Raw genomic sequence first — 144179 nt, 5'->3', positions numbered from 1 at the left:
TCAATTTCCCGCAATTTCCCGGTTTTCATGATCGCGGCGCCGTTCCAATATGTTTAAATATTTACATGTAATTGTATGTACATGATTTATAAACAATCAATTCTATAACAAACAAAATTACCAATTACCGGTGACGTATTTACTGCATATGGCAATTGCAAATGACTTGTACATACAATTGTATGATTTGCCAGGCCGGGTATATTTGACATATTTACCCTTATACATATATTTAAATAATCAACCCCTATTTATGATCACCGGTACAGTAATTAATGAGCCTCAAGATTTTACTGTTACATACATGTATCGTTAGTTTGTAGACGTAACATCTTTGAAACCCAGAGCTAGGAAATAATACTTTGAAAATGAATTACAAATGTTAATTAACTTTTATTCACTAGACTTATCGTATACTCGTACATACTAAGATTCAACGCCTTTAGAAACCCTGACCTGCACCTGGGAACACGACACACCTGTTGTGTATATCTTGTATATTCTGTGTTAGTTCCAGGGGTTTTCTTAAGTTGAACAAACAATAGACTTTAATTAGATATACACAAACATGCACCTGGGCACACGACACAACTGTTGTGTATATCTTGTATATTCTGTGTTAGTTCCAGGGGTTTTCTTAAGTTGGACAAACAATAGACTCTAATTAGATATACACAAACGAACAAAACTATGTCTAGACAAACAAAGCAGTAATATCCTGTCCGATATAACAAAGGCAGTTGAGAGTCTTTTCATCTTTAACATGTATCTAGCAGATCTAGAGTTAGAAATAATGAAAATTGAAAAAAAAAATAAAAACCTTAAACCGATTTACAAATTAAATCATGCATTGTTGGTTCATTATCTTTATTTTGTTTAATAACGGGATTAACTGAGAGAGAGAGAGAGAGAGAGAGAGAGAGAGAGAGATTTTTTTCACCGATTAATTTATAATAGAAAACAAACATACTTTAATTAGTTTTGTGCACATATTAAGATACAGAGACTGCGCTCATCCCTACAATAATTTTGAAACCTCCAAAAAATTATAAAGAATTTTATAACGGCAATCTGTGTCCATCGGAGCGATGCTGATGATAGCGATCTGCGTTTAATGGAGCGACAATTAAAACCGCCTGGAACACCCCCCCCCCACCTTCCTTGGAAATTATATTATCACTCGGATGACCCCCTCCCATCTCTATAAAAGAGCTTTTGCATTTAAGATATGTTTTTATTGTTCAGCTTGATCAATATTGACTTAAAGGCCACTTAAAGACAGTGTAAAGGCAGTGTAAAGAGAGCGTAAATGCCACTTAAAGATGCTTAAAGGTGGCTTAAAGGTGGCTTAAAGAAGTTTGGACATTAAGGACCTATAAGCACTTGCTTAAAGGTGACTTAAAGGCGGCTTAAAGGTTGTATAGCCTTTAAGCTCCTTTAAGTCACCTTTAAGCCACCTTTAAGGACTTGCTTAAAGATGGTTTTTCGCCCTGTGCACTAAACCCGTAGAAGCTAGCAGCCAATAAAGAAATTCATCAAAGTACCGAGAGTACTCGAACAGAAAATTATATTATACTTCATTATCGACATATTTTAATTAATATCAAAATCATTAATGCTCAATAATTTGTACGAGCGTTGACTACTTCCGAAGCAGTAAAGCTCGCCTGGATACATGTAAGAGTTATAAATGCCTCTTTGTTGGATAGAAATGAAATACGTCTATACGGGTCATAAATTATGAAAATAATGTAATCCTAAGTGTAGTCTTATTGACACATATAGAAAAACTATATGCATCGTAGAAAGTGATATGCAAACGTATTTTGATATAAAAGACATGATAAATTAGAGTAAATTAAAAGGCAAAAACGATACATATACAATAAAAACCCAAAGCCAATCCAGTGTGGCAAGATAATTTGTTTACATGTGCTTGTTTAAAAAATTATCCTCGGGCCTTTTCACTCCCCTGGAAACAACATAAAGCGAAAATTAGAACAATAATTACGTATATGAGACAACAGAACACCCGGCATTGTTATTTTATTATCATAAAAAATTATAATAAGTCGCAGTCAAAAACAGAGAAAATCTTCACATAAAATTGGGATTATTTTGTCTCAGCCATGTTTTGACGTGAAATTCGAAAAAAAAACCAACAATGACAATGAAAAAGGTTGGTTTAGCTCACCTGAACTTTGTCATATTTTAGCATTTGACAATGATATAGGGGTGAAAGGCGGGCCTTTATTTCTTTTATCTTTGAAGTGCGCATTAAACGGATACCTGGGCAGTGTAAGGGACCTATTGGGCTATTATTTCCCGGTCTCAAATTTGGGCTGTAGGGGTACCACCAAGTGGCTCCCAGGGGTTCTGGCTCATTTCAGGGGTTTATATCTCACTTGAGAATGACGACAGGAACTTGCAAACACTTGGATTAGGTAGAGGACCTCAGGAGGTATTCATTTTAAGCGTTAGAGAGCACCTATGACCCCCACAAGGGTTCAGTTAGCTCACCCGAACTTTGTCATATTTTAGCATTTGACAATGATATAGGGAAGAAAGGCGGGCCTTTATCTCTTTTATCTTTGAAGTGTGCATCAAACGGATACCAGGGCAGTGTAGGGGACCTATGGGGCTATTGTATCCCGGTCTCAAATTTAGGCTGTAGGGGTACCAGTAAGTGACTCCCAGAGGATCTGGCTTATCTCAGGGGTTTATATATCAATGGAGTTTGACCACAAGAACTTGCAAACACTTGGATTAGGTAGAGGACCTCAGGAGGTATCCATTTTAATCGTTAGAGAGCACCTATGGGCTGTAGGGGACCACCAAGAGGCTCCCAGGGGTTCTGGCTCATTTCAGGGATTTATATCTTACTTGAGATTGACCACAAAAACTTCCAAACACTTGGAGTAGATAGATCTCAAACGGTTTTCATTTTAAGCGTTAGAGAGCACCTATGACCCCCACAAGCGTTCATTAAGCTCACCCGAACTTTGTCATATTTTAGCATTTAACAATGACATAAGGGTTAAAGGCGGGACTTTATCTCTTTTATCTTTGAAGTGTGCATCAAACCGATACCTGGGCAGTGTAGGGGACCTATGGGGCTATTATTTCTCAGTATCAAATTTGGGATGTAGGGGTACCACCAAGTGCCTCCCAGAGGTTCTGGCTCATTTCAGGGGTTTATATCTCACTTGAGATTGCCCACAAGAACTTGCAAACACTTGGATTAGGTAGAGGACTTCAAGATGTATTCATTTTAAAGGAAGTGAACATGAAAAAATTAATTGTCGCTTAATATATTTTAAAAGGCTTTTGAAACTTAAAAATGAGGTCTGTAACCTTTTTGTTTATTTCTATCAAGAGATTTTATCAATTTAAAACTCTCAGTGAAAGGTTTATGGAGTTAATCCATTTTTCCCCAGCATGCATCTGTTCTCTGACGTAGATAAGCCACATTGCTGCTGGTGACCGGGTCATTGTTGAAACTAGGCCAGTGTTTATGTACAGAGTTGATAAAAAATATGCCTGGATGTGAAGTAAAATTTTGTACTGTCATGACAGGACAAGGATTTAGTACATTTCTATAAATGGACATCAGATAACTATACATGATTTGTGAAAAAAATGAATAGATAAATTAATTTGTGAAATATGAGACAATCGCATTCCAGATGTTTGTACGGAGATGTGGCAGTCAATGTTTACATAAATAAATTGCTGTTTGTAGATTTCAATTTAAATCAATTAAAAATGTTATTTCATTTTCTTTGTGGGGTTTCTTACCGTTACTTTTTATATAAATGCCCTGGACATTTTTCTGATTTCTTTTTATCTTTTTTGATAGATAAGATCTTGACGATATGCACACCAGTTCTGTTTATGCTGTCAGAAGAATAACATAACTAAGACACTTTTTAAAAGTCAGGATGCTGAGCAATGCATCTTGTGTGCTCATTTATGTAGCACATATATTGTTCAAACTCATAAATAAGAAATTCCCGAGTGCGAGAAAATAGGTCACAATAACACTGATCCAGGGACATCCCATTCTATATAGTTACATGTTATATTAACTGCTGGTGGGAATGCATCATTCTGAGATCTCTTCCTCCATAAACACTGTTTCAAAATGACAACTCTTTACATCCATTTCAAGTTTCAATTCACATTTTGATGATGACATTTTATCTCTGTTACTGCACGTGTGTACAAATGCAATGTGTCTCTGCCCTCTCTTAGATGCTTAGAGATAACCCAGCAGGGAGGTAATGAGTTAAACAATATGGCAGCGCTCGTGGATTGCAAGAATTAGTTGTTCTAAGTGGTATATCGTCTTACTGAGGAAAGCTCTGTCGTAACGGTTTTCAGATATCATTATACACATCAAGCAGACAAATTTGAGCCCTTGATAATTTTTTATGTTCACTTCCTTTAAGAGAGCACCTATGACCCCCACAAGGGATCAGTTATCTCACCCGAACTTTGTCATATTTTAGCATTTTATAATGATATAGGGGTGAAAGGTGGGCCTTTATCTCTTTCATCTTTGAAGTGTGCATCAAACGGATACCTGGGCAGTGTAGGGGACCTATGGGGCTATTATTTCCCGGTCTCCAATTTGGGGTGTAGGGGTACCACCAAGTGCCTCCCAGGGGTTTTGGCTCATTTCAGGGGTTTATATTTCACTTGAGATTGACTACAAGAACTTGCAAACACTTGGATTAGGTAGAGGACCTCAGGAGGTATTCATTTTAAGAGAGCACCTATGACCCCCACAAGGGTTCAGTTAGCTCACCCGAACTTTGTCATATTTTAGCATTTGACAATGCTATAGGGGTTAAAAGTTGTCCATTACCTTCCTTATCTTTGAAGAGTGCATCAAACGAATAACAGGGTGGTGTAGGGGGCATATGGGGCTATTATTTCCCGGTCTCTGATTTAGGCTGTAGGGGTACCACCAAGTGGCTCCCAGGGGTTCTGACTCATTTCAGGGATTTATATATCACTTGAGATTGTGATAACACTTGGACAGTGTTACCAAGTTCTTGTGGTCAATCTCAAGTGAGATATAAACCTCTGAAATGAGTCATAACCCCTGGGAGCCACTTGGTGGTACCCCTACAGCCCAAATTTGAGACCGGGAAATAATAGCCACATAGGTCCCCAACACTGCCCTGGTATCCATTTAATACACACTTCAAAGATAAGGAAGATAATGGACCACTTTTAACCCCTATATCATTGTGAAATGCTAAAATATGACAATGTTCGGGTGAGCTAACTGGACCCTTGTAGGGGTCATAGGTGCCCTCTAACGCTTATTATGAATAATTCCTGAGGCCCTCTACCTAATCTTAGTGTTACCAAGGTCTTTTGGTCAATCTCAAGTGAGATATAAACCCCTGAAATGAGCCTTAACCCATGGGCGCCACTTGGTGGTACCCATACAGCCCAAATTTGAGACCAGGAAATAATAGCTCCATAGGTCCCCTACATTGCCCTGGTATTCGTTTAATGCACACTTCAACAATAAAAGAGATAATGGCCCGCTTATCACCGCTATATCATTGTGAAATGCTAAAATATGACAAAGTTCGGTTGAGCTAACCGAACCCTTGTGGGGGTCATACCCCTCTTACGCTTATTATGAATACTTCTTCAGGTCCTTTACCTAATTCAAGTGTTTGCAATTTCTTGTGGTCAATTTCAGGTGTTATATAAATCCTCAAATGAACCAGAACCCCTGGGAGCCACTTGGTGGTATCCCTACAGCCCAAATCTGAGACCGGGAAATAAAATAGCCCCATATGCCCCCTACAATACCCTGTTATTTGTTTGATGCACACTTCAAAGATAAGGAAGATAATGGACCATATTTAACCCCTATATCAAAAAATTAATTAGTTACTTTATTAAAAAAATTGTTAAAAAATGTAAAATACGAGGGTTGTCCCAAAATAGCGTAGACAGGACACATAATTTATAATCTGTTCACTGCAATTTCATTAGACTTCTATGTTTTCTTCAATTACTCTTTGACAAACAATACTGAAAAATTCAAATCTGTACTTTATTTATTTCTCGAGAAAATGAATAATTAGTAACAGCAAGTTTTGTCAGGCGGCGCAATGTGCGACGTCGAAAATTTCTAGTTTAACGTTCTTGCTAAACCCTCCACATCGTTTATGATAACATTTACGTTTTATTTCCGAAAAAGTATTATATATAAATTATCTTTGATCAGGTACCCTGAGTGCACATTCAACATGTATTTCTATTTTTTTGGTGTTTTTTTTTTTTTTTATATATATTTTCTTAGAACAAACTATCTATCGCCTCCAAACTTGCCCTGTATTACTTGTTGTCTAACTACTGTCTTGCCGAAATGTGTCGTTCAGCATTTTGACGTCCATTGATATCGTTCGGGGTTTCTTTTTTCCACTTATTATCATCATAATTGTTCAAAGATTTTCAATGTTGTTTAACTACTTATTCACAAAACACATTTTTAATCGATTTTGTTAATTTCGTTCACTTCCAAAACCGCTTATGATTTATTTCATGGTCTTTACAAAATTGTATCAGTTACTGCTGTGCCGCCTTAAACGCTGACATTGTCATTTTATTACGAGTTAACTTTTCAACTTGTAATAAAACGCGCAATAAAATATTTAAAAGTTTTGTTATAGCCAAAACATTTTCTAAGTAGCTAATAGAATTATTATCAAATATCAATGTATGTTTTATTTGATTTTTTTCATTCCAAAAGTACTTTTCCTCGCAATTTTCATTTCATTATGTTGATTTTAACTGTTTGTTTTTGACATTGCGCCGCATGTCGACTTTCTGATCTAACATGCTTATATTTCACTAATTTAATCTCAAACAATATTTGATTTTAAAACATCATTTGAATGCAAATTTCTTGAACCCTTCGTGGCACAAATTCTATCTTCCTTTGTCTTCGATTAACTGAATAACGCCAATTGTCTACGCTATTTTGGGACAACCCTCGTAGAGCATCGTGGCGAATTTATATAAAGTACTAAATTATGAAATTCTACCAGAACGCCAAAAATCTAGAAATAAAATGTTCAGGTCAGAATTGAATTAGGTAGATATCTTAAAGCACTAATTTTTGTCAATTTATGCGGATTTGTCACGATTTTATCGCATTTGTGACATTTGTGACATTACTTTTGGATCAACCCTCGTATAAATTTTGTTTACTTGATCATTTTAAATGATTGAATAAATTGTTATAAGTCAAGTTTTGAGAGAGATACAGAGGTAAAAGGTCTTTGTAATGTAAACGTAGCTCGAGTCATATCTGTTTACAAAAGTATGGAATTACCACTTCTTTGACCAAATGACTCGTGGCAAACAAGGTAAACTAATTTAATGTGTTTAAAGATAATATGATAAACAGAAAAAGCAACTTTTGATTGAAACTTATACCAATGAAACACATATGTAAAACATAACAAAGCTCTGGATTTGTTTATAAAACAACACTTAATATTTTACTTTTGATAAAGCATTAAAAGTACCTATATTAACCATGCAAAACATTAAAATTGATAATAATAAAAGGAAAACAGACTTACCCGAACTAAATTAACAAGCGACAACTAAAACAATTAAAATTCCATTTCGATATTTTAATTGTTAATTGGTACCCCCCCCCCCCGGGGGGGGGGAAACAATGCTTACGTGAACCTCGTTAAAATTTCCTGCAAACTAATAAAAGTTGTTCTACAGTATGCAAAAATCTAATTCAGATGATGGAATTCGGAAAACTAAATTGATGTATGCATATGTAAGAAACATATTCGACTGAAAATTGAATGTTCATATTTATACAAAACAACCATTTGGATTGCTCAATCCTTGTACGCAATTTTTTTTACTGCAACCACAGCGAAAAAGACTGTCGTAAGTTTGCTCAATTTGATAAGTATTACAGTTTTTAAAGAGAAAAATATTGGGAAAGGAGTGAAACAAACTTGTGAAATAAGGATGAAATAAAATAAAAGTCTAATTCTTTAATCAAAGTGCACATTATAAAAATATGTATATTCTGTATACTCAAACCAATTTAAAAGTACGAAGTTATAACATCACATCCTAATTATCTGTAAAATGCCAATAATAATATTAGTAATTTAAAAAGTCAGAGAATGATCGCTCTCTCTCTCTCTCTCTCTCTCTCTCTCTCTCTCTCTCTCTCTCTCTCTCTCTCTTTCTCTCTCTCTCTCTCTCTGTAAAAAATAATTAATAACATATTATTATAAATAAAAAATAAACTATATAAATAAATTATTATAAAATATTATAATTTTATTCAAAATAATACATGAAGTTATTTTAATCACACAAAACATGATAAGGCATTACTATACTTCAAATTAGGGAAATAATAAATTATATTTCCAAGTATTGTATCTACTGTTTGACAATTGAAATGAGCTCTAATTACTTTAAGTTGATTTCCTACTGAAATACGTCATCCGTGTAATTTATTCGTTTTCTAGGGCTTAGTTCTTACACTTGTATATCAATAATGTTTAATCCAAATATTCTCTGAATTTGATTGGATCCTTTAGGTACACTATCTAGACTATATAAAATCATTATCAGAAGGAACAACTCAATCCATTGAGTCTGAAATATGAAGACTTATTTCATTTTGGTCATTTTGGTTAGCGCGTTAACTACGATTGACATCGGTAAGTAGAAATTAAAATTAAATAAAAAGTAAATATTTCTTTGAGTACAGAATTTAAGTATTTAGGAAAAAATGTTGAATTAATATTGAAATAATATTGGCGTAGATTTCAAACTTTAAAACCTAAAAAATGCAGTGTAATAAGACGAAGACATCATATTCGTCAACATTTTTGGATACTCTTATGTACAAGTATGATTCAATATTGAATATCAACTTAAAAACGTTCCTTATGAAGATTTAAGTAATACAATTACTTTTAATCTAAACAATTTAAGTCTTTCTCGAAGAAAAAAGTATCTAAACAAAAATTAAGAAAGGAGAAACCGTAGTTTACAAGTGCTTTAAATATTCCGGTTCTGGGACGTCATACATGAAATTGAAAAGATTGTTGTTTAATGTACAGGACAATTTTGCAATCTTTATCATCAGGAAACATGTTTTTGTCAATTGTCAATTGTTTCTTTCATTTCTTCAGAAAACAATGTTAAAACAATGTCTTAATACTATTCTGATTTTTTAATATTATGAACTTTGACATGAATTGTGTAACTTAGATCCTACTGTGATAGCAAGAGTTATGTTATAAGGCCCTGCACGTTAGATGTCAAATCATAATAGCAATGAATTTTATCATCTCTAAGTCAAACAATGCATTTCCGCTCTTACTTTTTCTATAGTCGAGGGAGGTCCATACTACCACTGTCCACCATTTGGAGAACCTGCAGTAAGCTTGTGTGGTCCGTATTCAAACTGCCCAAGAGGAACATACTGCTATCATAGATACCACCTAGACGATATTTGCTGCCGCTCACGGGGTAAATCATGAATTCTGTTTTTATTTTAAGTGTTTTCGAAAATATTGATTGTACATAGAACTTTTGATGGGTGAAATCGTTGATCTGAACAGAAATGTTTACATGTATATATTTTTCAGATCATGGGAAATATTGATCGATGGTTTTAGAAAGAGTAGTTATGTCCAAGAAGAACAATATGTGAAATAAAAATAAACACATGCATTTAAATGTACTCAATATTATAAAACTTGTGTTTTTATTTATTTCTTTCATGACGAAAGGTTACTCTATTCATATGGAGGGAAATAAATTAATCGAGAAATAATACCGGGGTTGTATGATAGAATCCTGCACATGCAACAAAAGCGGACCTAGGTTAAATTCCTCCCCTGGACGAGTAAACCGTGCATACATAATAATGTAAAAGCAGTATAATTCCCATCGCTATAGAGAATAAGTGTGAAATTAAAAATTTAAGGAACAACCTTTAGATAAAGATATCCGTACTATTGGAGAGTTTATCATTAACTTTGCCATATGTTTACTGACAACGATTTATATCTATCTTAAAGCCAATACCTCTTAATCACAGGAATGCTGCAAATGTGCTCAGTTGATATTGAGTGATTCAAGGTTTAAATGATAGTGATGAAAATAATCTGTGTTATTTAAATTAATCTGATTTGTAATTAAAAGGTTTTTTTAAAAAAAAAAATACCTATTAACTTTGAAAACTTTAATCTGTTAGTCAATTGAAATAAAAAAAAAATAACGTCATCTATATTTAATGTTTGCGAAAAAATGGAAAACATCTTATCGCAAAATGACTTTGAATATGTAGCGCCTTTACGCTAAAACCATTTGAAATGCATATGGTAATATGTTTCATTTAAACAATAAAATACATTTTTGATGATTTTGGCAGATATGAAGGTGGTGACATTACCGAGAAAATACATAACCTGCGTTATTGGGGTTTCTTGTACATAAATGCATCAAGTTAAATATTCAACAAAACAGTACAGTCCTACACATGTATCATTCACATGACTTTTTTAAAAGGTGATAATCAACATTAAAACATTTGTGATGACATCATGATACCTGATACTTGATCAAATATCTGAAATGGAATGGCATGGATTAATATCTTTCATAAAGGGATGAACTTATATTTAGTGTTTTGTGATGTCCTCTATTATTTAAGCAAGATAGTACTTACTTTGGCAATTCATGCGACACATGAAGGTAGAGACACTGCAAAAAAAAATATACAAATCGCGTTAGCATGTTATTTTATTTTTTCTTTGCATTTGTTGCAACCATTTTAAAAAATAACCCACTTGAATGACCATTTTATCGTTCATTCTTACTTCTCTCTTTAACAATTTGATAAACTGATCGTAAATGAAATAACTAAATCATTGTTAATAAACATCAAAACGTTAATAGATAAAAGAAATGGCAAAATCGTCTCATACGGGTAAACGCTTACACATGCTTTGATTAACATCCGGAGTACATGCTAGGACTTTTGGAATAAGGAATCATTCTTTGAGAATTATGATGTGATAATTTCGGCCGGGGCATGGTCAAATCCAATAAAGCCCTTTGGCTTTATGATAGATTAAACCACGCTTCCCAGGAATTATTACCTCATAATATTCAAAGAATGGTTCCTTATTACTTATATTTATATTGATTTTCAATTTGCACACTTTAAAACAACATATTAAAACCACAATTTTTAAAAGTAGCACATGCTATATATTACTAAGCAGTGCAGCTTATACCGTTTTTCGGTTAAGCTATATGACACGCCCATTTTCTGTCACTCATGTGCTATAAAGTTATTTGGCTATTGGCTTCGTAATTGATTCGTAATGTTATAACAGACAAAGACAGTTGAAAATGTAAATATAACAAATGTTGATCATTTTATATCTTCAAATTTAAATGTATATTTGTTTATCTACCCAGTATATAAGTTCGTCAAACTTTATGTTCGGGACAGCGGATATGGTTAAATGTATTCAGAGTCAACAATAATTTGTTGTACATCCTGTGATTTAGCTAGAGAATATAAAATAAGTGGAAGTCAAAATGTTGAGAGCCCGATTTCTCACAAATTTTAAATAGTTAGCCTTCAGTTCAGGTGGTTTTAAAAAAATAAGATAGAAATTCTTTATAATACCTTAATATTTCCTGAAAGACTTTAAACAAAATGTAGAAACATTTCAATGTAAGGACATTGTTTATTTTAAACTTTTATTCCTATACAAAGAATGATTTTTTCTAATAATAAAAAATATGTCGCGATCGTAAGAAACATGTTTGTACAGTTTTATTTTTCTTCCGTGACAATGTAAATATACATTATTTTGTCAACTAGTAAGAACTTTTTTTTCATTGTTATGACACGGCGTAATGGTATTTAAGGAAATTACCTGTTAATTTAGTAACATTATACCTATTGTGATTTATTTTAAACACTGCTGAGTGAAATCTTGGCTGCAGTTAAGCACGTTTTAGACAGATGTTTGCTTTTTGGGAGTTGCTTCCTGTAGAATCATGACAAAACAAATCCAAATCTTTAAAAAAAATCAATTAAATAGGATAATTAAAGAAAAAAAGGCAAGTAAAACAGCAAATTAAATAAAACTCCAGGCAATTCAAATGCAAATTTAAGGAATACAAGATCTATAAATCTAACGATTCAAAAATGTAGCCACGCATCTATTTCATATTTATATCCTTTATTTAAGAACAACTCCTTACAGAGACATATTACTTTGTTGAAGTATTGAAACCCAATGCACTCTGAGCTCTTAGAGCGTACGTCGGTTTTTTTTGGACAAAAAAAACAAAACCTAACCTAACCACACAAAACCAAAACACATCTTTCCGAAGAAAATATTTAGGAGGCTGCGTCTAAGGTTGACAAAACCCACAAAACCCCACAGAAAATGAAATCATACAACTATAAATGAGAAATTATACGTCAGATACTTAAACTTGAGTTATGTTTCGGTATCTCAGCATTTCATTCTTTATATAGTACACTTATAAAACAAAATCCTGTTTTTAAATTTCTAACACTGTAAAATAACGGATTTGTATTATAAATGTATTCAAATAAGCGTTAGACGTTTTGATTTTTCTACAAAAATTAAGAAACATTTCTCTTTATTTACGCCCTTCTCTTAAATAAGAGCCTTAAAAAGTGGTGTAGAAAATAAACGAAAGTCAAAACTCAGTCAATAATTTGGATCATGAATAGTGCAAATAATAAAATCTCGATAAATGCTATTACTTCAACGTAAAATCATAATTTTATATACATCTTTCGATATGGTAAAAGAATTATCCATGTTTAATTTATTAAAAGTAATTCGTGCAGTTGTCGAATCTGGCATTTCAAAATATTATGCCGTTGAATGAATACTTCGCGTGTACAAATTAAAAGTTGTTGGTACAGAGGACGGCAGTGAATTAACATTTCAAGCAACGAGAGTTGACTACAAATAGAGATTCAGGAGTCCAAAGGCCAATGGTGATGGTCAATTCTTTAATGAATTTTCAACGGTTCGTGATGACACTAAAGGCAAGATTGAAAAACTGGTCATTGACAACAGAAAGAAGGGCTTCGATTGTCGAAGGAGACAAAGATGTGATATACGTCATTAACGTAAGGGTATAACTAAGATATTTCTTTGAGTTAAATGACATCCATGATCTCTCGGTTTTTTGTGATTTGACATGAGCAAACATGTCTGGCATGGAACCCATTGTCATACAGCTAAGTGGTTGTATTTACTTTTCACATTTATAGCACTTCATTTCTCCTCAAAAACATTGATGAAAGTACGTTTTCGTAAGCGTTTTGCAGCAAAATGAAAGGACAGGAAGTACAAAAAAGAGTAGTGAAGGTCCACCGGTGTGGCAGCTTGAGGGTACTTAAAATTTTTCTGATAATTATATATCTCAAAAATGTTCTGTTGTACTGATGGTCTGGAGAGTGTGTGTATGCAATTTAATAAGGATATCATCTAACGTCTATGTTTATATCTCTACAAAGAAAAGCAAATTTGTGGTGTTTTACTGCTATGATGTTGATGAAACTGAGATTTTTTTTTAGCAAAGGCTGATCATTATCATGTTCCCATTTGGATGGAGTTGCAAGAAACGTTCGAGAATATTACCAAGATTTACTGTATGGGTAGTTGCACGTTAAATGTGGTACTATACACCTCAATGTTTCAATCTAAATGGAAAGGGTTGTGTTTTAGAGGCTGACGTTTTGAGCATGTGGTTGAACGTGTAATTATGCAAACATTTCTTTACATACAAATATACAATTACAGTCAAATGTCATGTCACATACAGTAGTAGTTTTTCAACATTGTCTGAGCGTACATGTATATGACTCAAAATACGATGTTTACATGCTTCATACCGAATGAACAAAAGGTTTATTCAAATCCTCTTTGATTTGGTAAATGATAAATATGACAAGACAAATAATATGATTGTATTAATTTTACTTTTTATTTTTTTAGATTCTATTTTCATCTTTGTTCTGGTTCAATCACGCCCCCCCCCTCTCTCTCTCTCTCTCTCTCTCTCTCTCTCTCTCTCTCTCTCTCTCTCTCTCTCTCTCTCTCTCTCTCTCATAATTGTTATTTCCTCCTACTCAATCTTTCTATTGTTCTATTGATAAAATCTATCTATCTATCTATCTATCTATCTATCTATCTATCTATCTATCTATCTATCTATCTATCTATCTATCTATCTATCTATCTATCTATCTATCTATCTATCTATCTATCTATCTATCTATCTATCTCTCTCTCTCTCTCTCTATCTATCTATCTATGAAAAATTGACAATAACAAACCGTGAATCATCTAAAAAATCCATGAAACGAAATACATATTCAAAGCAGAGCAACACAGACCTCCAGATAGATAGAGGTAGGATATGGTGCCTAGGAGGATTGAGCATCCTCTGCTGACCGTCTCTTTATTCATCTCTTTATTCATTCATTTCTTTATTCATTCGTTTCTTTATTCATTCGTCCCTTTATTCATTCGTCTCTTTATTTGTCTCTTTATTCATTTCTTTATCTCTTTCAATCTTTTTCTCAATCTCCCCTCTTAATCTCAATTTCTCTTTTTCTCTCTAACTATTTATTGTTTCTATCTCCTTCGTTATGTTTGTGTATCTTTTTGTATATGTAATTCCTTCTCTCTCAATCTCTTTCGCTTTCTCTTCTTTGCTCTGTTTCTCTCTCTCTCTCTCTCTCTCTCTCTCTCTCTCTCTCTCTCTCTCTCTCTCTCTCACTCTCTCTCTCTCTCTCTCTCTCTCTCTCTCTGACGTAAGGCAAACTTACTTTTAAATCCCTATAAAAATGTACATGTTCTTTCGTTTCCTTAACATTACTAACGAACAGTTTTCATTTCCTTTACAGTGATTAAATTTCTGAGAGGGAAAATATTTTAATTTACGGTCTGAACGCTTAGACATTTGTTGTTAAATGCATATTTGATGCATACATTTGTATCGAAGTGATTTTCCTTATGCGTTTATCAGAGCACTCAATATACTGAAAAAGTTGGTGTTATTTGTTGCATCTAACAATATAGCATTGGATCAGAGTTAAAAAAAAAGGTGAGATACACTTTCATGCTTCTTTCTTTTATCTCTCTTGAGATTTTTTGTTATTCTAATTATTGACTAGTGTGTTTTTACACGTAATTAATAGCATATATAATTGTGATATATAAACTCTCGGAAATATGCGCAGCATAATATCATTATACGAACCTGTTGAATGAGTATAATTCTAATTTTAGATAAATTATTGACGTTCTTTTATCTAAAGGTAAATTATGGAAGTCTGGCTTTTTACTAAATAGCAGCCTTCTTTGTTTCATTACAATCAGGAATGCAACTTTTTGTAAACATGATTAACTGATCCAGATTTGGAGTTTGCATAACGATTACCAAATATATCGGTATATCATTTTGTTAAAAAACAGGACATGAACGATCAAAATACTATTTCACTTGTAAAGTTAACCCTCTACGACACACTACGATACGAAACAAGTTTACAAGTTTCCTTTTAATTGGGTAGGTAAACTATTTTATGCAGTAATAAAACAAGATTCACCATTCATCTTATTCAGTACCATTTTAAGGTGGTTAATCATATGGTCAGTTTTCTTTTAATTATAAATGTCTGCATCATTGATTTATCGAACAAGAAAATATTGAACTAATACATTTCTTTTAAATTTTGCAGATCTAAACTTCATAATTCTTTTTAAAGATTTTAATTTGCCTATCATTATGGAGGACATACGCCAGTCAGTCTCCAGAATGTTCAATAGGATGAAAAAACCTTCTATGAAATCAAGTAAGGTTGCAAATTCTCCAATAAAAGCCGGAAAGGTATTCTCTTCTCCAAACTTACTGCAACTACCCTCAGGACAACTGCAGCAAAAAGCATCGACGCAAAAACGGTCACAATCCTTATCACAAATTGCGGAAAAACAACACCCGGCTCTCGAGGAAGTCAATTCTGATGAATTCAATGAGAAAATTGAATCTCTAATGCAGAAGGGCGATATGGACATCAACAGTGTTCATTATAAGGAGAAACCCGTATATCAAAGCACTGTGTTGGTAAGCGGAGAAATCTCCAAGATAAGAACAGGAAAACAGAAAAAAATTCCACCAAAACGGCCACCTCCGCCTAAAGTGTTGCCCCAAAAGTATCAGAACAGAATAAGATCAAGCTTACATCGCAGCAAAAGTGATTCACATACTCTTGGTAATGCATGTGTAAATGCAAAATTTGATGAAGGAAAATTAGATAAATGTAACAGTAAAACAACAGACGGTTTAAATTTGTATATGAATGTTGTTAACAAGACAAACAATCTTCAAGGGATCTACTATTATAATCAGTTTGATACAACCGTGAATGTCGGAGAATCTTACATCTCGATGACGGGACAAAATAACGATATGGATGAAAATGGCTATGTGATGATGTCTCGAGATCACAAGCTGACGTCTTTAACGTGATATTTGCAACAACCTTCAGTGATACATGCATGTTCTTTTTATTCCTTGGTCTAATCCAGTTTAAATATATACATCACTTTATATACATTTTGTTAAATTTCTCAACGCCATTTTGATTTCAAAAAACCGTAAACACATTGTAAATCATCTCAGTTGATCATTATTGATTTATTTCATGTTGTGTATATATATATATATATATATATATATATATATATATATATATATATATATATATATATATATATATATATATATATATATATATATATATATATATATTCTGTACTTTGCATTAAAAATGTGTGCACATTTTGACAAAAAACTGTTTTCCAATGTATATATTTTAAACCGCGGATAGTGCACATAAAGCTCCGCTGTGCAAGACATGAATATAATAGGTAAAGCCTATGTCTTTTGTGTAAAAACTAACGTTAAAATTAGGGGTATTCTTTATTATAAAAACAAAATGATAAAACTTCTGTCTAGTTCAAAACAAAGAATAACAGATCAGTTTTTACAAAAGACTATGCGAAAATATTTAATTCATCAAAGCTTAAGTTGTTTTTGAACGATGTTCATATGTTGAAAAATCTTAAAGAGAGATTAGAATCTAGTATTTTGATATGAAGTAAGCACAATCTTGTCATAGAAAAAATGGACAGTTGTGTATTTCAATACATGAATTTCTTCGTAATGATTGTAAAACTAGCATAGCGTACGTACTGAAATACAAATTTAATCTTTTACATTCAGCTGTTGGAATTACAATCATTTGAAAGTAATTTTTAAGAAAATTTACGAACATGTTTTCATGGAATTTTGTTTTCTAAATGTCAAATTCTCTAAACGCTCAACTATGTTTTAATAGTAAATCAATTGCAGTGAAATAAATTCATTTTACAACTAACGGAAATCATACGGAAATGATTCACTATCTCAAATTTAAGATTGTTTCCTTTCATTTCAATAGGAAATTTAATGGCGCTCAATTTTTTATATGGAGAAATACTAGTAATGATATTAATATTTAATGTTAGTAATATTTTAGAAATACATGTGTTTTGCATATGTTGGACTTTTGCCAATTATTGTAATTGTGTTTATGTCTGTTATTGCATATCATTCTATTTTTGTTCTAGTAATTAAATCATCGTTTTATTTACCTTTACGATCGTCAATATTGCCAGCATCTCGATTTCAAAGATACATGTATAGACGGATAACGCGTTCACAGTGGAACATTGCAGATGTTTTATCATTACTTTTATTTTGCAAACGCTCAAATCACATATAAAGAGTGTTTTAGAATTAAATTAGACATAATTTACAAATACAAATGTAGCACAGCAAGTGTCTTCATTAATCATTATAGTTAATACTTGGTTTTAATGCAAGCATCTAATCATTTTACATAAATTAATAATTTCCTTGGGGAAGTATATGTACGCTACATTCTTTATTCTATACAAATGGTAACAAACATTTGATATAATGTTTAATATAACATATTAACAATCCTTGATTCTTTTCCTTTTTCCTATAGGCCAATTAATGTTGTCTCTTTTTCTTTACATTGCGATGTCGACGATATACACGGGATTATCTGGTTACGATATAGACACAATGTCAACTCAGTATATTTGTACATTTTAATGTCGGTGGTGTCGACGATGTTAACGAAAAAGGAGGAATTCAATATAGACACAAGGTTAATTCGATGTCTGCTAGCAATGCGATGTTGACATGTATGGTCAGAAATAAGTCTCGATTTTACCTCTTTCCGGACACTGATTACATGGTTACAATGCTTGATTGTAAATGAGTTAGATTTTAATATTATCATGTAGGTGTGACAGGTAATAGAGGCTACTGGTAACCTTGATTAAAAAGAATCAGTTTTGGGGATAGGGGTAGAGTTAAGTGAGGGTAAGTTAGCATCTTTAGTGGAGGCTTAGGTTAGAGTATGTTAGGGTGTTGATCAGGGTTGGTTTTAATGATTTTCATTAGTTTTAAGGGTTAAGGTAAACATTTTAACACTGTTATAAAATATGACCTTTGCTGAAAAAAATGTCACCTTTGCTACCTTTTGCAGACTCAAATAATTCAATTCAAGTCATGTTGAAGTATCTTTCAATTGGTAAATTAATAAATCTCTTATTGACTTTTAATAATTGATTGTTATACACCAAAATATGGGAAGAATGAATTTGATTTTGATACCTGTGTCCATATCGCGGAGATATCTATACATATCAATTCAGTCATGAATTCAGGTCCTCTAGATCTTGTATTCTGCGAAAGTATTTCAAAGATGAATAATAACATACTAGCTTATTTACGCAATGATTTTATTTTGGGTTATGTCCAATTGTATCAATTACTCTGTATTAATATTCGTTTGATCAATAATCGATAAAGCCAAAATTTAACTTAAACATCATTGTTAAAAAATTATTAAACGACAAAGTTCCGGCGAGCTAAACGGGACCATACATTTTCAATGAGCCATATAACTCTGGCGTAAAAAAAACCCCGGAATGTTATCTTCCTATTTCTACAGTTCGTTTGTTATATCTGAGTAATCTGTAAGTTAAGATGTAAAACAAACAATTGTGAAATAAGACCCACCCAAGGCAACACCTTGTGGCATCCATCAAAGTATGAAAAAAACTTAAAGTCACCAACCCATCGATCGCATCTATTTAATGTTTATGCAGATTTCATTGAGATCATTAAGACAATAGCCGACCTTTTATTCCCAGAAATCTTTTTTAAAAAACAAAAAGAGGGTGGGATACTGATATGCCATTCTTATTAGTCCCCTACCGGTTTCACCGGAGGGGACTATAGCTTTCCTCTGCGTCCGTCAGTCCGTCTGTTCGTCCGTCTGTCTGTCTGTCCGTCCGTCTGTCTGTCCCACTTCAGTTTCCCACGCTTTTTTTCTTTATGCGTTTGAGGAATGACATGGAATTTGCTGAACAGCTTCAAAATATCAAACTGCAGATCAAGTTTACATTTTTGTAGCGTCTGGTTGACATATTTTCGAGAAAATTAATTTTTTATATTCCATTTTTTTTAATTTTCGGGTTCGGTGTGTATTGAATAAACGAGGAAAGTATGTTTTCAGTAATAATATTGTGCATTACTTTGACCATTCCTTTTATTGTTTCTAACAAACAAAAAAGGTCTATAAAACAGTTTCAAGCATTGTGTTGTTAATTTAATCGACAGGTGTTTTTTTGTATAATTACAATCGGGTTGGTCTGTTGATTCGGGGTACAAAAGATGGTAAGAATGATATTCTGCACAAACAGTGCATTGTTTTCACAAATTTCTACAAACCGGTAGGGGACGTGTATTGCTCATGTAATACTCTCAGAATGCTTGTTAATAAAGACACCGTCAAACACTTTCAATCGAAACCGTCGGAATTAAGTTTTTAAGTTTTTTTTTATTATTTCTGATGATCTCAATCAAAAGAGATGTCAAACTAAGAAATGGTTAATGTTCTATAAATCCAGACACTTTAGTGCTATTTAATATTGTTTAAATAGCCATCATTATGACCTTTTAAATCCATGTTCATTTCAATTACGTAGATCGGTAAATTTTGTGATGTAATGCTACTAAAGAGGAATCATAAATATAAAAAGTTTGTTATTGTTTTGACATTTATATATCGCTGATGTTGATTAACGCATTAGCATCTTGATTGAAAATTACTGTGGTACAATGATATGTAAAAGGATCATATCTACAGAAAAAAACATTGGTTGAGGACAAATTATGCTTTTTAAGAATTATTTTATGAAACTGTCAATAATATAAAATTAATATAAACATCATGTCAAACATTTCAGTTATTTAGTTTTTTCTTCAATTTTGTTTAAAAAAACCATTAAATGGTCTAGCATGTAAATTCATATACACACGTGCCCGGTTTTGTATAATCATGAGCAAGTGAAAAGATTTACAGGCATAATAGCCGTCTTAATCTTCAATTAGCCTGCCTGCAACCGTAGATCTCGAAACGCATTGAATGTTTTTACATCTCCAGCTATTTAACTTTTGTACAACATGGAGTCGCATGCATCATTATGAAGATGTTGTTTGTTTGAGGGCTGGATATTTATTGCCATTCTTAGTTAGCAAGGAACGGTTTCAAATCATGTACTCGTCAATATTTAAGTAAAAACGAGTGTACTGTATTTGACGGTCTGTATGTATTATGAAAATAAGTGAATTGATCATAAGTGATAATTTTAGGGCAGCAGGAAGTCATTCCTGTATTTTGATGTAAAACATGTAGGTCTCAAAGTGTTTTAGGGGGTGCTTGGGAGTCAGATGCGAAACAGCGGCTGTTGACAGGTGTGCTCACTTTTCGTGCAAGAAGGAAGTAGGTTAGACGTTAAGTAAAATAATGTCAAAATGACATGGATGGGAGGTGGGGCGGTACAGACTGGCAGGGAGAGGACATGTTAGACTACAGGTTGCACCTGGGCTCTTCTCTCTGCAGGGAGCGTGGTATGTTGGGGTCTAAATGGAGCAAAATGAGTAAAATTTTGACAGTCCACTGGGCTTTAAGTAGACGTTTTAATTGACTAAAAAATGTGTGGGTGTAATGTGGGTGAATTTTTAACCTTAAAATGTCCTTTCTTAAGTCCGACAGGTAGTTACAAGTCATTTTGGTCAATGTGCAAATTATAAAATTTCCCGCAGAGGTACATGGGGATACCCCCGCCCCGCAATATCATGCATAAAAATAATTCTCTGCTACTTTAGGCTCTATTTACCTCCCTAATACAAACAGTTTTGTATGAATAAATTGAAAAAAATGCTAACCCTTTAACATTTTAAAATGTAAATTATTTAGAAAATTTATTTTCTATATGATAATCAATGGCTACAATTATCATATTTATAAGTTAAAGACATGTCTAATTGGTTATTTGTTAAACACTACACATTTTAAAGGTGTCCTTTGATTATACTATGTATCTAACATAAAAACAAACGGTATTGCTATCGGTGAAAAATGAGGAAGGTGGCAATTATGGCCGCCAACGCAAAATACTAAATACTTTTTCGCAAGTCAGAAAGTTATGATCGACTTTTCCTTGCATACAGGAAATAAATCTAAAGAAAATCCAACAAATATTGAACAACAATATTATCCCACAGCAAATACATGTATTGTGAAATCTCTAGTTAGATAAATACAGAGAAATGCAGCGGAAATGTGTTGAGAAAATGTCAAAAATAAAGAAAATTGGATTGTTTGTTTTTATTTTATATAACACAAGGACCATTTTACGTCTCAAATATGTGTTGCACAGGGCGAAAAACCATCTTTAAGCAAGTCCTTAAAGGTGGCTTAAAGGTGACTTAAAGGAGCTTAAAGGCTATACAACCTTTAAGCCGCCTTTAAGTCACCTTTAAGCAAGTGCTTATAGGTCCTTAATGTCCAAACTTCTTTAAGCCACCTTTAAGCCACCTTTAAGCCATCTTTAAGCATCTTTAAGTGGCATTTACGCTCTCTTTACACTGCCTTTACACTGTCTTTAAGTGGTCTGTAAGTCAATATTGATCAAGCTGAACAATAAAAACATATATTAAATGCAAAAGCTCTTTTATAGAGATGGGAGGGGGTCATCCGAGTGATAATATAATTTCCAAGGAAGGGGGGGGGGTGTGTTCCAGGCGGTTTTAATCGTCGCTCCATTAAACACAGATCGCTATCATCAGCACCGCTCCGATGGACACAGATTGCCGTTATAAAATTCTTTATAATTTGTGGTGGGTTTCAAAATTATTGTAGGGATGAGCGCAGTCTCTGTATCTTAATATGTGCATAAAACTAATTAAAGTATGTTTGTTTCCTATTATAAATTAATCGGTGAAAAAAATCTCTCTCTCTCTCTCTCTCTCTCTCTCTCTCTCTCTCTCTCGCTCTCTCTCTCTGTTCCTCCGGTTATTAAACAAAATAAAGATAATGAACCAAAAATGCATGATTTAATTTGATAATCGGTTTAAGGTTTGTATTTTTTTTTTCAATTTTCATTATTTCTAACTCTAGATCTGCTAGATACATGTTAAAGATGAAAATACTCTCAACTGCTTTTGTTATATCGGGCAGGATATTACTGCTTTGTTTGTCTAGACATAGTTTTGTTCGTTTGTGTATATCTAATTAGAGTCTATTGTTTGTCCAACTTAAGAAAACCCCTGGAACTAACACAGAATATACAAGATATACACACGGTTGTGTCGTGTGCCCAGGTGCATGTTTGTGTATATCTAATTAAAGTCTATTGTTTGTCAAACTTAAGAAAACCCCTGGAACTAACACAGAATATACAAGATATACACAACAGGTGTGTCGTGTGCCCAGGTGCACGTCAGGGTTTCTAAAGGCGTTGAATCTTAGTATGTACGAGTATACGATAAGTCTAGTGAATAAAAGTTAATTTACATTTGTAATTCATTTTCAAAGTATTATTTCCTAGTTCTGGGTTTCAAAGATGTTACATCTACAAATTAACGATACATGTATGTAAGAGTAAAATCTTGAGGCTAATTAATTAATGTACCGGTGATCATAAATAGGGGTTGATTATTTAAATATATGTATAAGGGTAAATATGTCAAATATACCCGGCCTGGCAAATCATACAATTGTATGTACAAGTCATTTGCAATTGCCAAATACGTCACCGGTAATTGGTAATTTTGTTTGTTATAGAATTGATAGTTTAAAAATCATGTACATACAATTACATGTAAATATTTAAACATATTGGAACGGCGCCGCGATCATGAAAACCGGGAAATTGCGGGAAATTGAACAAATACCCTAATAGTATCAATGCATTTCATAAAAGAAATGATTTTATTTTCTTTCTTACATTTTTATAGCTATAAATTAGATGAACGTATATCTACTCGGTTTAAATTTATTAACTAAGAAAGCCTACTATAGTGAACCTAACGGTTTCCATTTAGGTATAATATATTTTTGTTCACTGAAGACCAAGTTCCGTATTTCATTCTAAATACACGCATGCATGTAATTTATAAATTAGATATAATTGATTGTTACAAACTGAATGGTTTGTCAAAATCTTTTCAAGTAAACACATTCAATACAGTGATTCAATATCCACTGATATATAGGATATAAAAACACTCATACATATGTAAGTTGCCGTGGCGCAGAGGAAGAGTGGTGATGCTAGTAAACTAAGGGTCCCGGGTTCAATTCTCGCCGTGGCCGGTTTTTTTGTGTGTTTTTTTATTCATTTTTCTTTCTAGAACAAAAACCGTTTTAATACCTTTTCTTTCATAAAGTTAGTACATTTTGTTGGAAATTAAGCACAATATTGAAATAAATTTTTTTAATGGCTTAAAGGTGGCTTAAAGGTAGCTTAAAGGTGGCTTAAAGGTGGCTTAAAGAAGTTTGGACATTAAGGACCTATAAGTTGTCCTTAAAGGTGGCTTAAAGGTGACTTAAAGATAGTCTTTAAGCTGCCTTTAAGCCATCTTTACGCTTTCTTTAAGCCATCTTTAAGTAACACATATAGCTTAAAGGTAGCTTAAAGGTGGCTTAAAGATCGTCTTTAAGCTACCTTTAAGCATCTTTAAGCTATCTTTAAGGAGAACTTAAAGATGGTCATTCATCCTGTGTTGGGCATCGAAACAATATGCACGTACCGTTGAAACTTTATTTAACAAAATACTATACAGTTTTGTGAAGTATTTTACTCTGAAATAATTTTATATTTTGTTTTTTTAATTTTTTCAAAAAATATTTTATTCTCCGAGGAACATATTGAACAAACACAACACAGTCTTTAAATATTCTTTCATTCAAACTTGCTCGTTCACTAACACTCAATTATAATGGAAGAGGTTGATTAACTTGAAATCATAAAAAAGATTAAACAAAAATAAATAATGAAAATAAAATTTAAAAAAAACAAGGTAAGGTATAAAAAAGTAAAAATTCATTATAATTTTAGAGAAATCTATAAATAAATAGAATGATATACACATTTTGTAAATTTTTGGTAAGAAAATATTTAAGATACTTTGATACGGCACTTACTACACTGTTATACTGCATGATACAGACAGTGAAAAATATCATGCAGCAAATGATTTCCATTCACGTCTAAAAAATCACCGATTATTGTGACAACCATCTTACCAGCTTTTTTAAATAAACTGTTTCTATTAAGAAAGAGGATTTTCTATTCGTATCCTCTTTTTTTCAGTGCAAAATGAAAAATGAACACAATTTAAAAACAGAAATGAACATGAATTTTATTCATTTTTGTTGTTGAACACAACATAAATTGGTGAACCCACCATCGTTTTCACACGAAAGCACATTTTACAGTACCTTAAAACCTTCATATTCCACAATAACAGTCAAAATATTGGTGACTCAACCAAGTTATTTCATCGAATATCTCACTAACGAATAAACTTGGTAGGTCCACCAATAATAAAATTTTGGCGATTGTATTTTTTTTAGACAGCATCAAATATGCAATAATCGTTTTGTCTTATACTTTACTGATTAAATTTGGTGAACTCACCAAAAAGTGAAAAATGCAGGCAGAATTTCTTTATCCAAATATTTGGTGGATCCACCAAAGTGAAATTTTCCAAACAAATATAGAGTACAAAGTTGGTGCAATCACCAAAAGTTTCTGAACATTTATCGATGGCACTAAATAAACAGAAACACCGCAGCACATGTCAGTTTATATTCAAAACAAGAAAGTTGGTGAAACCACCAAAAAAATTGACAAAATTCAAAATACCCCTACATGGTGGATCCACCAGATATCAAGTTATACGAATTATAATTTTTTTTTTTACAAAATTGATGGATTCACCAAAGAAACTCCAGGCCGGTAACAATTAGTTTATCGCTGCTATTGAATACATAATTGGTGGGCCCACCAACATGAATGCTATGTTCAGTTTACATAAAAGATCAGAAAGTTGGTGAATCCACCAGAAATATCAACATATCATCATAACTCATAATTGCCTTTGGATTTACAATGCCATAAAAAAAAGAAATACGTGTAGAAAGAAATTTCAAAGAACATTGAAATATCATGAAGTGTTTTTGAATTACAGTAGTGAAACATTTTATTACTTGCTTTAAACAAAGGGTTTACATATAACTTTCTCATCATCCATGATCACGTTCTGTATTGTGTGTACGTATATTCTCTTTTTCATAAAGAGTTGACTATTTATAAAACATTTGACATATTCCTTGCGCATGTGCGAAAAAAATGTCTCCATCTATTTACAGCATTGTTTCTTACTGTTCTTATATAGCTTAGTTTTTTTCACAGATGATTTGTACTAATCAATATGATAACTTATTGACCATTTCCAATCAGTAAAGTGGATAAAAATTCTTTCTTTATAAAAATGCGTTAAAGATGAACGACGCTTAAACCATGCTTGTTTACCTCCTTCGGATTTCTTGTTACATGTAGGAGAGTCACCCATCCTTATGTAGAACGTTTTCACTATCGAATTGTTGTTTGTAATCTTCTAGTGAAGTGGACGAGTAAATTTTCTCAAATCACACATACTATTTTGCATCAAGGTGTGAATGTCTTAATTAAATTAAGTTAATAATCATGTTGACTTTAAGAAGTAGTTCAATGGGATAACCATTTCCTCCTCAGTTTTCAGCCTCGTTGCTGAATCATGCATTGACATCCTCATGTGCATAAGAAAAGGTGCACCTGAAAATACATAAAAAAAATTTCAATCTTTTTAATTAGATCTTTGATAAAGGCAACAAATCTATGTTTCCTATATCAAAAGTGATAATGCATTTCTATCCTTATAAATGAATACACTTTGCCAATAAACAAATAAAGTAACTGATTACACCTTCTGTATTTTAAGTCTTGTGAGAAAATGTCCTTAAGCTATAATTTCATTTTTGCTTTATAAAATTATTGTAAAATTATTTTTTTAAAAACCCTACTATCATTTTTGAAATAGCATAAATGAGAGTGAGGTAGTGGACAGGCTTTGGCGTATCCAAGTCAGTGGGAGTTAGCATAAAAAATATATACTTAAATGAAATAATATTAAATAAATACGTTAAGAGTAAGAATATTAAGCGAGAGCTTTTTACGTGGATTAACTAACAAAAAATCTTTGAAGATAGTGTAGGGCGAGTTCATCAAGTTTCGGGCAGATACATTGGATCGGACAACTTAGGTTCAAAATCTATCCCCAGGGGCCCGTTTCACAAACCATGCTTTTGACTAAGTTATATTTTGTAAAAAAAAAAAAAAAAAAAAAAAAAAAAAAAAAAAAAAATTCTTAAGTCCATTACTTATCCGTTTCACTATTCAAGTTTTATCTTAGGAAATTCCTAAGTTATGTCTTTACTTTAAAAAGACAGGTAAATCTATGTCTTAACAAACTTAACATGACGACTGTTTATGTCCTACTGAAAAGAATTATACGGAGATTAAAGCACATTAAAGTGGAACAAAAATAATAAATTACACGTATCATTAAAACCTTTTTACTTTACTTCTAAACTAAAACATTAGAAGTAAAAATATACATAATATATATCGTTTTGAAAAAAGACGACATCAATCAACCAAACTTGTAAATTTATTAAGACCCGACACTCTAGACCACATTATGAGTACACGTTATACACTGATATTGTTATTATGGATGCATAGAGTGTTTCGGCGGTTTTTGTAAGAGTTATGGTTATAACTCTTAAGGCCCACCTCATCAGGGGTCTACCTATTATGATTTTCACATTATTGTAATCGTGATTGAATTATCATTTCGCCGATATTCTTGTGCTTACTGTAGGCGATTATAGGTTCATCGGTAAATAATTCTTTGCATATTTCATCATTTTTAAGGACATTCCAGTATTTCAGGATGCGCTTTTTGAGACTGAGTGTGGGTTGTACTTGGTTATCATCACATTTGGTTGTCGTTGTTTGCATTTTATATCTGTTTTCACCAAGTACTTATTCTATTTGTGTTTTCCATTGAAAGCACAATGGGATCTATTTCCTTATCAGAGTAACCTCTCTTTGATAGGTGTGTCTTGAAATCCGTTAGAATTGTAGATAGAATGCAAGGATCACTGGTATTCCTTGTATGTCTGATGCATTCGCCTTTTATGAACCCTTTAAAGACAGAAGGGCTGTGGGTGCTTTTTCTGTGTAGATATTGAAAATTGTTTGTTGGTTTTATATATGATTTAATATCAAGTATGTTATTTTCCTGAAACCTCACGCCTTTGTTTATAGTAGTGTCCAGAAAATTGACGCTTTTTTCTGAGATTTCATACGTGAATTTCAGGTGTTCGTGACATGTATTGCCGATGTCAAAAAATTCTAGAATTTCATTTTGTGTGCCGTTAAAGGCTATAAAACCATCGTCTCTAAATCGCCCGTGGTAAAGAACTTGATTGGCGAATTTGAATTTTGACTTTATATAGTTGGTGATTTGATACATTCTTGTATCTGAAATTTCTGGAGATGGTATTGCACCCATACTGCATCCTATGATTTGTTCAAAGTATTTTCCATTGAACTCAAAGTAATTGTTTTCCAAGACGCATTTCAATAAGAAGATAAGATCTTCGCTCTCTGGATAAGGAATGTCGATTTGTGGTTTGTCTTATTACAACAAAAATTTCATCTCATTATATTTCACCCTGATTTGATAAAGCTTTGATTCTACCTGTTGGTCATATTAAGCGACAATCCTCGCCTACTGACATTTTTCCGGCAGCAGTTGGTAGACGCAATCATAGTCTTATCTCCTGAAGCGCAGCATGGCCTAAGGTTTGCATTAATTATTCAAAAAAGCCTCAGCATGTTACACAAACAACTCGCTAAGGATAGGTTGTGGGAATTTCGTCTACAACACAAGAGTAATTCTAGTAATCTTATAAAATATTTAAAAAAATGATTTGAATAAAAAGCACTTTGAAAAATACTTAATTTTATCCATACATGATACTTGCATTTCATAATTTTAACCCAAATTTGAGAGAGCCTCGACCCTACTTGGTCACATTTTGCGACAATCATCTCATGCTTATTTGTTTATGGCAGAGGTTGGTAGATAAAAGAAGAGTACCAACTTCAAAAGTCATTGTAATTATTATATTTTCAATTAAACACTTTATATCTAAATAAAAAAGTATAACAAGAAAACATAATTATGGAACTACTTTGTGAAAATCTTTACATTGAGAGGACAGAAAAAATGGAAAATAATAATTAAAGAAAGGTCTTGTCTGACCTTAAACGTTAAAATATCCACTATGACCTTAATACATGTACATGATTGTATATTTGATAACATATTAATTTGGTAGATGTGTTTGTGATCGAATCTTATTTTTTAATTAATTTCCCTCAATCATCGTTGATGTTACAGGTACAGGTATACATATAAATACAGGTATGTCATGATGTTATAACGGTGCACCCAGAGATCTCGCGAATATTACATCTGTCAGTAGGCTGCAAAATGCGAGGAATTCAATGTTTCGTATTTTGCGCTTTACTTTACTCCATTCAGGTTGACGCTTTCGGCAGCTGTGATGTTGATGGCGATTGTCCCGACAATGCCGAATGTAATGATGGCGGTGGCCATGGCGGTGGTTCATCGGAATGTGAATGTAAGGAAGGCTTCGATGAGATCGACTTGCCGGATATTACGATAGATGGCAAAGCAGCGACAGTCTGTATAGGTATGAAACAAAGTATTGATCAATAGACTTGTGATATTTTATATAATTGTTTGTGTATACTAAATATTTAACCAGTTTGTACAATATATATTACCGACTTATAAACAAAAATGCGTACCAAATATCAGGAAAAAAAAACCCACAATTTTAATTCAAAATTTTTTTTTGTAAGAAAGAAGCGCACGGATGAATAATTTGAATTAATTAGTGAGATTACATTTACCACTTTTCATATTCAAGAAATATCTGTTATTGTCCATTAAATGACTCAATTATTCGTTCTTAGATTTGGGCATCTGCAGTCCATTTGACAACGAAGTAGATGACTGCGGAGAAAATGGACAATGTGTCATTATCCAGGATAAACATGGAATGTATAAAGCTGTCTGTAAATGCAAGTATGGATATTACGGCAAATTCTGCGACGGTGAGTACCTTAAAAATCTAGAACTAAATATTAGTTGCCAAGACTATCACTGAATTTGTCAATTATATCTATAACGTTCTCAATTAAACCTTTAATATCATGGGACATGTGACTTATTCTAAAAATCGACCTATTCATAAACCGGTTAGTGTTCAGAATTTCAATGATGATTATTAAGGATATTATCATTATTAAATCAGAAACTTGCCATCTTTTATAAAATTTAAATCTCTGAGTTTTAAAAAGATTTGAATTTTAAATCAAGCATGCAAATTAGAGATTTATACTCTATTATCAATCCACGTGCCTTGTGGGATGTTAATTTGTAAAATAAGGCATTGTGAAGTTTAAAAGCTTTACACTGAAAAAAAAATATAGAGAAATGGACATCTGCCTTAAGCATTTAAAATGTTTTAGGGTTTGTTTATGTTGATGTAAGAAGATAATTCAAAAATGAAATTATATATCTACAAAAAAGATTGAAACACAGAAAGGAAAAACTTTTTGGTTTTAAATATATGAATGATAGGAATTCTTAATATAATAAGATGAAATTTATTCACGAAAACGTTCTCGGTTACTAATTATTGTTAAAAAAGACAACGGATGCAACATTTAACCCACTGCCGATCAAAGATTTTGTTTTTAATTTTCCAGTTAATACAAAATAAGCTAAATATAGTTTATAAAAAACAAAGAAAGCAACAGCAAAACCCTTTTCACTGACTTAAGAAAAGTCAAGGAGTATGTTGGAAACGACATTAACGTTAACAGAACTTAAAGCAATGTACATGTATTGGAAAAATCTATTGAAATATATAGTTGATGCGTCGTTTAGTTGATAAAGCTTAACCTTTTATATTCTGTTGTTACTTCAAATATTCTTGAAACTACTACCAGACATAGCCCGAACCAAGAAACCTAAATTGTAATTGAATGATATCAGTAATTTGTCCTACTTTAATTACTTATTTTACGCGAGTACTTAATTCCGCGATTCCGCAGTTCTGTATCAAATCACAAGAATATAAAATTGTGTTCACCAATTATAATTTCATATAGTTCAAAACTGTTTAAAAAAAGAGTAGATTTTAAAATTCGCTACGGGTTGCTTCTAGCATTTTTACGCGGAAATTATTGCCTAGCGTTTAATTAGGAATGGCATTGGTAAGAATGATAACATTTTCAATTCAAAAATACGTGTCTCAAAAAAATTTAACGTTAACAATAACGAGCAAAAAAGCAATGGAATGCATTGAAAAAAATCATGAAATAAATGTGTTAGTGACATTTGAGGTGTCATTTAGTTGAATAAGTTTTTCTATCTATATCATATTTTCACTTCAAAAGTAACCAAAACTACTTCAACACCATATTCAACGACTGGCACGACCAAGAAGCCCAAACCGTGGATCCTTTTTGGAGGAGGAGCTATTCTGCTTGCTGTTCTCGCCGGAGGAGCTGCAGTCGCTGCGTCATCATTTAGCTAGTTGTCCTCAAGGTCCTCAAGATCCTCCACAAATGATTCTGATTATGTCACTGACTGGAAATTATTTTAAATAAATCATCGATGCAGTTGAAATGTGTCTTTGGCATTTGTATTTCATTGAATACACAATCATATGCTTAATTCAAAGTCACATTTGGTCAAAAGTCTATATGTCAAAATCATTGTGTTTGCTGCACTGCTACGTGCCTTGTATAGTTCTTCAAACTCTCATGACTTCATTGTTTTAAATTATGACATAAGAATGTTTTTCATGGGTAAATATTTCAAATGTTGAAAAGGAAAATCCCAGTAATTGTAAAAAAAAACATATTAACAGTAAGAAAACAACGATTTTCTCAATATACTAAGTTAATCACAAAGATGATGCATAATATAATTAGTTTTATGAAATTGCTGATAAAAACGATTGAAAAGGGGGATAAATGGCTAGAAATTTCATATTATGACATTCATTTGAAAACTATGTATGTAGATGCATGTAACACAACTATTTTATTTAAGTTTCGGAGTATTCGAAAGGATTGCTTTGTGAGGAATTTTCGTATTATCTCTCTCTCTCTCTCTCTCTCTCTCTCTCTCTCTCTCTCTCTCTCTCTCTCTCTCTCTCTCTCTCTCTCTCTCTCTCTCTCTCTTTAAGGGTTATTATTTTAGCAGATACCTTGTATGTTTTGTAAAGATTTTATCACTTTGATTCTCTATGCTTACATTATTCATGATGCATAAAGTCGCATTTGCTAAAATACTAGAAGATTAAAATGCCTTTAAGACAATTTTAACATGCTCTAATACTTCTTAATTCAAAATCAACTGATATTCCCGAAAATGGACTGACATCTACTGACCGTACCTCACTGTACATCACTGACTTTCACTGTACCCTACTGTACCCCACTAAACATATCTACTAACCAGCACTGTTCCCCACTGTACGCCACTGTACAGTCTAAATGACTTCTAGTGTACCGCCACTGTACAACACTGTACAGGGTCCTGACCAGCACTGTTCCCCATTGTACAACACTGTACAGTCTTACTGACTTCTAGTGTACCCCCACTGTACAACACTGTACAGGGTCCTGACCAGCACTGTGCCCCATTGTTCGCCACTATACAGTCCTACTGACTTACACCGTACGCCACTGTACAGTCCTGGTGACTTCTACTGTACCCTACTGAACGCTCCTGTACATGGCACTGACCAGCACTGTACCCCACAGTACGCCACTGGCAGGGCACTGACCAGCACTTTATAATTAGCTCACTGTACAATCCTGCTGACTTCCATTGTATCTCTCTGTACGCCACTGCACAGTCCTACTGACTTCCACTGCACCTAACTGTACGTCACTGAACCGGGCACTGACCAGCACTGTACCCAACTGTACAAAGCACTGATCTGCACTTTACTCCACTTTACCATGAATTTGAAAGATAACATGTTTTATTTTTTTTAGTACGATATTTTTCTCAATTGTCAGATCTATACAGAATTTATACAGCCTAAATTTGTGAAGTTGCTGTTAAAAATTCATATCGGACTAAGGATCAGAAACACTCGAATTCTACTAATGAAATACAGCATGGCACGTTTCTGAGTTAATTATGGAATTGTACTTTAAAATTATCTTCAAATTCGTCATGATTAGTTGGATTATCAATGCCTTGAATTTTTGAAATTGTCTAATGTCTCATGGTTAAGTGAGAAGGTTATCTATACAGTTAAAAAATCCAGTGGTAATCTAGGCGATTGTAATTTCTAGATTTTTTTTAGTTCTAGAGCTTGCAGAATTGGCCGTGATATTCATACTCGAATTTGCAGACGTTTCTATAAATTATATTTTAGTTTTACATATCTGATAATCAACTTTCTTTTATAAAAGTTTTTTTAAAGACGATTTAAAAGGTAGCACAAAACGATAAGCATGCGAATTAACTAGGATAATTAACAAGGGTAAGATTGTATATTTCTCAAAATTCTTACTCATGATACGTACATGTACGTACATGTATACGTATATCCAGCAGGAAAACAACATAATTGCAAACGCTAGAGAGAGCTGTTTAACGGGTTTAAGAAGTGTAATGATATTTGTGACATTACTTTCCAGTTAACCCTTACATAAACGGAAGTCCCACAAACCTATCCGTAGCTAGAGATTTTGTTGGCGCTTCCGTGAGTGATGATTGTAAACCTAAGGCCATGTTTTGCTTAAGGAGCTGGTACTATTTTTGTTTCTATCAATTGCTTCCGGAGAAATGGCGGCATGCAAAAACATGTGCTAAATAAGATAAACAGGTAGAGGCGAAGCTTTCTAATTTTGAGGTGAAAAAAAATCAGATAAAAGTATTATTCTTATACTCTGTCCTTAGATATGTATACAGTACATTTGGATAATGTTTAACAAAAATAAAGATACTTGTAAAAGTGACATTGAAATCGGTCAAAGAGAAATATCCAAGAAGTCTTCATTCACATATTAGCATTTTTCGCTGAAAAAACCAAATTTCTTACGGAAACATAATGGGAAATGTTTACTCCATTCCAAAGTAACTCGGAATATCTTTATCAATTTTTGAACTTTATTATCCAGCTACTTTCATTTCTTTTGCAATGCAAATTCCATGTAGACTTTTTATTTTTAGCCATGTATTGAAACATGACAAGCCAAATGGAGCGTTTTAATGAGAAAGAAGAAATGTTTTCATAATATTGTATGAACCTTGTTTGAACCCAGAGGTTTTTATTAATACAGAATGTTTTTTTTAAATATGCGACATAAGTACTTGGGAGAGACTAGAGATAAAATAAAGTCTTACTGATTTATTACAAATAAAATGTTGTGACCACGAACAGTGTACACAATATTAAGTCCAAAGAAAACATGTACAAAACAGGAACAGAGCAAACACGGGCCTCTAAAAGGTAGAGGTAAGATCAAGGGCATTGGAGGAGTGAGCATCCTCTGCTTACTCCCCACACCCGCCGTGTTCTCTTTGTCGTAATCTGGGAAAATGAGAAAACTCGTTGACAATTAGGTGATTAGTTATGGTCTAACAATAAGTAAATAAGTATTTAAAACAAAAGTTAACCTACGACTAATTGTAAGATTGTATTTGCTGTCAAGGTTGTTGTATCAATCATGGAACTTACAAAAAGATAATATTAATGGATACTGTTTATAGTTTTGTTTTATCAACTTATAAGTACCAAATATCGTTTTCAACAAAAGATATTTCTCGTTACCTCCTAAAAAATAGTTTTGAAAAACATAATCTTTTTCTTTCAAATTGGTGCCTGATCATCACTTGACCAAGTCACTTTTTTTCCGGAAGACTACTTTTAAATTTCACAATGTCCTATCTAGCGAGACAATAGCGTACACATTTTGACAAAAACTGTTTTCCAATGTATATATTTTAAACCGCGGATATTGCACATAAAGTTCCGCTGTGCAAGACGTGAATATGATAGGTAAAGCCTATGTCTTTTGTGTAAAAACTAACCTGTTAAAATTAGGGGTGTTCTTTGTTATGAATACAAAATGATAAAACTTCTGTCTAGTTCAAAACCAAAGAATAACAGATCATGGCCAGTTTTTACAAAAGACTATACGAACATATTTAATTCATTAAAGCTAAAGTTGTTTTTGAACGATGTTCATATGTTGAAAAATCTGAAATAAAATGATATGAAAAATATCTAGTATTTTGATATGAAGTACACACAATCTTGTCAAAGAAAAAAATGGACAGTTGTGTATTTCAATACATGAATTTCTTCGTAATGATTGTAAAACTAGCATACCGTACGTACTGAAATACAAATTTAATCTTTTACATTCAGCTGTTGGAATTACAATCATTTGAAAGTAATTTTTAAGAAATAATCATGGAATTTTGTTTTGTAAATGTCAAATTCTCTAAAGGCTCAACTATGTTTTAATAGTAAATCAATTACAGTGAAAAAAATTCATTCTACAACTAACAGAAATCATACGTAAATAATTCACTATCTCAAATTTGTTTCCTTTTATTTCAATTGGAAATTTAATGTCGATAGTAATATTTTAGAAATACATTTGTTTTGCATATGTTGGACTTTTGCCAATTATTGTAATTGTGTTTGTGTCTGTTATTGCATATCATTCTACTTTTGTTCTAGTAAACCATCGTTTTATTTACCTTGACGATCGTCAATATTGCCAGCATCTCGATTTCAAAGATATAGACGGATAACGCGTTCACAGTGGAACATTGCAGATGTTTTATCATTACTTTTATTTTGCAAACGCTCAAATCACATATAAAGTGTGTCATAGAATTAAATTAGACATTTACAAATACAAATGTAGCACAGCAAGTGTCTTCATTATTTATTATAGTTAATACTTGGTTTTAATGCAAACATCTAATCATTTTACATGAGTTAATAGTTTTCTTGGGGAAGTATATGTACGCTACATTCTTTATTCTATACAAACGGTAACAAACATTTGATATAATGTTTAATATAAAATCTTAACAATCCTTGATTTTTTTCCTGTGTCGTTTAAGCCAATTAATGTTGTCTCCTTTTCTTTACATTGCGATGTCGACGATATACACGGGATTATCTGATTAGGATATAGACACAATGTCAACTCAATATATTTCTACATTTTAATGTCGGTGGTGTCGACGATGCTAACGAGAAAGGAGGAATTCAATATAGACACAATGTTAATTCGATGTCTGCGAGCAATGCGATGTTGACATGTATAGTCAGAAATAAGTCCCGATTTTACATCTTTCGATACACTGGTGACATAGTTACAATGCTTGATTATAAATGAGTTAGATTTTAATACTTTCATGTAGGTGTGACAGGTAACAGAGGTTACTGGTAACCTTGATTAAAAAGAATCAGGTTTGGGGTTAGGGTTAGAGTGTTAAGTGAGGCTTAGGTTAGAGTATGTTAGGTCATCTGGATCTTGTATTCTGCGTAAGTATTTTAAAGATGTATAATAACATACTAACTTATTTACGACAATGATTTTATTTTAGGTTATGTCAAAATGTATCAATTACTCTGTATTAATATTCGTTTAATCAATAATCGATAAAGCCAAATCATTGTTAAAAAATTATTAAACGACAAAGATCGGGCGAGCTAAACGGGACCATACATTTTCAATGAGCCATATAACTCTGGCGTAAAAAAAACCCGGAATGTTATCTTCCTATTTTTAGTGTTCGTTTGTTATATCTGAGTAATCAGTAAGTTAAGGTGTAAAACAAACAATTGTGAAATAAGACCCACCCAAGGCACCACCTTGTGGCATCCATCAAAGTATGAAAAAAATTTAAAGTCGCCAACCCATCGATCTCGTCTATTTAATGTTTATGCAGATTTTATTGAGATCATTAAGACAATAGCCGACCTTTTATTCCCATGAAATCTTAAAAAAAAGAAGACAGGGTGAGATACTTATATGCCATTCTTATTAATAAAGACACAGTCAAATACTTTCAATCGAAACCGTCTGAATTAAGTATTTAATTTTTTTTATTATTTCTGATGATCTTAATCAAAAGAGATGTCAAACTAAGAAATGGTTAATGTTCTATAAATCCAGACAATATACTGCTATTTGATATTGTTTTGATAGTCATCATTATGACTTTTTAAAGCCATATTTATTTCAATAACGTAGATCGGTAAATTTTGTGATGTAATGCTACTAAAAGGAATCATAGAAAATAGAATGAAATACACATTTTATGAATTTTGGGTAAGAAAATATTTAAGATATTTTGATACGGCACTTACTACACTGTTAAACTGCATAATACAGACATTGAAAAATATTATGCAGATTTCCATTCACGTCTAAAAAATCACCGATTATTGTGACAACCATCTTACCAGCTTTTTTGAATAGTGTTCTCTTCCACTTGAATATTTGTATTATACCAAACAGGAATAATATGAAAGTTTTCTTTGAAGAATGATTTGATTAAACAGGACTCTTATTACAACAAAAATTTCATCTCATTATATTTCACCCTGATTTGATAAAGCTTCGATTCTACCTGTTGGTCATATTAAGCGACAATCCTCGCCTACTGACATTTTTCCGGCAGCAGTTGGTAGACGCAATCATAGCCCTATCTCCTGAAGCGCAGCATGGCCTAAGGTTTGCATTAATTACTCAAAAAAGCCTCAGCATGTTACACAAATAACTCGCTAAGGATAGGTTGTGGGAATTTCCTCTACAACATAAGAGTAATTCTAGTAATTTTATAAAATATAAAAAAATGATTTGAATAAACAGCACTTTGAAAAATACTTAATTTTATCCATACATGATACTTGCATTTCATAATTTTAACCCAAATTTGAGAGAGCCTCGACCCTACTTGGTCACATTTCGCGACAATCATCTCATGCTTATTTGTTTATGGCAGAGGTTGGTAGATAAAAGAAGAGTACCAACTTCAAAAGTCATTGTAATTATTATATTTTCAATTAAACACTTTATATCTAAATAAAAAAGTATAACAAGAAAACATAATTATGGAACTACTTTGTGAAAAACTTTACATTGAGAGGACAGAAAAAAATGGAAAATAATAATTAAAGATAGGTCGTGTCTGACCTTAAACGTTAAAATATCCACTATGACCTTAATACATGTACATGATTGTATATTTGATAACATATTAATTTGGTAGATGTGTTTGTGATCGAATCTTATTTGTTGATTAATTTTCCCCAATCATCGTAGAGGTTACAGGTACAGGTATACATATAAATACAGGCATGTCATGATATCACAACGGTGCACCCAGAGATCTCGCGAATATTACATCTGTCAGTAGGCTGCAAAATGCGAGGAATTCAATGTTTCGTATTTTGCGCTTTACTTTACTCCTTTCAGGTTGACGCTTTCAGCAGCTGTGATGCTGATGGCGATTGTCCCGACAATGCCGAATGTGATGGTAGCGGTGACGGTATCATGGGCGGTGGCGATGGCGGTGGTCCATCGGAATGTGAATGTAAGGAAGGCTTCGATGAGATCGACTTGCCGGATATTACAATAGATGGCAAAGCAGCGACAGTCTGTATTGGTATGAAACAAAATATTGATCAATAGACTTGTGATATTTTATATAATTGTTTGTGTATACTTAATTTTTTAACCAGTTTGTGCAATATATATTACCGACTTATAAACAAAAATGCGTACCAAATATCAGGAAAAAACCCCACAATTTTAATTCAAAATTTTTTTTTGTAAGAAAGAAGCGCACGGATGAATAATTTGAATTAATTAGTGAGATTACATTTACCACTTTTCATATTCAAGAAATATCTGTTATTGTCCATTAAATGACTCAATTATTCGTTCTTAGATTTGGGCATCTGCAGTCCATTTGACAACGAAGTAGATGACTGTGGAGAAAATGGACAATGTGTCATTATCCAGGATAAACATGGAATGTATAAAGCTGTCTGTAAATGCAAGTATGGATATTACGGCAAATTCTGCGACGGTGAGTACCTTAAAAATCTAGAACTAAATATTAGTTGCCAAGACTATCACTGAATTTGTCAATTATATCTATAACGTTCTCAATTAAACCTTTAATATCATGGGACATGTGACTTATTCTAAAAATCGACCTATTCATAAACCGGTTAGTGTTTAGAATTTCAATGATGATTATTAAGGATATTATCATTATTAAATCAGAAACTTGCCATCTTTTATAAAATTTAAATCTCTGAGTTTTAAAAAGATTTGAATTTTAAATCAAGCATGCAAATTAGAGATTTATACTCTATTATCAATCCACGTGCCTTGTGGGATGTTAATTTGTAAAATAAGGCATTGTGAAGTTTAAAAGCTTTACACTGAAAAAAAAATAATAGAGAAATGGACATCTGCCTTAAGCATTTAAAATGTTTTAGAGTTTGTTTATGTTGATGTAAGAAGATAATTCAAAAATGAAATTATATATCTACAAAAAAGATTGAAACACAGAAAGGAAAAACTTTTTGGTTTTAAATATATGAATGATAGGAATTCTTAATATAATAAGATGAAATTTATTCACGAAAACGTTCTCGGTTACTAATTATTGTTAAAAAAGACAACGGATGCAACATTTAACCCACTGCCGATCAAAGATTTTGTTTTTAATTTTCCAGTTAATACAAAATAAGCTAAATATAGTTTATAAAAAACAAAGAAAGCAACAGCAAAACCCTTTTCACTGACTTAAGAAAAGTCAAGGAGTATGTTGGAAACGACATTAACGTTAACAGAAGTTAAAGCAATGTACATGTATTGGAAAAATCTATTGAAATATATAGTTGATGCGTCGTTTAGTTGATAAAGCTTAACCTTTTATATTCTGTTGTTTGAAACTACTACCAGACATAGCCCGAACCAAGAAACCTAAATTGTAATTGAATGATATCAGTAATTTGTCCTACTTTAATTACTTATTTTACGCGAGTACTTAATTCCGCGATTCCGCAGTTCTGTATCAAATCACAAGAATATAAAATTGTGTTCACCAATTATAATTTCATATAGTTCAAAACTGTTTAAAAAAAGAGTAGATTTTAAAATTCGCTACGGGTTGCTTCTAGCATTTTTACGCGGAAATTATTGCCTAGCGTTTAATTAGGAATGGCATTGGTAAGAATGATAACATTTTCAATTCAAAAATACGTGTCTCAAAAAAATTTAACGTTAACAATAACGAGCAAAAAAGCAATGGAATGCATTGAAAAAAATCATGAAATAAATGTGTTAGTGACATTTGAGGTGTCATTTAGTTGAATAAGTTTTTCTATCTATATCATATTTTCACTTCAAAAGTAACCAAAACTACTTCAACACCATATTCAACGACTGGCACGACCAAGAAGCCCAAACCGTGGATCCTTTTTGGAGGAGGAGCTATTCTGCTTGCTGTTCTCGCCGGAGGAGCTGCAGTCGCTGCGTCATCATTTAGCTAGTTGTCCTCAAGGTCCTCAAGATCCTCCACAAATGATTCTGATTATGTCACTGACTGGAAATTATTTTAAATAAATCATCGATGCAGTTGAAATGTGTCTTTGGCATTTGTATTTCATTGAATACACAATCATATGCTTAATTCAAAGTCACATTTGGTCAAAAGTCTATATGTCAAAATCATTGTGTTTGCTGCACTGCTACGTGCCTTGTATAGTTCTTCAAACTCTCATGACTTCATTGTTTTAAATTATGACATAAGAATGTTTTTCATGGGTAAATATTTCAAATGTTGAAAAGGAAAATCCCAGTAATTGTAAAAAAAAACATATTAACAGTAAGAAAACAACGATTTTCTCAATATACTAAGTTAATCACAAAGATGATGCATAATATAATTAGTTTTATGAAATTGCTGATAAAAACGATTGAAAAGGGGGATAAATGGCTAGAAATTTCATATTATGACATTCATTTGAAAACTATGTATGTAGATGCATGTAACACAACTATTTTATTTAAGTTTCGGAGTATTCGAAAGGATTGCTTTGTGAGGAATTTTCGTATTATCTCTCTCTCTCTCTCTCTCTCTCTCTCTCTCTCTCTCTCTCTCTCTCTCTCTCTCTCTCTCTTTAAGGGTTATTATTTTAGCAGATACCTTGTATGTTTTGTAAAGATTTTATCACTTTGATTCTCTATGCTTACATTATTCATGATGCATAAAGTCGCATTTGCTAAAATACTAGAAGATTAAAATGCCTTTAAGACAATTTTAACATGCTCTAATACTTCTTAATTCAAAATCAACTGATATTCCCGAAAATGGACTGACATCTACTGACCGTACCTCACTGTACATCACTGACTTTCACTGTACCCTACTGTACCCCACTAAACATATCTACTAACCAGCACTGTTCCCCACTGTACGCCACTGTACAGTCTAAATGACTTCTAGTGTACCGCCACTGTACAACACTGTACAGGGTCCTGACCAGCACTGTTCCCCATTGTACAACACTGTACAGTCTTACTGACTTCTAGTGTACCCCCACTGTACAACACTGTACAGGGTCCTGACCAGCACTGTGCCCCATTGTACGCCACTGTACAGTCCTGGTGACTTCCACTGTACCCTACTGAACGCTCCTGTACATGGCACTGACCAGCACTGTACCCCACAGTACGCCACTGGCAGGGCACTGACCAGCACTTTATAATTAGCTCACTGTACAATCCTGCTGACTTCCATTGTATCTCTCTGTACGCCACTGCACAGTCCTACTGACTTCCACTGCACCTAACTGTACGTCACTGAACCGGGCACTGACCAGCACTGTACCCAACTGTACAAAGCACTGATCTGCACTTTACTCCACTTTACCATGAATTTGAAAGATAACATGTTTTATTTTTTTTAGTACGATATTTTTCTCAATTGTCAGATCTATACAGAATTTATACAGCCTAAATTTGTGAAGTTGCTGTTAAAAATTCATATCGGACTAAGGATCAGAAACACTCGAATTCTACTAATGAAATACAGCATGGCACGTTTCTGAGTTAATTATGGAATTGTACTTTAAAATTATCTTCAAATTCGTCATGATTAGTTGGATTATCAATGCCTTGAATTTTTGAAATTGTCTAATGTCTCATGGTTAAGTGAGAAGGTTATCTATACAGTTAAAAAATCCAGTGGTAATCTAGGCGATTGTAATTTCTAGATTTTTTTTAGTTCTAGAGCTTGCAGAATTGGCCGTGATATTCATACTCGAATTTGCAGACGTTTCTATAAATTATATTTTAGTTTTACATATCTGATAATCAACTTTCTTTTATAAAAGTTTTTTTAAAGACGATTTAAAAGGTAGCACAAAACGATAAGCATGCGAATTAACTAGGATAATTAACAAGGGTAAGATTGTATATTTCTCAAAATTCTTACTCATGATACGTACATGTACGTACATGTATACGTATATCCAGCAGGAAAACAACATAATTGCAAACGCTAGAGAGAGCTGTTTAACGGGTTTAAGAAGTGTAATGATATTTGTGACATTACTTTCCAGTTAACCCTTACATAAACGGAAGTCCCACAAACCTATCCGTAGCTAGAGATTTTGTTGGCGCTTCCGTGAGTGATGATTGTAAACCTAAGGCCGTGTTTTGCTTAAGGAGCTGGTACTATTTTTGTTTCTATCAATTGCTTCCGGAGAAATGGCGGCATGCAAAAACATGTGCTAAATAAGATAAACAGGTAGAGGCGAAGCTTTCTAATTTTGAGGTGAAAAAAAATCAGATAAAAGTATTATTCTTATACTCTGTCCTTAGATATGTATACAGTACATTTGGATAATGTTTAACAAAAATAAAGATACTTGTAAAAGTGACATTGAAATCGGTCAAAGAGAAATATCCAAGAAGTCTTCATTCACATATTAGCATTTTTCGCTGAAAAAACCAAATTTCTTACGGAAACATAATGGGAAATGTTTACTCCATTCCAAAGTAACTCGGAATATCTTTATCAATTTTTGAACTTTATTATCCAGCTACTTTCATTTCTTTTGCAATGCAAATTCCATGTAGACTTTTTATTTTTAGCCATGTATTGAAACATGACAAGCCAAATGGAGCGTTTTAATGAGAAAGAAGAAATGTTTTCATAATATTGTATGAACCTTGTTTGAACCCAGAGGTTTTTATTAATACAGAATGTTTTTTTTAAATATGCGACATAAGTACTTGGGAGAGACTAGAGATAAAATAAAGTCTTACTGATTTATTACAAATAAAATGTTGTGACCACGAACAGTGTACACAATATTAAGTCCAAAGAAAACATGTACAAAACGGGAACAGAGCAAACACGGGCCTCTAAAAGGTAGAGGTAAGATCAAGGGCATTGGAGGAGTGAGCATCCTCTGCTTACTCCCCACACCCGCCGTGTTCTCTTTGTCGTAATCTGGGAAAATGAGAAAACTCGTTGACAATTAGGTGATTAGTTATGGTCTAACAATAAGTAAATAAGTATTTAAAACAAAAGTTAACCTACGACTAATTGTAAGATTGTATTTGCTGTCAAGGTTGTTGTATCAATCATGGAACTTACAAAAAGATAATATTAATGGATACTGTTTATAGTTTTGTTTTATCAACTTATAAGTACCAAATATCGTTTTCAACAAAAGATATTTCTCGTTACCTCCTAAAAAATAGTTTTGAAAAACATAATCTTTTTCTTTCAAATTGGTGCCTGATCATCACTTGACCAAGTCACTTTTTTTCTGGAAGACTACTTTTAAATTTCACAATGTCCTATCTAGCGAGACAATAGCGTACACATTTTGACAAAAACTGTTTTCCAATGTATATATTTTAAACCGCGGATATTGCACATAAAGTTCCGCTGTGCAAGACGTGAATATGATAGGTAAAGCCTATGTCTTTTGTGTAAAAACTAACCTGTTAAAATTAGGGGTGTTCTTTATTATGAATACAAAATGATAAAACTTCTGTCTAGTTCAAAACCAAAGAATAACAGATCATGGCCAGTTTTTACAAAAGACTATACGAACATATTTAATTCATTAAAGCTAAAGTTGTTTTTGAACGATGTTCATATGTTGAAAAATCTGAAATAAAATGATATGAAAAATATCTAGTATTTTGATATGAAGTACACACAATCTTGTCAAAGAAAAAAATGGACAGTTGTGTATTTCAATACATGAATTTCTTCGTAATGATTGTAAAACTAGCATACCGTACGTACTGAAATACAAATTTAATCTTTTACATTCAGCTGTTGGAATTACAATCATTTGAAAGTAATTTTTAAGAAATAATCATGGAATTTTGTTTTGTAAATGTCAAATTCTCTAAAGGCTCAACTATGTTTTAATAGTAAATCAATTACAGTGAAAATAATTCATTCTACAACTAACAGAAATCATACGTAAATAATTCACTATCTCAAATTTGTTTCCTTTTATTTCAATTGGAAATTTAATGTCGATAGTAATATTTTAGAAATACATTTGTTTTGCATATGTTGGACTTTTGCCAATTATTGTAATTGTGTTTGTGTCTGTTATTGCATATCATTCTACTTTTGTTCTAGTAAACCATCGTTTTATTTACCTTGACGATCGTCAATATTGCCAGCATCTCGATTTCAAAGATATAGACGGATAACGCGTTCACAGTGGAACATTGCAGATGTTTTATCATTACTTTTATTTTGCAAACGCTCAAATCACATATAAAGTGTGTCATAGAATTAAATTAGACATTTACAAATACAAATGTAGCACAGCAAGTGTCTTCATTATTTATTATAGTTAATACTTGGTTTTAATGCAAACATCTAATCATTTTACATGAGTTAATAGTTTTCTTGGGGAAGTATATGTACGCTACATTCTTTATTCTATACAAACGGTAACAAACATTTGATATAATGTTTAATATAAAATCTTAACAATCCTTGATTTTTTTCCTGTGTCGTTTAAGCCAATTAATGTTGTCTCCTTTTCTTTACATTGCGATGTCGACGATATACACGGGATTATCTGATTAGGATATAGACACAATGTCAACTCAATATATTTCTACATTTTAATGTCGGTGGTGTCGACGATGCTAACGAGAAAGGAGGAATTCAATATAGACACAATGTTAATTCGATGTCTGCGAGCAATGCGATGTTGACATGTATAGTCAGAAATAAGTCCCGATTTTACATCTTTCGATACACTGGTGACATAGTTACAATGCTTGATTATAAATGAGTTAGATTTTGATACTTTCATGTAGGTGTGACAGGTAACAGAGGTTACTGGTAACCTTGATTAAAAAGAATCAGGTTTGGGGTTAGGGTTAGAGTGTTAAGTGAGGCTTAGGTTAGAGTATGTTAGGTCATCTGGATCTTGTATTCTGCGTAAGTATTTTAAAGATGTATAATAACATACTAACTTATTTACGACAATGATTTTATTTTAGGTTATGTCAAAATGTATCAATTACTCTGTATTAATATTCGTTTAATCAATAATCGATAAAGCCAAATCATTGTTAAAAAATTATTAAACGACAAAGATCGGGCGAGCTAAACGGGACCATACATTTTCAATGAGCCATATAACTCTGGCGTAAAAAAAACCCGGAATGTTATCTTCCTATTTTTAGTGTTCGTTTGTTATATCTGAGTAATCAGTAAGTTAAGGTGTAAAACAAACAATTGTGAAATAAGACCCACCCAAGGCACCACCTTGTGGCATCCATCAAAGTATGAAAAAAATTTAAAGTCGCCAACCCATCGATCCCGTCTATTTAATGTTTATGCAGATTTTATTGAGATCATTAAGACAATAGCCGACCTTTTATTCCCATGAAATCTTAAAAAAAAAAGAAGACAGGGTGAGATACTTATATGCCATTCTTATTAATAAAGACACAGTCAAATACTTTCAATCGAAACCGTCTGAATTAAGTATTTAATTTTTTTTATTATTTCTGATGATCTTAATCAAAAGAGATGTCAAACTAAGAAATGGTTAATGTTCTATAAATCCAGACAATATACTGCTATTTGATATTGTTTTGATAGTCATCATTATGACTTTTTAAAGCCATATTTATTTCAATAACGTAGATCGGTAAATTTTGTGATGTAATGCTACTAAAAGGAATCATAGAAAATAGAATGAAATACACATTTTATGAATTTTGGGTAAGAAAATATTTAAGATATTTTGATACGGCACTTACTACACTGTTAAACTGCATAATACAGACATTGAAAAATATTATGCAGATTTCCATTCACGTCTAAAAAATCACCGATTATTGTGACAACCATCTTACCAGCTTTTTTGAATAGTGTTCTCTTCCACTTGAATATTTGTATTATACCAAACAGGAATAATATGAAAGTTTTCTTTGAAGAATGATTTGATTAAACAGGACTCTTATTACAACAAAAATTTCATCTCATTATATTTCACCCTGATTTGATAAAGCTTCGATTCTACCTGTTGGTCATATTAAGCGACAATCCTCGCCTACTGACATTTTTCCGGCAGCAGTTGGTAGACGCAATCATAGCCCTATCTCCTGAAGCGCAGCATGGCCTAAGGTTTGCATTAATTACTCAAAAAAGCCTCAGCATGTTACACAAATAACTCGCTAAGGATAGGTTGTGGGAATTTCCTCTACAACATAAGAGTAATTCTAGTAATTTTATAAAATATAAAAAAATGATTTGAATAAACAGCACTTTGAAAAATACTTAATTTTATCCATACATGATACTTGCATTTCATAATTTTAACCCAAATTTGAGAGAGCCTCGACCCTACTTGGTCACATTTCGCGACAATCATCTCATGCTTATTTGTTTATGGCAGAGGTTGGTAGATAAAAGAAGAGTACCAACTTCAAAAGTCATTGTAATTATTATATTTTCAATTAAACACTTTATATCTAAATAAAAAAGTATAACAAGAAAACATAATTATGGAACTACTTTGTGAAAAACTTTACATTGAGAGGACAGAAAAAAATGGAAAATAATAATTAAAGATAGGTCGTGTCTGACCTTAAACGTTAAAATATCCACTATGACCTTAATACATGTACATGATTGTATATTTGATAACATATTAATTTGGTAGATGTGTTTGTGATCGAATCTTATTTGTTGATTAATTTTCCCCAATCATCGTAGAGGTTACAGGTACAGGTATACATATAAATACAGGTATGTCATGATATCACAACGGTGCACCCAGAGATCTCGCGAATATTACATCTGTCAGTAGGCTGCAAAATGCGAGGAATTCAATGTTTCGTATTTTGCGCTTTACTTTACTCCATTCAGGTTGACGCCTTCGGCAGCTGTGGTGATAATGGCGATTGTCCCGACAATGCAGAATGTGAAGGCGAAGTTTCATCGGAATGTGAATGTAAGGAAGGCTTCGATGAGATCGATTTGCCGGATATTACAATAGATGGCCAAGCAGCGACAGTTTGTATAGGTATGGAATTAAAAAAAATGATACAGACTTGTGATGATATCTTTCCATAATTGTTAGTGGATGCTTAATTTATTTTAAAAATCTGAGATATATTTATTATCACTTATTATAATATAACAATGCAGTGGTAAATATCAGAAAGGAAAAATCAATTTTTCGTCAGATTGTACTGTAAGGACTTATAATATCATTACAAAAGTAATTAAATCATTTTGACAACCCGTATTCAATATATATGTATCATTCTCTTTTAACAGAAATCATTTATACATTTTCAGATCTAGGCATCTGCAGTCCATTTGACAACGAAGTAGATGACTGCGGAGAAAATGGACAATGTGTCATTATCCAGGATAAGCATGGAATATATAAAGCTGTCTGTAAATGCAAGTATGGATATTTCGGCAAATTCTGCGACGGTGAGTACCTTTAAAATCAAGAAATAACAGTTGCCTAGACTATTACTTGGTTTGTGAATTGTATATACTACCTTCTCGATTAACCATTTTATATAAGGATTTGTGTTACTAATGTTTGTTAAAAAAGACAACGGACGCAACATTAACACCAGTGCCAATCAAAGATTTCATTGTTTTTAATTGTCCAGTTAATACAGACTTAACACTAAATATAGTTTAAAAAACGCAAAGCATGCAAGAGGAAAACCTATTCACTGACTTTAAAAAGGTCAAGGAGTATGAAGGAAAACAATATTAATGTTTACAGAACTAAAAGCAATGTACATTTATTGAAAAAATCAATCAAAATAAATGGTTGATGCGTCTTTTAGTTGATAAAGCTTAACCTTATATATTATGTTGTAACTTCAGAGGTTATTGCAACTACTACCGTACAGAGCACGATCAATAAACCTAAATTGTAATTGAATGATACCAGAATTTTGACCTATTTAAAATCAATCGTAGTTTATATACCACCTTCCCAAAATGGCATTGGTAAGAATGATAACATTTTAAAACAGTCTTATCTTCAATTCAAAAACACGTGCCTCAATGAAATTTGACGTTAAGAATAACAAACAGAAAAAGCAATGGAATGCATTTAAAAAAAAGGAAAATAAATATGTATTAGTTACATTTATGTGTCATTTAGTTAAGTAAGTTTTTCTATCTATATCATATTTTTACTTCAGAAGTAATCAAAACTACTTCAACACCATATTCAACGACTGGCACGACCAAGAAGCCTAAACCGTGGATCCTTCTTGTCCACGAGGTCCTCAAGATCCTCAACAAAAGATTCTGATTATGTCACGACTGGAAATTATTTTGAATAAATTATCGATGCAGTTGAAATGTGTCTTTGTATTTAATTGAATAAAAAATGAAAATGCTTAATTCAAGGTCACATTGGGTTAAAAGTCTATGTGTCAAAATCATTGTGTTTGCTGCACTGCTTTGTACGTTGGGAAGCTGGCTTTTTACATAAATATATTCATAGAATTTCAGCTACTTGCCATCCTGTATTACATTTATTAAGTTTGAGTGTTTCTGATTTTAAATCAAATATGAATTTTAAACCAAGCAACAAGCTCACAGATTTATACTCTATTATCAGTGCCCTTGTCGTGTGGGATGTAAGTTAAGGCACTGTGAGGTTTAAAAGTATTCTTCTGGGGAAAGATATTTGGTCAAATAATGGTCTTGCACATCAAGAAATCATAATGTCTTAGGGTTCATTTGTGGTGGCATGATAACATAATTTGGAAATGGACAGTGTGTCATTCTCCAGGATAAATATTGAGGATAAAAAGCTCTCCGTAAATGCGGTGTACGGGTATAAACGCAAAAGTTTAGTATCTTAAATCAGAGGACTGAAAGCGGGCTTTTTTGATGTGTAATTATGCATATTGTATGGGTAATGTCAATCTAAGCGGCATATGATAGAACCTACATCTAAACCATTGCTGATCAAATATTTCATCGTTTTCAATTTCCCTATAAATACAAAATGTAACTGATTGTAATTTAATAAAAGACCAAGCAAACAGGAGCAAACACTACGTACTGAAAGGATAAAATTCAAAGTGTATGTAGGAAACGACATTAACGTTGACAAAATCATCGCATTTTATTGACAAACTCAATGAAAATAAACAGTTGATGTGTCATCTAGTTGAGTAAGGTTTACCTTTTATATTATATTGTTACTTCAGAAGTTATAGAAACTATTACCAGATTTAGCACGACCAAGAAACCTAAACCTTGCATCCTTCTTGAAGGAGGAGCGATTCTACTTGCTGCTCTCGCCGGAGGAGCTGCAACCGCTGCGTCTTCATTTAGCTAGGTGTCTTCACGGTCCTCCAGATCCTCAAACTACAACAAATGAATCTGATTGTGTCACTGATTGGAAATTTGGAATGAAGGAAAGAAGTAGTCAAAATGTGTTCATGATTTTTGTACTTGTATGAATACGCCGAATTTAAACTTTGATTATAATATCAATAGCAAGCAAATTCATTCTGCTTGTCGCAGCGATATTTGCGATGGACTTTCAACTTAAATATAGGCATAAAATTTCAGTTGTTTACCCAAATGTATGCTTGTATAATTCTTCAAACTCTGGTAAACTCTTTGCTTAACTATAAACACGAGAAAGTCGTGGTTGAAATGGGTTGATAGTTCAGTAGTTGAAAAGAAAAATGACATAAATTGTCAATAATACATTTATTATCGACATAAAATATAACAATAAGGACTCATTCGTCTATTGAAATTCATGAAATGCGTCTTAGCTTATAAACATAAGTACCTGCAAAACAGTGTAATAATTTAATTGTGATATTTAATTGAAATCAATGTATAAGACAATCCAAATCAAAAAGGGAAAATCAAAATTCCTTTTTTTTGACCCTGTTTTTCATATCTGCATCCATATACACCCCTTTTTGCCAAAAATAAGCCTTTACAAGTCAAAGTTGATGGAATTTTCCTGAGTCATTGACATTTAAATGCATTACAAAGACATTTAAAATGAGTAACGTTCCTCTTATTCTTATAAAAACTTATGAAGCATCAGAGGAACGTTCCTCTTTTCACTTCAACAGAAATCTTCACAAAGAATCTGAGGAACGTTCCTCTTTTCACTTTAACAGAAATCTTCACAAAGAATCTGAGGAACGTTCCTCTTTTCACTTCAACAGAAATCTTCACAAAGAATCTGAGGAACGTTCCTCTTTTCACTTTAACAGAAATCTTCACAAAGAATCTGAGGAACGTTCCTCTTTTCACTTCAACAGAAATCTTCACAAAGAATCTGAGGAACGTTCCTCTTTTCACTTCAACAGAAATCTTCACAAAGAATCTGAGGAACGTTCCTCTTTTCACTTCAACAGAAATCTTCACAAAGAATCTGAGGAACGTTCCTCTTTTCACTTCAACAGATATCTTTATTAGAACATTTTACTCTGCATTTGTGTTTTACGACATTAAAACTATTTTAGGCCGGGTCTAATTTGTTCTGCCCTAGATTTTTGAATGAAATTTTTTACATGAATTACTACTGATATAATTATTATTTTAAGATAAAAAAATAAGACATTTACCACATCGTTTGTTTAAAGGGTCATCTCAAAGTTTGTTAATTTTTAACATAGGACCCTATGGGATTTTGCTTGAAATGTATCAATTTTGCACATGTTTTTTAAACTTCTGCCCTAGGGATTTCTTTTTCAATTCTACATATTAAAGATATTGCTAAAAGGCATCAAATAGTCAAATAAAAAAAACCTTTTACCTCCTGCTTTGTTCGAGGGGTCTTATCAAAGTTGTTTTTTGTCAGCCCCATTTCCCAGATTTGTCGGATTATGGCTATTTTTTATTTAACAAAGGCGGAAATGGTGATCTTTATAGTATTATAAAAACATTCAGACATATTTAAGTAAAAAATAAATATATAACATTATATATTAAGGGTCATTAATATAAAATACATGGTTACTGTCTTGAAATATATGAATTAAGCTATATTTAGGTGGGTTAAGAAAACATGACAGAAGGCTAGGCTTGCTGAAACCTTTTCACGTTTTCGACCCGAGCCCTAATATAGCTTATACTTCGAGACAGTTATGTTTATTCCACAATATAATATCAATTTTACGCATCAAATGAGCTATTTTCAACAAATTTCGCTGAATATCTTCAGTTGAAACTATCACGCCATAGCGTCAACAAAGCAAAAAGATGACGTCACAATACAAATGAAACGCTGTGCGAAAGCGTGCGTACTCGTTCTGTACTCGGCCTCGTTAAGTATTGTGCAATACCCTGTGCAGAGGGCGCAAAATTGTAAACCCGCGACTGACCTTAAGTTTATTGTTTCTATACCCCCCGCAAACAAAGTTTGGGGGGTATATAAGAATCACCTTGTCCGTCCGTCCGTCCGAATATCCGTCTGTTCGTCTTCTGTGCAATTGGACTTAAAAATGTTTTGCTTAAATTAATTGTAAATAATTGATGTGCGATTGTCAACATTTTACTGGAAAATCCTGATTTTATTTTTAATATCTATCATGATGCAAATTGATTTGTTATACTTTCATGTTAAATACTGAAATCTGATTGGTTAAGACGCAGTTCATAATCCGTTCTATTACCATCAGCGTTAGCAACGCACTTAGCAACGGGTAACATTAAAAATGTTACATGCGCGAAAATCATGCGCGTACGGTTCGCCGTAGAATTCACGTTATTACTATCTGAAAGCAGTGATGTTTTCTTTAAAATTAAGACATTCAGTATAACAAAATAAATAGTGCCTGTTTGGGAGGATAACAGTTGAAATTGACACCCCGAGGAAACCATTGTCAACCTCCGCTTCGCGTCGGTTGACAATGGTTTCCTCGGGGTGTCAATTTCAACTGTTACCCTCCCAAACAGGCACTATTTATATAATGATACATTGCGGTGATTATTATTGCAGGGATGATTTTCACCCCTATTGCACATGTAGCTAATAAGCACATTTGAAATTTAGAAGACATGCTAATTATGTCACTTATTAAATAACTTGTTTAACAAGTGTGCAAAATTACTCCTGATGATAGCGGGTTTGCAGCCCATAATTTAACAATTTTAAATATAAAATCAAAAACTTTGTGTCAAGCCGCTGAAACAACAATATGATGTTGGTTAAGTAATATAAGGACTGATGAAAAAGGGTGCACACACACACACACACCGTAAACTCGAGGTCACAACTCTAAGCACATTATGAGCACTCAGTTGGAGCGCAGTCATTTGTTAGTCAAAGTTTGTAGGAATGCAGTTACACGCCGCAGGAGCTGAGTAGAAATCCCTTGGTCAACTGTCACATTTTCACCTTGTAAAAATTTAAAATACAACTGTACAATGTTTTTGAATTTCCCAGCGAACCCACAGCAATTCCAGAAATATTACAGTATCGTGAAACTCTGGGGGAATGCAATCTGGTGTGACAGGACCTAAGCTTTGAGAAAACAATCAGGTTACCAGAAATTTGCATTTGTCAAATTCTTTGAGCTGGATGATAGTAACAAACATTAGTAAAAGGATGTAAATTTGAATTACAGTTCTCATATGAAATGCAATCATTATATTAATATATATATGTAAATTATATCTTACACTAGCTAACAATTACCCCCACCCCCTTCCTAATAAAATCACAACATACACAAGCTATAATTCAATAGTGTACTCGTAGTTTAGATAAATCTACAAATCTATCTCTGGTATTAGTAGGATATTTTAGGTAAAAAAAAACCAACTCACTTTTTGGCTTTCTTGAAGTACCTCATGTTTATCAACTAGAAAATATCTAATATCAAAATACTCCAGTATATTCTGTAAATAACTTCTCAGCATGCATGGTCAATAGAAATGTCATGACCTAAAGCCCATATTCCTCTGCTACATTTGGTTTGCTAATGTCACCGCCGGCCATTCATGCACATGCTAAGGTCCTCTATCAGATGTCAATCACTAACTGGATGCTGATAAGATGTTCGGGGTGTGCTAATAATAGTAACTGTGTGAAATTTGAGAGCTTTCAACAGCAGATCACTGCTTTAGGAACAGATGCAAAATGTGGTCGCAAATTTAATTTAAGATCAACGCTACATGTGTACTTTATGAAGGTGAACAGAAATATTGTTTGGAAATTGCAGTTGCAAACTTCGCAGGATGCTTGCATCAAGGTAATAAATACTTTTATTATATCCAAACGTTTAAAATACATAACTGAGTTTCTTTTGCTCTTCTGCTTATTTACTACAATCAAGGTAATTGCAAATCTAAAGCATTTAGATTAAATTGATACAAAATTCTTGATTATCTGATATTTAAAAAAATTATTGTAATCATCAAATTTTGAAAATGATGTGCAAAATTAAAATATAATCATAATACAATGTAATGTTATAGGTGATGATGATTGGCAGTGACAAAATATTTTGCCTTGTGGATTTTGGTTTGAAATCACTGCATTTGAATTGTTTGCTGGTCTGGTGGATGGGTAGCATTAATTTGGACAGAGCTTGATCGAGATGAAAGATGCTTGAAGATTAAGGTTTGTTATTCTTAATTTAAAATTAATCTCACACTATAGCTGTCCTTCTGGGACTAATACTCCCACAAGGCTCTTTTGAAACAGAGTAATCGGCTAGCCACTTCTCATTTTACAGGTTATCAATTTCCCCTACAAATGCTTATCAACACCATTGCTAGGAAAATGGCCCTCTTGGGACAAATGAATTCAGTAACACTATAAACTCCATTTACATGATGTGAGTTTTAAATCTTTCAAATCAGACTTTGTAAATAGGAAAATCATAAACAGATATTAGGTCATATGGAATAGGAACATGCTCTATTTAAGAAAAAGTTAAATATTAAATATATGATTAATCTGCCGAAATGAATTATCACACAATTGTAACCTGTACAAATGTGAAAGGATTAATCTAATGAGTGCACAGGGGCCCATTTCACAAAGCAAAATTAATTAAGACTTAAAGTTATATCTTAGGAAAGAACTTTTTCCTTAAAGTTCATTACTTATTATGAATTTTAACTTTAAGACAGGTAAATTGATGTTTTAGGAACAAACTTAACATGGTGACTGTTTATATTATATTGAAATGAATTATATGCACATTTAAGTTGAACAAAAATACTAGATAACGGGTATCATTAAGACTTTTTCACTTTACTTCTAATTTATTTAAACATGTTTTATTGAAAAAATTCAATAGGATTGGACAACAGACATAGCCTATGTATGTCCTCTCCTTGTAATATATCCACTTTACTTCTAAACTGAAAACATTAGAACTATCAAATTATACATATATTTCTTCAATTAATTTCTTTGGTGTAGACTTTTAATTTTTACAATTGTTTTAGATTATCTGGTTGCACGCGCAGATGGATAGCGGGTATAAAGCTATAGCTAGTGCACTGATGATAATTAAGTTATTCATGCCTGAGAATTACTGATATTTTAAAAAGGAATAAATACTACATAAATACTCAATTAAAGAATGACTGGATGATTTGTCCTATCCCTCCACAAAATTAGCTTTTCTTTTAGGGGAGAAATGTTAGGTGTTTTCTTCATCTTATTTTTTTTTGTCGGGGAAGGGGGTAGGGGGTAGGAGTTACCGCAAATTAAGTGATTTGGGAATATTGATGCTAAATCATCCATGAGAATGCTGTTTCATTCAGAAGTTTTTGCCTTTTATCCTCACTTCTTCTATCAGTCAATATGCATTTATTTGCAGCGTTTTCTTTTTTAAAAAATTTAAAAGATTTTTAAATCAACCCTTTTAAGCAGGCACGTAGCATCAGGATGTAAAGAGTGGGGGGGACCCCCCCCCCTTTAACTTTTTCTCACAGAAAACAATTTTCTTAAATTTACATATCAAAATGTGAATAAACATGGAGTCCCCCCCATTTTTTTGGGAGTATGTAAAAAATTGAAGAGAATTTTGATGAAACAAACATCAAGTCCTTAGTATAACAAGTCAGAATTTATGATGAGCAAATATTCTGAATAATTTATGCTTCTAAATTTCAAACAAAAATAAGTTTGATTAAGCTCATCAAGCTTATTTACTGAATCTAGTATTCCCTTGCTGCAACATTAAATTGAAAGGATGAACAGAATCTGAATTATACAGCTTTCTTGTTTGACGTGGTTAATAATTCCTGCTTTATTTAAGTGATGCAAATTCCATCTGCTCAGCTGTCTGGCTTAAAACCAATAATTTAGAGCTGTGAACCATTCTCATACTCACAAGAATGACCGGCCCGATAACAATAGCTTTGGGATTTGATGTGAAGTGTTAAGATCTGTCGCCATCCAAAAAAAATAATGCAATAATACCAATGTGTTTTAAGATTAGAGCAGAAATTCAAGAGCATATTGATGTTTGGTAGATTCAAATCAAATTCATGCTTAAGTATCCTGCTTGGATTCTGTAAATGTTTAAACGTATTTAGGTATATAGGTATTTATATCTGAAGAGAAATATTTGTTGTACAAATATCTCTCTCTCTCTCTCTTGTGCTACATCTCTCTAATTTCTCTCTCTCTTTCAAGTTAAGCAGTGAAAAACTTATGTGACCTTTAATATACTGGGTATTTCTTCTTAAAGAATGTCAATACCTAAATGTATGTTAGAGAATTTGTGTGTTATCAACAAAAATAAGCATTACCACCAGATCTTCATTATGAAATGAAATAACAGGAAGTTATTTAGCGATGATGAGTTTTAATGCAAATATGTATTATACATAGATTCTATAGAAGATCTGGACATCCCCCCTGGGAGGAAATCAGTGAGGCCACAGAAAAGTTCAAAAGCCATCCAGCCAGTCACACAGTATGAACAGAAGATAAACAGAACAGAAGATAAATCTTGATTCATGTCAACCATGTATCGAAGACCGAATTAAGTGAAAGTGCTTTCTGGAAAATGCAGCTCTACTTGGGAACTCCATCCTGAATTTGATGGATGCGAGCTTTATGTTTTTAGTAATTATAAAATCATATGCACTGAGACAATTATTAATATAGTTAAATTTTTAATTATATAAACATCTAATCCAATTACAAACTAAACTTGATATTTAATATAAAAAGAAATATTAATAAATTGGTATTCTTAATTACATGCCTATGTATGTCTAAGCTGTTATTTTGAATTGTAACCCAAAAATGCCGCGATATAAAATATTAAAAATTCAAACTCTTTTTTACTTTATATCGAGTAATCAACTTAGAAAATTTTAGATGATCACCATCAGGACTGAGTGATAGTCAAGTACTCGAGTACTTGTTAACATCCTTAATATTTACGTAAAGTATAACATGTTTAAATGCTTATTTAATTTAAGATTACCGGTATTTTGCTTATTGCTGTTTTTACTTTCAATTGGAACATTCTTCAAGTACCATGTAAAGGTTTCAGTTAAAGAGAAAAGAGGAACGTTCCTCAAGATTCCTCGTGAAGATTTCAGTTGTAGTGAAAAGAGGAACGTACCTCAGATGACTTGTCAAGATTTCTGTTGAAGTGAAAAGAGGAACGTTCCTCAGATGACTTGTCAAGATTTCAGTTGTAGTGAAAAGAGGAACGTTCCTCAGATGACTTGTCAAGATTTCTGTTGAAGTGAAAAGAGGAACGTTCCTCATATTCTTTGTGAAGATTTCTGTTGAAGTGAAAAGAGGAACGTTCCTCAGATGAAGTGTAGAGATTTTAGTTTAGGTAAAGAGGAACGTTCCTCTGATGCTTCATAAGTTTTTATAAGAATAAGAGGAACGTTACTCATTTTAAATGCCTGTGTAATGCATTTAAATGTCAATGATTCAGGAAAATTCCATAACTTTGACTTGTAAAGGCTTATTTTTGGCAAAAAGGGGTGTATATGGATGCAGATATGAAAAACAGGGTCAAAAAAAAGGAATTTTGATTTTCCCTTTTTCCCTGATTCTGATTATGTCACTGACTGGAAATTATTTTGAATAAATTATCGATGCAGTTGAAATGTACAGAGAGGAGAGTGAGAGAGAGAGTGAGAGAGACTGATATTAATATATATACTTTTATATTAATATTACCATTGGTAAATTGATTAATCCTTATAAACTTAAGCGCATTGTTGACACGGATTGTTAGCAAACGACGATACAATTTTAAGACATAAACGCCTTTCATCCCAAATTTCCGATGCAATGTGGTTTAAAATTAATTCCAAAACTGTTATTTAAGGCAATCAATTAATAAATTTCAAGAGCAATCGCTATTAAGAAACAAAGAAAAAAAAGGATTTTAAAAACCCACGAATAATGATCGGAGCTTACGTCATTCAAGGTCACCTTTAATTCATGGACTTAAATGTATAGGAAGCCTTAACCTAGCTGCGCAGGGCACGACCAAGAAACCTAAAATATATGTCCTTCATGGAGGAGTAGCACATCTGCTTGTTGTTATCGCCGGAGGAGCTGGAACATTCTCAATTAACTCGGTGTCCTCAAGGTCGTCAAGATCCTCAATCTTCAATAATTTGATTCTGACTGTGTAACTTAATAGATATTATGAATGAATTATATATTTGGATATTTTTGAAAGGAATATTGGTGGTAACAAAACTTCATGATAAACGTTATGACTTAAATGTTTCTTTAGTCAACTTTCCTTGATTAAATAGCAATGGTCCTTCATCACCTGCATATGAAGATTTGGATATGCAGTTAATTTGAGAGCCAAGGACATGCTCTTCGTATGATCAGTTTCTGCGGCAAGGCAAGCTACTGGCAAAAAAAGTTTATAAAACAAGACTATCAACAGTCCCCATTGAAGTCATCTTTTCGTAAGTTCTATTGACGATACATCAACCTTGTCAGCAAATACAATCTTATAAGACCGCGGAACTTTAACTGGCAAGATTGGAAATATACAGCGTACGCCTTTTCACTGGTTGCAGTCAAAACATTTGAAATGGGCGGGAACCAATTGACACGGACGTCTGAGAAAACATTGGATTGAAACTGTACATGTAGTTATAGGAAATGTATTTTCAATCCACTTCGGCATTTCTAACTTGCTATATACATGTTAATTAAAGCGATCTCATCGAAGCCCTCTTTACACTCACATTCCGATAAACCACTGTCATCGCCACCACATTCGGCATTATCGGGACAATTGCCATCATCACCATCACAGCTGCCGAAAGCAGCCTCAACAGAAACTGTGTCAAGTAAAGCACAAAGTACGATAGATTGAAATCCTCGCATTTTGCAGCCTACTAACAAATATTTTCGAGGAAATCCCTCGGTGCTCTGTTGTAAATTTATGATATACGTGTATTTATACATATATAGTGAGTTACTTGTATACGTAACAACAGATATGATTCGCGAAAATAATTAACAAATACGATGAGACCATATACATATACATGTTTAGCCAATCATTTGTGTTTCATTGAATTTACACATACTACTATTTAGTAGATATTATAACCTAAAATATATGTCTTGTTACAAAAAAGCAAGGATAAAGAAGGATCGATATCTTTACAATGCTTTCCTTATCTATCTGTCTTTTTATTCATCTATTTATTTACATATTAATTTTATTTATATAACCATTTGATACGAAATTTAATTAACTTATATTGAGGTACTATCTCTACAAAATTGTATACAGATTTCAAAATCCAAATGGTTTCTTAGACCTAACTTTTTATAACCTTTGCATTTATTTATAAATATCCCACAAACCAATCCTTAACGCGAGATTTGTGTTCCGGTTTTCTTAAAAGACGTATGTACCGTAGGTTATGTTTCTTTTAGGAGCTGGTACTATTTGTGTATTAATCCATGGCTGCAGCGAAAATGTTAACACGTGAGGGACTACGTTAGAAATGACGAACTAGTAGGGATGAAGGAAGTACTACATCATTTTGAATTATTAACCAGTCTTTCTGCAAAGTGTCTTCAAGGTTGTTGATTTTTGATTCTAAACGGGTGAAAGTATTTCAATTATAATATAATTTTATCCACATTAATTTCAACAGATGTCCCGTACCACCTAAATGACGATGCATCTGTCTGATAAAGTTTGTAACAGAACACTTTTTTTTGCAGTCGTAAGTGAATTAATGAAATGCAGAGAACGTCCTTTTTGCTGCATATCATTTTGTGACAAATGCGGCCGGTCATTTACAAGTCATAATTAAATGGGTTATTAAATGTTAGAAAAAGAGGGTGTGATCTGGCGCATATGGATACATGTAGGAGATTCAAACGTGTACTAATTTGCGCATGTTCATGGTAAACAGTAATCGACAAAAACTCTCTTTTAAAGTAGACATGACAAATTTGTTTGATTAAAGCTTACACTTACAGCTAATTCATTTAGAACTTTACTTGCGGATAAATAGATGTTAATAATATGATTCAATTAATAGACCACCACTTTTACATCTGACTAGAGAATAAAAATATCAAATGTATATCGAATCATATGAGTATCATGTGACAGATCATGTTAGAATCATATGTACGCTCATATGTGGATCTGATGAAGCAACATACATTTTATTTCTATGAACATTTCTTTTTAAGAGGATCATATGTATATCACAATCCTGTAACGTTGCACATGCATATGCATTTTTTATGCTTTATTGTACAATAATGACACAGTTTATATATTTCACAAGTGTATTTTCAGACATTCCATAAATTGAACCTGAACCTGTTTGAAATTTGTCTTGTCATATATACATTTACGTCACCAGAAGCAGAAGATGGGATGAGAGTGAATTTTAAAATAGGTAAGACTGTCATTATCCTATCTTTTTTCATTATCTTAAAGTCTATTTTGCACAACATCGTCTTTTTAAAATTTGGTCCTCGTTTACTTTCTATTCACTCGCCGTATTTTTTTTAAAAGGTGGCTTTATATTTTACTTTATATATTATGATAATAGATCGTGTGTTTCGGAAGTTTGTATTACTGCAATTTTGGACAATTTACTTACATATAACAGTTTTATCTACATAAGTAACATAAGGCAATCTTCGTAGGTATATTTAAGCTTACCTCATATTCTTTTGAGTACTTTCTTTTTTACTTTCAAGTTCAAAGCTTCCTTTGGAACAATCAAATTTAAAAATCCGTCAACCTTGTGAATCAAAAATATCTTACAACACAGACGTTTTGTTCTGTAATAGACAATTATTTTTATCATTCGGGATTACTGGTGATAACTCATGTTAGTTTCCTGTCATACCATACCCATAATTAATTAGCAAGAGACCACACTAATGCTAACGGCAGAATGAGATAGTAACAAGGCACTGGTATCCGTGACATTACATTTCGGGTGACCCGTGTATTATAAAAAACCTATCTTAGCGAGAGATCGATGTTTGATTGGTGGTTTTAGTGCAGATAACTTAAATCCCACTAAACTGCCCTTGCTTTTGAGATGTATAAATGAATATTATGTTCAAGATATTGTTTTATTTTGTAGAAATGAAGAAAAGAAAAGACAATTTAATGTATTTACATGTATACGTAAATAAACTGCACTTCAGTATGCTTCACATCCTAACATATATGTTGTGTTTTTATTTTACATATTAATTATGTTCATATGAGAGGCAACGAGAAAGAACATAAATAATTCCTCCCACATTATGCAAAATTGGGAACGGTTGTACGGTGGGGCTTCATATATCCGGACACCAGAGATCTGGGGGCTTCAATTAACGGACGATTTTTTTTAGAAACAGGTTGTTTAAACGTTATTTTGTATTTGCTTCTCATATATCCGATATTTCGCGTTCTGAATCCGGATGGTCTGTTTTTACCATAAAACATGGTCACTCTATAAATTTTGCTTCATTTTACCGGAGGGTAAACTTTAATGGTACTCCGATTAATACAATAGAAATATTACGCCTTTCAATTGAGTTTCACTCCTTTCTACCTGCTAGCCCCCATGAGTAGCTGGTATAAACACTCTCACTCCCCAAACCACTTTCAAATATTACCAACATTGCTGGTTAGACAGGATTTATCACGCCTCACGTGGCTTTGATATCTTTACGCTGTGCACCTGTCAAGTGATACCACTTTTAAAACACTCCTCTGCTTCAAAGGACGAATGTGCTTAATAAATTTGGAACGGTTTTCATAGTTTTGTGGAATTAATATATTTAAAAAAATATTTTAAACGAAGTGTCTCATGAATGCCTTGTCAGATTAAGCCGAAACCAGAGGTATAGGAAGAAAACAATAAGAAAAGCATTTTAATTGATCGGAAGCGCATTGTTGGAAAATTGACGTGTATAGATTGTTAAAAACCTAACGTAAATAGGCTCATTTCACACTTAGACGTAATATATTTAGCTACATTTTCCTATCATGATAGTTTGGTTATTATTTCCTGACTAAAATAACACAAAGCAAAGATTCCTTGTAATAAACAGGTGAATATCCATTGAAAATTCGAAGTTTTAGCTATTTAGTATGAAAGGCAAAGAAAACAGTATTAAAAACCCATTAAAACATGTAGATTATCATTTATGACAAAATAGACCCATTTTAGATATCCAGAAGCCTCAACTATCCGGATGATTGGAACGACACAGTCCGGATAGATGATGTTTCACTGTATATGAGCTTACATACAAGGACCAGTTTATGTTATTAAAAAAAGTAAAAAAAAAATAACTCAATTGTTCTTTAAAACATGTATTTATTGGCTTATTATTGTTGTCAGTTTTATGGAATAAACGAATCCTAATAAACAAAATTTGTTAACAAGAAGCTAATTGGCCATTACGGTCATCTGATTAGCATATAACCCATACATAAACTTGTCGAGGAGTCTCATATATTCATTTAATTAGTTAGGTTTCATTCTGAAGTAGAAAAACTAAAAATTTGCAATGACGACCACCTCCCTGCCTGAAGTCTTTCAAAAAGAACTGTGAAACCTATAATTTTGGCAAAAAACTTAAGATGTGGTCTACAAAATCATGAAGTCAGTTTTCCTTTCAGGTGTGTGTGAGTAAAGAAGATAATTTTTAACATTATATGCATTAACACCTATACATCCATTTTCGCCCTGCCCAAGAGTCAAAACCCATACTCCAGGGGACATGGAAATTAAAATTTCATTAGAGGATTTCCTGGTAAGCATAATTATAAGTCAGTTTTTTTTTATACAGATCTGTGATAATAGAGAAGAAAATTTTTAAACATTATATGCATTAACACTATATTGCCATATTCCCCCCCCCCCCCCCCTCATGTCCTGAACCCCTGACCCAGGGGCCGTGAATTTCAAAATTTAGGTAGAGGAGTTAGTGGACATCATAAAGATGTATTCAGTTTTGTTGCCCAAATGTGTGGGAGTTAAGATTTTTTAAGATTTAAAACATTTTTACTGTATAAACAAATTGGCCCCACCCGAGAGCCTGAATCCCTAACAATTTTGGTAGAGGGCTTCATGGATATTATAACTAAGCATTTAGTTTTTAACAAATATATATGGGAGTAGAGAAGAAGACTTTCTAAGATTTAATACATTTTTACTCTATGGCCATTATGGCCCCACCCTAGAGCCTGAACCCCTGACCCAGGGGCCATGAATTTCACAGTTTTGGGTGAGGGCCTCATGGACATCATAACTATGCAACCAGTTTTTTTCCTCACATGTGTATGAGAAGAGAAGAAGATTTTTGAAAATTTGGCTTTTTTGCATATTTGGCCCCACATGTGGCGACCCGGGGGTGGTAGAGCCATGGATTTCACAATTTAGATTCCTCTTACATGTACCATAGAGATGCCTCACATTAAAAATGGTAACAATCAGCCTTGTAGTTTTTAAGAAGTTAGAAATGTAAAATTGTTCACGCACGTCGCACGACTATGGACGAAAACGGATAGCAATAGGTCATCTGAGTTTACTCAGGTGACCAAAAAAATCAATTCAGCTTTTTAAAGACAAATGCGTCAATTTTCTGTAAATTTATATGATCCTTAACATTACATTGCTTCAAAGTATTTTCTAAGATCTGCTGTTGAAATGAGTATGTCTTATAAAGAGTATATTCCTCTAACTATTCTTAGAATCAGTAAGACAACAAAGTAGTGCTTTTAAGCAAAATAATTCCTATACTTGCTGAGTGTATATATATATCAATTGTGACATTTTAAATCAGAATGCTTGTGTCATTTGGCCCCTCGGTAGAATAACAAAAAATAAATATTGTAAACTATTTGAACTTTACATTTATTTTTGCAAACGCGTAATCTTTGGCATTAATTGTACCTTCACGGAATACTATTTTTAACCAGAGTGGTTAATCCTAAGCAAGACTAAATATAGATAATCCTAAGCAAGACTAAATATTTGGTAGGGGTACACTGTTAACTTCCAATTCCCTATATTTTCGTTCTGCCCCCCTCCCCTCCCCCACTTTATAAAGCAATCAAACTATATGAGAGCATATAGGTACATTTTCTTCCTCAACTAGGTACTAGTTATAACATTTTATAAAAAATATAATATAATAGTAATTGTATTTTATTTTTTTAAAATCCTATAGATGTGAAGAAGAAAAGTGTACATCAATGCGCTCAATTCCTCTAATTAAAAACATTCAAAAATTTGTTTTCTCCATTATGACTAAATGACTGTTGTTTACCTTGAGTAAACTCGTGTGACTTTTATAACTTTACTCACACTTGATTGTTGAAAACACTGAAATGAAAAATGTTGTCACGTGACATGTTAAAGAGCTATAAAAATCAATGTTACAGTATTGACAGGCACATCACTCTAATTTACTACGGCCCATCATCTTCATCATCAAAAATAACAAATGGCTACAAACCAGGATAATTTTTCGCTGTAATATTTTCTTAGGAATAGCGATAATTCCTTTATCCCAGCAACAGAAATGTGTCAGAACTATGAAAACTGTTTTAACGGTGTCGTTTTTATTTCCTCGTGTCTGAAAATTTATCAAATTGATGTAGATTTTACATTATTCATTGTATGAAGAGGAGGCCCCAGAGAGTAGTTATATTATATAAATAGTGCCTGTTTGGGAGGGTAACAGTTGAAATTGACACCCCGAGAAAACCATTGTCAACCGACGCGAAGCGGAGGTTGACAATGGTTTTCGAGGGGTGTCAATTTCAACTGTTATCCTCCCAAACAGGCACTATTTATTTTGTTATACTGAATGTCTTAATTTTTAAGAAAATTTTACTGCTTTTATAAAGGAATAACGTGAATTCTTTGTTGCCCAAATGTGTGGGAGTTAAGATTTTTTAAGATTTAAAACATTTTTACTGTATAAACAAATTGGCCCCACCCGAGAGCCTGAATCCCTAACAATTTTGGTAGAGGGCTTCATGGATATTATAACTAAGCATTTAGTTTTTAACAAATATATATGGGAGTAGAGAAGAAGACTTTCTAAGATTTAATACATTTTTACTCTATGGCCATTATGGCCCCACCCTAGAGCCTGAACCCCTGACCCAGGGGCCATGAATTTCACAGTTTTGGGTGAGGGCCTCATGGACATCATAACTATGCAACCAGTTTTTTTCCTCACATGTGTATGAGAAGAGAAGAAGATTTTTGAAAATTTGGCTTTTTTGCATATTTGGCCCCACATGTGGCGACCCGGGGGTGGTAGAGCCATGAATTTCACAATTTAGATTCCTCTTACATGTACCATAGAGATGCCTCACATTAAAAATGGTAACAATCAGCCTTGTAGTTTTTAAGAAGTTAGAAATGTAAAATTGTTCACGCACGTCGCACGACTATGGACGAAAACGGATAGCAATAGGTCATCTGAGTTTACTCAGGTGACCAAAAAAATCAATTCAGCTTTTTAAAGACAAATGCGTCAATTTTCTGTAAATTTATATGATCCTTAACATTACATTGCTTCAAAGTATTTTCTAAGATCTGCTGTTGAAATGAGTATGTCTTATAAAGAGTATATTCCTCTAACTATTCTTAGAATCAGTAAGACAACAAAGTAGTGCTTTTAAGCAAAATAATTCCTATACTTGCTGAGTGTATATATATATCAATTGTGACATTTTAAATCAGAATGCTTGTGTCATTTGGCCCCTCGGTAGAATAACAAAAAATAAATATTGTAAACTATTTGAACTTTACATTTATTTTTGCAAACGCGTAATCTTTGGCATTAATTGTACCTTCACGGAATACTATTTTTAACCAGAGTGGTTAATCCTAAGCAAGACTAAATATAGATAATCCTAAGCAAGACTAAATATTTGGTAGGGGTACACTGTTAACTTCCAATTCCCTATATTTTCGTTCTGCCCCCCTCCCCTCCCCCACTTTATAAAGCAATCAAACTATATGAGAGCATATAGGTACATTTTCTTCCTCAACTAGGTACTAGTTATAACATTTTATAAAAAATATAATATAATAGTTATTGTATTTTATTTTTTTAAAATCCTATAGATGTGAAGAAGAAAAGTGTACATCAATGCGCTCAATTCCTCTAATTAAAAACATTCAAAAATTTGTTTTCTCCATTATAACTAAATGACTGTTGTTTACCTTGAGTAAACTCGTGTGACTTTTATAACTTTACTCACACTTGATTGTTGAAAACACTGAAATGAAAAATGTTGTCACGTGACATGTTAAAGAGCTATAAAAATCAATGTTACAGTATTGACAGGCACATCACTCTAATTTACTAAGGCCTATCATCTTCATCATCAAAAATAACAAATGGCTACAAACCAGGATAATTTTTCGCTGTAATATTTTCTTAGGAATAGCGATAATTCCTTTATCCCAGCAACAGAAATGTGTCAGAACTATGAAAACTGTTTTAACGGTGTCGTTTTTATTTCCTCGTGTCTGAAAATTTATCAAATTGATGTAGATTTTACATTATTCATTGTATGAAGAGGAGGCCCCAGAGAGTAGTTATATTATATAAATAGTGCCTGTTTGGGAGGGTAACAGTTGAAATTGACACCCCGAGAAAACCATTGTCAACTGACGCGAAGCGGAGGTTGACAATGGTTTTCGAGGGGTGTCAATTTCAACTGTTATCCTCCCAAACAGGCACTATTTATTTTGTTATACTGAATGTCTTAATTTTTAAGAAAATTTTACTGCTTTTATAAAGGAATAACGTGAATTCTACAGCGAACCGTACGCGCATAATTTTCGCGCATGTAACTTTTTTTAATTTTACCCGTTGCTAAGTGCGTTGCTAACGCTGAGGGTAATAGAAAATATTATTAACTGCGTCTTAACCAATCAGATTTCAGTATTTAACATGAAAGTATAACAAATACTGCATATCATCCTTTAACTTTTTTGTACAAGTATTTAACATACTCTAATTCATATAAAATTTCAATTGATCAACCAAAATTCACCGTCAATCATTAAAATTATAAGTAAGATACAGAGCCCACAATTCTGCTAGGTTTGAGTCACCATTTTGTTCACATTTGTTCACGTTTATTATATTCAGCTGAAGATTTTTAACTCGCACAATAAACATGCACCATAACAAATAAAGAGCACAATTTATTTTTCAAAACATATCATATACATGTATATACCTACGTATTTCTGTCAGCGATATTAAACTCTATTTAAACAGAATAAACACGAGAAAATGCTGAGCATCTTAACAAAACATATTGCATAAATCGACCATTACGCAAAAGATCATACCGAATTACCGATAGAATGAATTGTATTTTAGTACCTTTTAATAAATCCGATTTTGCGCAGGTAAAAAGTTAACTAAGTCTCTGTTTGATTTGATAAATAAAAATCACAAAATACAGGCGATAGTTCCCAGGTTACAAAACATAAATATTGAAAACGAAACGAAAATCAAAACAAGCTAACACCACCGTCATATGTGAAAACTGCCAACGCATTGAAATATTTAGCCTCAATTTACTTCACAAAATCGGCACCAATGTATTTTGCATGTTTAAAAGATTCCCTTCGTACGCGAACTGTTGTATAACTAACAAATTCATCGTTGTCTGATCGACTCGTTTTAGAACTATGGAATACGAGTCTTGGTAAAATGAGTAAGCAAATCCGGGCCGAGGCAAAATAAAAGCCGATGTCGATCGGCAATCGTAAATTCAAAAATACGCATCGTTTTGCAGCAATATTTACAGCGAATACAAACATACTGGTCCGTAAAATATCCTGACAATTTTAAAGAGACTGGCAAATTAATAACTCCCGATCTTTTGTTTTGCCCCTGCCCGGTTTTGCCTAACCATTTTACCAAGACTCATGCATGGATACCGAACTCGATTGAAACGCCTTTCCTTTATTATTTTTTTCGCAATAACTCAGATTTGAAACAGAATTAGCCCATCATTTTTGCAATTTATATCTTCCTTTCCATAACAATTATTTATGCTAAATCACATTGAATATGACTCAGTAGTTCTGGAGAAGAAGATTTTTTAAAATGCACCCCACTTTTTCTACAGTTTCGAGATTTTCTCCGCTTTGAACAAAGATTGGTCTTTCATTTTTGCAATTTATATTTGCCTTCCCATAAGAATGCTTTTTGCCAAATTTGTTTGAAATTGGCCGAATGGTTTTAGAGAAGAAGTTCAAAATGTAAAAAGTTTACAGACGGACAGACAGACAGACAGACGGACGGACAGACGGACAGGCGGACGGACGGACAGACGGATGGACGACGGACAAAATGTGATCAGAATAGCTCACTTGAGCTTTCAGCTAAAGTGAGCTAAAATAAAGGATTTGCAATTTGAATAGCATTTGTCAAAAATATCATTTGATGGAAAGAGTTGATATTGTTTCATGTACACTTTCCAAAACTGGGAAATTCCCTACTTTCATTTTCAGAGTTTATCAATACAGCAAAATTTTGCCACAAAAAGAATCTGACTTCACACCAAGAAATTCTAATAGGAGAGAGAAAATTTGATGGGCTTTCGTTTAAGGGGTCCCTCGTTGCTGAAATTTGGGCACCTGAGCTATTAACTCTGATGTTAACATTACTGCCAATGGAAAATGAATTAGTAGACTATACCCATATAGGTTACTGTCAAAACAATTTTTAGAAGCATTATATTGTCATTCATTGTTATTCTTGGTTTTTACAACATAAACTGTTCTTTAAGGGACAACAACCTGACGTTATATGGTTTTCTCATAATGAAAATATACCCTCCATTAATAAAACACAAGGTACATATGGCAGCCATCTTGACCTTGTTAAAATCTGTCACTTTGGCTGGAAGGTTTCTTGAAACTCATCTGTAAAATTATTTTGCAATCCCCACCGTCTTCCGGACGAAGAAAATCGTAAAATAATTTTACCGTTGAGTCTCAATATCTGTATGAAATTTAGAAAATTTAAGATGGCGGCGATGTGTACCTAGATACATTTATTTAAACAATAAAACGTTTTCTTTAATCCATGCGGCATACAAAGGTGGCTACATTCTTACCTAACCTCAATTCTCTCCGTGCCAGTAGGCACATAAGGCATGGATATTTGCCTTCCACATGTTGCAGTATGAAGCCTCTCGGCGTGCTGTGTTCCAGGAAGTCCATTCCGCCATGTTTCTTTCTACCATCCGTCACCACATTGTCTTTGGGCGTCTCATTTTCCTTCTTCCCTCAGTTGTCCACCCTTGGGCTACAGCGCAGTCATCTGCTGGATCTTTTCTTAAAATATGGCCGATCCGGTTCCATCTCCTTCTCCTGATCTCTCCGCTGATGTTAGATGTTTCTGCCATCTCCAGTACAGTCAGATTTGATACTAGTAAGTGCTGTTGCCCCTCCTTATGCATTTTGTCTGGAAGGAATCTATCTTCTTTTCCTCTGTATTCGTGAGTTAATAATTTACATGTTTCACATCCACATAACAATATGGAGAGGCCTAAGATTTTTGAAAAGTCTTTGTTGATGTTAGCTACCTTCCAGCTGTTACCTAATCTACTGAAGGATGAACCGGATATCGCTATTCTCTTCCTGATGTCGGACGTGCCTCCATCGTCCTTGGCGACACTGACGCCGAGGTACACGAATCTGTACAACTCTTTAACTTCAACTGTTACCGACATTCAGGCTGACTTCACTCTTAATGTTGACCCCCAGTACTTTGCATTTCTTCGCAATAAGCTTCAATAAACCGACCTTCGCAGAGTTGTATTCAAGCTTTGTTGCCTTGTACTGTAGATGGTTCATAGTAGATGACAGCAGAGCAAGGTCGAGAATCTTTAAGCATGGTGGTGAAACCTATCGACTTCCTGATCGTTCTTCTTGACTTTCTGCTGCATCACCCAGTCTATTATCAAAAGAAACAAGAACCCTGACATGCAGCAGCTTTGCTTTATGCCGGTCATAACAGGGAAAGGGGCTGTGGTCTTATTATCTTCAATCACATAGTATAGTGCTTTAACAATTTGGATCAGATTATTTGGTATGCCATGCTTTCCTATGATCACCCAAAGACTGTATATGTGCACTGAGTCAAATGCCTGCTCGAAATCAACCAAGTAGCATTCCACTCATTAGCCTCCTGCAGGTTGTTTTATAGGATGAATATCTGGTCGGCAGTGCCTCTACCTATCCAGAAACCCGCCTGTTCCTTTCTTAGTGTGCGGTCTACGCCGGCCTGTATTCTGTTTATATTAATATGACCGAGAACTTTGCTGGCTAAAAGGGGCAAAAAGGTTACTCCTCTCCAGTTGCCGCACTCTTGAAAGTTTCCTTTTTATGGGATTTTGCAGACCAGCTCGTCACCTGGTCCACTCCTTGGGCACTTTCTCCTCTTTCCATATTTGGTCAAAGGTGAATTTGAGTTCTTAGCTGGTCTGGACTAGGTCTGATGTCAGCATTTCTGCAATTATCTGATCTTCTTTAGTGGCTTCTACATTTCTGAGCCCCTTTAATGCAGCTCGTACTTCTTGTGTGGAGGGTGGCTTGCAGAGATATCAAGCTCCCATCTATCACAGATTTTCGAGCGGAATTAACTAAAATTTATATTTACTGTAAGACAAAGACTAAGACAATATTTTTACATTGTTTTTACATATTTAATATAGTTTGAATGAATACATATAGAAAGTAATTGTCCTAGTATGGGAACTGGTAAGGTCCTCCACTGTTGTCTATTGCCACTTGGTCTTGACAAGGATGGACTGGTGAGGTCCTCCAAGGGACAATGTTCTCTACTGGCCACTTAGTCTACACAAGACGTCACCAATATTCAGCCACCATCGATGAAAGTGGTTTACACAATAGATGGAATAAGGGACCTGCGCCAACATAGTACACAAACACATTAAGTACATGACAAAAGCAACTGTGGCTTTTACACCAATACGCACCATACTTTACTTACAGGCTATACGGTCATGAATGACACACTTAGCATAGACGCTTATTACACACAAAATACTGATACACAGTTTTAAAGAAGACTTACTATAAAGCATATTAGCTTTTACACTCACAAAATACTAACTCATAATTACTTAAATGCAGTGTTGCATAATACTACTCATTACTACAAAAGGAATATGACCATAATAGTCCGCCATACTTATAATAGATTCAAACACGTGTATCTAAACATAGACATTTAAATTCAAACGTAACAAATAAGCATAAAAACGATTGGAATACCATGACTGGGTGTTTTAGAACAGTAATGAACGAAATGACGATAAAATTGACAATTAATAAACCTCACCTCAGAAAAAGTCAGTACCAGGTTCACTCCAGAGTAAGCACACAGCTATTTATATTAACAAAATGCATAGTGACTGGATGGTATGCACGAGAGAAGTATAAGTGCGTCCTTCCCTCTGGACTGCCGCGTCCAAACTGATACTGCACGGACTGGCGGGTTTAAAGCCCGGTGAACTGAGGTTCAATATGGGTATTTACAAATACGTAAGACTAAAACACTAAGGGGCTCACCACGGGATATGTGGTAAAGTTAAAATACGAAACTAAATACTAGTATATACAATGATGAATTTTAATGCGACACCATCCATCTTCCTCATACTCTTGTGGTGATAATTCAGGAATCTCCCAATTTATTAGAACTTCATCAAAGTGTTCCTTCCACCTTGCAAGTCTTGCTTCTTTGCTTTTCAGTAGTTCCCCCATCTTTGCTCTTCATTGCTGCTGTTTGCTTGTTTCTTGTCCCCGTCAGCTGCTTTACATTGGTGGAAAGTTCCTTTGTCTCCCGTTTTCAGCTGCATTTTGTGCTCTTTCGGCTTTCTTTGCCATCCTGGTCCTCCCATTCTCTCTGCTTTGTCTTTCTCTCTACAGCTTGGCGCAGGTGAAAGATAAGTACATTTTTTAGAATATTTTACGAAAATTTGGTTGAGTACAAGTACAAATGTGAATCGTGCTTGGAAAATCTACGGATTTGTACTAATTGTTTGCAAATCGCTTTTGATTAGTATAAATGTGCCTTATTTTGAGGGTTTTTTAATCGTTTTTGATAAGCAAAAATCTATTTCGATCCCAAGCAATTCAACATCAACATTATATGACATAAAAGAGCAGTATTCTTAAAAAAAATTATGATTTAAAGTCATAAATCACCTGCGTCGATTTGATTTAAATAGTTCATTTGCAATGTTAGGACACGCGCGTCACGTGCCAGGATGTATACGGATGCACAAAAACGAATGAAATAAAGAAATTAACATCGTTGTCAAAATATGTAATAAAGGTTTAGAGAAATACTCCCGATAAAAGTTTTTTTTTTGATAATTTAAATAATATTGTTTTCCAGCCTTTAGCTTCAGGACACCTAACGTTGCTGTATACACCGCTAGGCTTCCGTTAATCTAGTCTTGATTCTATAAGATCTTGCGTCATCTATTTTTGCTCTATATTTTTTAGTTCTCTTTCTTTCATCTATTAGCTACAATGTGTCTTCGCTGATCAAATACTTGCTCTTTTCTTTCCTGTAGCCTAGGATTTCTTCTGATGAGTTTGCATAGGCTATATATTGTTCTATCCTCATTCTCCTTTTCTTTGATTTCGTCACAGCGAATTACAGAATACCGGTAGAGTTTTCAATAGCTTGTTGGATTGCTCAATATGGTATTCAATTTGGTCAGCAAGATATCACATCAGGTTTAAATCTAGGTGCTGTGGTTACCCAAGTGTAGATTGTTATTTGGCACTCAACCAATTCATTTGGCATAAAGAAAACCTCTAGAACACTCTCTCCTATTGTTAGCTATTCTATTCATAGACCTTTAAAAAGAATGTTCACCTTAACAGCACCGGATTCTATAGAGCATCAATTCTGCTTGGAGTAATTTGAATTTTGTTTTTCAAAAAATGTAATTCAAAAGACATTTCTGAAGAAACAAACAAAAGAGAAAAGCATAACTTTAAGAATTACGGAGATATTTTTTTCCTGCAAAAATCATTAGACATTTTGGTTCCCCAATTCCTGGTGCAACATACAGCACTAAGAGTATTTTTGTGCTGTGACTGCTTAATTAGTTCAGACTTTTATAGCAGTAATGTAGGACAACAGGGAGAAACAAAAAAGGCCCAAATGTGCAAATGTTTACTAGTACTAGATTAACTCACTTTATCGCTGTCATACCTGAGTAATCACATGACCTAGATTTAAACCTAATGTGATACCTTGCTGACCAAATTGAATACCCTATTGAGCAATCCAACAAGCTTTTGAAAACTCTACCGGTATTCTCTAATTCGCTGCAAGTTTCTCTCTCACGCAGTCGTTGCAATTTGTTCTAACTTCCGAGTCTTTTTGATGCGTCCTACGTCCAGTCTTGATCTCTTAAACGAAAAAAGGCGTAGTCCGATCCCCAGTCTTCACCTTGTATTGATTGCTGTTGGCGTCTGCTCCCTTCATAACTTTGGTGTCTAAGACTGAAGATCTGTACTGTCCATTAATAAGGGGGTAATCAATCTGTGTTTTAACTCTTCCATTGGCAGGTACCAATGTTGCTTTGTGTATGTCTTTATGGAGAAATATTGTTCCTGTGATCACTAGCCCGTTAGTCTGGCAAAAATCACACAGATTCTCACCGTTCTCATTTTGAGTGCCCAGTTCATGTATGTTCATAGTTCTTTCTTATCCCATGTTATCATTTCCAACTTTGGTATTGAAGTCCCCCACAATTAAGATGTCGTTCTTATTGCATTCATCCAATGTTTCTTGTAACTCTTGGTATAGAACTGTTCTTCCTCTTTCTTTTTATCATGTGGCGCATATACCAGTATTATTGTCACTCTTCTATATCTTGTATAGACTCGAGCTGTTATTATCCTATAACTGATGGGTGTCCATTCGATTAGTAATTTCACTGCGCTATGGCTTATCATTATGGCAACTCCTCCCTTATACAGTTCTTCATCTCCGCTGTAGATGACAGTCTGGGCCGAGGCCACTCTTGTCTTTTCTGCTCCCGTCCATCGACACTCACTGATTCCTAGAATGTCTAGCTGGTATCCTTTCATCTCTCTTGCTATCTGTGCTGACGTTCCTCCTCTGTACATTGCACATTCCAGTGTCCGATGGTGGTTGTTCGCTTGGTTGTCACTGGGGAACTAGTTGGACGTTTGGCTTCCCTCTGGCTTTCCCCCTTTGTCGTCCTGCTGCCATCATTGGCGTTTCCTGCTTTACTCAGTCTTCTTGTTGTAATACTATGTCCTTATTTTCTGTAACGTCTTGTTTTCTAGGAGGGGTTGTTGGCGCAACGCAAACCCCTATTTACCTCGCGAAAATGTGGTTTGGTTCAGGAGTTTCCTTTCTGGCTACTTTCCATCCTTGGATATTGAACACAGTCTGCCCACTTGGTTTCTTATCGGTATTTCCCTTCACTTTTCCATAATTGGGTGTGGCCGCAAGGCAGCGGAGGTTTGGAATCAGAGTTCTTCTTCTCTAAGATAAGCTGTCCTCCCAGACTAATGAGTCTTATCTAACCAAAGCACTGGTTTTCAGAGGCCAGATCATTCGCCTTTGTCCCTTCTGCTGTGCCACCTTATATCCCGCACTCCCCAACTCCCATACAATAACACCTACTTTCATTCATGTACTGCAGCCAGCGTGTGAATGTTTGTAATTCTTCTTGCTGAAAGCCTTAGTTACACAATACAGTATGTTTTTGCAAGGTATATAAAATAATTGTACCTCAAAATACGTTTCACATTTATAGTTTTATCAGGTTCCTGCATGCATGGACATTTTCATGCCAGTCCATTGTCTGTACCTTAATTGCCACTGTCCCACATCATATCAAACATCGCCTGTGAGCATTGTCAAACATGAACATGGACAATCAAAAAAACATCGCAATTTCCTATCACTGCCACGACAAATGTTTTAAGTTTAAAGCTGACATGAATTCATAAATAAGCATTATTTTCCTTCATCTCTCAGACTACCGCCATTTATGTTGTCGAAGTAAGGCATCACTATCTGAGCAAATAATACGGATACCTTGGAAATTCTTTTAAAGAATAAATGTATTTTGTGTTTTATTGATTGTAGGTTCCTTTATTCTGTATTACAAACATTTTACTTCAATGTGTAGTTCATGCATTTAGAAGTCCGTGCAACTTGAATGCCTCGATCGAAAAGCAACTTTCGTATATACAACACAGTGGCAGTAGAAGACAGATCGAAACTAATATGGCGACCAAATGCTTATATGAATTCATTTCGGCTCTAAAGACCTCAAGATATAAAGAATATTAAACAGAAATGTGTATTGTATTATGTGTACATGTATACATTGTGAATACATATAAATTATATTGTAAAAAGATATATAAGGTGTTGTGTTTTGACTGAGCAGACACGACGGATCATGAATTTAAATTTACACCTTTTTCATTGTATCAACAACCCCCCCCCCCCCCAACGGATTAGGAATTTGAAGATTTTGGAGAAATATTCAAAATTTCCCTTTTTCTTTTTTTGCTAGACAAGATATTTGGATGAGTCTGCCCCCCCCCCCCCCACACACACTTTCAAAAACGATGCTACGTGCCTGCATAAGTATTTTTTTTATAAACATTGTGATATTTTATCATATATAGAACTGTTAAATATGGAATTCATAAGAACAATAAAATGTTTCTTTTTTTGGCTTGGGGGGGGGGGGGGGGGGGGGTTATCTACTGTGGCTTGCATTGCAGAATAAATACACAACCAGCGTTAGAGGTAATATCAGTCATTATACATCCAAATATTACTTAAATTGCTTCTAATCAACCTATATAGTCCTATATAGTCACAATTTATTTTTCTGATCGGTTCATACTAACTCTGGATCAGGATATGTTAAATACATCTGGAACACAGTACACTTTGGAAAAATATATGCATCATTTCTTTTTATACTAAGTAAACAAACATTTGGTTATAGAGTGGGGCTCCTCTCCCAATTGTAAGAGGGAGTGCGGGAGGTGTATTCAAAATTTCATATCAGGGTACTTAATTTAAAAGCTTTACCAAAGAAAGACAATAAAATCATTATAGTCAACAATTTAACTTTAATATGATTGTTTAAAGGACAGGGAAAAAACAAATACAATAAAAGAAACATACCCAGCACATTACCCATGCACTGCATTTTGGATATACATGTACATAATTTTTAAAATCTTGTAAATTTTCATATAAAACCTTTTTGGATGTACATGTAAGAAACAAAAAGAAAAATATGCATTTTAAGCTTAAACATACCATATATATATTATACAGTTACTTTCTCTTGTTCTCTGTCTGAAAATAGTTTAAGGTATAAACAATGATGAAAGTAATCATCACCATGAGGTTCCCAGTTTATATGTCTTAAACAAAGACAAGTAAAATACTGCCCTATACAAGTCAAAAGAACTTTAAACTCTCCATCATCTGCTCCTTGTTGAGACTGGATAGTTTCAGCTTGTATACTCTGCACACATGTGGTCAATATCTGCATGCATGTGGTCAATTATCATCATATTTCCTTAGGTATTAAGTAATCCTCCCATGGAAGGGGCCTAATATTCTGCACACAATAAATAATCTGGTGTATTGATATGCTACATGTATGATTTAAATCTTCTTCCACAGTTACATAATTTGAGGTGTATCAAACAAAATGAAACAATACACTAGCTCATATAGATTACAAATGCTAATTAACCCATTAAGGAATCATTCTGAATGAGTAACCAGTTGATATAACATCTACAGTAAAACATGGTTATAGCGAACACGTTTATAATGAATTGACGCCTGAAGCGAATTGATTTTCATTCCCCGCGACTATATCATATGTTGTGAACTTGACGGATGTTACGAATTACGCTTATAACAAGGCAAAATTGCCCATCCCTGGCACTTCGTTATAACCGTATTTTACTGTATACAGAAAAGTACTGTAAAATTGGCTATTTACGCTGGTGGTTATAAGTACAATATTTTTTCTATTGTCAAACAATATGAAGGGTATCATAAATGCAATAAAATTATTGCAATTGCATGATTTACCACTCTAAAGTTTTAATTTTTGTAAACATACACTCTGGGCCATTATACATGGTTTTAAGCCGACCCCGTAACCAGCGTAAAATTGCCCCCACGCATAAATAAACACTTTTACAGTAGTCTGCAATTCATCTTTCTCCTTGAGCTCTTCATTACATTTTTAATAATTATACAACAGTCACATAACATTACCTCCAGTTACACAGTGCCCCTACCTCAGCTCTCTGTGGGGTTCTACTGCTCTCTGACCAGATTGGACAGCTCCAGCTTGTACTGGGCACATCTCTGTACACAGGTCTGGTGAGTGGTATACTCCTCGGGTAAAGCCTCGCGCACTGACACACACTTGATCACATTCTGATGACTGTCAAAGGATCCTACAATTCTGTAAAATAATAACAATCATCTGTATACAAGAATTTACATTTAATATCCCCCCCCAAAAAAAAGTTTTAATTGTGTAGTCAGACTTGCTTATAAGAAACTATAAAGAAATCTCTGTTATTATGAAAATAAAAATTCCTTCTTTTAAGGACCCTCTTAGCATCAATGAATTGAATGAAAATGAATTATTTTAATGTCAAGAAATTGTATATCACATTATATTTACATTCTACTGTGTTTTTCCATTAAATTCTGTGTTCTTCAAATGCCTCTAAATGCAACAAGTAGTCAAAGGTCAAATTGACGAGTTTTATTATGACCTCACAAACGTTGAACGCTGTAAACTGCAACGTCACAAGCGAAAATCAAAGTTCACGCTTGTGGCTGTTACTGTGGCTCTTCCATTAATATTAACTTACCCTTAGGATAAGATAGGAATTTTAAGGTATGAATCACATTTGCAGACAAGGCAAGAAGTTAAAAAAATGTAAATATAAGCATTAAATCATGATTTTTTGAAGTATACACCCTCATAACTGCAGCGGTGTGTGCATACAAATTTTCATAACGCGCTAACGCGCGTTACTCAATTTGTATGCACACACCGCTGCAGTTATGAGAGTGTATACTTCAAAAAATCATGATTAAATGCTATAATATATCCCTAATTAAATTCCCAAAAGTGTGCAGTACAAAGATGTTTAAAGTTTGCAATTACAATTTTAAATTACAGTAAAACACGCTTATAACGCAGTCCCAGGGACGGGTAAGTTAACTTCGTTATAAGCGTTACAACATGAAATAGAGACTTGGGGAATGAAATTCACTTCGCTGTAAGCGTCAATTCATTATAAGCGTGTTCGCTATAACCGTGTTTTACTGTATAGATGTAATTACATATACATGTATTCATATTTTTTTAATAGCCTCTTACTCTATTTTCTAAGCTTTCATTTTCTTAGTTTAGTGATTCTATTTTTTAAATGAGGGTGTAGGCTGGTAATAGACATTAGAAATTATATGTATTACAAAGTATTTGTACTAGTACTGCTTGACCTAACTGATTGGTAACCTTATAAGTTTATCTATAGCAAAATGAGTCAATACCTGTAGAGTTTTCCTCGGGTCAGCTTTGGTAGAGAGTGGTCCTGCAAACAAGCATACACAGTCATTTGTACATTGTACTAAGATTGCATAATATGACTAGTTCTACATCCATTGAATCATCATACAGTATCATAAAACAGTCCTATAACAGACACATTGTAAAGATCCATGTACAAAAATACTGTGATCAAGAAAAACTGTCAATTCTGAAGAATTTCAGTTCTTGATAATTATTTAAAAGAAGTTTGCATGAAATGTTTGTGCAATGGGGAATATACTACCACTAAATCAATATATAATTACCTCTTATATTAACTTTTATATATATATATAAGTATGACATAAATAAATGTATGTACTCACAATTTCATAGAAGATACAATCCATTAAAGCTGCTCCCTCTTTGATATTAAACTTTTTGGCATCAATGTCTGGTACCTTTACAGTGGCCGAGTTCACTTGAGCTAAAATCAATTCAAGAAAATGCATTGATTTGTTAACGCTAATAAAATTCAGGTAACACACTGACTTCACATTTTATTCCAATGCCATGTGCACATCAGATAACACAGTACACTCCAACTCAACCCTTTTTTTGTAGAAGATTTAGACTTACAGAGTTATCTCTCTTAGATAATTACATGTAACAGAATATTAACATTAATTAAAATTTCCTTTTTTTTTCTTTTGTGATATCCGACTATAAAGTAAAAAAAATTTAAAAAGATTTTAACATGTTTGAATATAACATTTATACAAAAATGATGACCTTCATTGGGTTAGACTACCCTCGGGTCATCTGGGGATTATTCTGCCCCTTTACATGCAAGTAATGTATTTAAAAATTTATAATAATGTCTTTCATATCATTTCACGTGAATTCTTCGGGCATCTTTTCCGTCTGTAAAATGTTCAGTAGCTGCATGCCATCAGCTCCTCGCTTGGTCAGACAATTGGCTAATTGTACTTTTCCTGGAATTCATTTCACCAGAACGTTGTTATTCTTAATTTCTTTTATTGCAGCTATGTCTATTCTAAGGCGTTTATCATCCACCATTTTTGTAGACTTTAGTGCTTCCACCACGCTCTTGTTGTCAACAAATGCTGTAATTGGTTCTTTATCTGAATCCAAATGACAGATTTCCTCCAGTAGTTTTCTGTAATACAGCGCCGATTCTAAGCCCTCTTGCAAACTTCAAGCTTCAGCAGCTATTGTTGACCGAACAACTCTCTTAATTTTGTTGGCCTGCCAATGGATAGAACAGCAGTTTCCTATACGATCTTTAATCCACAAAATTTGACCCCCTGTGCTTCCTTCCCCCTCACTTATGTTTGCTAGTGCTGCATCCATAAATAGGAAAATCTCCCAGTCTTTTTCAACTGCTCCATGGAGAAGAGGGAAAACTTGAATATGGATTATGTCTTTTAATTTTCCCATGGTTTTTATAGCTTTCAATAGGTCTGCCACTGTTGCTGTTTTTAATTTTGTACTTAGATCCACTAACTCAAATGCTAGATCGGGTCGCAAACCTTGCACTGCCCAGTTGAGTTGTCCAACTAATTTGCGGTATAAAGTTTGTTCATCATTAGTAAGTTTTTCATGTTTTTGTATCGCTCTTTTCGGGTCAATATGGGGGTGATCCAATTTATCCATAAATTTTGAGTGATCTACCATAATTTCATTTTCTCTCTGTTTAATGTGAAATCCAATGTACTGGAAATCTGTCTCTTCCACTTTATCAGCTAGAAATCTCTGTTTTAGTTTGCACAACGTCTTCAAATTCTACTTCTCCTGCATGTAGAAAGTCATCTACATGGCAGCATACTATTCCCGTCAGTCTTTTTCCGGATTGTTTAGTAAACACTGCAGGATCCATCTTTGACTGATTGCACCCTAGTTTTAGGAGTTCATCCCGTACACTCATATAAAACTGACGGGCACCATCTTTTAGACCATATAACCCATGCTTGAGTTTCCATACAAATCCAACAGGTGTATCACTTTCCTTGGGAGGTTTGATGTATACATTTACGTTGTAGTTGGTTCCCTTGTAGGAAAGCAAACTTTATATCGGTAGTTTTAATAATCCATCGTTTGCTTCCTGCCACTGCAAGAAAAATTCTAATAGCTCCTTTTCCCACTGTTGGACTATCTGAAGGGATAAACGAATGTTCTTCAAAACCCCGTGCAACCAATCTGGCTCTTGTACTTGTATCTTTGCCAGTTAAAACCCATCTTGTTGATAATGTTTTCTGTCCATGGTCCTCTACTTCATCAAATGTGTCGAAATGATGCAATTTTTCTAGCTCTGTTTGCTTAGCTTTTTCTATTAACATTTGATCCTGTGATGCTTCACCATTGATGTCAGCTTAGCTGCAATAATGTAGCCCTCTCCCGATTTTTTTTTTTTTTTTTTAGTAAACATCAGATATAAAAAAATCAGAGAGGGCTACATTATTGCAGCTAATGTCAGCTATGTTAATTAACTTTCTCTTCATCAACTGCTTTCCACTCCACTTTGTCTAAGTCTATGCTTTTATCTTCATTGTCTGTAATGTCCCTGACATTAAACCATGAGGGATATCTTCCTGTTGCTTTTCCAGCACGCCCCAGTACTTTAGCTTCAGTCCATTCTTCTGAGTTTGGCAACTTGTATGTGATTTTGTCATTTTTTCGGGGTAATTGTCTCTGTACTGAATCAGTTTGTGGTGTTTCTTCCTGGTTGTGTTGTACTGGTGCCCGAGTTAGAGTTTCTGAGACAATACTTGGGACAACAGCTTCTGTTTTCTTTTTGTCCTCCTTGCTTCTCTTTTCACTTTGTTTCTCACAGAAGTCTTTATCAGTTTCTATATCTGATTGATCATGTTTAATTTTGCACAGTCTGTTGGGCGATACTCTCACAAAAACACCTCCGTGTCTCACAAATACAACTTTTCCATCTTGGAAAACCACCTTTCCAGGTCCTAACCAGCGCTCTCAACCTTCTCTTTTGTAAAACACCAAGTCCCCATTGTCATACTTTTCTTCTGCTGCCCTTACTTTCGTACGCAATGCTCTTCAAATTCTTTCATCAGCTTCACTCAGAATGAAGGCACGCCTTGCTTCATGCAAGGTGTTCAAATGTTTAGACAATGTCTCTGAACTTGTACTTCCTTCTAACGCAGGCAATTCAGCTTTCATGATGTTTGGCAGATTTGGATTTTGTTCAAATATTAACTGATGACTGCTAAAACCGTTCCACATTTGCAAGGAGTTTCTTGCCATATTTGCCCATGCCAGGAGTGTCTCGATGTTAACAGTTTTGTTTTCATCTTCAAGTTTAGTAAGCATCATGTCTGTTACCGCATGAACGCGTTCACAAAGTCCATTTTGGTACAGGCTCATTCCCGCTGTTGAACATAATCGAATATTGAGGATGGATGCTATTTCTCGCATTTCATCTGAACTGAATTCTCCACCGTTGTCCGACATAATAGCTCCCATTACTCCAAAAACTCCTACCCAGTACTTCATCATAGCGTAAATGACATCACTTGGTCTTTTTCGTTGTATGAAGACAGAAACTGTAAATCTAGACCACATATCTATCATATGCAATATCCAGCGTCCCTTGTATTTTTTGAGGTCCATCGCAACTTTTTCATTGAATTCCTTTGCCATGGGCATTGAAACTATTTGTCTTGGTGGTGTTTTAGCATAAACTTTGCAAGATCACATTTTGGTTCAATTTCCAACAATTGCTCCTCAAATTCTTCCATCCATGCTCCTGCATCTTTTAACAAAGCTGCAAGTCTCTTTTTAGGGGTGTGTGCAAACTGTCTATGAAGTTTCAAGAGAGCTGCCTTTCTTTTCTCAGGTTCCAATTCTTCCAGTTTCACCGAGTTCACCTCCTCTACAAGTAAAGTCTCTGATTTGTCCACTGGTATACAATAATGGCCAGATGTGGTTAGATTAAGTGAAACATCTTGTCCCAAAATAACAGCAGTGTCCTTCTCCAAATCCAATTTTACTCCTGCTTTTTTCATTGTCGTTCTAGAAAGTAGGGGATGTCTGAATCAACTACATCTGTTTTGACAATAACAGGTTTACCAACTAAGCACACGGGTAGTTCATACTCTCCTTGAGATTTTAATCTTGTTCCACCTCCGAACTTAAAAATTTTATGTACTTCACGCCTCACAATTTCCTCACGTTCACTCTCCTTCAGTGAGCTTAGGTAACTCTCTAACCATGTTTTTCCACAAACAGTGCTACTGCAAGCACTATCAAGAACAGCACAGTTCTGCGCCTCTGTTCCAAGTAGGCTTACTTCATTTTTATGGAATCCAGTGAACAAAACAGCATGTTCTACTGAAGGTTCTTCCTCTGTTATATGTACTTTTGACAGGTTTTCCCAACTATCTGGACATTTAGCTACAAGATGTCGAAAAGATCCACAAGATCTACAAGTCAGAATTTTTCCATCAGCACCTTGTGGGTTGAGATTTTTAGTTCCTCGTTGTGATGAGAAAAATCCTAAACCTCTTCCTCCTCCTCTACTGTTGAACCGGCCACTTCTACGATATCCGCTGTTGCCTCCTCTTCCTACATAACCTGCAGCTAATAGGGCCTCTTCATTTTCTGCTAAAAAGGTGGGTTCTAGTTTTATACTCTTACTGTCACACGGAGTGTGACATCCCTCACCCATGAATTTCTTCAGGGGCTTTTTTGCTTCTTCATATAACGTTGCTTTGTTTTCGTAATTCATCCCAGTCAAAACTAGCATTTTCTGTTCCTTTGTGATGTTAGCTTTTCTTAACACTTTAAATGCTAATATTTCTGATGGTAGTGTCATTTTCTTTTTCTCAATTTTTCTGTACTTACTGTCAAATATTGCAATGAATTCATTCATTGATTGTCCTTCGCTTCTTTTGAGGTCCTCGAACTCTTCAAACTTTTCCAAACTATCAGCTAGGTCGTCTTTAGCAAGATGTTTATCCAGAAATTCAAGTAGAGTTTTGAATCCACTTTCCTTTTTTAGATCTTCAAGCTTGATTTGTTCAAAAACTTTCTCTCGAATTTTTGTTTCATCTTCTTCAGGTAAAGTAAGTGCAATATTATAGCAATACCTTTCTTCTCTTTTGCAAGCTCTGTTATTTCACTCCAGGCCAATAATTCATGTTTGCATAGTTCATAAGGCTTCGATTTGGAATTGAACACTGGTGGGTTAATCTTGGTTGCCAAATTGGATATTTTCCCTCTATTTTTTTTTTTCAAGAATGTCACTCAATCCACTTCATAAACTTTCTCTTACACAGTTTTCTGACTTACACTTCAGTCTAAAAGTTTGGTTCACGCTCTGCTACCACTTGTTAATGCTAATAAAATTCAGGATACACACACTGACTTCACATTTTATTCCAATGCCATGTGCACATCAGATAACACAGTACACTGCAACTCAGCCTCTTTTTGTAGAAGATTTAGACTTACAGAGTTATCTCTCTTAGAGAATTACATGTAACAGAATATTAACATGATTATTCCATAAAAGTTTTAAAAAATATTAATAACACCCCATAATATGAATGAATACATGTACATATAGACAACTTATTTATGGACTCTTCACTTCCGAGAACTCAGGTGAGCAAGACATGCACCCAGTCACCAATTAAATGCATTAAAAGACAGTATTGAAAAAAGTTAGCCGCATTATGCATACCATAAATTTCAAACAGAAATGACAGCATTCCTCTAAGGTGTTCCCAGTTCTTGATTCCACCCAGGTCAGTGGCTATGATTCTCAGCGATCTGTCCAAAGCTGGCTTTGCAGTTACCTTAAGATATAAATATTCCTCAAGTTTTTAATATAGATTTTTAATACACGGAAGTTTGACCTGCATAACTGATGCAGATCTCCCCAAAATAGAATTTGAGAGCTACATGCCATTGGGTGTATGTGGAGCTAGCTTCTAAATGCCTCAATATTAACCCAAACAAAAACTTTTCTTAAGAAATCATATCAAAATCACTTAAGAAATCATATTAAAATCACTTAAAAATCATATCAAACTCACAAATTCATGATTTTGTTCTATGATTTAGACATGATCCATTAAATGAATCATACCCAAATCATAGGTGACAAATAAGGAAGTATGATCCTGATGTGGTTTGTTTCTTGGTTTTGAGTCTGCTATGATTTTCTTGTGATTCTGGTATGTGCTATTATCTTAGAAGGCAACAGAGCATGCGTTTGAAATGATTCGTTAACTGCCAGATAAACTGACCACTAAGAATTAAGATTTCTGCATAACAGGAAGTTGAGTTGCAAATTTTGAATGTTCATCTTGGAGCCTAAATGTGATGTACATGTCAGGAACATTTGTTATTGTTGGGCCGATGATCTTGCTCTATCTTGGCATATTTATAAAGTGAATTTATAGAAGTATTTTGGGGGAATATATTCTTATACACTTGAGGTAAATAATATTTTATAAAGACACAATACACTATCAAGTGATTTATTAAGTGAAGCAAGCAACTAATGCATGGATGTACATGTATCATTAGTTCAGACCGGAAGCTACAGACCTGCGGCTAGGTTTTGAAATGCATACGTAATATTTTAATTTGTACAATTCATGTAATAATTCCTAGAAGAGTTTGAAATAACAATAATTAAATTATCATCTAAATTATGGAAGACTTTGATCCTGTGTTCTAATTCAGATTATATTAATTGGCTTAACGATACAGTTCATGTGACATATATGTATACTATTTTTCATATTTGGTAATTGACAAAGTATTTCAAATATTAAAAGTATATAATTGTCTGTTGCAAGTTATAAATTAAGTGGTCATTATTTTTAAAAGAAATTATTGTATAATTGTCCTTTAACAGGTCATATAAGGATCATGGTTTTGATACGAGTTGTTAGTTACAACTGATCATACCAGGATCATGGTTTTGATATGAGTTGTTAGTTATACAACAGATCATACCAGGACCATGGTTTTGATACGAGTTGTTAGTTACAACAGATCATACCAGGGCCATGGTTTTCTTGCAATTTGTTTAGTTTAACAGATCACTCGAGAATCAATATCCATTAACTCATTTGCATGTGAAATTTTCCTATACCGAAATCATCTCAAAACCATGATTTACACATAAGCCATTGATATGATCCCGTAGGCTATTTTTTCTGTTTGGGAAGGTTAGTTTTGTACTCGATCATTTACCTAATATTCAAGCAGAGCGGCTGAGCCTTAGATAACATTGATTTTAAGTTATAATTATCTCTGACATGAAATTTCTAAATTGATTTTGCAATATAAATCTATCTGATAAAAAAACATACAGTATGTACTGTACTCAGACTCTATATAAATCAATTTCTATTGTAAGATGATGACATTTTGTTTAAATTAATTTCCAAGGCAATATCTTAGAATTTACCAATTAACATGACAAATACAGCTAAAAACATCTATTTCTATTTCCAAATTTTATACCAATTCTTTAATTTATCCTTTGTCATTCAAATCATGCATGCAATATCAAACAGAATACATGAACAGCCTAAGAACAATAACTCAAAGAATATATAATGATACATTGTTGGATTACATTTCAAAATTTGGGTAATGGGTGGGGGCCTTCTCTCAATTACCAGTACAAAATCATATTCTATTGGTAAGAACAGCATACTATGCAATAACCTGATTTTTGCTGGGAGTGTCAGTTTTCTGAGCAGCGGCTGTTTTTGACTGGGGGTGCTGCACTGTGTTAGACAAGTGTTCCCTGTTAGTGATAGTCTTGGCACAAATTGCCCCATCTCCTGTAGCACTGGGTATCTACAATTAAAGTGTATATAATCATATGGAAAGGTCTCCTTTAATTAATTTGTTGCAATTTTCATTTGAGAGATACAGTAAGTGGATATGTACAGGTACAGATGTGTAAATTAAATAAATTGAAATTGACAAAAATTCTGTAAAATCAGGGTGAGTTAAACAAATTTAACTTCAATACTGCTGCCTTGGTCCCTTATTGTATATCTTTCCCTCTAAAAAACTAAAGACATTGGATGCATGATCACACATTTGTCATTGAAACACTAACATTTTTTCATATAAGACCACTTTTAACTTAGATCTTTGTCAATAACTACCTGAAATGAGGAATCAATAGGTTTGTATCTTCTGTCCATGCTAGGAGAGATGCCCATCATGTTATTCACTGGCTGCCTCTGTCCTCCATATCCCCACTGATTCCATTGATCAGGCACTGCAGCCCTACCACTACCATTAAACGGCATGGTACCAACATTGTTGGTATAACCACTACCACTGTTCCACTGGTTTTGCTCGCTGTGTGCCATTGCATTAGAACTGTTACAGTACATTCCATTGCTGTTGGCTCTATCCTGGCCTCTGCCATTTGATGTTCTATTTAAGTCACCACCATTTCTACCATATCCCTGACTATTGTAGGTATTTTGTCCCTGTTCCATTGCATATGAACCACTGCTATGGTCTCCATCATAACCTGTGGTACTTGCTGTTCTACTGAAGTTGGTACTCGCAGATCTATTGAAGCTACCACTATTTCTATTGTACCCTTGGCTATTGTTGGTACATGTATTTGATCTCTGCCCAACTTTATTTGCACTTCCCCTTCCATAGTTAGATCCCCTTCCTGAGGGTCTGGGATATTGGCTCTGACCCTCAGTACCCACTGACTTTTGGTTAACACTGTATCTAGCAGCTTTGGGGTTGGGAGTGTTGGGAGGGATTAGCTCCATGTTGGAGGTTCCTGTCCCCCTTTGGTTGTTCCTGGGTTGGCTGTAAGAACTAGGGTTGGAGTTGTTCACTCTCCCTTGCATTTGTTCACATTGCCCTGGTGCTCTGTGGTGAAACTGATATCTAAAGGGAGGAAACAATATTAATTTGCCATCTAGATAAGCTTTTTTTCAAAAATTGTTCACATGGAATCATATATTTTTAATAATTAGTGATAAGTTTTAAAGCTCTTCCTTATAGTCATCATTGCAAACCATGGCCAATGTGTACGATTCTCTCCCCTCTGACTGGGGTTGCACAATACAAGCTAGAATATCTAGTAATTCATTAAAATATTGACCATATTAACAGGTTAAAATGTGACGCAACAGATGACACATGAATATTCAGCATTACAATACTTTATGTACATAAGCAGCCACGGGTAGAAGAGAGCTTAGCTGCAATAATGTAACCCTCTCCGGATTTATTTTTTTTGGGGGGGGGGGGGGGGGGGGGGGGGGGGGAGGTAAACAGTTGACATCAGATATCAAAATCGGAGAGGGCTACATTATTGCAGCTAGAGAGAGCTATGTGGACACAAGACCATGGCTTGAGACAATGCCTTAAAGGTGGAACAATTAACAATATAACAATTAACATCAAAACACAAGGAGCATCAACATCTATCTTTGATTTAAGGCTCTCGACCTTAAACAATCATGTAACTGTACCACTTAATAAAGACTTCCAGTGTGAGTAATATCATTAGAGAAGTCCTGCAGACTACTGTGGAATCATTAAAATTTGTGGTGGCTCAATTTTCGTGGTATACTGTAAACCAACATTTATTCGCGGCGACGTTATTTCGCAATTTACTTCCAATAAACTGGTGACTAAACCTTACCCAGACCCGTATTTTGTTATAACAACTAAACCATAAAGACTGGTTTGCAGCAAGAAATATTCGCGACGAAAAGGCACTTGCAAACCTCGCGAAAATTTCTAGAACGCGAATTAAAGTTGGTTTACAGTATGTGCATCCATGAAATTACAAACCCATTAATAACAAAAAACCCACAATCCACGAAAAATTGGCCCGCATGAATTTTAATGATTCCACAGTATACTATACCTGGAACTATTGTTCATTGCTGGGTTAACTTGGGGCTGATTGTTGTTCCATTGCGTGCGACTGTTGTAAGACAAGGAGGGGTCTTGATGATGCGACATCTTATTATCATAGAGATTTCCTGCAGGTTGGCTTGTAAAGCTATCATTCCTTGAATATTCTGATGGACAAAAACAAAAGTATCAAGGTTTATTAAATAGACTGCACAGTATGAAGTTCTTACAACACTGCTTTAAATTTCACAAACAGAAACTGTAAGTGGTCAGTTATAGTACGGTATTTGCGTTAAAAAATTAACAGTTAATTGCATAATTAAACATTTTTAAGGATGATTATTAATAAATGACATATTGATATTAACATTATTTTTAGAGGACAATGATTAGGTGGTTCTGGTAAATCTCATTATGGCATAAATGATTAGACAAATACTTGAAATATAGAAGTACGCATGTGTATACCTAAATTGTTATATCTGCCATCATGCGAAGAAGAGACAAACTGCTCCTGTGGCTCAGCAATGATTGCTTCTCTAGATCTTTTTTTGCAGTTAAAAATTGGTAGAAGTGGGGCTTTTCTGTTCATCTTCTGGAAATTGAATAATTTGCCCTATAATTCACTGAAACTTAATTGGGCCATTTCTTTTTTACGGGGCAAATTGATGAAGTTTTATCAGTTTATAGTATGTATAGGGTGGTAAATAACATAGACTGTATATATGCTCTAACTGTTTCTTCATATTTTACAAAACTTATATGTCAATTTGCCCTGTCTTCAAATTAACACTTCGATCTTAACTAAAATCTAAGAGCTATAGAATATATCAATATCATAAAAATTCTATTCTATTTTTTCTTTGATTCTAAACTTGGAGCACGGCGTCAAATACCATTTCAAAAATCTGTGTATGGCACAGGTGCTCGTCACGATCTTTTTGTTTTCTAACAATGTCACCAACAGTTTTTTATAGTATAGGAAGAAGAGACAAAAAGTTCGGTACGCTGATGTGTGTAACGTTACAGCAGACGACTCGATTTTTCATAATATCGGCATTTCTCCTTTACATTAAAATCGCTGAGCAGAAGAAGAAAAGATACCCTGAACTTACTATTACTTCCACAAACAAGAGAGGATATTTTTTTCTGAAAATAAACAGTGCGGTTTTCGGCTAAGAAATCTTGCGCGTCTTGTCACAATCTCAACTGAAGAGTTCTAATACAAGAAAGGTAACTCATTTTCTGGATAGCCTTTTACGCGCCAAATTTGAATAACATTTTATCACGTGTCGGACTCTCATTCATTCAAATGATGAAACTGACTTTTCAAACAGAGTAAGCTGTATTCTTAAGACATATATATATATAAATGTATTAGAGCGATGCATCTTATAAAAGAGGTGTTCTGAAAGAAAAACTGTCCATGTCTCGGTAATTACAATTCAAAGCTCGTTAATAATAACCAGAGCATAGGCGTCGGAAGCAAATTGAAAGTGGGGGGGCTAGACTAATCCTCAGAAATATTGAGAAAAAAGTAATTCCCAAAATCATGGAAATCCTAATCCGTGGGGGGGGGGGGGGGGGGGGGGAGTATACCTATACTTCCAAAAAAAAAAATTTTACTTACCAAAATTTTTTTCTCACAATCATGAAATTCCTAATCCGTGGGAGGGGGGGGGGGGGGGCTAGTATGCTTCTGAATCTAACCTCTCAATCTTTCAAGGTAAATTTAGGAAATTTAGTCTTTCCTGTGAGAAAAAGTGGGGGGGCTGAACCCTCTATCATGCTATGTTTCTAATGGTTAGGTATAACTTTGCAAAAAAAGTGGGGGGGCTAAGCCCCCCCTAGCCCCCCCGGTTCCGACGCCTATGCAGAGACAAAAATAATTATAGATAAATTTTATGTCTCGTTTAGCATTCAGCTATTCACCTTAATCAGATATAATCAAACATAAAAATAAGGTGGAATAAAGGCTTCGATATCTTCTCTGAAATCGAAAACTTATTTTCTGTGTGCGTGTATGTTGTTGTGTTTGGGGTGTGTGTATGTGTTGGGGTACGCCACCGCATGTACATGAAAATTTATATGTCGGATATCAAGTTAATTCCTGCGTCCCTTATACCAACTAGACTTAGTGGAAGATTTTCCGTTAAGCGCTCCCCACCTAAACCAGTGTATATATGACCCCCCCCCCCCCCAAAAAAAAAATAAAAAATAAATAAATAAAAAACCAAACAAACCAAACAAACTGGCAAAAAACAAACAAAAACAAAAAGCAAAAAAAAAAAAAAATGAACAAAACAAAAACAAACAAAACAAAATGAAAAAAAAAACTACAAATTTTTTTATTTCTTTACTATTATAGAACCATTTTAACAAGACCTTGGACGTAGCTATCTATTTCTTGCGTCAAAACAAGTTAAAAATGACGCGGTTTCAAGCGAAATATACGCACCGATTGCGTAGTCTTAGCTCAAAAGCCAGACAAATCTTATTTGCTGATTTCAGAGACCCATGGCCGAGTAGCTGACAATGAAATAGTCAGGCCCACGTCCCATTGCTGTTTAACACAACTACCCAAAGTCCAAGCTCTTGTTAAAATGGTTCTAATATACATGCATGTATGACCAAAAATATCTTGAAATAATAAAATCGAAATTTTTTGACAAAAAATTTGTCCAACAAATTTTGGTTCAAATTTTCTCCAATAAATGTTAGTACTATATATTATAATATATTCTTCACCCACCTCTTACATGATTTATTGTTTATCAAAGATTCCAAATGATTCAAGGTCATCATTATTATGCTTCTGTGTTAAGAAGGGCGTGCTTATTTAAAGTTATTATAGATCGAGTTGAATTTTTAAAAAGAAGTCTTCTTATTAAAAAAAAACCCCATATGCACACATGCATGCACACAAAATTGTCGAAAATTAAACAATTTCTTGAAATTCTATGTTAAATCATGGGAGAAGTAATCCCGATATCTGTATTCATTTTGACATCATTTTAAAGATGAGGTCAAGAGCTTGTTCAATTCCGGTTTTGTTTTTTGTTTTTGTTTCTTGGGTTTTTTTTTTTTGAGAGACTGTACATAGGCATTCTAGATATATTTCATTAGTAAAAAATGGACAAAACTCTGAAATTTGTTCCTTAATTTTTCTACATAATTCACGATTTTTCCTTAATTGTGTTCACCAAAAGTTTTAGCCCTGGTACATGTACACCCTATCAAACAAAGCTATTGTAATGAAGCAACATGAGTGGGACTTTTTTTTTGGGGGGGGGGGGTATTTTTATTTGACTATTGAATTTTTTTTTTCAATTTAGATTGAATTATATATTTCAACGATCAATTTACTCTTGAGAATCCTGTAAAAAAATATGTATGATATGGTATGGTATGGTATATGGTATGGGATGGGATGAGATGGGATGGTATGACATGACATGACATGACATGACATGACATGGCATTATAGGATGAAAGGGAATCAAATGATATGCTATGATATTTCAATATATTGTAATGAGATTCCAATGATATGCTTTAAGATTTATATCTTATGATTTACTATGTTGTAAAAGATAGCTTGAAGTGACCGTCATTTTATGCACATTTATTACATCTTATACTGTGCTGTGCTTTGAGATTACATGCGAGTAAAATTATATTAATACTTTGAGATTCTTTAGCAATGATATGTATGCTATGCTATTTTAAATCAAAATGAAATGATTAACGATGTGGTATGCTATGCTATGATGAATGAGGATTAAATGATGTCCTATAAGAAATTTAAATAACACATCATTTCAATTGGAAATACATTACATAGCATTGGAATCTTATAGCATATCATATGATCCTCATTTATCATAGCATAACCTATCAGGGCATACCATATCATGTAACAACATATAATCATAAAGCATTTCATTTCATACTATCAAAGAGTAGCATAAAAATGTAATGCTATGAGATTTCTATGCAATGTTATGATATTTTAATTTGTTATAACATATTAAATTGATAACTTGTTATAACAGATTATTAGTTTGTTATATCAAATTGCTAATTTGTTATAACAAATTACTACTTTGTTAAAACGAATTAATAAAAAAAATTAACGCTTCCGTATTAAACAATTGAAAAAAAGGTGCATGGTTTTGTAGAAATACTTGATACTTTTATGTACAGTTAATTATTGCATGTTTAAACCTTATTTATCTGAAATGGATATAAATATAAAAGATATACACGAGGGATTCTCAACTTACTGGATAACTAAAACAGTTTAGATCAGTGGAAAGATTTCAATTGCATATCCAAATCTTTAAATATTCAATTTCTTTAATTCATAGAGTTTTCAAATTAATGTTAATTGTTCAATAAGCCTCACAGGACAGCTAAGTATTTTAAGTACAGAATTAAACGTGTTCTGACATATTTTATTGGAATCCTGCTGTGAGCGTTTTTATTACATAATTTGAACAATTAACAGGTTGCAACTTTAAAGCCATGCATGTTTAATTTATTTTATTATCGGTTCAAGGTAACTAACAAAATATCTTCATTTTCAGTTTTAAATTGTTATGCTTTCAGCCCGGGTAATTAAAACAATAAAATACTTTTTTTTGGGTGATTCATGCGGAATATGAAGGCGGCGACATATTGCAGGAAAAACTTGATATATAACCCGCGTTAGCTATTTTCTTTTGTTAGTTTTGTTTGATTTGTTAGATTGTTTTTTTTTTTTCAAAAGGTAGATCTCAAAAATGTGAAGTCCACATTTCTTCTTCTTGATGGTCCAATTAACGTTATATAGATGATCGTAGTGCAAGGATTATTGCATTCGCTTCTCGACCTCTGCAATCCGAGTTCGATTCCCGTGATCGACTCTGGTTGCATGTGAAAGGGTATGGCCGGTGGTCGCTTGCTTGAGTTATATTGATCTATTGATCAATCGTTGTGAAATAAATAAAGTTCAGTTTTGTTAATGTTTCTTCTTTCTTAAAAATGAGGCTCGATATTGTTAATATCGATTTTTATCTGTAAGCTGTGTTAAACAATTAATAAAATCGCAAATACATGTAAACATTGGCATGGATAAGAGTTAATATTTTACAGTTCTTGCAAAACACACTCACACTAAATGTAAACCAATATTAGATGTGTTTTTTTGGATTCACAGTTCAAATTTGTGCATTCAAAACATGGATCTTTCTAGAACATATAGAGCAATTTACGTTGTATTTTGTACAGCGAAATGATTCCAAATGGTAAATAACATTGTTATCATTTTCGCGTGTCGAAAATAAGTAACGAAGTAAACTATTCTAAATGTTGGATTTTGCGCATTGGTTTGTTTGTCGTACGTGACAGTTGAGTGTGACGTCACGTTAGATTTTCATTGGTCAATAGTAACACACCTACACTGAGGTGAAGGTCATACACAGTTTGTGTATCGAAAAGAACCATGGCGTTCGGTGGAAGAATTTTAGTAAAATCGCTGAATTTAGGCGATTTACTAAGTGGAAAAGTGTCAACTAATATATGTAAACGAATGTTTAGGAGACATATTAATCATAAGGTAGGATTAGATTTAAATCTGTTTTGTTAATTTTGTGTAAAATTGAACCAAAAATGATATTGTCTGTCTTTTTTGCATGACCTTAATAACAGCTGATTTCCGGTAAACCTTTTCGATGAAAGTTAGGCTATATGATTTAGTAAATATGGTCTTCATGTATGAAAATGTTCATGGTTTAAAAAATTGAAACGATGTCGTATTTGTTAAAAACGTTTGTGTATCAAAATCAAATCATTTATGATTTTTACACGGTTTGGGTGGTGGGGGTTGTCGTTTTACCTGGTATTGGTCTTATTTGTCAGTTTGTCTAAAATATCAATGGCAATGACAATAATTCAACATGTGTTCAGCAGTTCGTAAAGTTGTATGTAAACAAAGCACTCCTTTTGAATCCGGTGTATTGCATCATCACTCATGCGTAGCCCGAACTGCGTTGCATCATCACCTGTTCGCCCAATAAAAAAAAATAGAATAAAAAGTAAATTACGGTAGACAAATTTTAGCTTAATAGCATTATTTTTAAAAGCTTGGTAGAATTTGACTCTCAAACATTTGGGATGAAATTTTGTGTGTGAAGTGTTGGGGGGGGGGGGGGTATTTACTGAAATTTGGTTGGTTAGAACATGCAGTATGTATATATGTCTCCCAGTTTTCTAACTTAAGGCAAAAATCATAGTCAATTTGTCAGTCCTCCAATTTATCTATTGTTATGCCTTTATCATGTTTATTAGTCTTAATTTCACATAAAAATATGACTTTTGTTGGAGATCCTGTCTGAGGCAATGCCTGGATTTGGTTTGAACCAGATAAGATCAGTATATCTATTCATTCTGCTTGGTCAGTATTTATGGTGGCATAGTTCTGCCACCACTTGTCAGATATCCATGTCGACTTGTCAGATCTTGATGTCGACTTGTCAGATAATTATGTTGACTTGTCAGATCTTTATGTCGAATTGTCACTTATTCACGTGTTGGAAAAAGTCAACACTTAAACGTTTCCACGCCCAATTTGTGCCATCCAGTTGGCATGCATTTTCTGACAAGTCGACATAAGGATCTGACATGTCGACATAATCATCTGACAAGTCGACAAGATTATTTGACAAGTCGACATAATTATATGACAAGTCGAAATTATTATTTGACAAGTCGACATAATATCTGACAAGTCAACATAATTATCTGACAAGTCAACATATAATATGAATGATAATTTTCTTCATTTTATCTTTTCTGTCAAATAATTATGTTAACTTGTCAGATCATTATGTCGACTTGTCAGATAATTATGTTAACTTATCAGATCTTTTTATCGACTTGTTAGATAATTATGATGACAAGTTTATGACAGTTAGTGGCAATAACACGTTTTGACAACAAATTATTGAGTTTTTACGCAATACGATAATATTCTGACAAGTCAACAAAAAGATCTGACAAGTTGACATAAATATCTGACAAGTCGACATAATCATCTGACAAGTCAATATAATTATCTGACAAGTGGTGGCAGATCCATGCCACCATAAGTATTACTTAAAAGTATTCCATTCTTTCATAAAATATAGTATTGTAACCAATTTCACAGTGAGGTAGAAATATTATAGAACCATTTTAACAAGAGCTTTGACTTTGGGTAGTTGTGTCTAACACTTAGGCCTGTCTATTTCATTGCTAGCCATTCAGCCATGGCTCTTTGAAATCAACAGGATTTGTCTGGATTTGAGCTAAGACTTATGCAGTCGATGCATATTTTGCTTGAAACTGCCTCATTTTGAACTTGTTTTGACGCAATAAATAGATAGCTACGCCCTACTGTCTGAAAGTCCAAGGTCTTGTTAAAATGGTTCTAAGATTCCTTTTGGGGGAATTCCTCAAACTTAAATTCATATAGATTCTTTGGTGCAGAAGGAAATTAGTATGATTCACAGTTCACACCAGGTAAACTCAACATAGCTCAAGTGTATGTGACACACTGTTTAATTCTGACAGCTTGCATATTTATCAGAACACCAAAGTTTAAGATGCAAATTTTTTTCTGGACTTGCCACACACAAATGTTTTTTGACTCAATGTAGATAGGCAGATAATTTCTTTTTCAAAAATTTCAACCTCTGACATATGAAAATATCAATTGGATAAACATATGAAATATGCTATTAATCTAAGATAGAATAACGTAGCAAATGAGGATACTTGCATGTATAAAAAAGTATCAATGTATTATTGTCCCTGTTAAGGCACATGGTGTGAATTTACAGCAACTGAATCGATAATACCAACCATCCATATCCATTATAGATATCCAAATGTATTGTTCTGACAGTATATGTAATTAACATATAAAAATGAATTTTTTTTCCAATATTACAGTCAAGCAGAGGACATGATTTCGGATTTTTATTTGACATCGACGGTGTCATCAAGCGCGGAAAACGAATTCTTCCCTCGGCAAAGGACGCCTTCCGTCTGTTGACAGACAAATCCGGAAAGTTCCGTCTGCCTGTGGTGTTTGTAACGAATGCTGGGAACACCTTTAGGCAGTCTAAAGCTGACGAACTCTCGGAACTTTTAGGAATCAAGGTTTGTGTAAAAAAAAGAATCATGCTTATTTAACTTTTTCTTTCTCTGAATTAGATTTACATATGGAATCATGTAAAAAATCTTTGATACCGATTATTGGGAAGAAATGGGATGCCTTTATTTGGTAAGTCAATTCTCATTTCTACAGATCTTTTAACACTTTTATCTGGGTAACGGTTAGCTGAATTATGTCATTGATTAGATCATTAGCCGATGATCTTCAAGTCTGGAGTTTGTGCATATATAGTGCTGAAATGTTAACTATTTTTACCTAAGAACAAATTTTTCAAACTATTTTATGGTAAAATATTGTAATAAATGCAAATTCCCATAAATCCCCCCCCCCCCCCCCCCAAAAAAAAAAAACTAACAGTAATAATTGTAGCTGGTTTTATCAATTATTTTATCTGACAAATTGAAACATGCTTGTTCATTGTTGTTTAAATTGAAAAATGTTTTGATATTTGTACTAGCGATTGTTTTGTTTATGTTGTATTACTGTGGTCGGAAATACGTTAAACATGTTCGAAACTAAGTACATATTTTACTTCCTGCATCAGTTTTATTACTCGTGGAAATTTATTCAGTTCATAGAAAAAGAAAAAAAAATGATATCATTGTGCATTTCTTACTCATGATTTACTTGTTGCATATAGAAAAAAAAATGTTGGCATAAATAAATCTGCCAATTCATGTAGGAAAAAATGAAATTAAAAAAAAATATATACCCATAACACCTGTAAAATCAGATTAATTGGTCTGCATGAACACATAATAATCTGCAATAAGGGCCAGAACAGATTTGTAAGTCCACATAACATAATTTAAATTTTGTATAATTATATATTGACAGCATCAGCTATGATTTATTAAATTAAATATTTTATGTTTTATTGTGAGACAACATTACAGTATATGTGTATATATATATATATTATATATAGTTGAGTGTATGGGGAATTTCCATTCAACTTGTAAAACAGGTAGTTAAATGTAAATGTATTAATACCTTTCCTTTAATAATCTGTTTTTCACCTGTGACAAAATTTGTCCCCGATAGATCTATAGTCAGTACTCCACAGCAGTGTCCTAAATACTTGTACCCGGTAGATGTCCAATCTCACCTGAGTCGGGTCAACTGAGACTTTTAAAAAAGTCATGGCACAGTGCAAAAAAGTTGATATTGTTCTTACAATACAAGAAATGTCAGAAAAGTTGTGGATTGTGACTATTGTCTCATCTTTATTTACATTAAAAGCAACAGATTTGGAGGGTTTGTTTGTTTTGATCGTCATTGTATAATTTTTATGCAATAGACATGTTAGAGCTATTATATTATTAAAGTGCCCACCTGAGATTTTTGATGACATGCAAATACACTTCAACATGAATTTCTGACAAGAGCCTTGCTATTTTAAGAACTATTCCCCTGTGGTTTTGATCTAAAATTAGCTACAACAGAAAGAGTCACCTTTGTAAGGAAACCCTACCTGTGCTAGGTCAGCTTACCGACACACTGGGATCACTGTAGGACACCGAACAATCCCTTGTTTTGGTTTGTTTAAAAGAGGGCTATAATAGTACTTTTGATTTTTGACTTTATCACAAGTTCCATTGAGTTTTTTCTTACCGATACCAGACTACCAAAAATTACATGTACTATTGAAATGAAGCGATAAATTTCAACAATTTATGTTTTGCTTAGATTTATAAGTTTTTTATTGCTTCCGTTTATTCATTAAAGTAAAATACAAAACAAAATATGAACAATAAAATGCCTGACTTAATTTAGTTAATTATTAATCATTACCATTATTTTTTATACAGGTAATACTATATGCAACATTGTGTTAAAACTTGATACGATTTATGATTTAGAATTTTAGAATCAGCTAGAACTTCCTTACATAATTAACATTTTAGTCTGTTCTTCACCATGTTTTGTGTAAATAATAGTGGCCCTGAAGTTCCAGATTAGGGAAGGTCAGTTGACCAATTCAATGAACATTGATGAACGACTGGATTAAATTTGATCTTTATTAATTTCTAGTGCATATAGTCAGTCACGAATAGATGACCATAATGGTAGCTGTGTCCTGGATAATGAACTAATTATAATGTAATGGTACATGAAATCTATGAACCATAGTGAAATGTCATATTCAATTAAATCCACACTAACTTGCTGAAAAATCATTCTCCTTTAAATATCGTACACGCTTAATATAATATGTTTACAGTAATGTATGATTTTTAGTTGAAAATCAAATGTAGTATATTTTATTAAGAGTTCCAATTTGAATATTACAGGTTAGTACAGAACAGGTTGTGATGTCACACAGTCCTCTCAAGATGTTCAAGCAGTTCCACAACATGCACACATTGATCTGCGGACAAGGGCCAATCGAGTGGATCGCCCGGGATCTCGGCTTCTCCAACATCATCACCGTAGACCAACTCAGGGAGCTATTTCCATACCTAGATATGGTCGATCATTCCCACAGGAAAGTAGAGGTATGTCAAAACCATTTACACCTGTTGAAAATTTCTTAATGTGACCCCCCCCCACCCCCTTCATTGGGTAGGGTGATATAGTCTCAAAGTTTTTTATTTTATCATAATAAATGATTTAGAGGGGATTTTTATTAACATGCATGTATTTTAGAGAGTAGGAAGTGAATAGTATTGGGTCAGTCCATTAAAGAAAGGCATTTTTTAACATACTTAATTAGACAGGTGTTTCTCACCAGAAATCTTGAAACAGTTACTATATACATGGCTGCATCTGTATATGTTTTTCTGCTTTGGGATAATCCAGGTTGAATTGCCAGATATATAACTTAGATTTACAAAACTGATTGAATTATTATATATTTTCAATTATCCTTTTATATCATAGATAAATAAACTGTCCAATCTTTTAGCTGTGTTGTATCAGTCAGTCAGTCAGTCAGTCTCTCTCTCTCTCTCTCTCTCTCTCTCTCTCTCTCTCTCTCTCTGAGCTTTCACACATGCATATTAAATGCTTCCACTTTAAGATCTCTGATTCTCTGATTTAACCTTGAAATCTTCTCTCTTGGTGTGTTCTATTTTGACATCTGCAGATGTGCAGCTAGGGGTCAGATCCCGGGCAGTCTAGATACTTCCCCAGCCTTTGCTATAGTATTATGGATTCCTGCCAGAGTGGGACCTTTTATTATTCTAACTTGCAAAGAATGAAGATTCTAGAACTTGACTTCATTCATGCTTTCCCATTGTAATCTAAGGTGCACTCCGCTTGCCATATAATAGGGAACTAAAGTGGCCAATTAATTAAAGATTTAACCTTAATCTGCTATTGTTTTGTTATTTTCTACCTGACTGTTTCTTCTTATTTCTTCATACAGTGCCTTCTATTCAGTAGTTAATGTCTCATGTTTTTGTAAAAGTCATAATATTAGTTGTAATCTCTTTTCTAAGTCAGATAATCTCCCCCATTACATGCCTATATTGTTCACTGTAACAGCGTCCCAGTTTCTATATGTAACAGTTACTGAAGAATCAATAGATTTTGTAATTAGGTTGCAGTCAAATTGAAGAGTGAAGTATCTTCTGGCAAGTCATAAAAACCCAGCTTTTAAGATTTCAAGGAGATTTTATTGCAGACCTCTATTCAGATATTATGTAATTTTAAAAAAAGGTAACTAATGTCAAGTACACTTGCTACTGAGGTGTGACGACTAGGTCTGTTTGATGCAGACTTTTGAATTGATAACAGCTGTTATTATGTAGAAAGGGTAAATTTTTTTTATCATAATTGATACTAGTAGATGCATATGGGGGTACAATATCTCGTAAAAATGAAATGAAATTGATCATACACAACATGCATGTAGTGTGAAAATAAAAAGAGAATTGATGTACATTCTGTTTTACAAACTCTGAGCTTGCAACTGTTTATTGATCTTCGAGTTATATCATTTCACAGCTCGCACTGCAGAGTTAAATATTGAGGCATACATACATGTTTTAAACTTATGAATTATATGTATACTTTTATGTGTTTCAGCCCTGTCCAGTAAAATTTGCAAACTTCAAACCAATAGAGGGTAATTACACATTCTACATGTACCATTCTATACGAACATGTAATTAAAAAGGGGGGTAACTCTGTTGTAGTTTGTTTTCAACATTATAAAATTTGCCGTCTTTCAGACCATAAGTTCAAATTGGAGGCAATTATTAAATGATATGAGAGGGAAAAACATTCAAGTTATAATTAGTGTTTTCTTTATTTTGAACCAATAAAACAAAGATTGAATTTTTCAATATCATTAATATGATTATGTATATGTAAGTACTTGAGTTACTCCACTATACCTAGGTTAATTCTGTATTCCCCTGTTTTGTAGCTGTGGTGTTATTCGGGGAGCCGAACCAGTGGGACTCCAAGTTACAGCTGATAGTGGATGTACTGGTCAGCAATGGGATGCCCACCCAGCCCCCGCAGGAAGTTCCCTCCACCCACCTCCCAGTCCTGGCCTGTAACATGGACCTGTTTTGGATGTCGGAGGTCCCCTTACCTAGGTAAATAAAGAAAAGGTGTTAACTAACAACCCCCCTCCCCCTCCTCCGCATCACTCTTCTCTCATGTAATGAGGCACGGTTTACCAGGCTAAGGAAATAAAGGTGTTACTCCCCCTTTTCACCATGTTATGTCGGAGGTCCCCTCAGGTTTTAACTCCTCCTTCCCTCTCTATTATGTCAGATGTCCCCTTATCCAGTTACAAAACTGAAGGTGTCAACCGTTTAACCCCCCCCCCCCCCCCCACCTTGCTATGTCTGACGTACCTTTACCTAAGTAAATAACTACGTTAAATCCCCCCCCCCCCCCCCCCCCCCTCCATGTTAAGTCAGAGGTCCCCTTGCCTAGATTATTAAAAGTGTACTTAGATCTTACATAGTATAAATCTACTATCAACCCAATTACTATTTTGCATGCTGGAAAATCCTAAAAAATGGGCTTTAGTGCTAAACCAGGGGGTGCATTTTATGAAACTTTTGTGACTTATAATACTGGCACAGCCAAATCAATGTGTTTTTTCAACAATTAAACTAACATTGGTTTCAACTCAATACATGGGAATTGATACAAGTGCAATATGAGTGTATAACTTGAAAAAGGTACATGTATGCATATATCATGCTATGGGGAGAATTATACAGAAATGTTTGATATTTATGACTTAATTTTGTCTTTCATGTAACATCCTTTGTAATATGTGACCAAGAGGTCTGAACTTCATTTATTGATATTCAAACTTTGTATGATTTTAACAAAGAGGGAAGCTATAATGATATAATTTAAGCTTCATTTAATGGTCAAAGAAAATATTTTGATAATTTTCATGTAATTATTCTCGCCTGATAATAGTTACATATAATACTGTCACAAGTTTGATGAAGCATTGATCGTTCCATTTTCAGATTTGGTCATGGAATGTTTTTGACTTTTTTGGAAACGGCATATCAAGTAAGGATTTTTTTTCAAGAAATTCAATCTTTAGTCTTTTTTTTACTTCATATTTGAAAATTAAATGACAGTGACATGTAATAAAAATAAAGTGAATGTAAATTAATTTTAAACCGTTTTGATTTTTGCTTTGCAGCAATATACAGGGAGAGAGTTGAAGTATTCAGCATTACTTGGCAAACCCAGCATGTATACCTACCATCATGCTGACAACATTTTGTGGCAACACGCGAAACAACTCGGCTTCAAACGACTGAAATCTCTCTACTGTGTGGGGTAAGATAGATTATATTCTGTAGCCATATAACCTGTGTTCTACAAATGAGGGATCATTTTCGGTAGAAAGTAATATGTACCGGGTACTCATGTTTGTATGTTTTGTCATGGATTAACTAAGCGGTAAATGACTTCACGTTTTGGTACCATGCAACGCAAATCTAGCACAGATATATATTCTACAGTAGCTCTCCTATATATATACAGTGACTGTAGATTCCTTATTTTATGCCAGACTCAGTACTTAATTCTGCAGTTCAACTGTTTTCCATCAAATCGCAAGAATATTAAATTGCGACCGCCAAAGTTATATCATAATTTAGTTTAATTGCATCTGAAAAATAAAAGCTAGATTTTAAAATCTGCAAGATATGCTTTAAGTGATTTTTGCACCGATATCAATTCCATGCTTTTAATTTGCAGATGCATAATTATTTACTTTAATTTTAATTAGGAATTTACTGTACTCTTGAAGACTTTTAGTGACACATATTTTTCTTCTTCTGAATTTTAGAGATAATCCAAATACAGACATATACGGAGCCAATGTTTATGACCGTTACCTGAAAAAACGTGAGTCACTTAAGTTGCAGAAAAGGAAGAAACGAAAAATGGCTGCCACAGGAGGTGGAGGAATTTCTGCAGACGTCGAATTTGAGGAAGATGATGATGATTTGGTTTCCGAGGAGGACGGTCAGGCTAATTACGCCTCAGGTTGTACCTCCATCTTGGTTTGCACCGGAATCTTTAGCAACAGCAGTAGTGCGTCACATCGTAACCATAGAGACTTTGTCATTGACCCGGAGCTGGTCAAACCTGGACACACCACGGACAATGTGCTAGGAGCGGTCAAATACGCACTTGAGAAGGAAAAGTTTTTATGATGCTGATTAAAGATTTAAATGTTGGCATTTTTTAATCTGATGAGGAAAAGAAAGAACTCGGATTGCTTGAGGATTATTTTATTTCTTTTTACACTTTTCACCTTGTTTACAATTGTTATGAAGATGAATGAAAGGGTCTATGATAGACTATCATTGTCTATAGTTTCCAATCTCCACTAACTCAATATGCTACTTAATACTGTAAAAAATTATGTGATCCAAGAGGGATCTTTGTTTTTACATGAAAAATGGATGTTTTCAGCCTTTTTCGTTTAATTTTTTAGATGTTGTGGTTTGACTTTTAGTTAAACTTCTGTACGCATATGAATTTGAAAGCTACTGTAAGTGTATTTATTTATTGTCATTTTTTTTAAGGTTCTCTGTTTTGTTTCATTGATTAAATAAGGACCTCCCTTGTGTCGTGGACCTTGAGATGCATCGGTGTTTATAGTATGATATTATTAATATCAGTTTGTTAATGATTGAATCAATATATATTTAGTATTACTTGTAACTAAGTACTATCTTAATGATTATGTTCAAAAATTGAACAGAGACTGAATTATATTGTTCAAAATTTGAACATAAATTAAATTGAACTTCCAGAGAAGTATTGAAATAAAGTGATTTTAAGCTAGGATTTCCTCACTTTAAGTTTCCATGAGAAAGATGTTTATGTATTTTTGTGAATCAAATCTGGTAGAGGGCCATTTTTCCCCCAGAAAACTTTGTATTTCTATAGATCTCATTAGTGTTGCAACACAAAATTTTGTTGAAGGAAATATTGAAAAATTGTACAAGCAGAGTTTAAAAGGTGTATGAATCTATGGGCACAATACATGTCTTGTATACGAAGTGTTGACTTGTACCAATACTTGTCAAACTCAGAAACTTTACTCCTGCTTGTAAATTTACAATTTTATGTATGATTTTCTTCATGATGCCAGTGCCAGTTTAATTTGTTTGCATCGTCATGTATAATTCATGTAATGTCTTGATAATGATAGAGCTTGAACAACATTGTCAGAGAACAGATGTGTTTAAACGCTTTACTGACTCAGAAACAAAGATGACTTATACGTGTACTAGAGATTATATAATTATACACATATACATTGATGTCTTTGTTATATCTTATGTTTTTTTTTTCTTTACTATATATCAATATAGTATTTAGATGTTGAACATTTTTGCAGTTTTTGTGAAGATATAAAAGCTACAAAGTCAGTACCATGAAGAGAATATGGTTAATAACATTATTTTTTCATTATGTGTTCTTGCAGTCAAAGAAATAATTGCACCTTCTAGTAATTGCATTGGGTTTTTTTTCCCTCTTTCCTTCCATTTTTAAAATATGCTTCATCAACAGAACTTATGCTAGAAACAATTAATGCATGAGAGATATAGCTAAAGAAAAGAGACCATGCATGCTTGTACATTTAGTTTGTAAGACAGAGCCGCAGAAAACTATTTAGTTTTATGTTAAATGTGGGCTATGTTTTGTTGCCTGAAATAGCATATCATTTTTCCTACAAGAAAAGCACAAATATCTTAAAATAAAGCAAAACTTTAGGTCAAAAAGTTGCAAATGGCTTTTAAAATATTAAAAATCTATGCATCTCTGTTCAGAACAACTGTTAATAATTGGAAGAGAAAATAGATACCTGTTTTTACTGTATTGGTTGTCAGACACGTACAATGTCGATAATGTAAAAGTTATTATTGAAAAGTGAAAAAATAGAGAGGGTATTGAAGGAAATGTTTGTACATTTTTAAAAAGTTTGTTAACATACTACATGTGAGAATGCCAAGATCCATTGAAAGAAATGTGTTGCCATACTTGTAACTTTAATATTAATGAAACTTTTGGTTGATGCACGTATAATTACAAGGCATGTAAAATATACATTCATGATATTCATTTGTTTGTTAAAGATTTGCGACTACCGGTACCATGGCAAATAGCGTTCCTTAGTTTGGGATTTTTTAAACGTATTACTGAGAATTTTTTCCTTTTTTTTTTTTACTTTGAACTGTCAATCTTTTGGCTGTTGAATCGCTGTTGTGGAGAGAGACTCGCATCAAGATGTCACCTTGGTGTTAAATTATTAAAGAATAAAATGTTGATTTTTAATTTCTTTTTGTCCTCTTTTTCTTTATGACATCATTAAATGAACTTCAGCACCGATATGAATTACAGTATAAAGCATTTAATTTCAGAAACTTTATTATCATAATGCCATTGAACATGACTGGTGATAAAATGGTTAGCAGCAACAAATATAAATGATGGCGAGACTATATTTAAAATTGTTCGTCAATTAAGATATTAAAGGGGCATGGTCACGATTTTGATCAAATTTTATTTTTATGTTTTTATTTTTTACAATGCTTTAGAGATGCATTTCTAATCATCAAATTAAATTTGAGAGTCATTGGTATAGTTATAAGCAAGATACAGGGCTCACAATTCTTCCTCATATAAACAAGGCTCGTGCCCTGTTTTTGTTTACATATGTTCCATTAGCTGCAATAATGTAGCCCTCTCCGATTTTTTAAATCGGGAGAGGGCTACATTATTGCAGCTAAGGTTCCATATACCAGTAAAAAATCTTTTTACAGCTTATTTGTCTATCTTTTTATTTATTTTAACGAGGCCGAGTACAGAACGAGTACGCATGCTTTCGCGCAGCGTTTCATTTGTATTGTGACGTCATCTTTTTGCTTGGTTGACGCAATGGCGTGATAGTTTCAACTGCAGATATTCAGCGAAAATTGTTGAAAATATCTCGTTTGATGCGTAAAAATAATGTTATATTGTGGAATAAACATAAATGTCTCTAAGTATAAGCTATATTTGGGCTCGGGTCGAAAACGTGAAGAGGGTTCAGCAAGCCTAGCCCTCTGTCACGTTTTCTTAACCTGCATAAATATAGCTTAATTCATAATTATATATATCAAGACAGTAATCATGTATTTTATAGTAATGACCCTTAATATGTGATGCTTTATATTTTTTTTATTACTTAAATATGTCTGAATGTTTTAATAATACTATAATATAGATCGCCTTTTCCGCCATTGTCAATTAAAAAATAGCCATTATCTGACAAATCTGGGAAATTGGGCATATAAAAATTAACTTTGATAAGACCCCTGGAACAAACCAGGAGGTAAAAGGTTTTTTTTCATTTGACCATTTGATGCCTTTTAGCAATAACTTTAATATGTAAATAGAAAAAGAAATCCCTAGGGCAGAAGTTTTGAAAAAATGTAAAAAATATGCAAAATTGATACATTTCAAGCAAAATCCCATAGGGTCCTATGTTAAAGATTAACAAACTTTGAGATGACCCCCTAAACAAACGGTGTGGTAAATGTCTTATTTTTTAATCTTAAAATAATAATATCAGTAGAAATTCATGTAAAAAGTTTCATCCAAAAATCTAGGGCAGAACAAATTAGACCCGGCCTCGTTAAGCATAGATATACAATTCCTAACGTTTAACACATTCGTTTTAGGTTTAAAACTGAAATTTTTACTCCAACTTTCAAAATGTAAACAAACATTTTGTTTACATAGCAAAGAATTTCAAGCGCTGTAACTTGCCTATAACTAAACAAATGAGACTCAAATTTTGGTTGCCTATTAAAAATGTCTTTCTGAAGCATTGTAAATATTAAAATCGGAAAAATAATTTTTGACCAAAATCGTGACCATGCCCCTTTAAATGAAAGATTGGGTTGTTGACGAATTCAAATCTCTGGAAATATTTACAAATATGAATATCCTTATGAAATATTCACACATATAAAGTTGGGGGGATGTGAAGAAAGTGGTTGAATGATGCACTGCAGAGATCGATGAAAAATGAACAAATATTCAATATTTACAATTATGAAAGGATCAATTATATCATAATTTAAGAGAATAAATCAGTCTTTTTAAATTTCTAGAACACACTGTTTTTAAACTTCCACAGAATATTTCCATCTCCCAAGAGAATGAAGACATAAAGTAAAAACAGTAATTGTTTAAACTTTATTCCAGCCAAAAAGCTAGCTTTTCAAAGCAAATGTACATGTACATAGTATGAATGACTGCATAAAATATATATCTATACATGTAAATTATGAGACGGAAAAGTTATAGAATGATGTAAACGAACAAGGTATCAATGAATTATGACAATGTCTTTTTGAATAAAAGACTACACAGCTTCTGATAAGTGTAAGTTGCATGCAGTAGCAATACATTTAATTATGGCGTTCCCACCAAATCATTTGACATCTTTTTTGTTTGTTTGAAATACTAAGAGCATAATAATGGAAGGACTGAGTCCATGGTTAGCTACTCAATAAAGCATTTAAGATGCAAGAATAAATTGCTCTCATTCATACATCTGCTGCCTTCACTTAAAAAAATGTATTTTTTCTAACAGATCACAGAACCTGTCAATCATTGAATTGCTACCAATCATAAGCCAAGCATTTTCTTTGACTCCTCCTCCTCCGCCTGTAAGTCATCACTGACATATTTCTGTAACAGTTCCATCTTCTTTCTCTGTATGAGAGCTTCTTCAATCTGAACAGAATGGAAATCATATTTACATGTCTAATGTATATTTGCTAAGTAACATTTACATCTTAAATGTTCTTAAAAAGAAGAGCCTAAAAACCAAGTATGATTTTCTCTTGAAATGCAACAAATACGTAAGATAAGAATTGCGTAAAAAAAAAATCATTCATACTTATAAACACAATACATGTACCATCAAATGTCAAAGATGTTCTGTTTTGAAAAGAGAGATTGGAAGGAGAGACAATTTATGTTTTTTTCAAAAACAATTGTGGAAGTCTTTTTCTCTGTTTATCAAATCTCCACATTATCATTAAAATAGAATGTATACCTCCTTCTGTGATGGTACAGGTACGTGGGCAATGAAATGTTCCTTCACTGGGACAACCTCTTCCTCAGGAACCTCCATCTCTACCTCAACATACTAAAAGAGCAAAAATATTACAATCAAAGTCCTGAAGGTACTGATACAAACCATTAATATAATTATCTTGTAGAACTGGTAAAGAAGGTACATTCAAGGCTAGTGCTATGGATTGCACTAACTCTCGTACATGCAGTTTCACATTAACTCAATTCCTCCTTCTTAAAGAACACATGGATTTACCTTCTACATACGATAAAGTAGATACATGTAATTCTATATGAATGACATATAGTGTATATTACATTTTTAAAATTCCTAATATAAATAAATGAAAAACATAGCTACAAGGACAGTCACTTCCCCCTCCTTTTGGAAACATCATGTGGATATAAACCTATTACATGGTATACATGTAGATACATGTAATTATAGGGATAGGTATTACTACATGTAGATGTAGTTACTTTAACAATCACTTCCTCCTCTTGGAGCTAAATGTGGGTATACCTTTATAAGTGATATGTAATTTAAGGATCATGTATTGCAAGAAGGTCCTATTATTGCTACATGCATTTACAAGAACACTAATCTCCTCCATCTGATGCTACATTTGGATATACATATACCTTCATAAACATAGATCATTACATGTAATTACAGGTAGTATTTGTGCTACTATACATGTAACTATATGGACACTCACCTCTTCCTTCTGGTACAAGGGCTCCTCCTCCTCAGCCTCCATTTCAGTTTCAGCGGGGGCTTCCCCACGGGCCGCGGCCTCTTTCCTTTCCTTCCATTCTCTTATTTTCTGGGCCATCACTTGAAATTGAAAAGAATTCTTTAAATCATTAATGACTGGAAACTAATGAAATACATGTACACTACCTTGTAAACATGCATCACTTGTAGACAGTGCAATTTGCGTATTTCATTTTCACATATCTTTTTAAAATTTACATCATGATTGTAATAAATTTGATGATCAGTTTTAAAATATGATGTAAAATATCTACATTGCACATTTTCATTATATTGATGCCAGTAGGGACTATACCTTTTTTCTCCATTTCCTGTTCTAAGGGAATGATACGCCCATCATCTTCATCCCTGTAACCATAGTAATCAGCATCGATGTGCTTCATCAACTCTCCACGTGTTTTACGAGCAGGAGGAGGAGCTATTAAATGGAGATATTTAAATCAGTACTGTGAAGCAAAATGCATGTTAGTCTTTAAATATATAATAGATTAAATTATTATGTTACGTTATGTTAGTCTTAAAACATATGAAAGGTTAAACTATTATGAAATTATGTACAATTTTGTTTAAGACAATTTCTGTTTATTTTAAAACCATCACATTAAATCCCCAATCAATCACGGAAAAAAATATTCTATTATTAACATGAACATTTACTCACTTCCTAACTATGGTACAAGCAGACCTCAAGGTAAAAATCCAACAATCTACTATTTTTCTCATACCCTGAGAAAATTCACTGCATAACAACAATAGTTAAACCAAAGCATTTTATGATGTAACTATATATCGATGGAAATGCAAACTATCATCTTACGCTCTTGCTCAAACAGCTCCCTGACCCCTGGGAGATCGCGGGCGGCCCCAAAGTACTTGTAGCCCTTGTTTCCCGGCACTTCTTTGCCCTCATGGTCCAGCATTTTGGGTCCAATTTTCTATGTTTAAAACATTCATCAAATAATTTAAAAATATTTAAGATGATAAACAAGTCATCACATTTTGTAGGGATCAGAATATGTGGTTTCCGTTGGTATTGCAATCCACAAAATTTAGGTCCACACAATATATGACACATAATTCAAACTTCATTATCTATTTTAAAAAATGTCTCATTGTGAAATTAAAATTAAAAAATGATCTAGGCATAATTAATCAAGATCTGGGAAAACGGGTCCCACTAAAGTGACTAAGATTTTAAGATTTCACAGTACAATGTATTCAACATTGATCATTTGGTGTAATTGTTGGGAACCCACAGCCAGTCTCGCATATGCTTATTGACTTTAGGTCAAATCATTGAACTTATTGTTTTCATGAATATTTCTTATTCCTCCTAATTGGTTGAAAAAAGGGAAACTCTTTGGTTTTTTTGGAGGGATGAAAATGAAGATCTTGGTATGAAAACATGCAGATGTAAGTATGTATATGTGGGAGTAAGCATTGATGTAATTATTTCACTAAATGTGAAGGAGTCAATTAGAATGCAGCATAAATTATTCATAAGAACAAGAATAATTCAGCAAGTTGGCCTGCTGGTCATGGGTATCCAACAATGGTACATTGCTTGAATGATAAGTTCTTTAGACCTTTTTTCTTGAAGAGTTAGAAAAAATAAATACCTTGTAGTCAGGGCCTCCCAGTGCCTTTATCTGGTCATCCCAGTGACCTTTCTCTCGGAGAAGTTTGTTGATTTCATCGTTCATATCTCTCAGTTTGAACTCTCCAAGACCGGCTGAAAGGTATATATTTCATTAATTTCAAACAGATCACATTATCATGTACATGCAAATTTCAATCAAAATCTTTCATACAGTTGATATTGTATTAAAAATTGTCTCTAAAATAAACTTATAGAAACTGATTCTGGTGAATAAGCATAACAAGATCTCTGTGAGCCAATGCTAACTAGTGATACCCCGGCCCGCTCTGCTGTGAATATACAAATCAAGCAAAGTCAACATTAAACAATAGGTTGACCTCTGATTGGAAAAAAAATGAATCCCATCATATTGCAAACCTAAACAAAGATTTTGTTAAACTTTCAAGCATCTGTGATTTATAGTTGCTGAGAAATCTTTGATGAAAATTTTTTACAGACAGACACACAAGGCTAAAACAGTATAACCTCCTCTCCTTTGGAACGGGGATATATAATGATACAATAAACAGTGAAAACTTTATTAACAAAATCCATTTTGATCATGTTTTTTCCCAACAATAATTCTTACCATTCTGAATCTGTGCCATCTTTCTGGAGATCTCCCCTATTATCTGTCGCCTCCATTTCTCTGCTTTCTTTACGTCGTTACACTCAGTGGCTAAATACGGCCTTCTCTCCTGGCAGAACAATCAGTGAGATCAATTAGAATTTAAAGTTTAAACTTCAAAACTTTCAATACTGACCTAGTCACAAGTCAGAGGGAAAGCGATGTAACATTTGATAAATATCCATGTTGAAGTTAGAATTCTATTTCATGTCTGATATTCTATGCAATTTACCTTGAAACCCGATAAACCTAAATTTTACAATGTTAAAAGCAAGGATGTGATTGGCAGAGAAAGAAATGAAGGTAATCAAATCAGTTGGGGGTCTGAACTGATAACAACAGTAACAGATTCTGAATTTCAAATCTGCAAAAATCCACATGACTGAAAAAAAAAAATCAGATTCTTGTATACCCAGTGTCATATAATATTTCAAAATATCATGGCCGCGATATATTGAACCCCCTCCTATTTCCAATTTCCATTGGAGGGGGGGTGGGTGTTCAAAATATTATGGCTGCGATATTTTCAATATATCGCGGCCATAATATTTTGAACCCCCTCTCCAATACACTGAAAAATAGAGGGGGATTTAATATATATTGCAGCCATAATATTTTGAACCCCCCTCTTTAAAAGGAATTGGAAATAGGTAGGGGGTTTAATATATCGTGGCCATAATATTTTGAACCCCCTCTCCAATTGCAATGAAAATTAAAGGGGCGTTCAAAATATCTAGCATAATATTTTGAACCCATGCAGGGTTCAATATTTTATTTGGGGGGTGGGGTGTCAATATATCGTGGGGTTCAAAATATTATATGACACCTGTACTCATCATGGACAAGTAACAGTGATTTAGAATTTAGATTCAAAGGAACAAAATTCAGAAGGTTGTAGATTCAGATTCTTTGAGTTATCAAACATAATCTAAGCATACATGAACTTCAATGAAGTTGATTTTTACCTGTTCCTTGTTTTTGTCTTCTAAATGTGAGGCTCGCCACCTGGCCAAGGTGGTCCTAAAATGATAGTCAAGGAAAATATGCTTCATTATAATTCTGTATCTTCATTAACAAAAACCATACTCATATGATAATTTCAAGTCCACAAACCAAAAAAAATAATGTCAATCACTCTCAAGTTACCATCTAGTGAATCCAGTGAACAGTCTGACATTTACTTATCATTTTACTAAATGAAATTTTTAGTTAGATGGGATGTGCTGTGGGTTTTAACTGCTTTTTTATTATTTCAGTTCGACCCCTTGATTCTGTCAATGAGCAGTCTCTACCAATACACGTCAATATCATACAACAGTTTTAAGATTCATGATTGTAGTATAATGTAATAACTCAGTCAATGTAGCAAGTGTACAATGTCTAAAATTTTGTTTTTCATCATTAAAGTAACAAAAAATTTAAAACGATAAGGAAAAAAGTGATGATTGTAATGTCCAAACACTTAGAACCGACTCCTGAGATGTGTTTATTTATGTGTTTATATTCAAGCTATTAAGCGCTCTCTGACTGCCCATGTTCTCACGGGTAAATCTATGTACAATCCCAACATCTGTTATCATATGAAATATCACTTCACTTAATAAATAGTTAGCAAACCATACAGACGTGTTTCTTACTCTCTCTCTAATACATTACAATGGCGACGAGGATGTCTTGGTGATACTTGGACATTTAGTACTACCGTGTAGAACACTTGTGGTATATTCATCATGTCATCATTACCAAGTTTCCCACCGTTTTCTGTGCATGAAAATGCACCTGACATTCGTTGGAAAAAGTGGAAGTTAAGACTAGACAATCTTATTCTCGCAATGGGCGTTAAAAACGACAAACCGAGACAAAGAGCGTTACTTCTACACTATGCTGGAGAGGAAGTGAATGAAATTTTTGAAACTCTACCCGACACCGGAGACGACTACGACACCGCTGTAGCCAAACTTACGGAGTACTTTGCGCCAAACAAAAATGCAGAATTCGAAATTTATAAGTTTAGACAGGCGAAACAGGAAGCAGGGGAGAGCATAGATACGTTTCACACTAGGCTTAGGCAATTATCATTAACATGCGAATTCGCCGCAAATGACAAGGAGTTGAAGTCTCAAATCATTCAGGGATGCAACTCAACGAGGTTGAGGAGACGTGCATTAAGGGAAGACATGAGTCTGAACGATTTACTGAAGCTAGCGCGATCTATGGAAATCTCAGACAGACAAGCAAGCGAAATTGAGAAATCGGACAAATCCACAAATGATGTCAATGCGATAAGGAAACGCAGAAACGCACCCAAATTCCTTGAGAAGAAACACAGAACGCCGCATCACAAGGACGCACGACCAAATGACAAGTGCTATTTTTGTGGAGGATCATATCCTCACCGGGATGGAAGATGCCCTGCCCGAGGTAAAACATGCAATTCATGTCATAAGCCTGATCACTTTGCTTCAGTGTGTCAATCAAAGAAGAAACCGCATTCTACTTCTAAATCAATCAAACAACTCGATAAAGCCGCCAAGTACAGTGACTCCGAAAGTGAATCTGAAAAATACGTTTTTGGTCTGGGTCAGATTAACTCTGTATATAAGCAACCACAAATAAAAGTTGAAATCAACGGAATCCCCGTGACAGTACTTGTTGACACAGGCTCAAGCATCAACGCAATTGACGAGAAAACATTTGAGAAAATAAGGGGTAAAGTAAAACTGAGGAAAGCCAATAATCCTGTTTTTGCGTATGGATCAAATACAAAGCTTGAAATGATTGGAAAATTCACAGCAACGATTGAAAATGACAAGAAAATCGGAACAGCTGAAGTTTATGTTGCCAAAGGAAATTATGGCTGCATACTAGGATACGATACGTGCATCGAGATGCAGATTGTACCAAGAATTGCGACCACCGTATGCGAAAACAAAATTGAGAAACTGTGTAAAAAGTACCCATCAGTGTTTGATGGAATCGGAAAACTGAAAAAAAAACAAATTCAACTCCACATCGACAGAAACATACAACCAGTAACGCAACCACATAGACGAATACCGTTCCATGTTCGAAAACAGGTAGAACAAGAACTAAAGAAGTTAGAAGCGCTTGACATAATCGAAAAAGTAGAAGGACCAACACCGTGGGTGTCACCAATTGTTGTCGCACCAAAACCCAAAAAGCCTGGTGAAATTAGACTTTGTGTTGACATGCGTAAAGCGAACACAGCCATTCAGCGGGAAAGGCACGTAACCCCAACAATTGACGACATGATTTTGGATCTTAACGGTGCTAAAGTGTTTTCCAAGCTTGATCTTAATGCAGGCTATCATCAACTCGAGTTACATCCGGAATCACGCAATATCACAACATTCTCTACTCATGTAGGATTGCGTCGATACAAGCGACTCAGCTTTGGAATTTCGTCCGCTGCTGAAGTATTTCAGAATACACTCAGTACTGCGTTGGAAGGACTGCGTGGTGTCCGCAACATCAGTGATGATATAATTGTGTTTGGAGAAAATCAGCTCGAGCATGACAAAAACCTGGAAGCTGTATTCAAGAGGCTATCTGAAAGAAATCTAACATTGAATAAGGATAAGTGTGAATTCAACAAGTCACAGCTTGAGTTCTATGGATACGTGTTTAGTGCCAATGGAATATCAGCAGATCCACGGAAGGTTGATGCTATAAAGACAGCGGAAATTCCCAAGAATGTAAGCGAGGTAAGAAGTTTCCTGGGCATGACCAACTATGTCGGGAGATTCATACCAAATTATTCAACCATTACAGCACCATTGAGGGACCTCACCAAAAACAATGTTAATTTTGAGTGGGGAAGGAATCAACAGGAATCGTTTGAGACACTCAAACGTGATCTCACAAGTGACAAAAGTAATGGCTTACTTTGATGCAACAAAACAAACTGTAATGATTGTAGACGCTAGTCCCTTAGGATTAGGAGCGTTATTAACTCAAGATGGGAAAGTCATATCATACGGGAGCCGAGCGCTAAATGATGTTGAAACAAGATACTCCCAAACTGAAAGAGAAGCACTAGCTATTGTTTGGGGCTGTGAACATTTTCATTTATACTTGTTTGGAAACCAATTTAAAATCATTAGTGACCATAAACCGCTAGAGTCCATCTTCAACAACCCAAATTCAAAACCCCCAGCAAGGATCGAACGATGGAGACTAAAGCTTCAACCATACAGCTTTACAGTTCAGTATAAACCGGGGAAATCAAATGCAGCAGATTACATGTCGAGACATCCATGTAAACGATCGACACCAGAACTATCAAGCATTGCAGAAGAGTATGTAAACTACGTTACAGAAAATGCAGTCCCAAAAGCACTCACTTTAGAGAAAATCGCCGAAGAAACACGTAAGGATTCGGCACTTCAACATGTTATTGATGCGATCAAAAATAGAAAACAAGTGTCACCATGTTTATTCAAATACAAAGTAATTGACACTTTAATACACAGAAAAAACGAGATGACCATTTATCAAGATGGGAACGATTGTGTCCTACTGGTCGAAAACAGGATCATCATCCCAGAAACATTACAACATACCGTAATACAATTAGCGCATGAGGGTCATCAGGGAATCGTGAGAACCAAACAACTCCTCCGCGAAAAGGTTTGGTTTGTCAACATAGACAAAAAGGTTGAAGAATTTTGTAAGCGATGTATCCCGTGCCAAGCATCTGTTCCTGGAAGGCATTGCGAGCCACTGAAAATGTCACCCTTACCAACACGACCATGGTCAGAAGTGAGTATGGACTTCTGTGGACCATTTCCGAATGGATCGTACCTGATGGTTGTGATCGACGATTACTCAAGATATCCTGTCATAGAAATTCTGTCTAAAATCTCTGCAAAAGCAGTGTTACCAAAACTCGATAGCGTATTTGCTTTATTTGGAGTCCCAGACGTCGTTAAAACCGACAATGGTCCACCTTTCAATGGATCCGAATTTAAAGAATTTGCTAACCATCTTGGATTCAAGCATCGAAAAATAACCCCGCTGTGGCCTCAAGCGAACGGAGAAGCAGAGAGATTTATGAGGACTATAGGAAAGGCAATAAGAGCAGCACATAGCGAACATCGGAGCTGGAAACAAGAACTTTACAACTTCCTAAGAAATTATAGAGCCACACCTCATTCGACTACGAACGCGACTCCAGCAGAATTGCTGCTAGGACGAAAATTAAAAACTCGTGTTCCAGAGATCACCCCGCCAGCAGTGAATAAGAAAGTAATCCAAGACAATGACTGGAAACGAAAAGAACAAATGAAACAATATGCTGATGAAAAACGAAAGGCAACACAACATAAATTACAGATAGGAGATCAAGTCCTGGTCAAACAACAGAAAACGGATGAATTATCAACTCCGTACAATTCACAGCCGTACACAGTAATTAAACAACATGGGTCCATGATTACTGCGAAAACAGAAAATAAAGAAATAACCAGAGACGCGTCGTTCTATAAGAAGATTAACACGGAATGCGATAAGCCAGTTGAGACCTCAGATGACCTGTGTGAAGACGTCATTAACCCGCAGCCGCCAGCACAGCAGGAACCTAGACGGTCAACACGCGTACGCAAACCACCATCGTACCTAGAAGATTACTTGTGTAAATAGTGCTCTAATAGATGTAAAGGGGCATAATAATCCCCTCAATTATAAACATACTTAGATATGTATTAGTTTTAGTGTAGTATTTAGAAAGGACGGTGATATTCTGAATTAACTTTTGTGTTTCAATCAAACAAGAAAAAATTGCAATACTGAATTAGGTCTAATGAATTTTATTTTAAACATGTGCTCCATTCTGAAGAAAGGGAGGGATGTAATGTCCAAACACTTAGAACCGACTCCTGAGATGTGTTTATTTATGTGTTTATATTCAAGCTATTAAGCGCTCTCTGACTGCCCATGTTCTCACGGGTAAATCTATGTACAATCCCAACATCTGTTATCATATGAAATATCACTTCACTTAATAAATAGTTAGCAAACCATACAGACGTGTTTCTTACTCTCTCTCTAATACATTACAATGATGTAAATGTCAATTTCAAATTATATATATAATGTCAAGTTTTGAACGTACCCAATTTTTAAAAAATTCAAATTATTGAAAAATGAATATGATTATCCATATCTGCACTATACTTGTACTCAGATATAAGAACATCTCTACATTACTGAGCCAAGGATTCTGAACTTTTAAGTCCTTACCAGAACCCTATAAAGTAATGAAGAGTTAACCCCAAGTAAACCCAAAGTAAATGCAGAGTACAACCAGAGTGATCAAAGAAGGTGTGAAAGCAGACGCTAAACCTGTATTTGGAATAACAAAAGGGGAGGTTTACATGAAGTTAGATGGTATGATTAAAGACATGTCTACTTCACACCCCAGTGCGCAAAGTGGACCCCAAAAGCAAACTCCGAACAAACCCAAAGTAAACCCCGAATTAGAATCAAAGTAAACCTAAAGTGGACACAAAATTTACAAACCCAAACTAACCCCGAAAGTATGTGGTTTAGTTGGGGTCTGCTTTGGTGTTAGGTTGGGTCTGGTCGATACTGTAAGCTCAAATTAACTGCCAATTTTTGTCAAGTGTCCATATCAAACAAAAAGATAACTTGTTAGCTAAGAACAAAATTTTAACATGAAATTTGTCTGTTGGACAATGGGTCTGATATGGTTGACTGACTAACAACCTGTTCATCTTAGCTACCTATGTAATTCAAAAGATCATATACTCACATCGCCTTTTCACTGTTTCTGGCCTGAAAAGGTAAATTTAAGATATGTCAAATGTTTAAACTCAGTGAAAGGAAAGTATTTTCCCATCATTACAGGCATAATCATAATCAAAGGAAATCAAGAAAAATCTACAAATTCAACAACGAATTTTACTAACCATTTTATCTGTTTAATTCTTGACCATACACAGTAAAGAAACGATCGGATATTATCCGCTTTTACAACATAATGAAGTTCTCATGCTTCGTGCTTTGAACGTCTTTTTGTTTTCAAACCGGAAATGCTTTTCTTGAAACTAAAAGAGAGAATCATTTTTCGTTCTGTTTTGTTTTACTAGCCATGTACGTTTCTTGCACAAAATGATGTATGTGAGATGTCTTTTTTTTTTATTCTTTGCAAAGATAATTTAAAATCGAATTCAAATTTACTTAAAAATAAAATCAAAGAAAATCCGGAATACATAAATTTACTCTTTACTCCTTTAATTTTAGCAAGTGATACTTACTTCCTCTTGTAGAACACGTTGTTTTAACTTTCTCAAAGAAATGTGAATTTTCTAGTCTTTAATTCACGGATAATAAAATGGTAACGTATACAACATATTCAAATGTCAGTGAAACTGTTAGTTTAATCTTTAATTCAGCAAGTATTGAAAATATCAGGGTATATGTTAGTATATACGTCCCTGAGTATATACACAGGCACTTGGATTTTTTTAGATATGGCAAGAAATTAGGACTGCGTTTTAAGGTAATAGTTTTGTACCCAAGGGTACACCACTATATAAAACATGCGTTAAAAGTTACAAACAGGGTACACTATATATTTCTACTAAAACTGAAAGTAGGGGAGTCAGGAAGGATTTTAGAGAATCAACTTTAAACAGCTATAGAAAAGGTAACAACTCTATGACAAAGTGATACAAGGGATTAGAAGTCTTTATTTTAGTCTAAGTTAAAAAATCAAATAAATGAGCTGATGGAAAGGGTACTGTGGGTACAAAGAGTACACTTGGATACAGGGTAGGTTACAACACTATGAGAAAGTGATACACGGGTTTAGAAGTCTTTATTTTAGTCTAAGTTAAAAAATCAAATAAATGAGCTGAAGGAAAGGGTACAGTGGGTACAAAGGATACACTTGGATACAGGGTAGGTTACAACACTATTAGAAAGTGATACAAGGGTTTAGAAGTCTTTATTTTAGTCTAAGTTAAAAAATCAAATAAATGAGCTGAAGGAAAGGGTACAGTGGGTACAATGGGTACACTTGGATACAGGGTAGGTTACAACACTATGAGAAAGTGATACAAGGGTTTAGAAGTCTTTATTTTAGTCTAAGTTAGAAAATCAAATAAATTAGCTGAAGGAAAGGGTACAGTGGGTACAATGGGTACACTTGGATACAGGGTAGGTTACAACACTATTAGAAAGTGATACAAGGGCTAAGGAGTCTTTATTTTAGTCTAAGTTAAAAAATCAAATAAATGAGCTGAAGGAAAGGGTACAGTGGGTACAAAGGATACACTTGGATACAGGGTAGGTTACAACACTATTAGAAAGTGATACAAGGGTTTAGAAGTCTATATTTTAGTCTAAGTTAAAAAATCAAATATATGAGCTGAAGGAAAGGGTACAGTGGGTACAATGGGTACACTTGGATACAGGGTAGGTTACAACTCTATGAGAAAGTGATACAAGGAATTAGAAGTCTATTTTTTTTCTAAGTTAAAAAATCAAATAAATGAGCTGAAGGAAAGGGTACAGAGGGTACAATGGGTACACTTGGATACAGGGTAGGTTACAACACTATTAGAAAGTGATACAAGGGTTTAGAAGTCTATTTTTTTTCTAAGTTAAAAAATCAAATACATGAGCTGAAGGAAAGGGTACAGTGGGTACAATGGGTACACTTGGATACAGGGTAGGTTACAACTCTATGAGAAAGTGATACAAGGGTTTAGAAGTCTTTATTTAGTCTAAGTTAAAAAATCAAATACATGAGCTGAAGGAAAGGGTACAGTGGGTACAATGGGTACACTTGGATACAGGGTAGGTTACAACTCTATGAGAAAGTGATACAAGGGTTTAGAAGTCTATTTTTTTTTCTAAGTTAAAAAATCAAATATATGAGCTGAAGGAAAGGGTACAGTGGGTACAATGGGTACACTTGGATACAGGGTAGGTTACAACACTATTAGAAAGTGATACAAGGGTTTAGAAGTCTATTTTTTTTCTAAGTTAAAAAATCAAATAAATGAGTTGATGGAAAGGGTACAATGGGTACAAAGGGTACACTTGGATACGGGTAGGTTACAACACTATTAGAAAGTGATAGAAGGGCTAAGGAGTCTTTATTTAGTCTAAGTTAAAAATTCAAATACATGAGCTGAAGGAAAGGGTACAATGGGTACAAAGGGTACACTTGGATACGGGTAGGTTACAACACTATTAGAAAGTGATACAATGGCTAAGGAGTCTTTATTTTAGTCTTAGTTAAAAAATCAAATAAAATGAGCTGAAGGAAAGGGTACAGTGGGTACAAAGGATACACTTGGATACAGGGTAGGTTACAACACTATTAGAAAGTGATACAAGGGTTTAGAAGTCTATTTTTTTCTAAGTTAAAAAATCAAATAAATGAGTTGATGGAAAGGGTACAATGGGTACAAAGGGTACACTTGGATACGGGTAGGTTACAACACTATTAGAAAGTGATACAAGGGCTAAGGAGTCTTTATTTTAGTCTAAGTTAAAAAATCAAATAAAATGAGCTAAAGGAAAGGGTACAATGGGTACACTTGGATATAGTTAAGGATACCTGTAACACTATTTAGATCGAGAGATCATGCATGAATTTAGCAGACTTTTTATATCTTCTAAGTTATAAATTCAATCTTTATGAAGGAAGCTGAGGAAAGTATACAGTAGTGACAACACTATTTGAGAGGAGTTTAATGTATCCCATTCTAAGAAGGTGGATAAGGCGTGTAATATTGCCCATACATGGTCGGACAAGCTACTGAAAAATTAAAATATCAATATATCTGATATTTATTGTAAAAAATCATTGAAAACAATATACATTTTACATATTATTGATTTTTAACCTATAAACTATTTCAATACTTGGAATATGTTGACTCAAATAGGAGTATACATATCAAAACCTGCAAATACTGTCATGTTTTAGAACTTCAGGGAATTTTCTTTTATGGAGTCGGTCTGTGCTCCATATTATTCTCATAGACTAATATTGGAAAATGAACCGATTTCAATCAACAAAAACGTGGAGAGATGACACACTATACATTAAAAATATCATTTTGTTTCCCAAAAATTTAACGTTTTGAAAAAATAATACAAGTCCGTAAATTTGTGGTCAAAGTCGGACATAATATTCAAACAGCCTACTTTGTTGTGTCTAAAATGGCTCAGTGGTTAGAGTACCTGACATAATCTAACCTTAAATACCTAGGGTTTTTATGTGATGGGTTTGATACCGCAAAATTTTCTGGCAATATTTTTTTTTCTTATCTTTTGTTAAATATATTAAAATCTGGATATAGTTAGGAATTGTGCTTTAATTAATTTGCAAACTTGTATTATAATATATTTGAAAAGATTTAATTGGGAAAAAATAAACTCAAAATTGTATTTCACTACTAAACCGTATGGCCATTTATGCCATCTTATTCCCCCATCTTCTTTATATACAATGTTTAACCGGGTTTTCCAACGGAAAAATCCTATTATTTAAATGGTGAAAATGGCAGGCTGGCGGGCGGGCGGCTGCCAAAAGGGTACCCTCATTGTACGGATAACTCCTCCTACAGTTTTCAAGATAGGAAGTTGTTCTTTTGCAGATCAATTGTACATATATCAGAGGTGTGCATATTGCTAGGATTTTGATTTCCGATAATTTATGAAAAAAATACTAGCTTTTGAACTTAGTCATTTTTTGGCAAAATGTTGCATATACATGTAGGGTACTCCATTTCACTGGATAAGGGTTGACATGGATTATGGATACAGTTTACACAAAAGAAAACCCGGTTTGCTGTCACATTGACAGGTTTTCACTTGTTTTTTTTTTAGAAAGTAATTGAAAGATGTCTGCCCCAAGTTTTCAAAAATTTAAAGGAGAAAATTGTGTATCCATGAATTCAGCTTGTGAATGAATTTAGCCAGACTTAATGTTTTTAGTTTTTTTGTAAAAGTAAAATTTTTGTAAAAGTCTCAAAACACAACTAATTTAAATATATGGGCTAATGATATATGTACCTGGCTTCCTTTTATTTTTTAAAATTTACACTTTCTATTTATTAATGGTAATTATAATTGCTTGATTAGTGATTACTGTGCAGTTTGCCACTATATACATGTACAACTAGTGTACAGGGCCTTTTGAAGTCTCTTTCAGAATGCACTAATTAAAGTTTTATGTCTTAATCTAAGTGTCTAAACTGCAAGCTTTGTTTTAAAAAAAAAATACAATGTAATTGTTTGTGGCCAGTGGGAACAATATTTTATGCAGCATTTGATATTGTAATCATTAAAGTCTATAGATTTGAGAGTTAAATCTCAATGGGAGCTCAAAAATACATCTCCATGCAGTCACATTCATTTAATCATTATAGCCTTTTCCTTGTTCTCTACTTTATTACTGAATGTATTTTTTTCTTCTTTAAGAAATATATAATGTACATATCTTTACTTTTTTATTTTTGTAAAAACACTTTAAGTGACATTGTTACAAATGGCTGAATCTTATTAACTAATTAATATATTCCTACATTGTATTAAAATTGGCTTCTTTCATTCTATTTAATTACTCATTAGATTTTACGTTTGAATTAATTATAGTCCTGAATTAAGCTGAGCTTTGAATTAATGTTTTCAAATTTAACATTTTCAGAGTGTGTTTCCCATTATAGTAATACCACCAAAACTCTCTCTCTCTCTCTCTCTCTCTCTCTCTCTCTCTCTCTCTCTCTCTGTAAAACCTTGCATTTAATCATGAAGGCCTTTAGATGAAAGAATTCTTCAGTATTTTTTGCTTTTTTATGTTTGTCTCAGGATAGCTTTTTTGTTATTAGACTTAAATAATGGAACAAGTCTTATTTTATGTTTATATTAAATTGTCCACTAACAGTTATGGTACCAAAAGATGCAAGTTTGAAAACTCCCAGAGTTATTGCCCTTTGTGTAAGAAATGCTAGTGACAACTCTTTGGGAATACTTTATTCAAGTTTTGAAATTCTTAGCTCTCTGACTCCATATTGCAGATCACACTTTTGACTATGCGTGTGAAACAAATTCTACATGTACAATGTAAATTACTGTAAGTAAATTATGTTTAAAAAAACTTAATTGTCAAAACTCTGGGGGAATGTTTCATAAACCTTTATTCTCATTTGAAATGGAACTAGATCAGTAGATGTTGTCATTAAACAGCAATACCCACTCAAGTGTTCGCCCCTAAATAAAACTATCTTGTAGCAGTTTTAGTAAAAAAAAAAAAAAAAAAAGGCCACATGCTATTTCTGGTAGTTTTTAAAAATCATGATTTTTATAAAGAATGTTATACACATTTTCCACTTATTCCACAAAAATCCCCAAACCCACAACCCAAATTTTGGCGAGCCCTAGCTCTGTTGATCTTGCCTAGGCTCTTTAGGCTAGATGGGTTTCATGTGGTGTACATCACACATGTGTTTTCGAGATGCAGAATGTATTATGATTCATCAATATAATGTAGGCCATGACCCTGTGGGATTGTTGTGACCCCATGAAACAAGAAAATACCTGAAAACTGTTGAGATCCCCACCACCAAACCATTAACATTGTATGTTCGTGTTTCTTATGTCATTATGAAGCATCAAATGGTGTTAATAACATGAACCCCATGATATGTCTTTCAACACCCCCAACCAAATTAACATATTGGGGAAAAAATAAAACAGGTCCAAATATGTCAAGAGAGGTCCAAGATATGCCACCTCCTGCAATGTAAAATTTTAAAATTTTCTAAGGGAGGAACCGTGTACCCCTTATTGCCCTCTGGCCCTCAGTTCGGGCCTTCATCCCTCAATAATGCAGAAAACCCTGCAAGAAACAGGAAAACACCAAATATCTTGAAAACTGCATGTTCAGATTCCTATCAAAATGACATCCCCAATCATATTCTAGTAGATCATTTGGCTATATACTGCAAAAAATGTTCCCCAGGGATATGGTCGGGCCACAATGGGGGTCAAATTTTAACATAGAAATATATAGAGAAAAGTGTTCAAAAATCGTCTCCAAAACCAACTGGGCAGAAAAGCTGTAACTTGTGTGGTAGCATCCTGGGGGGGGGGGGGGGGGGGGGGGGGGGGTAGGATATATGGGGCCACAATAGTTTTTTGTTTTTTGTTTTTTTTTTTTTTATACATAAGAATAGGAATAAAAAGGTTTATTGCATGAATTTTCTGAATCAGGAAATATGAAGATTTATTTTCCCCAAAAAAGCCTTCATAAAATATATGATTTTTCTTGGGGAAATAAATCTCGATATTTTCTTCACCATCTTTTGTAAGTCCATAACTATAGAGCATGCTGAAGAAGTTTGGTCTTGGTGTACCGATAAACTAGAAAAGGTTCAGGTATATGAAAATACTAGTCACATATTGCCTGTCAGTTATAGCTTCAAGATGTTCACTAAATACATGTACCAGGTATCTGGAAACAGCTAGAATAGGAACCATGAGACAAGACCGTTTTAAATTATCAAAATGCATTGTTCAAAATTGGATCAAAACATAAATTTATGTCTGCATGATGAAGAAATGTGAAAATATTCAAAGCAGTTCAAGCTTTCGTACGATTGAGAAAGACTAAATAAGTTAATTCACATTTGATATAAAACGTAAAGGATTTAAAATTATACATGCAAAAAATCATGGTCTTTTGTTAGTTTGGTAAAAACATGAATGATAACAATATTCAAAAAAATCCTTTCATGCAATTACAGACTGACTGACTGATTTGACCTATCCATCCATAAGCTTTTCTTTTTCATGAAAATTTAGGTGTTTCTTTTGTGGGTGGATGGGACTGTTTGATTTTTTAGCCGGGCTCTGCTGAAAGCAGAGTCCTGGCTCTAGGCAGGCAAATCGCCAATGTTACTATAAATAGCAAAGTAAACAAAAAACCAAACAGCGTCAAAGTAAAAGCTTCCGCCATACTAAATAGTTACACAGAGAGCCAAGTTTTGTCAAAAGTGTTGGCATTTTGTTTTATTTTTTTTTTATTTTCGAGAGAATTGTCTATCTGTTTTAGTTTTCTTATCAATAACGTGTTTTAAAAACAAGACTATGCATTTTGGAAACATACAATGCGCATGAATTTCCAAGAACTACTTTACTGTACGTTGAAAAAATGGGGGTTGTATATATAACGCTTCTTGCAAAATTCAAAGCAGCAACTGTTAATCTTTTTTCTACTAGAGAGACATATTTTTGTTTAAAGCCGCTTACAACATTTGGTCGCTCTTTGACGCTATCCCGACAAAAGCATGAGAGAGAGAGAGAGAGAGAGATTTTCAGTCTTTACTACACAATATGCATAATGACACCAAAAGAGCCCGGCTTTCAGTACTTCAGTACTTTGATTTTATATAGGGAGGGGGGAGGGGTGGAGGTGATGTAGGTCAGAGACTATGAATTAGTTACAGCGCTATAGAAGAATCCTGGCTCTCTTAATTTGATTTAAGAGTATCAAATGCTAGATCCTTCGAAGGAATGCTAGCTGTTCCATTCGGAATTATTGTAATTCTTCCTAGATTCTTCTATCAGGTGAATTTGGTTGTGTCGTTTTCTTTTTGCCTAAAACACCCCCATCTTTGATGTAAACCATACCAAAAGAAAAAAATGCTTACATTGAGGTAATATTTCAAAAGTTCCATTCCACCTAGGCCTACCTTTAAGTCTAAATTGTCTAATTTGCCTTTTTAATATAGGATTAAGAACTTATTATAGTTAACACAGATTATTTAAATGGGCCAAGAAGTAGACAAAAAATGTACTAGACTAAAAATCAACATGTAGCTGCAACATGTAGCTGCGACAATTTAAATGTTTTTAATCAATTGGTTTTATAGGCAGTCGATATCATACATCCTAGCTAGTGAATGTTAATTAACATTGTTTTCAGAACTATATTTGAAATAGAGATGTGACACCAAAAACCTTAGGAATAGGATTCGATCTCTCTATATCAAATAAATTTGATTTCTTTATCTGAATATACTCATGTACGGCCAGGCATGCAATAATGTAAATATAAAATTCTCTACACATAATGTACATCAAGATGTCATTGAATGTAGACACTGCACATTATTTACAGGTTTTACTCTTCAAATGTTTGTTAATTAAGCTTTACATTAATTAATTTACTTTAAAAGTTTTAATTTACAGTATATATCAAATGAAAAAAGAATTTACTGGATGGGTACATGTATGCAAATTTAGACTTAAAAAATTGACATAAGCAGGGCCTAGCTAAATATGAGTATTAATCTGTTAATTATGATAAGTCTGTGCCCAAAAAGTTGTAAAAACAGCTGTAGCAAATCTTAATTAGGAACATATCCTAATTCAGTTACAGTGGCGTCAGAAGCAAATTGAAAGTGGGTGGGTGAGTGGGTGGGGGCTAGACTAATCCTCAGAAATCTAGACAAGCAAGAAAAGGAAAAAAAAATCCTAATCCGTGTGTGTGGGGGGGGGGGGGGGGGGGTCTAGTATACCGATGACTCCAACTTCTCAATATTTCCATCTTTTTAGGTAAATTTAGGAACAATTATCTTTGCTGCGAGAAAAAGTGGGGGGATGAACCCTCTGATGCTATCCCTCCCCCCCCCCCCCAGTTCCAACGCCTATGAGTTATAACTTATCTTAAATCTATCTTAAATTATGAAACATCATATCATCATATTGTAAAATGTCTTTAACGAATTTATTTGTATATACACAATGTCCTCAGAAATAAGATTTATTGATCAGTAAAAAACAAAATTGGTGCTTGTTACTCTGAACATGCATTTACATTGCTAATAAAACTATTAAATACTATTTAATATATAATCTTTATAATATGTGTCTTAGGAAAAATCTTATGAAACAAATTTAAAAATAAAATTTCAGAGTGCCTGTGGCCCAATCCTGTTATGTCATAATTCAATATTGTTTAAATTTAAAAAAAGAATTGGTAGTAGTATAAAATGATTTAATGTACTATTCAAGTTATGGCTTTAATGCATTTTGTTTCTCAATTTTAATAATCTCTATAGATACTGATTTTAGATGCTAAATCTGCTAGACTTAAGGTCTGTGGAAAAAAATGCATGTATGTAAAAAGTCACTATTTCCCATGATAAAATTTTACTGCTTGTGTGTCTAGACTTGTTTATATGTTTGTGTATATCTAATTAAAATCTATTGTTTGTTCACCTGGAGAAAAAACCATGGAACTAACACAGAATATACAAGATATACACAACAGGTGTGTCCTGTACCCAGGTGCACCAGGCAAGGTGCTTATTCAAAATATACATGTATACTTAGCTATAGCAAACAGGTTAAGCATATTTTTCCATTGCTCATATTAATAAAATAAAATATGAGATCAGTTTTCCGACTTTGAATTTATAATGCTGATGATAATTCATTACAATTTGCAAAGTAAAAACAATATATATCTAGGCCAAGAAAGGATGATCTTCATTACGATTTAAAATAATTTTATTGCTTTAATTTAATTAAGTACTTAATGGTGTACATATACTGCCACTAGCTAGCAATCATATAATTGTGCCAACATTTTACTAAAGAACAGTTAGATGGGATGTCACTTGTTATAATTTAATTTAATTGCAAACATGGAATCTAGGTAATATGTCCTTTTCCGTTTGAAGAAATATTCAATTGTATAAAAATTAATGTTGTACATAACATATGAAAAAAGGTTTTTTTAGCTAAATATTGTGAATGTTTATATAAATTCTTTTCTTTAAAAAACATGTTAAGTGTTAGCACTTTTCTGGAATACAATTTTAATTTGGCCTGTAACTATGATACAGTTTATTCCCAAAAATTTTCTCAAAGCACTTGTGGTCATTTTAAAACGGACTATAGGTCACCTGTAATTAATTTCTTTTGTTCTCTCCCTTCCCTAACCACCTGTGCACCATTCCCACCTAGCCAAAACCAGTCACCTGTGTAAATTTCTGAATTTTGAATTTTGGGAAGACACCAGCTATACGTGTCCTTGTATATATATATATGTCCTATGTTGATTGCAAGGTGTTAATCATTTCACACCTGAAGGACTTTCCAATGTGTATGGTTTACCTGTATAACTCTATTTTATGTTATTTGCAAGGACTCACAGTTTCACACCTTTTTTTTATACAAACTTCAAAGACATATTGTTGACAACACCTGCATGCAGAATAAATGTAGATACATGTATGTCACTTGTTGAGAAGCATGTCTCAGTGAAATGTTTATATTCTCTCAGGATATCACCCTTTTTTAAAAAAAAAAAAGCTACTGACCTCACAGTTTATCCTGAAAAACTCATGGAAATGACCTTAATTATGAATTTACCCGGGATTATTTTATCCAACTCTCTCAGGTAAGGGATGTTCCAATATAGATCAGCAGTAATTTTTAAACACATTGCCAAGCAAATCTTTTATATGAATTACCATGGACATAAATAACAGCCTGCAATATAAATGTCATAAGAAATGAATATTTCTATATTTACGTACAGATTTTGTACATATTTCAAAAAAGAAAAACATGCACCTACAGTATTTTTACTACTAATTGATTTCAATAATCATTGGGTATACAAGCCCAAATATAGAGCTTCATATTTCTGTTTATAACATAGGAATATATGAATTAATGTTAAGAATCATGATTATTATGTAAGGATATACAGTCATTACGTTAAATTACCATTGTACCCTCTGTACCCTCTGTACCTTAGTGACCTACAAGTATCTTTAATAATTTGCTACTTTCATTTTCCAATGCTTTTACATTGTACCCTCCTTGTAACCCTTTTTCTCCTTAAAGATATAGGAGTGTACCCTAGGGTACAAAAGTATCACCTCAAAACAGAGTCCTATTTTCTTGCCATATATGGATTTTTTATCAATCAGTCGCTTAATAAGTCATTTATCGAAAAATTCTACCCCTTCTATATGTAAATACACTGTGTCTTTACATATAGCAGGGGTATAATTTTTCGATATATGACTTATTAAGCGACTGATTGATAAAAATTCAGGTGCCTGTGGTATATACTGGGTTTTCTACCTGAGATAGTTTTGTTTATAAATCCCTTTTTAGTATTAATGTGTATGGATAATGTATAAATCAGGTGAAGACGGAGAAAAAGGTTTTGAATAAGATTTCGTTGTGATAATTGGTCCATCCAAATTTGTTAATTTTTTTTATTAAATCTACCTGGTCATTCTGTCATAGACAAAAGATACATATAATTTAACTGACGCAGTAAAATCATAAACCCAGTTTAGTGCTTACTGGCTGGAACATCAAACTCTATGTCATCTAGTGATTCATTTTGGCATGTGTCCTGTGTGAAACACATACAAATTACCGTATTCTCAGGACAAATGATGTGCACCCTAAAGGACGCATCAAATTTAGAAATACCGATACACATTTTCCTGGACACCGTTCCTTTCTAATCCTACTTAGTTGATGCCCGAAATGTTCCGAAACCTCATTTGTCAACACTTAATGTATTAACCATTAATGATTAATGATTACTGCAGGAAAATTGATGTTGATCTTGATGCCACCAAATAAAAACCTTGAAGCTAAAATTACATCAGAACCAGGGTAGATTAATCAGAGTTTATGAAAAAGTAGACAAGTGGCTGTTAATCAGACATTAATATTAACAACAAATGCTGGAAGGGACTCTGATTCAGAATGTGAAATAAATGATAGTGGTGATAAACACTAAGCACTAAGCCTGTCTCTTAGTTTGATCATTTAGAATGTAAGTTTAGATAAATAGAACTTGTTCATTATGGAAAAAATATGGACTCATTTTTTCAGCTTGGGACTCATAGTTATGATTAAGAAGGGGTCGTCTGGACCCATAAAGACTATCAAAATGAATTACTGGTCTTCTAAGTATGTGTTTAATAAAACTTTGAAGAGATTGATATTACAAGGTCTGTGAAAAATGAAGATGCTCACAACATGCACAATGTATAATATGAAATTTCTCAATCATTCAATTTTCAGATAAGGCGTCAAGCTCGTTTGCGGAGGGAATACCTATACAGAAAAGCTATCGAAGACAGAGACAAAACAATCCTAGAAAAAAAGCAGAGACTAAAACAAGTGCTTGATGGTAAATAAAGACTTCATTTTTTGTGTTAAAGCCATGTTCATTATTTCGTTACTATTGTTACCCCAATTTGTTGATGAAAACTAAATATCTTAAAATTTATAAAATGATTGAAAGAATTATTTAATATTACTTGTAAAAAAAGTTCAGGAAAACCTACAGGTGAAATGTTTTCTATAAGATTTCAATTGATAATTTACTGGAGATATGAATTGTTTCAGACAATAAAGAGATCCCATCAGACTTGAGGAAGGATGCAATAAGCATACAGAAAACCTTAGACTGGGAAGGTCCAGGGGGAGAAGGTTTGTATCTCATTCAGACTCATGGCTACCTCACAGATCAATACAGACACTCACTCAGACTCATGGCTACCATACAGACTACTCCATATGGAAAGGATTTGTTAAAGTTTATCGGCTTATTCAGCTGATTTCATAATCACTGTTTCTCTCAACCAGAGTGTACCTGATCATATTACTTTAAACCATCTAGATTTTGCTAGAATTATATATCTTCTTATTTAAGTTGGTGTCATGTTGAATTAATAATTGAAAAAAGGAAGCCTCCCAAATCAGTATTATTTTATTTGATTATTAAAGGAAATTTGACATCACACTAAAATAAAACATACATCCATTGTATACATGTACTACTTTTCATTCTCTCACTACAGGTATAGTGAACCATGTGGATGATGAGTATAAATGGGCCGGTGTGGAGGATCCCAAAATCATGATCACGACCTCCAGGGATCCAAGCTCTAAACTCAAACAGTTTGCAAAGGTTATTTGTAATGTTTTTACATATACATGTATATATATTTTTAAAGTTTGGTCTGGGACTGGATATTAAAAATATATTGTGAATATTTTTCTTATTAAATTAATTTTCATAAAGTTAATCTATTAGGTACACTCTGAAAATATTGTCCTTATTTTCATATAAAAAGATTAGATAAAATTATGCTTCAAATTACGGAAAAAATATTTTCAATCTGCTGTCTTTGAATTCCAGGAGGTGCGTTTAATTTTCCCGAACAGCCAGAGAATAAACCGTGGTAACTACGAGGTGAAACAGCTGGTGGAGGCGTGTCGTTCTAACGACGTGACCGATCTCATCTTACTGCATGAACACAGAGGTGTTCCTGGTGAGTGAATCAATATAACAATATAATAAATCTAACTCTAGGCTTATTTTTACTCTGTTCAAGATTTTCTTTTCCATCAGTTAAAGCCATTAAAAAAATTGATCAGAAAAATATTAAAGAAAAATAATATTTGATAAATGCCTTGTGGTTTTGAAAAGTTTGACCAAAAAATTATTAAGTTATTTGTTAATTGGACTTCAAAAGTGAAACAAGATTTTGTGTGGCCATAAGACCTCAGTACATGACAGTACCATAACAGCGTAATAGAGCTCTATGCTTTAGACAGATTGCAAAACTCATTGTTTCATGAATGCCATCTTGGTAATCATTTTAATACAGTATGAATGAGGCACCCCAGACATTGTTCAAACTTACAAAATGTGCATGAATTGCAGTTGTATATACATGTATAACGTACTAGATATTAATCAAATTATACCTATCAGAAATAATTTTCCACTTGATAAACAAGACTGAATATTGAAATGAACCCTGCTTTCTCTCTGCAGACGGCCTCATAGTGTGTCACCTTCCGTTCGGGCCCACTGCGTATTTCACTCTGTCCAACGTGGTGATGCGACACGATATTCCCGACGTCGGAACCATGTCTGAACAGTTCCCCCATCTCATCTTCCACAACTTCTCATCCAGACTAGGAAACAGGGTAAAATTATTGTCTTCAATGCATGGAAGAAATACGATATGTTTGTTAGGGAAGCTTGTCGGTTGTTTCATCATGACGAAATTTTTGTCATACCGGTATATATTCAGCTGTTTATGTGAATAGACTAAGATTTTATTATAGATCTTTTGTGACATACTGGTATTAAAAAAACCCACAATGGTATGCATTCAGATAAAAAAAATTTACATGTTATTTTGAAAATGAAAAATAAGGAACAAAATATTCCAACTCTTTTATGCATTTCTTGATACACAGGTGAAGAGTATCCTGAAGTATTTGTTCCCAGTCCCTAAGGAGGAAAGTAAGAGAGTGATTACATTTGCCAATGATGATGATTTCATTTCATTTAGGTAAGCTTTTTAATGGATAGACAGTTTACGATATATGTTAAAACATGTATGTATATTTTCTGTATATAGAATAGCTGTACTTGTACATGTATACACAGTATTATATAAACAGCAATAATTTATATGATACTGTATAGTAATTTATACTTCAGTTGTTATTTCGGAGATAAAACCCCTGCAGGTGCTTTATAGTGATCAGTCTCTCTGTGTCATTATCACCTGTCCAAATCACTTTTTTCTCCCCTTTGCCTTATTTGGGTCATATTTGACCCACAGAGATCAGCTGGGTAGAGGATGAGGAGTGACCTTGAACCAAATTCCTTGTTCAATGGTTAAAGTAATAACAGATAAATGATGTGTTTAAAAATACTGGACCTTATTTTCTCTTCCCATGGTCCTATCTGGCTCATGCTTTACATAAAGAGTGATTGTAATGGTGGGAACTAAGATTCTAGGTCAAAGGTGAAAGTCATGGCAGATAGTTTTGGAATTCATGTCAACCATATTTATCTCCCTTCAAACCAATCTGGGTCAGACTATCTAAAGAGTAAATCTGTACATGCACATGTATTCATGCTCATAGTATCCGAGAAGCCTGTCATAAGACATTTGATGCAATGATTTAATTTATTATAAATGTAGATACATGTAAGTGTGCATACAATGTACAATCAATACATACAATGATTACAACCAAACATTTCCTATGACAGGCATCATGTGTACAAGAAGACAGAGAATGGAAAAGATATAGAACTACAAGAAGTTGGGCCTAGATTTGAAATGAAAAGTGAGTATTAACACAATTTTATATCCAGTGAAAAATTTATGCATTTTTTGGAGCAAACTTTGTGCTGATAAGGCTGCATAATAAAAAAGATATTACGATGTTCTGTCCTATAGTGATTTTTTTTTTCGACCTCATATTAAAGATCTTAGGACTTTGTTTTTAATTATTTCCCTCTTTGTTACAGTTTACCAGATAATCCTGGGTACCATAGAAAATGTAGACACAGCTGACACAGAATGGGTGTACAGGCCATACATGAACACTACAAAGAAACGCAAGTTCTTATCCGACAACTAACCGCTATACAGCTGTGTTATCCTAATGTTGACTGTTCACATAAATGCTGGAACTTTTAGAGTTATGATTTTGAAAAATTTACGAGGCAGATATGAGAAGACAATACATGAACATTACAAAGAAACCCAAGTTCCAACTAACCACTGTACAGTGGTGTTATCCTAATGTTGACTGTTCACATAAAAATTGGATCTTTCGGAAAAATAATTTTGAAAAATTTACAAGGCAGAAATGAGAAGACAATTTAGGGAAAGTGGTGATTTCCCATTTGAAGATCGATACATGAATGCTTAAAAGGGGAATTCATCCATCCATTGGACTTTTGTTTTCAAATCCCTCTACAGCTGATGTGTTTCATATTAATAGATCAGTTTTAATGGCTGGCATTTTAAATGAAGTTTTATTTATGGTGGTTTGAAGAATATATTCATTATATCCTAAATCCTACCATATGGATACATGTATTTCATTCTGACAGATTATGCACACTTTTTCTATCAAAAAACAGATTGTTTGCTGTTGAACATGATATGAATGTGAGCTAGACTTCTGTTTGTTTGGAAATCATTTCATCATTAATTTTTTTTTAATATACATATAGAATGTATAATGTAATAAGCAAATCCCACATTGTGATTTCTGTCTTCAGCATCATGATTATGTACATGTATAAAAATAAAATGAGACTTAAAATGTTTGTTAATTAAATCTTTTTATTTTTATATACACTGTATGCTCTTATTTCATATATCCTAAAATGAGGTACCTGGTAAGTGAGACACCAATGTTACATGACAATGAAAATAACATGACTGAGGCTCTTCTGGTAAAAAAAGGAAAATATTATTATATTGCACATGACCCTGCAATTATGTACACTAGTTTTAGTAAATATCAAAAACAAATTGACAAGCATGCTTTAAATAGATATAGCATTTAATTGAATTAATATCTGAGCAAGAGTATTGGAATATTGTCCTGACAAAATTTTATATCAAATCTTCTACTGCAAGGAAACTTTGTTTACTTCCTAGCTGTTTCTTATAACATTCGCTGGGCTAAACTTTTAAAACAAAAAAAATCAAAACAACCAAGTACATCATTGAACCAATCAGTTTTTTAACTGTGTAAAAAAACTTGTGGGTAGTTGGTTGTACATGTATGTATAGTTTATCAAGTATGAGTTCTTCAATATTGGGAATGCATTATTTGAAAGTAAGAACAACACTGGACAAAAAGTCAAATCTAATGGCCTGCAGGTAATCTCTGTGTACTGAAGATGGATTTTACTGACAGCTACTGGATGTTGACTCCAATGTTGTTTACTTCTCATTGTAACGAGCACTGTAGAATCATCCTGTCTTGGTTTTGCCACTTTTTTCTGAAAGCTGGGATTCAAACCTGTCCAAAAGTCTCTTGATTTCTTTTCTGAGTACAAATTAAGGAAGATGAGGGTATGCATTAATAATACAGTAATCTCTTTATACATATGAATGTCTTAATAAAAGAAGATAACGTATCAAAAACAGGTTAGCCTAATATTATCATTGAGTTTTATATCATCAAAGAGTTTTTAACAAAAGGATAACAGGACTGAAAGACAATGGAGAACACCACCCAAAAATTTACGATTTAGTACTCCCTTTTAATAAATTGTTTGCCCTTTATCATTTAAAGGATACATTTGATTGCCTAGCTGGTACACAGGCTGCATGCTTTTACTCAACTCCTCGCATTTCGCCATAAGAGCATACATCGACTGAAATCATAAAACATATTTATATCATATACATCTAGTTAGTATAACATATATTTCTGTATACAATCCTGTGATTACTGCATGACTGGCTTATTTCTGTGAGCTGTTTTTTTTGTGGTACTGATACATGCATATACTGTACCTCTGTTGAAAAATTTTTATTCTCTGCAGTTTCTGATACATGTACCGGTAGATCTGGGAAGTTCAATTTATACCTTAATACTGCTATCAACCGAATCACATGTAGTGTCAACAGACTTCTTATAGGCATCTAAACATCCAACCGTGATAGCTGACATCTGAAAGCAAATCAAATTCATGCAATTCTTTTACAATAATATGAATATTGTATTTATACTGGTAATATCAAAGGCTTATCCATATTTGATGAAAAATATAATTCCTTAAGTTTGTATATTGTAATTTCACTAGTCCAAGATTATAATAGAAGTTACATGGTACATACAGGTACAGTGGTAACAACGTTATTGTTGACAAACGACACGCACGTTTCTGATACACGAACGATCACGCACGATACACGAACGATCAATCATGTTACACGGACGATCACTAACTTACTGAATTTTCAAGATACACGAACAAAAACGATAAAACACGCAACCGAACGATTCTACACCATTAAACACGCAAAATCAAAATTAATTTTTAAGATAAGCATTAAGAAAAATTATTGCTTTAATTTGTATTGCTTTATGTTTGTGTTATATTGAAAAGCGGCATGTACAGTAGCAATGATATGTTTAATATTTTACGAGTAAACAATTTACACATCTATACCAAAAAAATAAATGATTTATACACAAATTAATTTTTTTTGTCTCCATAACGAATAATAACTTAAGTGTAAATAAAATGAAGATAATGCATTAACTATACGAAATTTGACTGTTTATGTAATCCAGTTCCCTTATGTACGATTTGATTATGCGAGATAGGGGTAAATTTGTTACCTTGTTCCATAGAATTTAGATTTTACACATTGAATATTTTCATTGTTTACAGTACATAATTGATTTATTTTTATTTTTTTTAATTTTAAAGCGTCTATGATTTTTTTTTATTTCAAAAAAATGTTAACGCAATGTACCAGATAGGAATGCGCATCGAATTCTCATTTGAAAGAAAAACGTTGGGGTTAATCGTTTAGTATAAAACGGGGAGTGGGTAAGCTTGACCGCTTTCATTCAACGTGCCGCTCTTGCTAATATGATTAAAATTATGTGTGAAGACACAATGGATGCTTGATATAGGCTGACTATAACATTATGCAAAACTAACTCGACCGAACAAAGGATTGAATGAGCTGTGGAAATACTTCATAAATGTATTTAACCACGAAAGAGAGAGAAAAAAGTAAAATTCACATTGTTTTACAAAAACTACTTGTCGTTGTTTTAAGAATAAATCCTGACATTCCGTAAAAAAAGTTACAAAACGAAAAAAACGCACGATCACGCACGATAAAAAACGCAAACTATTTTTCCTGATACACGCACGATCCCGCACGTTACACGAACGATCACCCACGTTACATGAACTATTAAACACGATTGGCTTGTCAACAATAACGTTGTTACCACTGTATACAGTACAATACAATATTTCTATAAATAAAATTAATATACTTATTAAAAAAACTCCTAACACATTAGTAAAAATATTACCAATGAAATTGAATTGATTACTGTAAACGTATTACATTTGGCTGTGTATTCTAATTAGCATTTTTGGTGGAAAACGGCGCCCGCTAAATCAAGTACGTCGCCAAATGTAAAATATGTAAGTAGATAAAAAGTTACATTTAGAAATGCGCTAAATCAAATCTATGCTAACTTGTTCAAAAATCATATTCCGCCAAATATCGTACACGCTATAAAATATAATATGTTTACAGTATTACATTCTATGCAAAGTATCAACATTCATTGTGTATTGACCAGTTACTTTGACTGACTTTGGTGTACAAAGTTTGAAAATTATGTAATTCTGTTCCATTTAATCATGTTTTTACTGAATAGAGTACCTGTGATTTCATGCAAACTCTCACCTTGTGTAGATTTGACCGGAGGTTTCCCATCAGTAGGTCCACATTGTCGGCCACTCGTTTAGCCGCCATCTCCAACTCCATCACTGCCATGGGGTCAATAGGTGGAATGTCGATTGGACTGTGGGGAAACTGGCTGCTGGGTGACCTTGACATTTCAGAGGTCAAGGACGCTCCCATGGCCGAGGAGTTCCCACTTGATATACTGGCAATGCTTCTACAGCTGGAGGTCCGGCTACTCAATCCACTGGATTCTGATTCAGAAAATTTGACGTACTATTAAAGGTATCTTATTTTGTGATGGTAATAGTTGTGAAATATTTGGAAATAAAAGTAAACACTTCAATGATGGCAAGATTAATTATAAACATATATGCATTTAACCAATATCTGCATCCTTTCCCTTTGAAAGTCGGTGGATGTTGGCCAATTATATTTTTGACTCTCCAGATTAAAAACTTTTGGCTTGCAAATATTCTGAAAATATACCCCTCTCCTAAATTTAAGAGATCAATGAATCAAACATAAAAATATATCTAGTAATGCTTTTGGAAATGTTCAGCTCTGATAGTAAATATTACAACATCACACAGATAAGTTTACCAGTTTTTGGCAGAGGACTGCTTTGTCTGATTTTCTCCTGCAAATCATCTGCCACAAACTCAAACAACTCCCCTTTCTTGATAACAACTCCTTGCGGCATACTTTTGGACAACATTGTCTCCTCGATGTTATCAAACTCTGGGTCCTTTTTCCCAGAAGGCATATTAGCCAAATTATTATAACACTCAATGGCTACTCCATCACTCTGACTCCGTTTCTTCTCGTAGTGTTGCAGTGATCGGGAAAGATTCAAGCTCTCTGGTAATTCCTCTGCAGATCCTCCTCTCTCTCCCCCATCTTCTCCTTCATGCATGGAATCATGCTTTTCCCGTTCCAGTGCATCATTTTCCAGCTCTTCTGCTTCTACGGGAGAAATCACATTCCCAGACTCCCAGCTATCTGAGCTGGTATTCTGCCAGGTCCTGTACTTGACTTTAGTAACTACTGTCCCTTCACTGCTATCCTCCGACTCTAAAGACCCTCCACCTTGAGTATCATCCTCAGTCTCTTCAGTTGTCACAACTCCACTTTCCATATTGTTTCCATCAGTATCATTTTTATTGGCAAAGTCACAACCCAATTCTTTCTCCGTTGGAATGTTTTGTTCTATGTTATCATTATCACATTGAGATGGGTGTGGATTTGTACCTGTTGTAGTTTCCATGTTGTGTTGAATGTTGTAGATCTACAAATGATCCATAGCTTAGTTGGTAAAACTTCTGTTTCAGATGATAAGTTTTCAACCGCGTCTTTGGCAAAATAATTGTTACATGTTTACAGACAGAATCGATTATATGAGCACAGAAGCAGTTCCAATGAAATCAAATCGTTAGACGGGTATTTGCATAAATGTGTCCCTAAAGTCCAATATTTTACATGTTTTAAAGTAAGGTACATATAAATAGGTAAACAGTGGGCTAATTTTGTTTACCTGTGATCCTTAAATTATTCAGAGGAAATTCGAACACAGTTAATTGTCTCCGCCGATTGAGTTATTTTGGAAGGAATGACAAGACAGTAAACATCCTCAAAATTAATCCGCAGCGTAATTCATTCTACTTTCTAGCATTGTCGTAAGATTATTAAAGATGAAAGTACATTAATACAAACGTCAAAAGTCCATGGATCAGAGCATGATCAGAGTTAAACAGACGTTTGAAGTAAAATGAAACTATCAGTATGTTTAATTCCGGAATGATGCAGACGGCCACAACTTCTGTCATTTGCTCATTTTAACAAGACCTCGGACTTTCAGTAGATCGTAACTATCTATTTTTTGCGTCAAAACAAGTTAAAAATGATGCTGGTTTCAAACAAAATATACACCGATTGCGTAGTCTAGAACACAGGTGCAGGTGCTTTTGGACTGGACCGTGCACTACCCCCCCCCCTTTTTTTCTATATTTTTTTTCAATTTTTTTTTTATTTCTTTTATTAATTATCATTAACAACCCCTTATATATGTCTCCAGCCGAAAAATAAAAGAAATATCGCGACTTGGTAGCATTTTATAATCACACTCGTTTCCCCTATATATATAAAGAGAGAAGGTAAGCAACTCCCGTTTGTTTACATTGAGGTACCACTCTCTTATATATATAACAGATTATCAATTTGCTATAACAAAATAGAAATTTCATATAACAGATTAGTAATTTGTTATAACAAATTATCAATTTGTTAAAACAAATTATTATAATTTGTTATAACAGATTAATAGTTTGTTATAACAGATTATCAATTTGTTATAACAAATAAATAGTTTGTTATAGCAAATTATCAATTTGTTATAACAGATTATCAATTTGTTATAACAGATTTTCAATTTGTTATAACAGATTATCAATTTGTTATAACAGATTATTAATTTGTTATAACAAATTATTAATTTGTTATAACAAATTAGTTTTTTGTTATAACAAATTAGTAATTTGATATAACAAATTAATAATTTGTTATAACAAAATACTTATTTGTTATAACAAATTAATAATTTGTTTTAACAAATTAATAGTTTGTTATAACAAATTAATAATTTGTTATAACAAATTTAAAGTTTGTTATAACAAATTATCAATTTGTTATAACAGATTATTAATTTGTTATAACAAATTATTAATTTGTTATAACAAATTAGTTTTTTTTTTGCTATAACAAATTATCAATTTGTTAAAACAGATTATCAATTTGTTATTTTTATAACAGATTATCAATTTGTTATAACAAATTAATAATTTGTTTTAACAAATTAATAATAGCAGAGAGATATCATAGCATCGCATAGAAATCTACGGAAGCGTATTAGGGTCGCAGCAGTATTTTTTATTAATTTGTTATAACAGATTAGTAATTTGTTATAACAAATTATTAATTTGTTATAACAGATTATCAATTTGTTATAACAGATTAGTAAGTTGTTATAACAGATTATCAATTTGTTATAACAGGTTATTAAATTGTTATAACAGATTAGTAATTTGTTATAACAAATTATCAATTTGTTATAACAGATTATCAAATTGTTATAACAGATTATCAATTTGTTATAACAGATTAGTAAGTTGTTATAACAGATTATCAATTTGTTATAACAGGTTATTAAATTGTTATAACAGATTAGTAATTTGTTATAACAAATTATCAATTTGTTATAACAGATTATCAAATTGTTATAACAGATTATCAATTTGTTATAACAGATTATCAATTTGTTATAACAGATTAATAATTTGTTATAACAGATTATCAATTTGTTATAACAGATTATCAATTTGTTATAACAAATTAGTAATTTGTTATAACAGATTATCAATTTGTTATAACAAATTAGTAATTTGTTATAACAGATTATCAATTTGTTATAACAAATTATTAATTTGTTATAACAGATTATCAATTTGTTATAACAGATTATCAATTTGTTATAACAAATTAGTAATTTGTTATAACAGATCATCAATTTGTTTTAACAAATTATCAATTTGTTATAACAGATTATCAATTTGTTATAACAAATTAGTAATTTGATTTAACAAATTAATAATTTGTTATAACAAGTTATCAATTTGTTATAACAAATTAATAATTTGTTTTAACAGATTAATAATAGCATACAGATATCATAGCATTGCATAGAAATCTCATAGCATTGCATTTTTATGCTATTTTTTGGTAAATTGAAATGAAATGCTTTCTGACGATACATGATATTACATGATATGGTATGCTGTGCTAGGTTTTGTTATGCTATGATGAATGAGAATCAAATGATATGCTATAAGATCCAATCCTATGCAATGTAATTCCAATGATATGTTATCTAAATTCCATAGCATAGCATTGGAATTACATTATATACCATTGGAATCTTATAGCATATAATTTGATTCTCATTCAACATAGCATAGCATTATTTAGCGTTTCATATCAATAACATTAAATAGCATCGATATATCATAGCATATCATATGCTTTTTTTTTTGTAAATTTAAATGAAATGCTTTATGAAGATATATGATATTACATGATATGGTATACTGTGCTAGGTTATGATATGCTATGATGTATGAAAATCAAGTGATATGCTATAAGATTCCAATGTTATGTAATATGATTTTAATGCTATGTTATTTAAGTTTCATAGCATAGCATTGATATACATTATAAAGCATTTGAATCCTATAGCATATCATATGATTCTCATTGATCATAGCATTGCTTACCATATTATTAAGCATTTCATTTCAATTTAATATAGCATAGCATAGAAATCTTACAGAATTCCATAGGAATCTCCTATCAAACCTTATGAATCTCGAAACATTACTTGTAATCTCATAGCACAGCAATGGAATCTCATTACAAAACATTGAAAATATCATAGCATACCAAAAAATAGTATAAAATTGCAATGCTATGAGATTTCTATGCAATACTACGATATCTCTATGCTATTATTAATTTGTTAAAACAAATTATTAATCTGTTATTACAAATTACTAATCTGTTATAACAAACTACTAATTTGTTATAACAAATTACTAATCTGTTATAACAAATTACTAATCTGTTATAACAAATTGATAATCTGTTATAACAAATTACTAATCTGTTATAACAAATTGATATTCTGTTATAACAAATTACTAATCTGTTATAACAAATTGATAATCTGTTATAACAAATTACTAATCTGTTATAACATATTGATAATCTGTACTAATTTGTTATAACAAATTTATAATCTGTTATAACAAATTGATAATCTGTTATAACAAATTATTAATCTGTTATAACAAATTATTAATCTGTTATAACAAATTATTAATCTGTTATAACAAACTAGTAATTTGTTATAACAAATTAATAATTTGTTATAACAAATTGATAATCTGTTATAACAAATTACTTATCTGTTATAACAAATTGATAATCTGTTATAACAAACTAGTAATCTGTTATAACAAATTGATAATCTGTTATAACAAATTGATAATCTGTTATAACAAATTACTAATCTGTTATAACAAATTAATAAAAAATACTGCTGCGACCCTAATACGCTTCCGTAGAAATCTCATAGCATTGCATTTATAAACTATTTTTTGGTATGCTATGATATTTTTAATGTTTTTGTAATGAGATTCCATTGCTATGCTATGATATTTGACCGTCATTTTATGCATATCTATTACAATCTCATGCTATGCTGTGCTATGAGATTCGAGTAATGTTTCGAGATTCATAAGCAATAATATGAGATTCCAATGGAATTCTGTAAGATTTCTATGCTATGCTATATTAAATTGAAGCGAAGTGCCTAATGATATGGTAAGCAATGCTATGATCAGTGAGAATCATATGAAATGCTATAGGTTTCAAATGCTTTATAATGTATATCGATGCTATGCTATGAAATTTAAATAACATAGCATTAAAATCGTATGACATAACATTGGAATCTTATAGCATATCACTTGATTCTCATTCATCATAGCATAACAAAACCTAGCACAGCATACCATATCATGTAATATCATATATCTTCATAAAGAATTTTATTTAAATTTACTAACACAAAAGCATATAATGATATGCTATGATATTTCGATACTATTCAATGTTGTGGATATAAAAGGCTAAATGATGCTATGCTTTGATGAATGAAAATCAAATGATATGCTATAAGATTCCAATGGTATATAATGTAATTCCAATGCTATGCTATGGAATAAGATAACTGTAAAAATATTGCATAGGATTGGATCTTATAGCATATCATTTGATTCCCATTCATCATAGCATAACAAACCCTAGCACTGCATACCATATCATGTAATATCATTTATCGTCAGACAGCATTTTAATTTACCAAAAAATAGTATAAAAATGTAATGCTATGAGATTTCTATGCAATGCTGTGATATCTGTATGCTATTATTAATCTGTTAAAACAAATTATTAATTTGTTATAACAGATTGATAACTTGTTATAACAAATTGATAATCTGTTATAACAAATAATAAATCTGTTATAACAAATTACTAATCTGTTATAACAAATTACTAATCTGTTATAACAAATAACTAATCTGTTATAACAAATTATTAATCTGTTATAACAAATTACTAATCTGTTATAACAAATTACTAATCTGTTATAACAAATAACTAATCTGTTATAACAAATTATTAATCTGTTATAACAAATTACTAATCTGTTATATCAAATTATTAATTTGTTATAACAAATTGATAATCTGTTATAACAAATCATTAATCTGTTATAACAAATTACTAATCTGTTATAACAAATTACTAATCTGTTATAACAAATTATTAATCTGTTATAACAAATTGATAATTTGTTAAAACAAATTGATAATCTGTTATAACAAATAATTAATCTGTTATAACAAATTACTAATCTGTAATATCAAATTATTAATTTGTTATAACAAATTG

The 144179-nt window shown here is 33.4% G+C and overlaps 7 protein-coding genes and 1 long non-coding RNA gene across 11 annotated transcripts; 4 read left to right on the top strand and 4 right to left on the bottom strand.

The window, feature by feature from the left end:
- The first annotated feature begins 29171 nt into the window (after positions 1 to 29171).
- On the top strand, positions 29172 to 31439 carry LOC109620704 (uncharacterized). Its single transcript, XM_034450284.2, has 3 exons — positions 29172 to 29437; positions 29724 to 29864; positions 31215 to 31439. Exons 1-3 carry the CDS (start codon positions 29215 to 29217, stop codon positions 31352 to 31354), a joined length of 504 nt encoding a protein of 167 aa, XP_034306175.2. The 5' UTR covers positions 29172 to 29214; the 3' UTR covers positions 31355 to 31439.
- A 6627-nt stretch (positions 31440 to 38066) lies between these two features.
- On the top strand, positions 38067 to 48839 carry LOC117682534 (uncharacterized). 3 transcript variants are annotated; one of them, XM_066080879.1, is made up of 3 exons: positions 38067 to 38484; positions 38770 to 38910; positions 48585 to 48738. In XM_066080879.1, the coding sequence occupies exons 1-3, from the start codon at positions 38244 to 38246 to the stop codon at positions 48695 to 48697; spliced, it is 495 nt and encodes a 164-aa protein (XP_065936951.1). In that variant the 5' UTR covers positions 38067 to 38243; the 3' UTR covers positions 48698 to 48738. The 3 variants fall into 3 exon arrangements, 2 of the variants coding, with proteins under 2 accessions (XP_065936951.1, XP_065936950.1); XM_066080878.1 differs by lacking the exon at positions 48585 to 48738 and adding an exon at positions 40248 to 40472 and having other exon boundaries at positions 38087 to 38484; XR_010712626.1 differs by lacking the exons at positions 38067 to 38484; positions 38770 to 38910 and adding exons at positions 47049 to 47431; positions 47710 to 47850 and having other exon boundaries at positions 48585 to 48839.
- Positions 48840 to 70584: 21745 nt separating this feature from the next.
- On the bottom strand, positions 70585 to 71518 carry LOC117682532 (uncharacterized). Its single transcript, XR_004596869.2, has 2 exons — positions 71258 to 71518; positions 70585 to 70820 (listed from the first exon to the last, which is right to left on the bottom strand). It is a non-coding gene; the product is annotated as an uncharacterized lncRNA (long non-coding RNA).
- Positions 71519 to 76433: 4915 nt separating this feature from the next.
- LOC109619616 (uncharacterized) lies at positions 76434 to 89689 on the bottom strand. 2 transcript variants are annotated; one of them, XM_034450294.2, is made up of 10 exons: positions 89561 to 89689; positions 88914 to 89040; positions 88456 to 88612; positions 86711 to 87464; positions 86259 to 86393; positions 84253 to 84367; positions 78911 to 79011; positions 78548 to 78588; positions 77249 to 77441; positions 76434 to 76574 (listed from the first exon to the last, which is right to left on the bottom strand). In XM_034450294.2, the coding sequence occupies exons 2-9, from the start codon at positions 89035 to 89037 to the stop codon at positions 77291 to 77293; spliced, it is 1578 nt and encodes a 525-aa protein (XP_034306185.2). In that variant the 5' UTR covers positions 89038 to 89040; positions 89561 to 89689; the 3' UTR covers positions 76434 to 76574; positions 77249 to 77290. The 2 variants fall into 2 exon arrangements, with proteins under 2 accessions (XP_034306185.2, XP_034306184.2); XM_034450293.2 differs by having other exon boundaries at positions 77272 to 77441.
- A 4186-nt stretch (positions 89690 to 93875) lies between these two features.
- On the top strand, positions 93876 to 105435 carry LOC105318805 (haloacid dehalogenase-like hydrolase domain-containing 5). Its single transcript, XM_011416090.4, has 8 exons — positions 93876 to 94044; positions 96420 to 96629; positions 98940 to 99143; positions 100678 to 100717; positions 101021 to 101195; positions 102096 to 102141; positions 102278 to 102417; positions 102932 to 105435. Exons 1-8 carry the CDS (start codon positions 93931 to 93933, stop codon positions 103299 to 103301), a joined length of 1299 nt encoding a protein of 432 aa, XP_011414392.3. The 5' UTR covers positions 93876 to 93930; the 3' UTR covers positions 103302 to 105435.
- LOC105318804 (pre-mRNA-splicing factor ISY1 homolog) lies at positions 104255 to 118363 on the bottom strand. Its single transcript, XM_011416088.4, has 10 exons — positions 118227 to 118363; positions 118070 to 118092; positions 112242 to 112296; positions 111238 to 111346; positions 110629 to 110741; positions 109827 to 109944; positions 109305 to 109427; positions 108951 to 109069; positions 108212 to 108304; positions 104255 to 107886 (listed from the first exon to the last, which is right to left on the bottom strand). Exons 1-10 carry the CDS (start codon positions 118227 to 118229, stop codon positions 107779 to 107781), a joined length of 864 nt encoding a protein of 287 aa, XP_011414390.1. The 5' UTR covers positions 118230 to 118363; the 3' UTR covers positions 104255 to 107778.
- A 190-nt stretch (positions 118364 to 118553) lies between these two features.
- Positions 118554 to 133974, top strand: LOC105318803 (U3 small nucleolar ribonucleoprotein protein IMP4). Its single transcript, XM_011416086.4, has 9 exons — positions 118554 to 118654; positions 130408 to 130516; positions 130735 to 130818; positions 131190 to 131299; positions 131531 to 131663; positions 132173 to 132327; positions 132604 to 132698; positions 133412 to 133488; positions 133673 to 133974. The coding sequence occupies exons 1-9, from the start codon at positions 118652 to 118654 to the stop codon at positions 133783 to 133785; spliced, it is 879 nt and encodes a 292-aa protein (XP_011414388.1). The 5' UTR covers positions 118554 to 118651; the 3' UTR covers positions 133786 to 133974.
- A 509-nt stretch (positions 133975 to 134483) lies between these two features.
- On the bottom strand, positions 134484 to 138857 carry LOC105318802 (BLOC-1-related complex subunit 6). The gene is made up of 5 exons (XM_066082594.1): positions 138216 to 138857; positions 137616 to 137866; positions 135760 to 135843; positions 135468 to 135544; positions 134484 to 135213 (listed from the first exon to the last, which is right to left on the bottom strand). The coding sequence occupies exons 1-5, from the start codon at positions 138748 to 138750 to the stop codon at positions 135138 to 135140; spliced, it is 1023 nt and encodes a 340-aa protein (XP_065938666.1). The 5' UTR covers positions 138751 to 138857; the 3' UTR covers positions 134484 to 135137.
- Positions 138858 to 144179: the final 5322 nt, after the last annotated feature.

The sequence above is a fragment of the Magallana gigas genome, chromosome 4, assembly GCF_963853765.1.
Source record: "Magallana gigas chromosome 4, xbMagGiga1.1, whole genome shotgun sequence".
NCBI classification, from domain to species: domain Eukaryota; kingdom Metazoa; phylum Mollusca; class Bivalvia; order Ostreida; family Ostreidae; genus Magallana; species Magallana gigas.
This window is presented reverse-complemented; position numbering and strand designations above follow the sequence as displayed.

Excerpts from the sequence above, each read along its gene's own strand:
- LOC109620704 (XM_034450284.2), top strand. The coding sequence starts at position 29,215 with ATGCGAGGAATTCAATGTTTCGTATTTTGCGCTTTACTTTACTCCATT. Across the intron at positions 29,438-29,723 it reads AGCAGCGACAGTCTGTATAG|ATTTGGGCATCTGCAGTCCA; the intron begins GTATGAAACAAA and ends ATTCGTTCTTAG. Across the intron at positions 29,865-31,214 it reads TTACGGCAAATTCTGCGACG|TAACCAAAACTACTTCAACA; the intron begins GTGAGTACCTTA and ends TCACTTCAAAAG.
- LOC117682534 (XM_066080878.1), top strand. The coding sequence starts at position 38,244 with ATGCGAGGAATTCAATGTTTCGTATTTTGCGCTTTACTTTACTCCTTT. Across the intron at positions 38,485-38,769 it reads AGCAGCGACAGTCTGTATTG|ATTTGGGCATCTGCAGTCCA; the intron begins GTATGAAACAAA and ends ATTCGTTCTTAG. Across the intron at positions 38,911-40,247 it reads TTACGGCAAATTCTGCGACG|TAACCAAAACTACTTCAACA; the intron begins GTGAGTACCTTA and ends TCACTTCAAAAG.
- LOC109619616 (XM_034450294.2), bottom strand. The coding sequence starts at position 89,037 with ATGAACAGAAAAGCCCCACTTCTACCAATTTTTAACTGCAAAAAAAGA. Across the intron at positions 84,368-86,258 it reads ACACTCCCAGCAAAAATCAG|GTAACTGCAAAGCCAGCTTT; the intron begins GTTATTGCATAG and ends TTATATCTTAAG. Across the intron at positions 79,012-84,252 it reads ATTTCTGTTTGAAATTTATG|CTCAAGTGAACTCGGCCACT; the intron begins GTATGCATAATG and ends AATTGATTTTAG.
- LOC105318805 (XM_011416090.4), top strand. The coding sequence starts at position 93,931 with ATGGCGTTCGGTGGAAGAATTTTAGTAAAATCGCTGAATTTAGGCGAT. Across the intron at positions 94,045-96,419 it reads GGAGACATATTAATCATAAG|TCAAGCAGAGGACATGATTT; the intron begins GTAGGATTAGAT and ends CCAATATTACAG. Across the intron at positions 102,142-102,277 it reads TTTTGGAAACGGCATATCAA|CAATATACAGGGAGAGAGTT; the intron begins GTAAGGATTTTT and ends TTTGCTTTGCAG.
- LOC105318804 (XM_011416088.4), bottom strand. Across the intron at positions 111,347-112,241 it reads AAGACAAAAACAAGGAACAG|GAGAGAAGGCCGTATTTAGC; the intron begins GTAAAAATCAAC and ends TTGTTCTGCCAG. Across the intron at positions 109,945-110,628 it reads TGGGAGGCCCTGACTACAAG|AAAATTGGACCCAAAATGCT; the intron begins GTATTTATTTTT and ends TTTTAAACATAG.
- LOC105318803 (XM_011416086.4), top strand. Across the intron at positions 132,699-133,411 it reads GATGATTTCATTTCATTTAG|GCATCATGTGTACAAGAAGA; the intron begins GTAAGCTTTTTA and ends TTCCTATGACAG. Across the intron at positions 133,489-133,672 it reads GCCTAGATTTGAAATGAAAA|TTTACCAGATAATCCTGGGT; the intron begins GTGAGTATTAAC and ends TCTTTGTTACAG.
- LOC105318802 (XM_066082594.1), bottom strand. The coding sequence starts at position 138,750 with ATGGAAAGTGGAGTTGTGACAACTGAAGAGACTGAGGATGATACTCAA. Across the intron at positions 137,867-138,215 it reads CAGTCCTCTGCCAAAAACTG|AATCCAGTGGATTGAGTAGC; the intron begins GTAAACTTATCT and ends TTTCTGAATCAG. Across the intron at positions 135,545-135,759 it reads CGGTTGATAGCAGTATTAAG|TCGATGTATGCTCTTATGGC; the intron begins GTATAAATTGAA and ends TTATGATTTCAG.